General features: G+C 47.3%; 3 protein-coding genes across 5 annotated transcripts; 2 read left to right on the top strand and 1 right to left on the bottom strand.

The window, feature by feature from the left end:
* The first annotated feature begins 275 nt into the window (after window positions 1-275).
* Window positions 276-33,768, top strand: Kiaa1614 (KIAA1614 ortholog). 2 transcript variants are annotated; one of them, XM_047520605.1, is made up of 10 exons: window positions 276-378; window positions 2,880-3,814; window positions 4,601-4,664; window positions 13,895-14,038; window positions 19,442-20,976; window positions 23,017-23,170; window positions 24,685-24,943; window positions 28,069-28,196; window positions 28,926-29,110; window positions 32,600-33,768. In XM_047520605.1, exons 2-10 carry the CDS (start codon window positions 2,908-2,910, stop codon window positions 32,791-32,793), a joined length of 3,570 nt encoding a protein of 1,189 aa, XP_047376561.1. In that variant the 5' UTR covers window positions 276-378; window positions 2,880-2,907; the 3' UTR covers window positions 32,794-33,768. The 2 variants fall into 2 exon arrangements, with proteins under 2 accessions (XP_047376561.1, XP_047376560.1); XM_047520604.1 differs by lacking the exon at window positions 276-378 and adding an exon at window positions 397-1,228.
* Window positions 33,769-42,421: 8,653 nt separating this feature from the next.
* Stx6 (syntaxin 6) lies at window positions 42,422-82,225 on the bottom strand. The gene is made up of 8 exons (XM_047520686.1): window positions 81,962-82,225; window positions 71,845-72,014; window positions 69,090-69,184; window positions 61,538-61,600; window positions 58,120-58,245; window positions 56,726-56,832; window positions 52,560-52,654; window positions 42,422-43,994 (listed from the first exon to the last, which is right to left on the bottom strand). The coding sequence occupies exons 1-8, from the start codon at window positions 81,994-81,996 to the stop codon at window positions 43,918-43,920; spliced, it is 768 nt and encodes a 255-aa protein (XP_047376642.1). The 5' UTR covers window positions 81,997-82,225; the 3' UTR covers window positions 42,422-43,917.
* A 7,580-nt stretch (window positions 82,226-89,805) lies between these two features.
* LOC124962201 (major histocompatibility complex class I-related gene protein) lies at window positions 89,806-108,467 on the top strand. Of its 2 annotated transcripts, none has more exons than XM_047521385.1 (6): window positions 89,806-89,971; window positions 101,157-101,417; window positions 102,088-102,363; window positions 105,046-105,234; window positions 105,893-105,997; window positions 107,294-108,467. In XM_047521385.1, exons 1-6 carry the CDS (start codon window positions 89,917-89,919, stop codon window positions 107,350-107,352), a joined length of 945 nt encoding a protein of 314 aa, XP_047377341.1. In that variant the 5' UTR covers window positions 89,806-89,916; the 3' UTR covers window positions 107,353-108,467. The 2 variants fall into 2 exon arrangements, with proteins under 2 accessions (XP_047377341.1, XP_047377340.1); XM_047521384.1 differs by having other exon boundaries at window positions 104,959-105,234.
* Window positions 108,468-121,896: the final 13,429 nt, after the last annotated feature.

Genomic DNA, 121,896 nt, shown 5'->3' with positions numbered 1-121,896 from the left:
TTACTGGGTCCTCTCTTACTGTTTCTGTCTTCTGTGGAAAAATAGTTTGGTAATAGGTGAGACTCGGTCACCTCCTTCCGGGAGAGAGAAAGAAGTCCATCACAAGTTTGGATCACAGCTGCAGGCAAAGTCCTGTGCGGCTCCTTTCTCCCTGGAAGGGAGAAAATGACAAGTCGGTTCACGGAGTCCCCAGGGCCCTGAGAACCGGTCCCCACCCAAGGCTGCGGGCTATGCAGGTACCAGTTCTCGCCTTGGCAGACCAGATGAGCGGGCCCGCGTCCCCGGCGGGTTACTCTAGCGCCTCTACAAAGCGGGAGACAACGACCCCGACCTCAGAGGAAAGGGCGCCCAGGACCACGGAGACGGCCCCACGGAGAGGTCAGCCAAACAGCTGTCTACACAAACGCATTCCTCGGCGTCCCCCGGCGCTGAGCCGGGTGTAGAGTTACAGGCGGCCGCGAAGGGCAGGAACGTGTCGCTCCTCCGCTCCGGCTCGTCGAGCGGCGTCCCAGGCCCCGCGCGGGGGTCCCGGCGCCCCGAGCGCGCCTGCCGCCTGGTGCCCGCGGTTCCCGCCGGGCAGGGGTCCGGTCGGGGGCCCCGGCCCTGCAGCCCTCCGAGCGCCCGAGCCCGTGGCCGCCGTCCTCGGTCCTCTCCGCCCCTTGACGTGCCGAAGGCCCTGGCTGTGGCCGGCGGCGCGGAGCAGAGCGTCTGGGGCCTGGCCGGAGCCCGGGCGCGACGGCTGGGGGTGGGGAGGCCGAGGTCCCGGCTCCTCCAGCCCCTTCCGCTGCCCCTCCTCTCTGCCCTCCTGCTCCCTCTTCCCCTCGCGTCCCGGCGGGCGCCGGCCCGGCCTCCTTCCCCTCCGAGGCAAAGCCACGAACTAGCGGCCGGTGCGCGCCCTTCCCCGCCTGCGCCCGCCGCCGCCCGACCCCTCCTGCGTCCAGGCCGCGGCCCGCTGGGCGGCAGCTCCGGCCCGACCCGCCCGGCCCGGGGCTCCCGCAGGGCCGGGGGAGGCTGGGCCTCGTCCTCCGGGGCCCCGGGTCGTGCGCGCCCCGAGGGGCGAGGCCTGCGGGCCGCGCTCCCGCCCGCCGCCCGGAGTCGGGGCTGGAAGTCCCTCCCCGAGCTCTGGAGCGGGCCAGGGAGGGAGAGCGGGCTGGAGGAGGGCCTCGCCGCTCCGAGGGATGGAGGGGATGGAGGCGGCGGCGGCCCAACCTGCCAGCGGCAGCCCTCAGTGAGTATGAGGAGGCGAGGCGCCGGGAGGGGGCGGCGGGGCCGACGAGGGGGACCCGGGCCGCCTGGGAGCCGCCGCCCGCGGCCACCGAGCGCGAAGGGCGGCCCTTCACGTCCATCAGCTTTTCTGGGTTAGCGCAAATACACTGCTCGGGTCATAGAATCGGAGGGCTCCTCGGGCAGAACCATCTGCAGGAAGGCTGCCCAGGTACCTCGAGGCGAGGGTCGCATTCTTTAAGGTCTCCGGACACGGATGCTCTGGAATGCTGTTCCAGAGGTTAGCCATCAAAAAGTCCTAATTTAACCGAAACTGCTCGTATTAGACTCTAATCCCGTTTTCTGGATTGACCCATAGGAGAGGGGAAGACGTGACTGGGCTGGAAAGAGAAGCCCGGTACCTTCTAGGTTAACTGGCTCAGCAAATGATTTCTGTCCTAAAGATAGCCCTTCAACTCCACTGGCTTAAAACCGATGTGACATTTTGCATTATATGTGTCAGGAATGTGCACATTTCTGAGACATATAATGAATTGTAATAAACAACTGTACAAGGACTTGCCATTTTAGAGTATTTTATGGTGAATTTTTAGTCAATGTGTGAAGGGAATAATTTACTCCTAATTTGTAGTTTTTATGCACATTCGGATTTTTATAAATGAAGCTTACTTCAAGTGGGACATATCTAGATGTATGTTAAGTAGCATTTTCCCAGAGAGCAGAGTAAATATGAAGACATCATGGCGGGTATGTACACAGGTAACACTTTGAATAAAATCCTGGTGTGTGTTTTCTTTCCCTATGAAGCCATTAACATCAGCCATGCTGGAGCTGTGTAAATGTTGACAACTCACTTAACCTCTGCAGACTGAACAGTCTCATCTGCAGAATAACTGGGGGAGGCTGTGTGATCACGAAGTGTTTTGAAGAGACCTGGTCTTGGAACGAGAAGCTTTTGATTCCAAACTGGGCCCCCCTTCGCACATGTGTGATGTAATCTGTTCCTTGGTTTCCCACTCTGTACAAGTGAGGGTCTTTATAACATGCCGGCATCATTGTGTCCAGATTAGTTGAGAGAGTGCTTTTGAAAGCATTTGAAAGGATTCTCCCTGGCATAGGGCAGATGCCCCACAGGAGTTTAAGGTCGATCAAGGTCTCCCTTTGAGCACAGCCCTATCAATCCCATGCTGTGGTCTGAGGCTTGGGATGAGTGGATTTTGGCAGCGCTTTGGCTGGAGGGTCAACTTCTGCCTGAACTCCTTCATCCACAAGGAAGGACATGTTGGCCATTAGCAGACACTGACATTCTTCATTGAGGCTACCTTTCAGCAAAGCAGGAAGGTCAGGGATTGGGGACTCACCCTGGATTCCCTTCTGGTTCACATTTGGCATAGGCTTCAAAATTGCTGTTTGAAGCTTCATTTTGTCTATTTGTAAAATGGGGAAGAAATACTAGAACACTACTCAGACTTGAAAGTAAAAGTTCATTAACCCTCCCATGATTTATTTTTTTCAAGGTACTCTCATCATATTCAGAGGACTACAGGTTTCTTTCATACTTGGTGTGGAAAGGACTCTAGGCCAAGACATTATGGGGGATTTTGGAGCCATTCTGGTGCTGGATCTCAGGATCTCTGTCTTTTTTTCTCCTCCAGAGTGTCCAAGACCAGAACAGCCAGCCCCATGCACATGACCTCAGCTGTGGAGAGAAATGGTCCTGAGCCACAACCAGACAATGGACCTCTCCTGAGACCTTGGCCCCACCCTTGGGAAGACAGAACACCCAGCCCGATGGCTCCCCAGCCTCCCAGCTTGTGGGGGGTGCAGATCCAAGGCCCCTCTGTGCTGCAGTCCAAGGTGAGGGCTTTGAAGGAAAAGATGGCAGCAGGTAAACAAGGGGCCAGCTCCTGCCCCACCTCCCATGAGCAGTCATCCCTCAAGAAACCCAAATGCCGACGAGTCAAAGCCAGAAGAATCCAGGCCCCATCAGAGGGCTCTTCTCTGCCAGAGGCCATGGTGGGCCCCCATGTTCAGAACCCATCCAACGGACCACTGGACAGCAGTGTCGATGAGGAGGAACCTTCCAGGAACGAGGACTCCAGGCCTCCCTGGTCACCTGCCCTGGGGCTTGAGTGCTGGAATGGGCAGAGCCCATGGTCTCCAGAAGCAGTGTGGATGTTGCCTGATGGTGAGAGGGGTCTGCCACCAGAGTCTGGCTCTTTGCAAGAGAGTCCTACCCGCGGAATTACTCCTGACTGCTTTGGAGGACCTCGTCCTTGTAAAGTCACCCACATGCCCAGCTTGAAGAAAGGAAGACCATGTGCCCTTCAAGATGGTCTGGTCACAGGGGGAGACCTGGTCACTTCTCTGACCTTGGAAGAGAACTTTGTCCCCAGGGCAGCCCTGCTGCGGGGACTCTGGAGACCTGGAGGCCTGGAGGCTCTGGGCACTCCGGGTGGTGTCTTGTCCCTGTCTGACCGAGTGGAAAGGAACCGCTTGCTGCTGCAGGAGATGCTGAAGGTCTCAGGACAGAGTCCTCCCAAGGCGGAAACCCCAGCCTGGACTCCGTCCTGGGACAGAGCTGTACCAGGTGAGGCTAGCTCTGTAGGTCTGGGTGGGGCAGAGGAGGGAGTCCAGTGGGAGGGAAGAGGAAGCGGGTGCTTGGTAGGGAGCAGAGAAGAAAGAAGAGCACAGTTGTCTCTCACCAGAATCATCAGTGTCCTCTTATTCTTGGCTTTGGCATAGGTTCTTTACCAGCTCCATCTGTAAAGACCCCATGACCCTCCAGATCAATGGGAAGCCACCCTCTTGGCTTAGGGGTAGAGACTATTACAATTCTTCCCTGTACCTTCAACCCTTTCCATGGTGGCCTTTTGAACTTCTTTCAATGGCATTTCTTTCCCACCTGGTGGACCACATCACCCTCTGGGACAAGTAGATACAATAGAAATGTACACCTCACAGTTCTGGAGGCCGAAGTTCAAGAACAAAGAACCAACAGATTCGTTGTCTGGTGAGGGAGGGTCTCTTGCTCACAGGTACCAGTTCTCACTGTGTCCTCATGTGGTGGAAAGCCCTTCCTGGGCCCAGCTCCTACAGCAGCGCTGCAGAGAGGTGCTAGAGTTCTGATCCAGCAGACGGCCTTCTTCATAACCCCACCTGAGGGGACCCGTGGTCCTCCCAGCCCATGCCATGCCCACCCGCAGCCATTGTGACAGATTGTGCCTGCCCTTCTCAGGCTGAGACACAGGCAAGGCATTGGGCTTATCTGGGGGTAAATTACTAGAAAAATCTCCCTCCTCGGTGTTGGTTAGAGGCAGCTGAGAGCCCCATTTCTGCTTCTGTTCTCTGATCTTTGCTTCTATCCGGGCCCTAGAGCGACCATCGGGGGACGTGGACTGGGACTCAGGCATCTCTCTGCAGGACTCAGACCAGAACAGGTAAGAGTTCAGAGCGTGCATTTCCCCTCCCTCCTTCTTCACTGTTGTCCCTCCATTTCCTCTGCACCAGGACACTAGGAGACTGCAAAAGCCAGAGAGCAGGCAGACCCCAGGCTGGTGAGACCCCATAGAAAGTATTAGTCACCTCCAGTGCCCCAGGCTGCTGCTCACCCACCTGCTACCCAGGCAAAACACCAGGCACAGAGGTGTGGAAAGAGCTTTGCCTGCTGAGTGTCCTGGGGGCACTTCCCCTGCTGAGGCCTGTACTTTGTCAGTGAAGTGGGGGAACTGTGGTTGGGTCCTTCACAGCGTTGTGGTAAGGCTAAAGAAACAGGTAATGGATGTGACCACCTTAGGGAGAGTACATGAGCGTGAAGCTTGCACTCCGCCTGTTCTTTTCCTAGTCAAGGGCGTGTGCAGGGTCAAGGTCACCTCCAGCCTCCCCATGCTGCCTGCATAGATGTTTTTCTAGCCCCTCCACCAGTGTTCTGGGGAGCTGGACCTGCAGGAGTGTGGTGGGGGAAGTGGGGACACCTGTCCTCCACAGGCAGTGTCCTGAGTCAGGCAGGGTGAGGAGAGTGTGCCCAAGGTGTGGCAGAGGCCACCACAGCCCGAGCCCCTGCCGTGCCTGTGCAGAGGTCAGCTCCAGCCACCATCTTTGCCGGACTCTTGGCACATGAGGCTGAGAGAGGCCCTGGGGCTGGGAGCGGCTCCCTTTTCCCCAGCTGCACAGTGATGTCAGCCTCTGCAGGGTCTTGTGGCTTTTGCTGAGGGCAGAGGTCAGCATTGCTGCTGCCTCATGAGCAGGCCGCTCCCTGCATGAATTCTGCTCCGTTTGACCAACCTTTCAGAAAATGTGGCCAGGACCTCTGTCTGAGTCCATTTGAGCCACTGTAACAAAATACCATAGGTTGGGTGGCTTACAGCAACAGAAGTGTATATGTCACAGTTCTGGAGGCTGGAAGTCCAAGATCAAAAACCAACAGATGCATTGTCTGGTGAGGGCGGATCTCCTAGCTCATAGGTGTCGCTTTCTCACTGCGTCCTCACATGGTGGAAAGAGGCCAGCATGCTCTAATCACCCTAAAGCCCTCACTTCCTAATCACATTGGGGGGTAGGTTTCAACATATGAATCTGGGGGGACCATAGCAGCCCTTGGTCCTGCACTCTGTTGTAACAAAGCAGGGGCTGCCCAGTCAGGTGATTTGGCTTCTGCTTGGCTAAGGGTCTGGTGGAAAGAGGGATGTCTGGCCCCTAAGTCTCTTCTCCCTCCTCTGTGGCCACTGTTGTCAGTCTCTTTTCTCCTTCTTACCTGGCCCTGCCAGTGATGAGGACTGTGACTGCAGAAAGGATTGTGGTCCCCGGTGATACTCCTTGTGGTCCCTGACCCTCCTTCTGTCCTCACCCCACCTTCCCTGTGGAACCCTCAGAGGAAGCGGCCTGGGCAGGTGCACCTGTGTCCTGTGGAGACAAGACCCCTTCCCCTGAGGTTGCCCCTCCCACCCCAACCTGCCTTTGGTGGAGAAAGTCCCCAGGGAAGTGCAAATGTGCAGCTCCTGGGGTTTTGCTCAGAGGTGTCTGTTGAAGCCAGTGCTCCTGACATGCACGTTGTGTCACAGCTGATAAAACCCTCTCATTTTAAAGGAGGGCCTCAACCATGTAGGGGGGACTTTCCCTTCGGCCTGAGCAGGGAGTATTGGTTTGGAACTCTCAGGACTGGGGCTTCTGACGATGGCCTAACCTGCCGGGCCATCTGCTGCCCTGGGTACATTCTAGAGGTTGAGTAGGGGTCATGTGCATGTGTTTGTATGATGTGTGTTTTTGTGTGTGTGTGAGATGTACGATGTAAGTGTGTCAGGGACGGGGGAGGAGAGGTATCTTAGTGAGCTTTAGGACCCACTCACACACTAACAAAATGTCCCCTTAAAATGCCCAGCAGAGAGGGACATGGAGTTGGCGTGAGGGTCAGGTCCCCTAGGCAGATGTCCAGGCTGAAGGGCCAGGGAACATGCCAGATTCAGGGAGGGAGAAATGTCTGCCTGGAAGACCCTCTGAGAGGCTCCTCATCTGGCTCTATTCCTGAGCCTTCTAGGTGAATAAAAAAGTGTCCCGAGGACACTGCAGGCTCCATCTCTCCCTTAAGCGATTTGCTGATGTCACTTCTATAGAGCCAGACTTTACAGGAGGTCCTTGAAGTAAGGTGTACTTCCCTCAGCTCTTACCCCAGGAGCACACAGGTTAGAGTCCTGGACTTCCTGTCTATACTAAGTGGTTTAGGACCCCTGCCAGAGAAGTGCTCTGAGACTGTGGCTGATCGTCATGGACATTGGTCAGGACATGCAAAAGGCAGGACCTTTTCATGAGGGGTGAGCCCCCTCAGATTTTCTCAGGGTTGAGGGGTAAGCGGCCTGCCTCACGTGCCGGCAAGCTCAGCGTTCATGCAGCTCAGTGCTTCACTCAGAGAGCCACTGTGACCAGGTTAACCCAACACGGACTGCACTGTGTCCATAATGGTTACTGCTCTATAAGGTCATGAGACAGGAAGCCCATGAAATGCAGGAGACTGAAGAGCCCAAATTACTGCTTGGGGTTGGAGGCTGGCCCTGTTTGCTGGGGGTGGCCCCAGGGAATCAGCCATTGAGATAAGCCATATGAAGAGCCAGGATCTTAAATGCAAAGGGTCAGATGGGAAGAGACCTCCATCCCTGAACTCAGTGTTATTCCGTTCTACTAAGATGTTCTACTAAGATGGTCCCAGAGGACTGGACCATCCCAGTGACCAGTCCCAAGAGCAGGCTGGCAGCTGCTTTTCTCCAGCCTGATGTGCAGGTGCATGCTAAGGTCCTGCACTCCTGTTTTATCCCAATATCAGTCCTTATGGCTGCTCCGGGGTCACTGACAGAGACCACTGTGCTTCACAGCCACAAACTGTCCTTCCCACCCACACCCATAAGCCACCCCTTGGACTAGGGAGCTGGACGTCTTCCGTGTCCCCAAGCCTGGGCAGAGAGGTGTAGGTGACTCCATGGAATAAGCTCCTTGTCTCCTGAGCGTCTCCTGATGTTCAGGCGGTGGGATCCTGATGGGAGGGGAGAGGGTGAGATGGGCGGTGGAGTGTCAGGGAGGGTAAAGGGTTGCTGCTTGGGTTTGGACTCACTGGAGAGAGGCGGGTGGACAAGGATGTGGGTGCTGTGCTTGGGGAGCCTCTGCCCTCATCCACGCCTGGCGGCCGAGGGCTGTGCTGTCACTCCTGTCCAGGGGCTTAGAACCAAAATGTTCTTCTCTATAAAATGGCCACAACCACCTCCAACTCTTGCCTTCCTGGAGGCTCTGAGAGACATCCTGGGATTGCAGAGTGCGGGAGGATCCCACATTAACTCAGCACCAGTGAAACTGGTGAATCCAGAGGAGCAGCAGCCCGCGCAGGGCTGTCCCCAGACCCCACACCACAGGGCGTCTGGCTGCTGCAAGTGCCTGGGTGGCCCTGAGGCCAAGGGCCCTCCTAGGCAGCAGTCTGTACTGAGAGGCATGCTGTGTGCCCGCCCAGGTGGCCCTGATTCAAGTCCAGACGGGGCATGTGTGGAGCTGGGGGGACACTGCAGGGCTCGCATGATTCTAATGATTGATCTGCTGTGGGGGATGGGAAGGAGGCAGCTCCGGGTCAAGCTGTCTTCCGGCTAGAGCGCTGGAGCAGAAGATTCCTAGGTGTCCTTCTCCCCTCCCTGCGGGAAGAGATGAATATCCTTGGAAGAGACGCACTGGCTGGCCAGGTGTGTTTGTGGGAGGAGGCACCTTACTTTCACCTGCTCTGGGTGCACCCCCTGCCGGAAACCTCCATGTGTTCTGCTACCCGGAAGTTTTCCAAACCCTGTCCTCTGGGATTTGATGGAGGCTTCAGTATGTAGGCAGACTTGGTTACATCACTGGCTGATTGTGATCCACTCAGTCTTCCCTCCCTCTCCCTCTCCCCTCCTGGGGAGTCGGGGTGGGACCACAAGTCCCAACCTTCTAATCCTGGCTTGGTCTCTGTGGAGGCTCTCTGTCTTGCAAAAGTCAAGCTTGTGACTCTGGAGCTTCCAAGGGTTGTAGGAGCTGAGTGCTGGGAACCAGAGGCAATGACCAAATGTGTGTTTATTATATTACAGTATCACAGAGACTCTTGTTTGAGCCAAGCACTGTGTGTGTATCCAAGCACTGTGTGTGCATGTCATTGTGATCTCGGGTAGAACTGCCCACTTCTGCTCTCCTTGCCCGCTGCCTGCACCAGCTGCAGCCACAGCTCTTCCTCTCCTCCCAGAGCTCCTGGGGGCAGGTGCTGAGCTGTTCACAGAACCGGGGCTCGGGAAACTGGCAGAGGCAGGCAGGCAGGAGCGAGGGCTCACCGAGGGCTGGACCTGTGCAGGCTTGCGAGGGTCTGAATGGAAACAGGAGGGGACATTCCAGACGGGCGGGCGAGGCCTGCAGGAATGCCTGGGAGCGTCTGAGGCAGAATGTGTGGGTGAGACTCTCCGACGTGGGACTGGGGCGAAGGCAGTGGAGGCTTTATGGAGAACCCTGGGATTGTGATTTTAATCGGACCATAGAGACACACCCCTCCCCCCAGGAGCAGGATGATCTTACCTCCTGGAGCGTGGGCTGGCACAGCGTCTCCGGGTCTGGTGCCTGGTCAAGGGGCCTGGTGAGGAGGTTTGGAGATCGTTCTGAGGCACTGGTCAGGTTCCAGACCTTCTGGGCCCTAGTATCAGGGGGTCATAATGAGTCCTGGGGTAAGCATGGCAGAAGAGATACTCCTGCCCCATCCCAGGATTCCTGGCCCCATAACCGAGGACCCCCCAGGGCAGGGTTGTCGTTAAGAGTGATGAACCCTGCCTGTCCTGCTTACGTACCCCCCAGTCACTCCTGTGCCGCTCCACGGTCTCAGACATGTAGGCATAGAGGAAAATCCATTACCGTCCAGTCTCACCAAGACTAAAGTGAAAAAAAAAAATAATGAAGTGTAACAGCTTAATGGTGTTTGACTACTAAACCGCTCCCTCTAGTGTTCTGGAGCCTCTGTGGAGAAGGAAGCTAACCCCAAAGCCCTGCACAAGGCCAGTGCTACCTGGAATGTTCAGACACATGTCCTACCCAGGACTCGCCACATGCACACACCAAAGTCATTGTATTCTGATCTTTACCAGTGAAGGAGCTCAAGAAAGTTAAGTTCATTTACCCAGAGCCATTCGTTTTGGGGAGAACTAGGCTGAAATGCAAGAAAAAGAAGACCCCCCATGCCCTCCAGAACCAAGCAGTGGGGTGTCTCAGACACATGCTGCCACTTTTGGCCAGGATGTCCCATGCACTGAGCCCAGGCAGCGCTGACCACAGGGTACCCTGACTTCCTCCTGGTGCTCAGCAGGGAATTCATTGGCCACTTTGAGGACAGTGACAGGGTTCTCCCCAGAAGTCGAAGTCTCAGGGAGCAACACAGGCTTCCACCAAGTTCCCCCCAAAATGCTAAATGAAGTGCATCCTTCCAGCAGCCTTTTCCTTGAGGACCCACTCTTTCTTTACCATCTGGGCATCGGGTCCCTTCTGCTGCTTCTGACCTCCTCTGGTCCAAGCTGCCTGTCAAAGACTTTTGAAAATTCAGAGCAAAACTACAAAGCCCTCTCTAGCTGCAAGATTTCTGTTGCTTTCAAACATGCCTTCCCTCTGCGGAAAACAGCGTGATCTTGGTGTCAGGTGACTTTAGTTCACGATCAGGGATTCCATCCGTTGCTCAGGGAGGGGTGGGTGCTAATGGTGCAAGCGATGCTCTTAATAGCTGAGCCTTTATTTAACAGGCAAGTGAAGTGGAGCTTCACCCTTAAGTCGCCTGCCAGGGTGGCACAGGTAGGAGGTGACTGTCCAGAGCTGGGAATCAAGCAGCTGCCCCTGGGCCACATTCTTAATCTCCACTCTAGGCTCTGTCCTGTCAGGGTCCTGCATACCTGGGAGGAAGTCACCTGTGCCACTAAGCATGACTGTGAGTCCCAGACAAGGTCCCTGCCCTCATGGAGCACACTGTCCAGAATCCATTGCCTGCTCACCTGATCCTCTGGCACAGTGAGACAGTAGTAGAGAGCTCTGTCCTTGGTCATCGAAAGCTTTAAAATACACAAAAATGGAACACACACCAAGAAAAATGTTCAGCTAGGTTCTGTGGGTAGATGAACGGGCTGCGCCCTGGAGTCTGGGAAGTTAGATCTCTCCACTCCCTATGATTTCCAGCTGCATGCACCTGAGAGGCAAGGGTTAAACCCAGACTCACTGGAGCTTCTCATTTTAATCCAGGATTACGGTGGCTGCAGAAAAAGGCTGCTCTGTCCCCTTGACCTCTTTGGCTGGGAGAGGAGTGGTGGTTTTCCTGACCACCTGGCTGTGAGGGGAGGCGAAGGCCGGGCAAAGCCTGTCCTCCAGGAACCTGGCCTAGATCACAGACCAGGAGGGAGGACATGCTGCCCTCATCCTGGAGACACAGGAGGGCAGAGGGAGGGCTCTGGACACTAGCGGAACTCCACGTGTCCCAGCAATTAGTTCTTTGTAGGCTTTGCAGTTCCATGAGTGCCAAAACTTTGTGGCATGGGCACCCAGGAGAGGATCCCCACCACACAAAGTCAAAGACCTAGACTCACAGGGTTGCAGTGAGGGTCCTCTCCCCTCTCTAAACCCCTTAGTTACAGATGGGGAAACTGAGGCCCAGGGAGGAACACCTCTCAGCCACCTTGTTCCTATGTCCCACACAGAGCTAGTGAGCACAGAAGTCCCAGCTTTCGTGACAGCAACAAAATCTGCCTCTTCTTGGGAGGGAATCGCCTTTGCCGGCCCACACTGAGGCTGCCCTGGCGCTTCTGGGAAATCGCCAGGGGAACTGAGAGCTGGGGTTGTGTCTAATCGTCCATGATAGAAGGATTTGGCTTGGAAGCCACGTGCCCTGGGCAGAGGCCAGGGTCAGAAAATCTCCTGCAGATGGAGGTCTGAACGTGGCTTCCTGCAGGATTGTGGTGGTGGGCAGTTAGGGACTGGCTCAGCCCCACCGCACCAAGCCTACTTGCTCCCTGCCTCTCAAAGGAAGACCACCTTCTCTCTCCAGGCTGCACAGCAGCTGGGAGTTGCCGGCCTTGCCGACCTTGGTTGCAGTCTGAAGGTGCTGCCACTCTTCGCGCTCAGTGTGTTACTGCATGGATGCCTCCGGGCGCCTAAAAAGTCTGCTTTGCTGATCAGCGGAGAAACTAGCTTTATCTGCCAGAAGCTGAAGCAGAGCAGCTGATGGGGGTGGGGGCGGGGAAATCCAGCCCCGAGTGGCGAGCAGAAAGGAAACAGCAAAGCTGAAAAATGGCTTAAAAACCTGGGGGCAAGGCTGATCCTGGCAGCATCTGGCCAGCTGCCGAGAGGCCCTCCTGCCTGCCCACCAGGCCTTGTGACAAATGCCCTCCGACAGCCGGGGAACCACAGCTGTCACCGGAAGGTTCCGAGCGTGCGGGCGGACAGCCAGAGGCCCGCGGCTGCGGGGGCACCTCACCGGGCTGGTAGCCTCATTATCTCTGCTGTCGGAGCAGGAGCCCCAGGGAGCACAGCTGCTCTCAGCTGCGTTGGAGGAGCTGCTGCTGGTTCTGGAAGCTGTGCAGGGGAGGCCTCTCCTGCCAAAGGAAGCCTCCCGGGGCAGCGGGCCTGGAGATTCACTTTCACATCACTTCTGCGAAGCCCTCCTCCTTCCAAAGCTGTGCCTGGGCCCTGCCAGCCTTCTCAGGCACTGACGGTGCCTTTGTGCCACTACTCTCTCCCCCTGTGGCCCCAAAGCAGGGTCAGATGCAAAAAAGGAAAAGAAAAAGAAAATTGTCGTCTGCCTGAGCTTGCCAAGGATGACCTGAGGAGCCCTTCTTCCTGGAAACCAGAGCTGTGCCTTTGTTCCCACAAGTCTGTCATCCAGAAACTGCCTGGTTCCATCCCCCAGTCAGGAGGAGAACCCTTTGCCCACATGGCAGATGGGGTGGGGTGTGTGGGCCGTAGGCTGCCTGAGCCTCCAGCTGCCCGAGTTCTTGCTCTGTGAACCCCTCCCTGTGAGGACAGCCAGGCATATGTGACAGGACACTAAAATTACATCAAAGAGTGTGTCTGACTTCAGCCACAAACATCCTCGACCTCTCTGGGCCCCAGCAAGGGGAGAAGACAGGATGCGGGAATGACGCCGGAGGCAGCGGCTGCTGTGTCTGCTCTGCTCTGCTTGCTCTCGATTGATGCTCGACCTTGAGCGGTGTGCCAGCGTCCTCTCTGCACTGGACACCCTCATCTGTCAAGTGGAGAGAACACCTGCCCTTGGCCAGCCTGGCTGGGGGGAGCGGGCTCTGCAGAGAAAACCGTCTTGTCACGGGGAGGTTGCGGGCTGTGGTTAGGGCTGTCACCCAGCACAGGTGGTGTGTCACTGCCTGGGAGGCAGCTTTGGGAAAGGGCAGCTGTCATTTCTGCGGCTCTGGACTGGCCCGGGCAGCAGCACATCTGGCAGGTGGTGCAGATTGCCAGAGGACCCTTGTCATTATGGAAACTGAGCCGTTTGCCGACTTGGTCCGAGTCCAGCCTAACCCCTCAGCTCCGAGCCTGTCAGCCCTGGGCTGATTCAGTGCAGGTTTGGATTAGGTCAAAGGCAAGGCAACAACAGGATTTGTAAAAATGTCCTTCCCCCAAAGGGCTGGAACTGTGATGGGCGACGCCTTGAGTCCTGTGTCTGCAGTGGGAGCTGGCGGAGCTGTGTGTGCTTGAGTGGGTGTGCGTGTGCGCACCGAGGCCAGAAGGAGACAGGAGGTGATGCGTGTCAAGACCATCTGTCTAGGCACAGGCCCAGCCCCACAACCCCAGGCCCTTTCCTCCCTCCGCCCCGAGACAACCCCTGCTGTCTGCCTGGGGAAGGAACAATAGAATAATCTGGAGACTCCCCTACCCTTTTCTAGATCCTCCTGGGTCTCGGCCTTCAGTCCCTGAGCAGATGTTCAGGGCCAGGCCAACTCCCCACCCCTCATCTGGAGCCGCTCAGGGCCATTCCCAGACCCCAGGCCCCAGCCTGGGTTCCTCTGTCCAGGCGCTGGAGGGAGAGGCGCACATGTGGGACTTTTCCTGACTGAGCTGGTGCTTGACACTGTTAAACCCCTCCTAATCTGTGTTATTTTCTTCTAATCCCTTCTTCGCCCGCCCTGGCCTGTGTGCCACCCTGCAGGACCTTTGGTCCCAAGCCGGAGCCCATGCTGAGTGCCAGGCATGAGGAAGCCAAACATCTGCTGCAGCATGCCCGCATGAAGGCCAGGACCCAGCCCCTCCGTGCCAACCATGATATCGTGCCCGCCATTGCTCAGGGCAGCCGGTGAGTGGGGCTGGAGCCAGGCTGGCCTGGGAGGACTGTGACAGGGAAGGCTCCTCCCTCCTGTGTGTGTGCGCTTTCCATGTAAGGCACTTGCGGTGGTCACTGGGTCAGTCAGCACCCCGGTACTGAGGGCTTAGAGTGTCATGAACTGAGATGAATGAACCGTGACCTGAACTCCTTGGGGGCATGGAGGTTATGGTCTCCAGGGAGAAAGACAGCCAGACAGATAGTCACCCCTGTGGACTGTGGTGTAGGAGAGGAAAAATGTGTGTGCCAAGCTGGAAGTCTGTAACTCCACCTAGAAAAGACAGATGAGACTCTGAGATGTGGCTTCTCAGGACCTGAAAGAGGTCTAGATATTCACTGGGCAGATGAGGGAGGCAGGGGTGAACATCCCAGAGGCAGAAGCCATGAGCGGAAGTACTATGCTCAGGAGTCCAACTAGGCAGCAGAGACACTCTTGCCTGGTGGGGAGGCTGGAGAGCTTGTCGAAGGCCAGTCGTGAGGCCTCCAAGCCTGATGAACAACTTGGATTCTTCTGTAATAAATAGCCAGGAGCCACTGAAGGACTTTAAGCAAGTGGATGGCACGGTCACATTTGTATTTCAGTAATGCATTCTGGCTGTAGGGCTACATCGGATCTGGCAGACTAGGACAGACAGGAGGCTGTTACCATGATCCTGGTAGGAGGTACAAGGGAGGAGAGTGTGGAGACCTCACAGAACTCCTCAAGAACCAGAGTGAGCCAGCTTAATAAGGCAGTAGAGAAGTGGTAACATCAGAACCAGACTAGCTGGGTTCAAATTCTGGCTCTGCCTTATTAGCTGTGCACCTTTGGGGAGGTCTCTCTTCCTCAGTTTCCTTATCCACAAAGAAGGGATTATAATAGTGCCTGTCTTCCGGGATCATCGTGAGGATATGTGAGCTAAAATACAGGCGTTCACAACAGTGCCTAGCATTCTGTGAGTGCCAGAGGACTGTGAGCTCTAGCTACCAATCATTTGATTACCTTGGGGGTGGGAAGCATTCAGGACACAGCCTAGGGTCTGATTCGCATCCAGGCACGTGGCGGGATCCAGCCAGGGTGCTTCCTAGGTGCAGGGGCAGACTTGGTCTTAGAGCATCCGCTGGCGATGTCCACTAGGCAGTTGCATACAGATCCGTGGAGGAGAAACTTGACTATTATCCCTCATTTCATGATGCTGAACAGGACCTCATCAGGGATGAAAAGATGGAAGAAGAGCAGCTTCCAGAACTTTCAGACACAAGTGACTACCCCTGAGTAACATACCCCACCCCCATCACCGTGCCTGTTCTGTGTATGGAGCATCTTCTAGAACTGCTCACACCTTAGAGAGTTCTCCACACCCAGACCCAGCCCTCACAGAGCTCCTGAGCCTCCTATGGGCCTTGCCAGATCTTGCCAGGCTAAGCAGGACCACTATACCCCAACGCCTGTGACTTCATTGGCATGGTGGGCATGCTGGGTCTGTCTCCATCACCACATGACACCAGAGGAAGCGAGGACTCTATGAAACTGGGCCATGTATTCTTTGATGGAGGGTGCTGAGCCTGCTTATTAGAGGCTAAAGGACCAGCTGGGTCCATGGCACACGCCTGTAATTCCAGTGACTTTGGAGGTGGAGGCAGGAACATCACAAGTTCAAGGCCAACCTCAGCTACTTAGCAAGATACTGTCTCAAAAATAAAATAAAAAGGCTGGAGATATAGCTGTGGTAGGATGCTCCTGGGTTCAATCCCCAGTGCCACCACCAAAAAAAATAAATAAGTAAAGGATAAGGACCATCGAGGACTATTGATCACTAGGACCAGAGGCTCTGTGTTCAGTGTCACTATGTCACTGTGGCCCTTAGGAGAAGGGCTTTGAAGGCCCTAAATCCTGGTAAGATGTGCACAACAGTCTACCCTTTTCTTTCCATGTTTTATGCCTTGTCTTTTCCTCTGGCTAAGGGTCACTTAGCATGGCTTCCTTGAGGCATCCTGTTCTTCACATATACCTAGGGAGAAGCCTGATTTCCAAGGACCCCTCCTGTCCTGCTTCCTGCAGGTGTTAGGCTGGATGGGAAAGCCAGAATAGACTATCTGCCAAGCAGACGGCCTGTGCACATACCCTCCCGGGCTCTCCTCTTCTCCACTTACTCCAGCCACTCACTACGACCCCAGTCACTAGCCTAAAGAAGGTTCCCTTTTTCCTGGCCATGGAAATGCTATGGAAATGCAAGGTGACCCACTTTAGCAGCTGCTGTGTCCAGAAAAGAATGATTGTGACTTGGCAGCACTGGGGAATCCTCCCAGGGAATAGCTGCAAACTCCAAGCCAGATGGCTTGCCGCAGCTGCTGCTAAAGGTCACGCTCTGTCAGATGGCCCTAGAGGGCTGGCAGAGTCAACACTGGATGCCACACAGGCCCCAGGCCTCAGCTAGAGGTAGGAGGCCCTGACCGCTTGGCAAGAGCTGCTGGAAGAGGAGGGGCGCCCAGAGCAGCCTCCAGAAGGCCTTCCTCCTGAGTCTGGCTGGAGGTGGCCGGGCAAGCCTGGACACAGGGCTTTTCTGGAGGTGAAGATGGGGAAGCAGCTGTGTTTTCTAGAAGCAAATCGACATAGAAATTAAGCAACCCCTAGAAGCCAAAGCTCCTGCCATTTTGGGGATAGGCACACCTAGATGGGTGTTCTCAATCCCAAGAGGGCAGCACATGTGTGCACGCTGAGAGGGTGGCACTGTGCTGTCCTGCGTAGGTGTTGGCTGCATAAGACTCTGTAGAGCTTGACACCACACATTGCACCATTATAGAAATCACCCCAGAGAGGGGCTCATTGCGAAGGAAACACAACTCCAGGCCACAACAGAGGTATTGAGCTCAGGCCAGAATCCTGTCCTGGAGGGGTGGCTGCTGGGGTCTCTGCTGGCCTCGTCTTGGGGTGGCCAGCTGCTGTGGGATTTGCTTTCTGTGTGCCTCATTCGATCTGCACTTACAGGCCTCTTTGCACTGTTGCTACCACTGCTGGTGAGGTGGGGGCCTCTGGGTTTGAAAAATTAAGTTGAAAGACACTCCACATGATACTCTTCACTCCTTCTTTTAGAACAAAAACGTTTCTCCCTTTAGAGTGAATCCTGGGGTAGCTCAATTCACCGTCTCGTATGTAGAAGTCAAGGACACTGATGTGGGCCTCCCTTGTTGGGTTAGGACTGAACAGCCTTGAAAGCTGCGGTTGGTTTTATTTTATTTATTTTGCCAGAATTTACAGCTCACATCCCTTCAGCAGAGCAGGGCCTTGGCCCTGGGGTCTTTACAGGGGTGGTTTTCTAAGCCATGTGCAGGATCGCCGGTGGGCCTTGCCTGTGTTGGGTGGACTGGCTGGGGAGGGTGTCCTCCTGTGCCCTGGGGCTAGTTTCTGCTTGGTGATGAGACTTCTCTCTAGGGATTGAGGTTGCTGTTCCGCAGAGGTCGCTCACGGCTCCAGCATCTTCTGAGTCTGTGGTAGCCAATGGGTGGTGCAGGTGTTCTGGGGCGGGAGACACCATCATGGGGTACTAATCGGGGTTTTCCAGAGAAACATGACCAACAGGATGAACCACACAGAGGTTTATTTTAAGGAACTGGCTCACACTTGTGGAAGCTTGTAAAACCTGTGGAGGATGCCGGCAGGCTGGACCAAGGGCTTTGCTGTGTCTGTGTCCAAAGGCAGCTGGCTGGCAGAATTCCTTCTTGCTCAGGGGATGTTGGTCCTTGTTCTCTTAAGGCCTGGTAGGGTGAGGCCACCCACACTATGGAGGGTCACTACTTTATTCAAGGTTCTTTGATTTAAATGTTAGTCTTCTCAGGAACATGGAGAATAGTGTTTGGACATGTCTATGGGCACTGTGGCCCAGCCAAACTGACACATCAAATTAACCATCACACATGGTTTCTCTGCAGCAGAGAAATGCAGACAGGTAGGAGCCAAATGCAAGCTAAGAAGGAAGATTCCAGGGGCAATGGCAGGAGGACCATGTGGGGTGAAGAGGGCAGGAGCTTGGAGGCCCTGCCAGTGGGTGGGGGACACAGAGCTGGAGAGGAAGGTGGGGAGGAAGTGGAGGGCCTGTATTTTCACCCCAAAGACCATCAGCTGGATCCTGGGTCCTCCTGTGGGGCGTGTGTGAGGGAAACTATGCACCCAAGGGCCACAGACAGGAGGCAGTAGAGAGGCCGGAAGGGGCCACTGTAGTGTGAGAGGTGATAAGTGAGGGATGAAGAGTGGCTCCCAGACACTTAGCAGTGGAGTGGGGGGAGGCTGCGAAGGGGAGGGAGAGCATGGTGCTCACGGGTGCCTGTGACAGGAAACTGGCCTGGGCCTGGGCCTGTTTGCACAGTGGCCTGAAACTCCAGCTTCCTGGCTCCTGGGGCCTGGTGTGGGACGGGGAGGGGCTGTTTCTGTTGCTGAGCAGGACCTGACCCCTGCTACGTGTCTCCCAGAGCCAGAGCTAATGACTGTGAAGACTCTCCCAGCACTTAAAATGCCCTTTCCTCCAACGGGCTTCAGCTCATGTGCGTGTGAATGTACCCTTGGGGCATCCATGGGGGACTGGTTCCTCGATCCCCCTCAATACCAAAACCTGGATGCCCAAGCCCCTGATATAAAATGGCACAGCATTTGGATATAACCTGGGGCTGGGATTTTGCTCAGTGGTAGGGCACTTAGTAGTGTGCAGGAGGTTCTGGGTTTGATCCCCAGCAACACACACACACACACATACACGCACACACACACACGCCATATGACCTACGTACGCACTTCTCGCTGTACACTTCACATCATCTGTAGGTTGCTTGTAACACGTAATACAACGTGAATGGTTGTTATGTTACAGTGTCTAGGAGGTAGTGACAAGAAGAAAGATCTCCCCGTGTGTGGTAGGGACGCAGTCATTCTGTGGAAATGCTTTGGTATGCAGCTGGTTGGATCCGCAACGCGGGGCTGTGAACACAGAGGCGACTGCGTTCTGCAGCTCCTCACGACCAGAAAGGCCCGGTGAGCACTGCTCCCTGACCCACAGCCACACAGAGGACCGGGGCGTCTTCCCTCTCTACAGTCCTGGGTTTAACAACGTTTCCTCTCAGCTCAGGCCCAGCCAGGCCACAGCGGGAACAGAAGCAATGACAGATTATGTGGCTTCTGTTTGGTGCCCTGTGTCAGAATCAGAATGGGCCTGTAAGACAGTGCTTGGCCTTGACGCCCCAGGAGGCTGATTTGGGGTAACCTTGTGGGTCATAGCAACCCTGGAGCACCATGGAGACTGTCCCCCAGTGGTGTGGTGAGGGTCGGGCCAGGGTGTACCTAGGGGGGCACCTCCTCCTGCCCCCGTCCTTCTTCTACCTGTGACCTCTCTCCTGTTTCTTCTTTAGAGATGGCCAGAGCGGCCCAGCCCCAGCCCCCAGGATGGCCTCTGCCTGCAGGGACAGCCTGCAGAATGGGAGTGTGAGCGACAGCTCCCGCGAGGAGTCCAGCAGTGGGCAGTGGCCCAAGCAGGGCACGTCCCCGTCTCACGTTCGCTTTGAGGATGAGACCGCCTGTGAGGCCGAGTTCCGCTACCTGGAGCGGCTGCAGCAGCGCCAGCGCCAGGTGCTGAGCACAGTGCTGCAGGCTGCGGGCCAGGGGCCACTGCGCTCCAAGCCCCAAGTCACCCACTACACTAACCGGGACGTGGGCGAGGTCGCGTTCCCCAGGTCCATGGGTGGCTTGGACCGCAGGGCCCGCCTGGTGCCACCAGCCCCATGGGGCAGCAAGGGGGAGTGCCGAGCCTGTGGCCAGTGTCTTCAGGATGGACACCCTGCTGAGGGGAAGGTGCCCCCCGGCCCTGGGGCGCCCCAGGGACTGCAGGCTGCCCGTGGAGTGGAGGAGGTGGTGCTGCAGCCCCAGAGCTCCCGTGGCCTCAGCTCCCCACTCCAGCTCTTCCCTGCTGAGCCCGTGCCCCACTCAGAACGGATCCCGGAAACCCACATTGGAGCCACCACCATGTGCCCCGAGGAGGGGGACTCTGCCCTGGACAGCACGGACACCTCAGACGGCTGCCGGACAGACAGTGAGGAAGCTGGGACCTCTCAGCCCAGCAGGACAGGTGGGTGGCCCAGAGGCGGCAGCCTCCAACAGCGGGGCTCCAGGCCTCAAGGAGGCCACAAGCGGTCCAAGAAGGCTGAGATGGAGTCGTCCTGGGGCCCTGAGGCCCCGCAGGGGGTTGATGATGTGGAGGAGGGAGATGAGGTGAAAGAAGGCAGAGGATGTACACTTGAGGGGACTCTGTTTCTGAGAGAAGATGCTGTCCCTAAGCCTCCTGAACTGGAACCTGAGAGGACTTCTCTTGGGTCCCAGAAACAACCTGGACCAGAACTGAGAAGTCACTGGACCCACCCTGTGGACTCCTGGGCTCCTTGCAGGACAACAGCTTCCATGAAGTTTGGGCCCTCAGGACCAGGCAGACCAGACCAAGTTATAGAAAGCCACAAGTCTCCTGAAACTGTCTGCACGTCCTCCTTGCAACAGAGCCATGCAGAGCCCTCTGCCCAACGCCCAACCCAGCAGCCAGCCGCTTCTCTCTCCCCGGAAGGCTGGGTGCCAACACCTCCCTCTTCAAGGAAAACCACCTCCCCTGTGCCTCGCAGGAAGGCAGCACTCTCTGGACCCTGCAGGAAGGGGAACCAGGGAGAACCACCCTCTTCTCCAAGAACTATGGTTCTGGAGACCTGTGGGCTCAGTATCCCCCAGGCCCAGTCCTGCAGCCCCCAAGTCAGACACCCACTGTTGGCCCTCTCCACCAACAACTGCAACAACCATATCTCTCTGGGGCTGCAGGAGCCCTGGAGAGCAGCCGCCCACGGCGGCAGGGCAGAGAGGAGTCCCTGCGGCCAGGAGCCGGATCTGTCCCTGGAGAGCAGCGGAGACGGTAAGGACTGTCCTTGCTCAGGCCCAGCCTCAAGCCAGGTCTGTGACGCTCTGGGCATTCAGTCTTCACTTGCCTTTCTTCTTAGTCGTTCCCAGCAGCCCCTCAGAGCAGCGACCCGTGTCAGGGGAGCCGGTGGAGTCTGTGGGTTGGAGACAGGATTCAGCATTGGCCAAGAGCAGTTTAGCTAGTTTCCCTGGTGGGAGGCAGGACCTGGGGAAGGCGGTGGTTCCCAGCAGCAAACTCCACGGCTGCAGGTGGCCTGGCTTTACAGGAATTTGGCTCCTGTAAAGCAGGAAGAGACAGCAGCTCCAGGATCCGTAGTTGGCTTAGGGCAGCCAATGCCTGGGAATCACGGGACTGACGCCTTTCCCTCCATCCTTCCACGTCCCGCACTCACTCGCTCTGTCACCAGCAGTGTGGCGCACTGTGCTGGGGGCTGTGCAGAGTGCATAGTGAATTGCTTCAACACGAGACCTGCCCTTGTGACTTTTTGTGGCCAGGCAGACATGCTGCCCCGAGGGCCGGTCACCAGGAGGCAGAGCTCCTACAGGGTGTGGTAGGGCTGCTCTCAGGCCTGAGCCCTCCGGGACCCCAGCCCTACTGGGCCGGGTGGTGGATTCAGCCGGCAGGCTGCCCTTGGGCGGGGTCATCCTGTTGTGATTGGATCCTGGGTGTTGGCAGACCCAGGCTCTGACCCCCAGTGTTGTGATCCCTGGTGACACTCAGTTGGTTGCTCTTGAACAGAGAACAGGCTTGCCCCACAAGTTCCTGCTTTTGTGCAGTAGCTCTAATCACCTGGGATCCAGAGCTATCCCTCCAACCCTTGTTCACAAACCCTGAGGGGACAGACCTCGCCTGAGGTCCCTTCTATCCTGGGCTCAATTACGGTCCCTTCCCTCAGAGTGCTCTAGGCTAGCTCTCGACCATGTCCCCTGTGGGCGGGGGAGTGGGTAACCATCGGAGGTGGGGGCCAGCTGCGAAATAAAAGCTATGAAAGTAGTATATTAAAAGACTAAAGACAAGAGTGAGAAATATATATATTTTCAAGCAGGGGTGTGATGGATTGAGCCGACCAGAGGGGTCTGACTCTAACAAAGCAAAAGCCCACGCTTGCTTTATTTATATCAGTACAGACCAAAGAGGATCGGCATGGACCTTCTTTATGAAAAACAGGATAGGGGTGGGGGTATACAGGTTGTTTGGTGCTTAGCAGGGTATGCCCATCTCCGGCGGCTGTGTTTGAACTTGGGGCTGTGAGCTAGGTCAGGGCACCAGCGTGATCAGAGCGTTCTGGAACTGGGGAGTTTCACCTAGGAGCTCCCAGAGAAGCAGCTTCCCAGTTCGCAAAAGGCTCCCAACAGCTAGCTGCTGTTTCGCTCCTAACCGTTTCCCCTGGGATTCTATCTTGAGCCCTTTCTGGGAAGCCCAGGCTGTCCACCTTGAGGCCTGGAGCAGAGAGCCAGGTGAGGCTCCTGTCATTAGCTGCAAGACCCTGGGCAAGTCATGCACTCCCTTGGTGCTCCAGTCTCCTCTGTAAAGTAAGGACAATAACAGAACCTCCCAGGAGCCCCCAAGACCATCTCAGTGGGGGAGTTAACTCATGGCCTGTTGCTCCCCAAATGGTGGCAGTTGTCATAACTGTGAGAACTAATTAGATGACATAATTGTTTTCTGTCCCAATATAAAACGTCCTCATTTCCAACTATGCGCCATGATATAGAAGGGGAATGACTTCTCATAAGCAACACCATCACTTAAACACTTACTAATCATCTACTGTGTACCAGGTGCTGGGCTGGGTGATGGGGCTACAGCAGGCCACAAGACCCAGTCCCCAAATCCTCGGCCCCCATCCTCTGAGGGCCGTCCCTCCTCCACCTGCTGCTCCCTGGGTCTCTCTGCTGCCTCCACTGCTCTGCTGAGGCTCCCACCTCTCTTCCCTCCTCACTCTCCCACCTCCCAGGCTGGGCCTGTCCCTCTCCCCCACCTTGACCTGGGGGTGGTCAGCCTGGCACAGCAGGGATGCTGTGGCTGTTGCAGGAGGACTCCAGGGCTCTCGCACCTTGGCCGACACCGTCGTCAACTCCGTGGGCATTACCCTCTCCCTGGCCTCGGAGGAGCTGGAGTCCGGCCAGGAACTGGAAGGAGGCCTGCAGAGGACAGAGTCCAGTTCTGGAGGGCATGTGCCTCCCGGGTGAGTGGCAGGAGTAGGAGCCCTGCCTGCAGGGGAGGGTGCTGGGCGGGGAAGGAGACCCCCAGGAGTGGTCGCATGACTGGCCTTACTGCTCCCAGATCCTTGGGGTGTTCCTAGACCATGTCCTGGCCTGGTGGCCCTGCCACTCCTACTTAGTTCTTTTTAGTCTGATGTACCTGGTTATTCATTTAGTGAACATCCCCTGAATGGCCTCACGTCCCAGCCACTGTGCTGGTCACAAACCCAGCCGACAAACCTGGCCCTCTGGGTGCTGTCTGGAAGGACTTGCTCCTGACCTGGGCTTGGAAACCAGATGCCGAGGAAAACCGTTTCCCTCCGCTTCTTCAGCTGTGGGTCTGAGTCCTTGCCTGGGGGACCTCTGTGGACTGACCTCGAAGCTGTCATGAGCCTGGTGCTCTGGCCAGGCCCTCTGTCCCCTGCCTGGTGACTGCATGCTGCGCAGGCCTCCCGCACACCCGGAGCAGCCCCCATGTCCGGCCCTCTGTGTGCTCCAGCAGTTGCCGTCTGCTCAGCCAGTCCCTCCCGAGTGTCTCCACCCGGGGTCTGACAGCCCCCGACAGAAGGCAGCAGCTGCTGTCCCAGGTCCACCTCCTGCTACCACGCTGCCTTCCACACCGTGCCCAAGCCCCAACTCTGCCTGCCCCCCCCGCAAGTCTTCCCCAGCTCCCACATCCCCCGGCCATTTCTCCTGGTCTCAGCTGTGTCACTTCCTCTCTGCAGCTACAGTAGCCTGGCCTGCTCTCCGCCTGCACTCGTGTTCCTTACAGTTCCTTCTTCACACGTGATAGTCAGGAGCGGCTTTTTAAAACCTGAATTAAGCAGCATCCTTTTCCTATTTAAAAACCTTTTCCTCCCACTTAGAACAGAATTCAGACCCCTTCCCATGGGTGACACCCTCCGTGTCTTCCTCCTCCTCTGCGGCCTGACCTTATCTGGTGCCTGTCTGCTCTCTTCTCGTTACCTGCACCCAAGCCCTGTGTCCTGGCCTCTCGTTCCTGAGCCCGACCCTCTTCCCATGCTGGGCCAGGCGCCTCCAGTGTGGCAGCCTGCTCCTGCTTGGCATTCAGCTTGTAGTGCAAAGACCATCTTCTCAAAGAGACCTTCCCTGGTCACTATTTAAACCAAACGCCTGGTCACTCTGCTCCACCCCACTCATCAGTCACTCACGGTCTTTTAGTGGTCTGTTGCCGATAAGCTCTGAGAGCAAGGACCTTGTTTGTCCTGTACGCCACCGAGCCAGGGCCTGGAAGAAGCCAGCACACAGGAAGTCCCAAGAGTGTTGAATGAGTGAACCAGTGGGACCCATAGAGGCCTTTTAGGGCAGGGCTTGCCTCAACTCCTCCCCTACGTGGAGCACCTGACAGGACTTTCTCCACCTCATTGTCAGTTCCCTTCAAGGGCTTTGGTGCTGGGGCCTGAGCCCTGGGGTGTGGCTTGCCTTGCTTCCCTCCCAGCTCTCCACAGCCCACCTCATGTCCACCCTTCTGTTTCAGAGCGTCACCGGGGGCCAGTGCAGGGCCCAGGACACCCCCAGCTGCTGCTTCTGAAGTGAACAAGAAAAGGAGCAGCGGCCTGGCCTCCACCCTGGGACTGAAGAAGCTCCTCTCCGTCCTGGGCCAGACGTCCCGGCCCAAGCTGGGCAAGTCCCGTAGCTACAGTGTGGAGCAGCTGCAGCCTGCTGCGCCCAGCCCAGCCTCCAGCAGCAGCGCCTCCAGGGTGAAGAGAGCCCCGTCGCTACAGTCCCTGCCTCTGGTGAGTCCGCAGGGCCCCAGCCAAGGGTTCGTGAGGCTGGTGGTAGAATGAAGGGCAAAAGGAGAAGGAAGTGCCCAGGGTGTCTCCCAGGGTGCCCGTGGTGGAGAAAGGGATGCTACTGGCTCCCCACAGCTGATCTGTGAGATTGGGTTCCCCGGCACAGGGCAGGTAGGCAGCACCCCACAGCTCTGTTCTTCTGCCCAGGCCTGGGCTCATCCTAGATTCCTCCTCCCTCAACTTTGCTACCTCTGCCAAGTCTTTGGAAGCACATGGTTGTTCTGGAACCTTCTCTATGGCCACAATGACTTTTTTAGTCCAGGCGCAGATCTCTTCACTCCTGGGTTCCCTCATGCTTCTTGACTGGCCTCCTTGCTGTGGTCCTTCTCCATATGGCTTCCATAATGGTCTTTCAGATATGCACTCTGGCCATACCACGCCCTCACTGAATGTCTGTCCTTCATCACTTATGTCCAAGATAAAGTTGAGGCAGCTCTGTGTCACTGGAGGGTGTCTGTGATCTGTCTGCGTTCATCTCTTATCACGCTCAGCCCGGGGTGTCCTATGCACTTCTGTGGTCAGATCGCACACCAAGGGACTGAATCTCCCCCTGAACCGTTGCTCCCTTTTTCCAGCTCGTCCAAGTCCCCAACACCTGCCCCAGACCCGAAGCCATTCCAGTTCTTCCTCAGGCCGAGCAGGGCCTCTGCTGGGTGCTTCCATCCTTCAGGGACAGTCTCCTTTCTCCCCTCACTGCCTGAAGCTGAGCGCTTTGAGGGAACCACTTGATCTTTGCACTGCCAAGGCCCATCCTGATGGCGGCTGCAGCTCCTCCCTCCGTGTGCATTGGGCGGTGGACATGGGCACCTGGCAGATGCCTTCCCCTGTGCCAGAGTCTCAGCACGACAACTGCAGCTCGCTGCTCCTGACCAGGTTCTGTCCTCGCAGCGTTCTTTTCACCTCTGCCTCTCCTGGACAGCCCGAGGCAGGTGGCTTGCATTTCTCAGGCCGCAGGGGAAGAGGGTGCTGGCTGAATGAAATTCAGCCAAGGTCAGTCCCAGGTGCAAGGTCAGCACTCAGAAAATACCTGCTGGCCAGTTGAGAGAAGGCGAGCCGGGGAGCAGCCAGCACAGGGCCCTTGTGCTCCAGAAGCTCATTTGTGGGACCGGATTAGCTGCCATCAGCGCTTCTGTCTCTGTAAACTCCTCGAGGGAAATGCGACACCATGAGTGAACAGAGAGGTTTAAGCTGAGTGAGCACAGACGGACAGCAGCCTGTCCCACAGAGCAGGCGGAAGTGCAGGAGGGAACCAAGCAGGCGGAGGAGGAGTCTGCCTCATCCAGAAGCACTGTGACGCGCTGGCGGGGAACACCGCTGGTCAGCAGAGTCCGGCGGGAAAGCGGCAGCTGCTCCTCCCTGGGCGGTGCTGGGTGGAACCCTGGGCCCCACACACGCAGGGCAAGCGCCTCCCCGAACTACCTCCCAGGCTTTCGTTTTTTGAGACAGGGTCTGCCCAAGTTGCTGAGGCTGGCCTTGACCTTGTGATTCTCCTGCCTCGGAGTGGGCAGCTGCCTGCTCACACTCCTCTGGTGGGCCGTGGCTCTGCCCAGGGCCCTTGGAGCTTGTGTCTGGAAGGCTCCCCTTTCTTCTTCCCTTCTCCCCATTTCCTAGGAAACAGCTCGGCTGCTAGGTCGGGGCCCCCCTCTTAGGCTTCTTGATAATAGGTCTGCCATCTTTAGAGCACCTAGTCCTCAGGCTGCTCTAACAAATACCATAGGCCAGGCTGATTATACGTGACAGAAATGTATTTCTCGCCATTCTGGAGGCCGGGAGTCCAAGGTCAAGGCTGAGGCCCCGTGGGTGACTGGTGAGAGCTGCTTTCTCAGAGGACTGAAACCTCCCCTGGAAGAGCCCAGTGGCTCTGCCCATGAGGTTCTGCCTTCATGACCAGGCACTTCCCAAAGGCCCACTTCCTTGGTGATTGGGTTTCAACAAGGGCATCGAGGGGCACAAACATTCAGACCATAGCAACATAGATTCCAAATGTAATAATGTATGTGACATTTGCTTAAAAGTCTGCTTCTCCCTGCCTCCGTTCCCACCAGCCCAGCCCACCTTCAGAATTGTCTGCTCATTGGGTCACTTTCTTTTTGTTGTTTTTGTTTGTTTGTTTTTTGGGTACTGAGAATGCAACCCAGGTGCTTTACCGCTGAGTCACATCCCCAGCCCTTTTTATTTTTATTTTGAGACAAGGTCTTGCTAAGTCACTTAGGGCCTCACTAAATTGCCGAGGCTGGTCTCAAGCTTGCCATCCTCCTGCCTCAGCCTCCTGAGTCGCTGGGATTACATTACACACCGTGCTGTGCCTCGTTGGGTCATTTTCTAGACTGCAGAGCTGATCCCCCTCTAATTAACATCGTGCATTTGCTCCTTAGCAGGGCATTTGAGGTCCTTCAGGGCTGGCCCCTGCTCTGGCCCACCTCCCACAAACTCTGTGGCCTCCCCTCCCAGACCACACATATGTTCCAGAACATGCCAGGCTTTCTCACTCTGTCCGTGCCTTCACTCGTGCTGTTTTTCTTCTTTCTGGAGCTTTTGTACCTCTTTATTTACTGGATAGCTCTTGCTTTCAGTCTCGCTCAAGAACCAGCTCCTCCAGCATCCCCAGAACCCCTCAGCCGAAGCTCTCTTGACTCCCCTCATGTCACTCTTGCTTTGCACCCAGCGCTCACTACACACCCAGCCGGAGCTCCCAACCTGTGCTCATCTCCACTAAAGAATCACAAAATATTTAAAACCTTAACTCTTAAATTTTTATTTAATTGTATTGTTATTCTATGATTAATCCACTTTCACTTTCTTCTTAATCAGTGAGAAAGTTTGATTGTCTTAATGAGATAATTAACAATATAAAACTGAGTTATTTCAGCTAAAATTCAAACCAACTAACCTCGATGCTTCAGATGACTGTGCAGGCCCATCTGCAGGAGTAAGTTCTAGTGGGTCCTGCTGAGCACGTGGAGGTAGAGACCAAAGCTTGCAGGTCACTTTCTTAAGAGGACTTCAGTCCTCTGTCAACCCCTGCCCAGGTGGTTTTCTCACCTGCAATATTGGGCCTTCTCCACCAGGTGTCACCCTCCCACCAACGTCGGAAAGCTTCCTCCTTTCAGAACCTCCATTCTCTGCTGAGCGGTAAAGGGGACCGGTCCAGCCTGTACCTGGTAGAGGGGCCAGAAGACTCCAGTGCCCGAGGCAGGTAAGCATGGACACAAATGGTCTGGAGGGTAAACTCAGAGAACGGCCATTGGAGCTTTAGGCTCAATTCCTTCCTGCCTCAGCATCACGTTCCCTTTAGAGGCTGCCTATGCCTCCCACTCCACAAACCCTGGGTGAAGGGACCAAGCGGAGCAATAGCACCTCTGCCTTCGCCCTGTGCAGGGGTACTGAGAAGGTGTGGGATGCTGGAGGGCGTGAGCTGGCAGGTTGGAGTCCTCTCTCCCTCTGCTGCTTGATGGCATCTTGACATCAGAATGTTCTAGAGTTTCCTTAGCCTAGCTTAAGATCTGACTGACGCCCAGAGACAGGGGCCTCCAAAGAGGGCCTTGACCCACACGTGACCTTTTTTACCAAGGACCTCTAGGCTAGCTGCTCTCACCCAGGGCTCCGTCTATGAACTCCTAGAAATGTTATATGAAATTACATCTTCCTTTGGCTTCTCAAAAGTCTCTATCTAAAGTGTGGACATCACTGCTGGCGGACAGAGGGGAGCCTTCCGGTTCTGCAGCAGGCACTGAGGAGCCTGGGACAGGTGTGCAGCCCGCCCACCTCCACCCCAGGGTGTTCTCTCTGCAGTCATGGTCAGTGGAACCCCAACCTCCAGTGCCGGGCTCCTAAGTCTGAGATGCCTTGGTCATCTTAAAGTCAGGAAAGGCTGAGCCCCCATGCTGGACCCTCTGTCCTCAGTGTGTCTCTGGTCCCCTTGCAGGCTAGCCAAGGCCCCTCCCCGGCGGGCCCTCAGCGTGGAAGATGTGGGTGCCCCCAGCCTGCCTCGCACCGTGGGCCGCGTAGTGGAGGTGTTTCCGGATGGCACGAGCCAGCTGCAGCTGCAGCGCTCCCCGGAGGGCACTTTCGGCTTCTGTGTGACCTCTGGGAACGGGCGCCGGGACTCAGGTATGCCCCTTCCCTCCCTCCGCAAACCCAGCCTTGCCTCTTGGTTCCTGTTGGGTTGCTTCTGGCCCTTGGCTGAGCAATGGAGCTTTGCAGATTCCAAATCTGCAGGACTGGAGTTCACAGGAGTCGCACCTGCAGACCCTGCCCGGCAGCTGCGCAGCCCTGAGGGTGGAATGCCCGGGGTGGGACTGCCAGGTTTGACTCCCTGCCCCCCTGCTACCTAATGACATCTCGAAATCAGAATCTTGAAGGCCATCTTTTCAAAGCAGAGTGGAGGGAAATCGCCCATGCTTGCCAGGTCCCAGCTGCCCCTTTGATGTGGTTGATGTGTTTCGGTGGCTCCCTCCTCCCTCCCTGGTTTGTCTGGGCATGTGGAGTGTGCCTGCCTGCCTGTGCCACCTGTCCAGGTTCCTCCCTCGGGCTTCATGGGTTATGTTCAGGTGGATCCCGGCTCCAGGCTCCTGGCTGGGGCCTGCTGGGTCTTGATTCCACGCTGGCAGGGGCGGCCAGGAGCCCTGGACCTCATCTGCCCTCTGGCCACTTCTCAGTACCAATCACCCATGAGTCTCAGAGCACCTTGCCTTGTCTGGGCCTTTGCCCGATGTCTGTGGTCCAGAATGCTTCTCAAGGCAAGGGAAAGCTCCAAGCTCTTCCCAGGTAAGGTGAGGAGGGAAGGAGGGAAGGCAGACACGGAGGGAGGGGATGGAGGGGAGAGGAAGGGAGCGATGACTCAGAAAGACATCCTCAGGAGCCTGTGTCCCTGGGCTCTGCCAGGGAGGGCGAGTGCTCACTTTATCTCCTAGGTCAAAGTTGTTTAGCTGGGGAGAAAATCTGCCCACCCCCGAGTTTGCAGACTGCACAAGCCGCATCTGCCTGGTCATTGGTTCAGCAAATGATACGGAGCACCTACCAAGTGGGTAGCAGGTGGAACAGACATCCCGGCCTCTCGATCACACATTCCAGTGGGAAAGTTAGACCGTGTTTGCAAAGGTCTACCCTGTATTTTATGTGTGTGTTGTGTACTGTATGTGTATTACTTACATGAATTATGTACCTGAGAGAGTGAAAAATACTAAGGAACAAGTACAAGCAAAGCTAGTGTAGACAGGCTCCCTTTTGGGGGAGGGTACCAGGAATTGAACCGTGGGCACTCGACCACTGAGCTGCATCCCCAGCCCTATTTTGTATTTTATTTAGAGACAGGGTCTCACTGAGTTACTTAGCACCTTGCTGTTGCTGAGGCTGACTTTGAACTTGTGATCCTCCTGCCTCAGCCTCCTGAGCTGCTGGGGTTACAGGCATGCACCACACCGGCTCGTGTCATCTTTAAGAAGCCTGTCTGCCCAGTGCGCACACGTGCATACCCTCCCCCCAAAGTCTCTTTGGCCCCTTTGTAGGCAGTGGGAACCCTTTCCCTACTTCCTGTCCTTGAGCAGTGATGGGCAGGATCTCTCAGGCCCACGGGCTCCTTGGGCTCTCCCTGGCCCTGCTGCCCTGGGTGCCCTTACCATGCTGGTCCTTCCCAGGTGCACCCTGCTCCCAGTGCTGCAGTTGGCCCCTGGATCCCTGAGCACAGGGAGGGTGGCAGCCAGTAGTGCTCCTGGCTACAGGCCCTCCTCCAGCAGCAAAGTCACTTCCCCTGGGACGGCAGAGGGGTTGTGAGCTGGGGCTGGTCTGGCTCCTTGCCAAAAATGTGCAGATGCCAGTGTTAACCTGCTGGCTGTCACATCCTATCCTCACCAGCCTGTGAGGACAGCCAGCCTTACCTCCGCTTTGAACTGCTGCAACAGAGACGCACATCCTTAACAAAGGCCACCTCCAGCAGACAATGCGACCTCTCTGTCCTGTTTGTTATGACTTTCAGTTGGGGAACCTGCCTGTCTTTCCCAAATGCCAGAGTAAGGTCAGCATCAGGCCTAGCCAGCTGCATTCTCTTGGGGTTTATCATTACTCCCCACCTGCCTCTCCCGTTGTGCATAAGACACTTCTCTGGGGTCTCCCTGTGTTGCCCACATATCCCTCCCCCATGCCACAAGCATGGAGAAGGGCAGGCAGGCTGCTCGGATGCCGTAGGAGGAAGTCAAGAGAGGGCAAGGCCATTGGAAAGCCCTGTGCAGCCAGGATGCAGACACACTGGGGGTACGGGGCGACTAAGCCTTGCTGAAAAGGTGCAGCCTGTCCAAGAAGCAGCCAATGGAGCGCCGCACCCCAGCCCAGGGAAGGCATTCAGGGTGCTGCGTGCAGGAGCAGGCGCAGAGGCTGGCTCTAAAAAGCCAGACTGAGGCTGCGCTGGAGCGGCTCCTCCAGGACACTGATCCAAGATGCCACAGCTGGCTTCAAATCAGACACTGCGAAACCAGACCAGATGCCCCTTCGTGTTCTCGCTCTGCACCTGGTTCTAGGAAGAGGAGGTGGAGGCAGCTGTTCACAGTTCTCATGTGTAGCCAGCTGGCCAGGGCTGGCAGTGGGGAGCGGTGGAGGCTGCACTAGCTGCCCAGCAAATTCCACCAGAGTTGTCAGCTCCACAATGTTGTCCCCGAAGGTCATCCCCTGTAGTCCTCCAGCAGGCTGGGCTGGCCCTCAGACCCTGTGGTCACTCCATACAGGAAATGGGCAGTGGGCTCCAGCCTTCCCTGGAAAAGCCTGCGCCTCATTTAATCTCAGGTGGGAGCAGCTGATGGGAATTTGAGAGGTGTCCGGCCCTCAGCTGGACACTTTTGTGCCGCTTGGCCAGCAGAGGCCAGGGGAAGCCAGTCCCAGGCGAAGGGCTGCCCCGGCAAAGTGGGCTGAGAACCAGCTACAGAAAAGATGCAGAGAAGCTTGGTCCCGGGTGCTTGGGGGCACCTTCAGACACAGGGACGATCATGCTGCCAGGCAGGGCCTCCTCAGATGGAGGGGGATGGAGAGTGTGTGACAAAGAAGAGACTGCCACCATGGCTTTTGAAGTATTTTTCTTGGGCTTTTGCCTGGATGCCTCCGAATCCCGAGTGAGGAACTGTACGTAAGTGAGGCGGAGGCCAGGTCAGTCTTGGAGGGTCCCATGTGGCAAGCTGGGCCTCAGCTACTCCACTACCCCGTGGACACTGTCCCACCACACTGGGCCTGGGCCCCTCAGGGTAGCTACTGGATCTAGCTGTGAGTCCCATGGAGTGCCAGGAACCCAGGGGGCATTTTTCTGCATTTTGAAAACCTATTTTCCTCTTTATATTACATCTTGGAGAAAGATAAGATCAACTCATTCACACTGGGGTGCAGGTGAGTAACACCACTCTCAAGCATTTCCACTTTTAAAGGACATGGGATTGGGCCATGAAGGGGACACCCTCTCTGTAGAAACCCAGTCGTTGCATGATGGAACCAGGTGTGCGTGTGTGTGCACGTGCACGTGTGGCATGCCTGCGCCAGCCCTCTCCCGCTGCACGTGGACAGCACTGCTGCACTGCCAGCTCTGAGCCGGGTCTCACTTGCTCCGTTCTCTCTCCTTGGCAGGGCTCTACGTGCAGGAGATGGCTGACCCCGACACTGCCAAGCTGTACTCGGGGCTGCTCCGGGTGGGGGATGAGATCCTGGAGGTGAACGGGGCCAAGGTTGCTGGGCCAGGCCTGGCTCACGTCCAGGAGCTCCTGGCCCACTCGGAGAGCTTGTCACTCCGTGTCCTGAGGCAGAGGCCCGTCCCACGGTGACCCAGAAGTGCTGCTGGAAGCTCTGAACCGCCCAGGGGGGCAGGGGGCTGGGAATGCGCTATACAGAGATACTCTGTGGACCAATACCGCGGATAATGGTGACATGCAGCCCCTCGGGCTGTGGCAGGGCTAGAAGTCTGTACGATCACTAATTCCTGTCCTTCTATGCTCGAGGTGGTGGCAACACTGATTTACTCCATGTTGGGGCAGAGAGAGATTCCATGGGTCCTTTAGTGGCCCTGAGAGCTGGTCCCATTCCCCTTCAAAGGTGCCCCCAGCCCCCAACACTGCAGAACCAAAGATGGAGGCCACATCCGCCACATCTCTCCTCGCTCCCACTCGCCACCTTTGCTCCTGGAGTAATGGACATCAGCCAGCAAGCAAATACCCCAACCAAACCTCCAGAGTGGCCTGATGAGGTGCTCCACGCCCCTTCTAGGTGTGAGAGCATCGGGGAGACGTTATCTGGTACCCAGAATAGTAAGGATTTCTAGGATTTTTTTTTTTTTTTATGGTATGTAAAGTTGAAGGGGAAAAATGAAATCAAGGCCAAGTTCAGGGAAGTGCAGCTGAGGTTGGCAGAATCTGGCCTGTGGACGGCAGCAGCCCTGCCCTCCACCTCTGCCCCGGTTGCTGCAGCCAGACCTGGGAGGCCCCGGCTTTGTCCTCCTGTCCCGCCTGGAGACAGGGCTGCAGCTGGTGTCTGACTGCCCCCAGCTGCAAGCTTCCTGTCCAGACCTCCCTGGTGGCAGCCGTGGGCGGGAGGCGGGCAGCAGGGAGGCTAGAGAGAAGGGGATGGCCATTCCACCTGGGTGCTTCCTACTCTGGGCTTGGATACAGCCAAAAGGTTGGCGCTCTGCCAGCGTGTGGCCATGTGTCAGTCTTAAATTATTAAAATGCAAGCTGAGGCTTCTGACTTGGACTGCTGAATTCTGGGCTCACTCGATCTTCACTGGCCCTTGGAGGCCTGGGACAGGGCAGAGGCAGGAGGGCACAGGTGTGGGCAGTTAGCATCCCAGAGGCAAAGGTGGCGGAGGCCCCCAGGGTTAAAGTCGAAGCGGGTGGAGATGCAGAAGCCTCCAGGGACAGGCCTGTGGCTAGGAGAGGAGCCCTGGGTAAGGCTGAAGATGGAGAGACTGGAGCCCAGGGGCCCTGGCTAGGTGCAGCTGGGGAGCGGGCTAAGCAGCCTAGAGGCATTTGGGAACTTGCCTGGTGTTGGCTGTGGGAAAAAACAATACAAAACCACACCACCATCAGCAGGTCGAAGTGAGTGTCATAGGCAGCTTTTGGGGGCACAGGGAGGCTGTGGCTGAGGAAGGGCCTTGGTGAGGGGTGACCCAGGGCCTCAGCTGCAGAGCCAGTTAGAGCCCCTCTCCTCATGGCCTGGGGCTGAGGCTTGAGATTTCAGCCCTGAGCACAGGACCGGGAGCTGGGCGCTGGGGCAGCCCTGGGTGCAGGGCAGGGATGAGGGAGGAAGAGCAACAAGCTTTGGGAGCTGGGCCACCTCAGAGACACTAGGCCCCTTTCCCCAAAACTGCAGAAATAGCCCCACAGAGGGAAAGTATGTGCAAGGAAACCCTGGCAGCTGCTGCGCCCCTCAGGTCACGAGGCTGGAGAGGTTTCACCTGGGCAAGGATCCCGGGGCTGGGGACGAGCTAAGTGGTAGGTGCTTGCCTAGCATACGCAGGCCCTAGCCATCCCAGCGTGGCAAAGGTGGGGGCGGGCTTCAGGGGCCAAAGGCACCTCTGTGTTTTCCGGATGGAGAGGACTACCTGCCTTCCTGTGCGGAGGAGATGGGGATGGGGCAGCATTGGGAGAAGCCAGGAAAAGGACTTGGGTAGGAGTTTCTGCAGCTGCCACCCACCGGGGCCGGGCGGGCCAGTGACATGTTTTATTTAGTCCTTATTACTATTATTATTTTTACAGTATTGGAGATTTGGTGCTTTACCACTGGGATAAAACACCAGCACTTTTTTATTTTTTTATTTTGAGAAAAGGTCCTAAGTTGTTGAGGTTGGCCTTGAACCTGCAATCCTCCTGCCTCAGCCTCTGGGTAACTGGGATTATAGGTGTGCACAACCATGCCAGGCTTAGTCTTTAAACTAATTCTGCTGGGCAGGGCCTACTAACTGTCTTCATTTCACAGGGACAGAGAACCAAGTTCATGTGCAATGACCAGGCTCTCCGTCCCTCCCCCTGTGATTTGAGCCAGGTGGCATCTGCCAGATCGCCTCTTCTAGCTGCTACGTGGCTAGCGCAGGGGCTCGGGAGGGAGGAGACTGTACAGGCGGCAGCGACCCCGTCATCCCTCCGGAGGCAACTGTGCTGCGACGCTGGTGCATCCTGTGAGTCGCAACGGCAGAGCGGGGTGTCCCCACGGGCCTGGGCAGGACGCAGGTTCCCGCCGAGCGGGCAGCAGGCGCCGCCGCCTCGTCTTTGTCCACACCGCGCTCGGCGACTTCTCCGCCGGCGGGCAGCACCCGGGCGATCCCGAGCGCCGCGGCCTCTCCTCTGTGCAAAGGCTGGCTTGAGCGGGCGGGGCTGAAGTGCAGAGGGCGGGTTCTCGCGGGGTCTGCACGCCCTAGATCGCCAGCCGCCCTGCTGGCGCCCAGGCGGGATGAAGAGGACCTTCTTTGCCCTGGAGGAAGGCACAATTGGGGGCAAGAAAGGGACAGACGAACCCAGCACGGTGCCGGTGCATTGCTGAAAGGGACTAGAGGCGGCTCTGAGCCAGGCTGGGAGGACGCAGCTGGCCCAAGGGATGGGGAGGTTAATGGGGCGACCCGGGCTCTGCACTTGGGTGGCAGGGGCCAGGGGATCCAAGAATGAGTATTTGGTGCATGCAATGTCCCCAGATCTCAGGCAAGATGGGGAGTCCCAGGCATGGCTTGAATTTTGGAAACTTAAGTAAACCTGGGAATCCAGGGAGGATCCGTTGGTGCCCTGGCACCCCCACCCCCACACCCCCTGCCCTGCCAGCCTGCTTCAGGCATATTTCAGAGATCTGCTGGGGTCCCTACGGCAACTCTGAGGGGGACACTGCTTACCTTGGAGTTACATATAAGGAAGGAATCTGAGACACAAAGGTTAAATGACCATCCAAGGTCCAAGATCCACAGCAAATAATCGGAGGCAAGATTCAAACGCAGTGGATTGCGACCTCCAGCCTGCTTCCTCACACCCAGGGCCCCTTGCACCTCACTCATTGGAGGCTCCCCAACACTGCCTCCCCAGCCCGCACAGCCTGCAGCCTCGGCTGACCTTCTCCCGGGGGATTTCGCTTTGGTTTTCCTCCAGGGAAGTTGGGTCCCAGCTCCCACTGCCCCCGCCCTGGGGTAGATCACTCTCAAGAGCAGTCCCTCCAAGCCTGGGGAACCCACGTGTGGATGGGTCATGAAAGCAATGCTGTAGATTAGTATTTAACCAAAAGAGCGGGGGCTGTAGAAAAGAGCGCCTGGCATAAGCAAGGGAAGCTTTCCCCACCCCCTCTAGCTGAGCTGGCTGGGGGCTGATGAAACCTTCCAGACCTGTGCCTGGGAAACAGCCTCGATCGCCGCCACCAAGAAGAGGTGCGTGACCTGGGAGAGGGTGCAAGACATGACTGTGGACTTCCCGGTCCTCTGAAGTGGCCCCAGGTTGGGGATTATGAAGTGGGTATTTGGGGAGGGGCTTCATCCCACACCTTCATTCACCTCCCCTTCCCTTGCGCTTGGTGGAGAGTCTTCACTGGGATGCCCTTCCCCTGGCCCACCCACCACTGCCTCGCAGCCTTCACAGAGATTGTGCTTCCTGTCCTGGGGAGTACCCTGACCCAGCATGCCACCTCTGACCCCCTCAGTTAGCTTCCACGGAATCCTGTACCAAGGGCTCTGTAGGTGACTCTCTAGGTGGAATTGCTGGTTTAGCCTCCATCAAACTTACCTGCCAACAACTGAACTTCCCTAGTCCATCTGCCCAACCCATTTCCACCCCCCAATCCCCAGGCTAATTCTGGAGCCATCAAAAGGCCCTGCTGCCATTGAACCCCCTTCCCTCCCTTTCTCCCCACCACCCTCTTGGAAGCGTCTTTCCCATAGAGCCAGAGCACCTGCTTAGAAATGGCAACAGTCTCACTTGGCAAGCAGCTCTGCCCAGTTCTCAGGCTGTGGGTTTGGCCGGGTCGGAGTGCGGGCCCCTGAGGAAGGGGGCTGCAGGGACTGGCTCAGATACACAGTCTGTAAAGCCAGGGCTTAACAGCTGCCTGCCAGCCCTGGAGGGTACTGGGCTGTCCTGTGGATGCCTGGCCACCCGCCGAGCCTGCCTTTGTCTCGGCCTTCTGCGATCTGGGCTCAGGCCCCTACTCACAATGCAGAGCTGCCCTGAGGGCCCTGGCCAAGTGCCAGGCACTGGGGAGAGGACTGCTTTGCCCTGGGGTGCCCACAGCCCCAGCTACAGCTGTGAGAAGACAAGCCAGCATGCCGCGGCCCGGTGACAGCACCAGGGCAGGAGGCCCCACTCCACTGGGGACCGAATGGCTTCCCTGGAGAGCCAGTGCCCTGTGGCCCCTTAAGCTCACCAGCCTCCATCCAGCTTGAGCTGAACTAGAACAAGGAAAGCTGGCGGGCGTGGGGCTTCTGGCGGCCTTCAGGAGCCAGTTTTGGTTCTCATCCTGGGCACCCAAGACTGTCTCCAGGCTTTTCTGGGTTTATGCATTAAGAGCTTGGCTCGCTTATTTTGCTTAATTCTAACCAAATAAATAAAACCTTCAAAACATGTTACCAGTTAGGATGACCTTCCTAAGACCCTGGGCCAGGTCAGTAGATTGTGTGACTCTACAGTGGACTTAAAAGGTCTGAGACTTGAAGTCAAGGCAACCGGTATCCACGCTGTATCCCGGGCACGTCTGAGTTGGATGCCTCCTCCCCTCTGCTCTGTGCAACCACCGTTCAATGGCTGGCAGAAACCTGCTGAGCAGAACACCCACCACCGCCGAAGACAGTCTTAGGAGGCAAAGGTCAGCCCGGGGTTCCAGTCTCTCTCCCACTTACTAGTTATGCTCGGGGCAAACTTCTTAGTTACTTCACATCTTACTTTTCAGGTGTAGAACAGGTCTCAACAGTATTTACCTCATGGCTTGTGAGAATCAGGGGAAAAAGACCTGCCAGCTTATCAGATTCTCTTGAAAACTGCCCAGAAGTACTAGCTATTTAGATAGAAGACTTGAAAAACTAGCTCCTAAAAAAGAACTGACGAGCTCTTCTCACAGGCCAGCACTCCAGTAAGGCAGAAGAGGGACTTGCGTCTCTTCTGTTCTAGTCTCCTGTGCCCCCACTGCTTGCCCTACAGAGACCGGGTGTGTATCCTTGGGGCAGGAGGAGGCGGACCGGTGCGTACACATGAAAACACTCCAAGACCAAAAGTGAGAACCGAAGACAGAACACCCAGGACAGAGCTTCCGGTCTCTCCATTTCTCTTTAATACTGAACAGCAGTTTCATACAGTTGTAACAGGATTTCAAGAGAAGTAAGAAACATCACTGACAGACTTCAGGGTGTAAAAATACCACTCTTAGGGATGGCTGGCTGAGTTCTTGTTTTGTTTTACCCAAGTGTCTTTCCTGAAGTTTTCAAGTTTGCCGTGTCATTTTCAGACTACAATCAAAGCTGTAGATGATGCTTCGTTTTGCAGGGATGTTTTCCTGTAGCCTGAAGTCCGAGATGCTACGGCAGTGGTTCTCAAACTCAAGCATGCATCGGAACCCTCTGGAGAGCTTAAGACAGTACTGACCTCCAGACTTGCTGATCTGGCAGGCTGGAGAAGGTCTGGAATGTGCATTTCTAACAAGTGCCTGGTGATGTTGCAGCCACTGCTGGTCCCATACCACCCCTGGAGAGTCACAAATCCAGCTGTGGCCAAGGGTGGGTAAACTTCCAGCCCCAGGGCTCTGGCCTCTTCTCACTATCTGGAGGGAGGCCACCCAGCTGTCGGCAGTCCCAACTCTGACCCCAATCCTTCAGTGTGCACTTCCAGTTAGTTAAATTAAATTGTTGCAAGGTTATTTATGCTTGAAAGATATATAATGGTTTATTTCTGCTGAGCTTTGCCTATTTCTGAATCATACTAATTTCTAATAATAAATGAGCCAGGGGAAAGCACATTTCCACTTACAAACGTGGAACCCATCATCATTTACAGTTGGGTTCCCTTGGTCCCTCCCTAAGTGGCTTCTAGGAACCCTCACCCTGGGCCCTCTCTCAAGTCTGTCCGTGGAGAGCTGGGCCCACCCTTGGTCGGTTAGGAGGTCATACAGGAGCTTAAAAGGAGTTCCAAACGCTTCTCTGGCCGTCCTCCCCGTGCCCCAGACGACAGGGCACACACTGTTTCCTAGGGATGAGCCAACAGCCTCTCCCAAGACGGCCCTCAAACCTCTCACTCACAAACAGGAACTTAGTGGATCTACCTTCTGTGGAGCTGGAGAAACAGCCCTGAGCTTGGTCCCACCCCAGGGCTGCAGCAGGGTGCTGGGTTGACACCAAGGCCAAGGAACAGGGCCCAAGAGCCGTCAGCAAATGAGGAAGCTGAGTGGTCTTCCTTCTAACATCCCCTGAATAACCAAGTGGGTTCGGGGTTTGATCGCGTAGCCTTAAATGAAACCTTGATCACACGCACCCTTTCTCACACAAGTCTGGCTGCAACTGGCAAATCTGGGTCTCGAAATGTTCGTGGGAAGCCCAAGCAACAGGGCAGGCATTCAGGACAACTGCTTTCTCAGCACAGTGAACATGTACATGGCCCTGGGGAGGGCACCTCTGGACAAAGGTCACATCCAAAGGAAAATAGCACCACCGTGTTAGTTTACAGCAGAGGGAAACTGAGTTTTTCTCTTTCTCTCCAACCACTTTCCCCAACAGCTGAAAGTCCAGATCACTGCAACCTGACCAGTGTTGCCACTGAACTTTCTGAGCTTCAGTGTTTGTTCAAAAGGAAAAAAAACAAAACAACAACAACAAAATCAACGACTTGAAGCACTGCGCACAAGTCAGCATCTGAGTAAGTTCTGTCACTTACAGCTCCAAGTGCCTTAACTTATCGCACAAAGCTTGCAGGTGCCCCATGACCTGACCAAGTCCAGAATGGGGTGCACCCAGTGACTCCACCCCCACGTGCACAGGGGTGAGCTATAGTTGTCTCATCTGCAACAAGATCACACTCAGTGACCCCGGGTCCCTCCGAGTTTACCCTCTGGATGATAACGACAGATCCGCTCTGTTGGTGTTTCACTGCCTGGGTCACCGAGCACCGGACTCAGCGCTCACTCAGTGCTGCTCGGGGCTGAGAGCTGCTCTACTCCACTTCTGACACTCTTGCTTTTTGGATCCAACACCAGGGACTAGAGTTTCCCAGTGAGCATTACCAAGTAAACAGTCGACAGTGGCACCCATGTTTACATACAACGGATCAGTGTGGCCTCACTAGAATCAGACCATTTAATCATATTTTCTGAAGGTTGGGAGTAAGGGCAGCTGGACATTCAAGAAAGACCACCTCCTCTTACCAAAGCCATCCAGGTGACTAACCCGGCCCTACTGGGTAGGAAGGCCCAGGAGGGGCAAGTTGCTGCATCTCCAGGGGATTGGCAAGGCCTCTCCTCAGGTCCTGTCTTCAGTGACTGTGGTCAGAAAGGGCACACGGCAACCGAGTGGGTAGTAAACCTGGGACTCCTTTGGTTTCACCTTCTCTCTACACTTGATGGGCAAAGAACATTCTTTGGGGAAAAAAATTATTCTTAAAAACTTGGGAGGGAAAGAAATGCCAGTGAGAGGAAGACAGAGAAACTGGAGGCTGCACACTTCATACTTTAGAGCATGTTTTCAAGACACTCGCTTCTGTTTTGGTGACAGATTCACCTTGCGGGACGAGGTGGAGCTGAGCAGCACACGGGCCACAGGGCCGAACCGCAACTCACGGTCATCATCTGATTTCTTGCTCTTCATATGCTCCAAATTCCTCAAAAGAGGAGCAGGCAATAGATGTCCCTCTGGTCTCACTTTATAGCCAGGGAAATTACCAAAAGAAAAATCTTGGCGCCACCACCTTTACTTACAGAAGGTAAAATACTTAACAGAGACAGATTTCTGTTGGAGTTAGACTAGATTTCTTTTCACAGCCCTTAATCTCACGAGGTGAGAAGGAGAGGAAGTTGCCAAGTTGTTGGCTACCAGACCCATCAGTCTGTTTAACTCTGGCTAAGAGCAGAGAATAACGGGCAAGTTACCAAGTTTCCCCCTTCAGCTCTGGTGTGAATTCTGAAGTCGTGCAAGATCCTCATGTAACACACACACACACACACACACACACACACACACGCGCACGCACACACACACACACACACCACTGCAATTCCACTTGCCACATAGTCCAAAGCATACGTTGCACTGTGATTTTTCACAGTCCTCACAAAATCAGGAACAAAAATTAAGAGGACTGAAAACTGAAGGTATTTTGGTTTTCCAGTTGGAGTCACACTCCGGCAGGCTCAGTGGTCACTCCCATCTTGCCCTCCAGATCGGTTACATCAAATGTTCTTCCCGTACACATGGATGTTTATGAGCTCTCTGAACTCTTTCTCTGTGATCCATCACATTCTGCCAGTTCTTGAAAAATGAAGACTGAGTCTTGGTGTGGAGGCTGAAGGGAGAGCCCGGCCGCCAGCAGGAGGTGCTCACAAACAGCGTGGGTGTCCCTGTCACTCCCTTTCTCCCCAACATTGGGGCACAGGGTGAAGGGAACACTTAGGTTATCTCCATCCCCAGGGAAGAAATATTTTGTCCTTGAAAATAAATGTAGGCCCCTGGCTTGTTCTCTTCACTGCCAGTTTGGAGTCTGAGTGGAGGCCCTTCCAAGGAAGCTCTTCTGCAGTGACCCCCGGGCGAGCACGGCAGGCTCAGGCTGGCTCTAAGTCAGTCTGAGGCGGGAGTGGGAGTCCCTGCAGGAGAGCCTGTGTTAAGTTGACCCTCCCTCTCAACATGTCCTACTCCGCTTCCTCTCAATCGGGTCTCAGCCACTGTTCAGAGGACGCCTTCCAACAGAGAGGTCAAAATGCCACTCGAGAGAATGGAACAACATGCAGCCCAGGGTCACCCAACTTGGCCCTCAACTAATGGGAGTGTCTTACTCATTAAATGACCAGGTGTGTTCTAAGCAGGCCGTACTGACAGAGCCTGGTGACAGCAGAACAGCGAGGCTTTTGAACAGGGGTCCTGGTCATTCTGAGGAGCTAGCCACTTCTCATACTGAGGGTGTGAGAGCGGCCCTGGGTGAGGTCCCATGTACCTTTAACAGAAGACTTCTCTATTCCAATGCAGACCGAGGGACAGCCCTGATCTAAGTTTGCAGAAGCCTATCTGAATAAGTCTTAAAACTTTTAAAGCATAAATAACCTGGTATACTATATTTGAAGCCCTTTGTAATAGTCACTTTTTTCCTAATTTAAAAAGAAATAATTTATTTATATATCAAAATTTGAGTTGAGTGTAAACATGGATGCCAACCACCCTTTCAGTTTTATAAATTTGCTTTTAGCTTTCATTAATAGGCAGATTTCCTTACCTACCATGCTCCTAAACAAGATAGAATATCCTCCTTTAAAAATTGTTACAAATATTTATTAAAAAGTGCAATTCAAAAGTTAGCTGGGCAAGCGCGTTTGTTGCAAATCACAAAAAAGGGGAACTCCCCAAAACCCCAAAACAAAACCATAAGAAATACAAACAAAACAGAGAATGGTAAGGAAAAAAAAAGAGTGCCGAGGGAAGCAGGAAAAGAAAGGAGGAGTCGAGGCTTACGCCGCCCAGGGGCTGCTGTTCTTTCCAAGTGCAAAAGACAGCAGTGGAGAGGCCGGAAGCCCCACTGCCGAGCTGTGGCTCTGGGTCCAGCCACTACTTTAACACCAGGTTATGCATCAGGGAAGTTATAAAAAATATTCTATATACATGTGCGCATTTGAGGCCTTTAAAGTCATCAGAAGCTTGACGTTTAGTGTCTCAGCAGTTTCAGCTACTTAAGCTCAATTAAAGCATCCTATCATTAAATTTGGATTGGCTCAGTTATTAGAATGGATGATCCAGTCAAGCTGATATCTTCAGGAAGAAAAGAATCAAGTTCACTTACCCATATTGCCATTACTCACAGGGTAAGAGAAATCTGGTCCAGAAATAGCCTTTTTGTGTCAAGATGGTTTCTGCTAAATGTAATAAATGTACTAACCACTCCAACCCCATCCCCCAGTGTAGACTGCCAACGGAATAAAATGAGTGTCCGTGAGAATAAGCCGGCATCCTAATCCATGTGAGTGCGCTGCTGCACTGATCAGCAACAGTATATGAAAGGTTACCCTAAAAATGTAAGTTGCACCGCTGGGAAGGAAGCCCTGGGAAGTGAGGTGAAATCAGCAGGTCTGGCCCCGCCTCTGGCCACACTGTCACCCTTCCCCAGGCTGCACCAGTGCAGGTCCCGCTGTGCTTTTAATTGCTCTCAGCCACTAAAGCCAAACACGGTCAGCACCCCCAGGGTGTTTCACTATTTCCCACCCCCCCCAAAAAAAAAGCACCTGGAAATGCAATTTTATCTCAGCACTGATCCCTGAAAAATGAAACACTGCATTTGCTGTCACAAACTGCTTCTGAGCTCTGTCCTCATCAATAGCCAGCTCTCAGGGAGTAAGAAAGGCTAAAGCAACGGAAACGAAGCAGACCCAGCCGCCGCATTCTCCACGGGCGCCTTGTGAGGGGACAGCAGAGGAAAAGAGCTGCCGGAGACGATGAAATGAGCGGCAGCACAGCTCCAGGGGCGACGCCGATCCCTCCGGGTGCCTCGGTCCCTCCTCAGGAACGCGGTCCAGCGAGGCAAAGCAGTGGCTCGTGTCCCCCAGACAGAACGGGCAGCAGGGGTGTCGTCCAGCCAGGGGTGCAGTCCCTCTTCCTCTTCTCGCCAGTCCTGCCAGCGCGGAGGGAGGAGCCATCTGGGTGGAGTCAGAAAAGCCAGCGCAGCCACACGCTTCCAGGAGAGGGGCTTGGGGCGCCGAGCGTGCGCGCTGCTCCTCCCCGGGCTCACGTGCAGGAGGAACCCTCGGCCACGACGCCATCATCACAGCACCAAGAACAGGATCAGTACGACCAGCAGGACCGCGAAGAGGACGGCGATGGCACACCACTGGCGCCGATCTGAAAGGCAGGGCAGGAAGATCAGCCCTCTCGGGCTCTACGTCCCCCAAACCCCGTGCACGGAATTCAAGGTGACAGGGCAGAGGACCTGGACCCTGCCTGGGTGCCTGGGATGCTCACGGTGCTCTGGCCTTGGCCTGCACTTAAGGCTCATCCGCAGCTTTGCCAGTCCCCTGAAAATGGCCTCATAATAAGTATGTGCTCCCAGTCCCAAGTCTTTAATTAAAATTCGGAGCTCTTAGCTTTTTTCTGGTCGTTAGTGCACCCTGGAAAAGGTGCTGGAGTTGGTATTACAGATCAAAGCCTGTCTGCTTTAATCTCCCACCAAACTCAAGTCGTTTAATTCAACGATGATCACGTTCTTTTCTCAATGAGAGGGTGGAAGGGAGATGAAAGCTGCTGCTGGTCACTTCAGGAAATGAACAGCTGAGAAAGCTCTTCTCCAGTGAGAGCAGGATTAATTTCACACCATACCAGTCAAGTAAGAAGCAAGATTACTTAGCCAGTAACTGTGCTAAAGTAATTTATACGGCTCATCTGTAAATGAAAGTGGAATGTCTTTTCTGAAACCTTCCACACTACCAAGTGAAAACCACAGGCACAGAACACAGGCCTGAGTCCCTCTGAGTGGCTGAGAGCAGCCAGGGCAGCAGGTCAGAAGAGTGGGGACAGCCCAGGGAGGGGTGGGGATGCCTGTTCCAGCTCGGTGCTGCCTATGGTCCAACCTCTACAACAGCTGCCTCACAGGGATGTAGTGGGAACCCACACAGACAAGTGCAGTCACGCAGTGCGCGGCGTGGCGTGGAATACAGGGAGCGCTGCCATCAGGAGGCTTCCTCACCATGGCAGAACCGGCTGGCTTTCCAAAGGTGATCCCTGCTATCTGCCACAAAGGGTCTGACTGACAGAGAAGAATTCCACTAGCCTATGAAAAGGCAGCTCAACCATTAGGAGTAAGTCCCACTGAACAGAAGCATAGGGTGCACTGACTCAGTGGGTTACTGGAAAGCCTACAGGTCTCAGCACCCAGAGCTGTGAGACCTATGCTGTCACGAGGCTGGATCTAGGAAAACAGATGGCAAACATCTCCCCAAAGCAAAACATGCACCTACAATTTTTTTTAATGATTTTTTTAATGAACCTTCATTTTATTTTATTTATATGCAGTACCAAGAATCAAACCCAGTAGCTCATGCATGCCAGGTAAGTGCTCTACCACTGAGCCACAACCCCAGCCCACGATGATTTTAAATGTCACAGAGATGAAAGTCTTAAAACTGGCTAAGGGAACTGCCATCAAAGACAGGAAGTAAAGCCAGTACCGTCTTAACTGCTCACACCTTGCCCACCTCAGCCACGCCAGGACCCACTAAGTAACCCTGTGATCGGGACCAAGATCCCAGTCAACACGCATCTGTTCTGAAGCAGTGCTGCTCCAAAGGACAGGGGAGCAGGCTCTGTCTCCACACACAATGCTTTCAACTTGCTCAACTAACTCTTCCAGAAGGCTTGCGAATCTACTTTCTTTTTTTCTCTGTAAAGATCTGAGCTTCCAGTTCCCAGTCCCGCATGGATGTAGCTTAGAAGTTACCACTTGGTCCCAACAAGTAAAAAGCTGAACTGAACACAGAGTAACTCTCTTAAATCCATCAGACAAGTAAGGCCACAGGGTAGAAGGCTGCCCCTAACACTGGAGAAATCTGGCGAACACAGAAAATCACAACAGAGTGGAAACCCACCAGTAGCAACCCCACTGGAACCAGTGCACGGAGGGAAAGCTGAACTCCAGTGATAAATGCTAGAAGTCTGGTGTGGCTGAGTCTCGACAGAAGAGTTCCAGGGAGTTTCTTAAAGGGGCCTCCCACACTTCGGTGAGCTCTACCTTTTGAAACTCAATCAGATTCTCACAGAAAATGTGGAGAAAAATATCTTCTTGCTTCTGAAAGATGAAGGGATAAAAAAACCATTCTGCAAAAAGCCAGAGAATTCTGTTCTGAACAGGACCAGCCCTCTGAAGAAACTATTTTACCAGAGCCTAACCTGCTGGGGTTTATCAGAGCCTAACTTCCTACTGGGGAGATAGGAAATGACCAACTTCAATTCTAACCTAGGCTTTCCCAGAGCCTAACTATAACCCTCCTGTGTCACCTGGATAAGCCTGAGTGTGGCGATGACTTAAGATAAAACAGCAAAGATGCTATCCATGGAAGAAAGAATTGATATCGGGACTTCATGAAAATTAAAAACTTCTGCTCTTTGAAAGACCCTTTCAAGAGAGCAAGACAAGTCACAGACTTGGGATAAAATATTTGCCGAAGACACATCTGGTAAAGGATTGTTATCCAAAATACACAAAGAAACTTCTAAAATTCAACAATACAGAAATGGTCTGGTTAAAAAATATGCAGACACCTCACCAAAGAAGATAACTGGATGGCAAGAAGGCCAAAACCCAAAACACAGACACCACCAAATGCTGGTGAGGCTGCGGAGCAACAGGAACTCCTGGTGGAAATGCACACAGGTGCCACCATTCTGGAAGACAGCTCACTGATTTCTCACAAGACTGAACGAACATACTCCTGCCATAACCAGGAAGCAGTTATTTACTGCCTGTTATTTACTGGAATGAACTGAAACATGTTCATACAAAAATCTGCACCTGGATGTTCATAGCAGCTGCCAAGACATCTGACAGCAGGTGATGGCTAAATCGAATTAGTGTCCCATTATCCGTAGTTTTGCTTTCCACAATTTCAGTTACCTAAAGTCAACTGTGGCCTGAAAACCTTAAATGGAAAGTTAGAGACATAAACAATTTATAAGTTTTAAATTACTGCCAGGCACAGTGGCACACTCCTGTAATCTCAAGGATGCAGGAGGCTGAGGCAGAAGGATTCCAAGCTTGGTAATTTAGACAGAACCCATCTCAAAATAAAAAATACAAAGGACTGAGAATGTAGCTCAGTGGTAAAGCACCCTGGGCTCAATCCCTAGTACCAAGAAAAGTTTTTAAATTGCACTGCTCTGACTATCGTGATGAACCCTCATGCCCAGGGAAGTGCACCACCCTTCATCCCTTCTCCACACTGTATGTGCCACCCTCCTTTAGTCACTCAGCAGCCACCTTGTTGCAGAGCTGCAGTACTGCAGCACTCATGCTCAGGCAACCTCCTCGTGGCCGCCGTGCTGCGTCACGCTGCCTGCACACCACCCACCCCACTCCATCTATCACGCAGGTGGGAATCATCTCACACTGCTGCAAAAATGGTGAAAACCATACAGAAAATTTTAAGAGGCCACAGTCGGACAACTTTTATTATAGTGTATTCTGTAATTATTCTACTTTATTATTAATTGTTGCTGTTAATCTCCAACAGTGCTTGATCTGTAAACTGAACTTCATCAGAGGTGTAGACATACACAGGCAAACCGTGTATACAGGGCTTAGCTAGAGGACCCCCTGGGGGTCTTGGAGCCTATATAAGGTGGGAAAGACTGTAAACTGTGGTACATTCAGACAAAAGAATACTAGTCAGTGCTAAAAGAGAAATGAACTATCAAGCCATGAAAAGGCATGGAGAAAACTGAAGTGCCTTTACTAAGTGAGAGAAGCAGATCTGAAAAGGTTCTCCACATCTGACTCCAACTGTATTCATGCTGGAGAAAGCAAAACCATGGAGACAGTAAATGGATCAGTGATTGCGAGTGGTGAGGAAGGAGGAAAGGATGAACAGGAATCAAAATCAAAACCACGAGGGGCTGGGGCTAGGGCTCAGTGGCAGAGCACTTGCCCAGCAAGTGTGAGGCACTGGGTTCGATCCTCAGCACCACATATAAATAAACACACAAAATAAAGGCATTTTGTGCATCTACAGCTACAAAAAAAAAAAAAAAAAAAAAAAAAGGTTTAAAATAAACCCCACAATGAGCTACCACCTCACCAATGACAAAGGTTATTACAAAAAAGACAACAATGACAAAAGCTGGCAAGGAGGAAAGAGAACTCTTATCCACTGAATGTAAATGAGTAGAGCAAGTATGCAGAACAGTATGAAGGTTCCTCAGAAAACTGAAAATGGAGCTCCCTAGCAACCCAGCAGCCTCCCTTCTGGGTATACACCAAAAGAAATTAAATCACCACGTTGAAAACACACCTGCATGCCCACGTGCACTACAGCACTATACATAAGAACCAGAGGTAGAATCAACCAAAAAACAGAGAGGTAGAGAAAATGTGGTACATCTACAAGATGCAATACTATTCAGCCATAATAAGGATGAGATCTGCCATTTTGGACCTGAAGGACATTATGTTGAGTGAATAAGTCAGGTAAAGAAAAATAAACACTACATCATCTCACTTATATGTGAAAAAAGATCTCATGAACGTTGAGAGGAGAATAGTGGTTACCAGAGAAAGAGCAGGAGATGGGAGAGGTTGGTCAACAGGGACATGGTTATATTGTTTGACAGGAGAACTAAATTCTGGGGTTCTATGGCATAGCAGGTGACCAGAACTAACAATAATGCATAACACAGCTCAACACAGTCAAGACAGAGGACTGTGAATGTACCCACCATAAAGAAGTGACAGAACTTCAAGGTGATGGATGTGCTAAGTACTGAGTGGATCACTACCTAATGCATACATGAACCAAAACATCACACTATACCTTGTAAACATGTACAAATATTATGTGTCAATTGAAAAGTTAAAAGGAAAAAGAAATTTTAGGGCACTGAAACTTCTGTATGTGATGGTGGACACAGCTGTCATATTTCTGTCAAAATCTGCAGAATGAACATAAGCCAATCTCAAAAAACTAAAGGATGAATGATATTGCTAATAAGTGGATGATGACACATAATGGGGGGTGGGAGGGGTTAGTGTTAGGGTTAGAGTTAGGGTTAGGGAGGGGGGCAAGAATGGGGGAAGGAAGGACTGTATAGAGGGAAAAGTGGGGTGGGAGGGGTGGGGGGAAGGGAAAAAATAATAGAATGAATCAACCAACATTACCCTATGTAAACTTATGATTACACAAATGGTATGCCTTTACGCCATGTACAAACAGAGAAACAACATGTATCCCATTTGTTTACAATAAAAAAAAAAAATTCAAATAAACAGAGTGCTGATGCATCTTGAAAAAAAAAAAAAGTCACCCTAAATGTAAACTATGGATTCTGGGGGTGATAATGATGTGTCAATGTAGGTTGATAGGTTTTAATCAATGTCCCACTGTGGTATTAGAAGTCAAGAGAAGCCTGGTAGAGGGAGGAAGGGTTATATGGGAAATCTTCATACTTTCCTTTTGATTTTGCTGTGAACATAAAACTGCTCTAAAGAATAAAGCTTATTAATTAAAAAAGAGAAGAAATGTTTTCAACAATTTAAAACCACGCTTACTAAATGATTAGTTCATATTTTTACAGGGAAAATAACAGAGAAGGTAACTGCTTTCCCCTGCCCCAACCTCAAGCACCCTCCTGTGTTCACGGGGTGGGTGGGACAGCACCAGGGCACCCTCAAGGCCTGATTCCCACCAACTCAGATCCCCAACTTCTGGCTTCCATCAGCCTCTTAGCCAAACCCCTACCACCTCCAGTCACTTTCTCTTCTACAACTTCATTAAGCAGGAGTTTTCCTCAAGCAAAAGCACACAGCACCCGAGTCACCGCAGCCAGGCCTGCTCTTTTAAAGGCATTTTCCTTTTGAAGGGGTTAAGCTGCTTCTCAGGCATGATCGAGGTAACTCCAGGGAGCTGTTGCTATTGGACTCTTCCCAGCACCTCTTGCAAGGCTTCAAGCACAGAAGGAAGGGGCATAAACCACAGCAGCTTTTGGGACCTGAAGTGAAAAGTCTTAACCTGTGTTTTGTTTTCTTTCTTATTATTCTTCTGCTTTTTTTGTTTCTCACTCATGCTAAGCCCACACTGCACACTGTGCCACTGAACTATAATACACCCCATCCCTTCATCAGTCTTGCTAAGCTTAGGGCCTGGTAGACAAAGGCGAATGAAGGGAAGGGAGGAGATGGGAATGGAAAGACAGTAGAAGGAACTGGACATCACTTTCCTGTGTTCATGTATGACCACACGACCAGTGTGACTCCACATCACAAGCACAAAAATGGGAAGTTATACTCCATGTATGTATGATATGTCAAAATACATTCTACTGTCAAGTATAACTAAAAGGAACAAATAAAAATTTTTTTTTAAAAGTCAGACGGGAACAAAGGGAACTCCAAAGGTAGTTTGTTTTTTTCCTTCTCACTCTCAAAATATTTTCCTCTGTTAAAGAGAAAAGATGAATGACAGAATATTGGAAAGTAAGAGGGGTGGAGAATTCCCAGTATCATTACAAATATACTTCTCTGGTAGAAAAATGATAAAAAGTAAGTGTAGAGTCTTGGCTGACTTCTCCTGTGAAGCGGTCAGCCAAGGGCAGGGGAGGAGGGCTCTGCCTCTCTAGAACTGTGGAGGTGCGTGCATTACTGCCTAATCCAATTCTGGTGTTTTCATACACTTCCTTTATGTACAGATTTGATTTAAAAGCAGTGAGCGCCATCAAAAGTTAGGGAGGAGACGGGCACAGTGGTGCACACCTGTAATCCCAGCTGCTCAGGAGACTGAGGCAGGAGGATCGAGAGTTTGAAGCCAGCCTCAGCAAAAGTGAGGTGCTAAGCAAATCGGGGAGACCCTGTCTCTAATTAAATACAAAATAGGGTTGGAGATGTGGCTTAATGGTCGAGTGCCCCTGAGTTCAAGCCCCAATATTATGCTGCCCACAAAAAAAAGTTAGGGAGGAGAACAGAGGCAAATACAAATTGCCTGCTTGACAAATCAGAGCAGACACCACCAACAGGAGGAGGCCCCTGTGGTATTTCTTTTAGTAGTCAGCAAAGGTTAAAATGAAAACACAAGCAACCTGTCCAAAGTGAAGAGCTTTCAGGACAAGTACTGTTTCCGGGCTCTTTTTCTTGTACAAATATAACGAAAGTTCTTACTCTGCTTCCCAAACTTCCCCTTTGGGAGAAGAGAGAATAAAGCACAATCAAGTCCAGTGCTGTTCGTACACACAGAGGCGCTGACCACAGTGCACTATTCACATCAAGAACACTGGAGACAAAGACAGTGTATCTTTGTTCACTTGCTCTTCCCAACATGACTGGTGCTGAAGTAGCTACTTGACTTCACAACTAACACACACACTGGTGAGGGGACACTGTTTAAACTGCTTATATAATACTTCATCAAAAAGTTTTTTTTTTTTAAGTGGAGGGGTGGGGGTGGGAGAGAACAGAGGGAATAAAAAAGACGACTCTGCAAGCCTTTCTCTAAGCATGTATACGATGCACCAAGCTGGTGCCTAGTTCCCATTTATACACAGCTGCAGACAAGGGAGAGCCTGCTATAAGCATAAAAATACTTGCCCCTGGAGAGAAAGAAGGAAATAACTAGATTTCCTTTGTTTTGGATTTGACAGGTCCTCTGCCCCCTAGGGTCATCTGTTGCCTTAAGGTATTTTTTAAACATCTCCTAAGTACTAATATGTTGTAGACAATGCTAAACACTTCTACATTATTATTTTATGTAATCCTCACAGTGTCCTTAAGAGGTAGGAATCAACCCTTTTTCGGCAGTGCTGAGGATCAAACCCAGGGCCTTGCACATGCTAGGCAAGTACTCTGCCACCGAGTAGCCCTCAGCCTATTTCCATAGATAAAATGAGCCCAGAGAGCTGTTATGTAACTTGGCTATACATTAAACTGCTGCAGAGTAAATGTGCACATATTTAAGTCTTCTATGTCACATGCACCTTATAGCAAGAAATTAACAGAAGAACGAGGTATCAAGAAACAGGAGCTTCTAATGGGGTCTGTGGTCCACGAACACTTAAATTACCTCAGGGAGTCTCTCAAACCACCAAGCCACCTCTACCAGATAAAGATGATGTTGGAGGGTTTTTATTTGTCTGTTTTTTAAATATATTACTCTCCAGATAATAGGGGAGATGGGCTGTAGTAGTCAAAAATATGAAGCATCATTGAAATACATCTTCCAACACAGTAACTGATTTGAAAACTGTTACTCCATCATCCTATCCTTGATACAAATTTGCTAGGACATTTCATTATGAATTTAAATACGATTTGAATTAAATCTACAAGGCCATCTTATTCTGACATAGTAAGTATTTTCCTATCAATGAGAGAAAGTTCCTAGAAAAACAATAACTGGCTTAATTACTGCTTTAAATAAGTTTCCTATTTTGGCAAGGAAATAGGGGGGAAAAAAAGGGATTTTGTAATTGCATAGAAAGTTGTCCCACTAAGAGAAAAACCACCAAACATTGGAGTGAGGGAGACCACAAGGCCCCTTTCCCAAGTTAGGGATACAAGCAGAAGCTAAGGCCTCGACATATCTGTCTTTGATTCTCTGATCCTAAAGTATCTCAAACAAATGTTCCCAACAAAGGGATCTGCACGGACATATCTGTTAGGGAACCTCACAACACTTCAGAATTAAGTATGAATTCTCAAGATTTAAACATACATACCACTGGTCATGTGAGACACTTTTGCAAGTTTCTTCATCACATTGTCTAGCCGAGACTGAGTGCTCTCCAACTCGTGAGAGAAATCATCCAGCATGCTATAAAGGAGAGACAGAAGGTAGGCAATAAGCATACAACTCAGCAAGGCACAGACCATGGAATTACATCAGGATCTAGTTCCATTACAGCCAACATAAAACAGGCAACACTGGGATTCAGCACCCAGTCTATTATTCAAAATTCCTTGGGAGAAGATATGCTTTTGATTTTGGAATTCTGGGAGTTTTAAAAAAGAAAAAAAAGATAATTTATGTATGCTACTATTAGTCAACTTCCCCAGCATGGTCTGAGGCATGCCCCCCCCACCATAATCAACACATTTACATTTCTGTGGGGAAAACTATTAAGATTCACAGTTGCACTCAGTTCTGAAACAAGCTCACTGCAAATTAAGAAATAGTAGCCTGGGTTTTTAGAGCTTTCTAGATTTCAGAATTGCAGATGAGGCGGTGTGGACCTGACTCCACGATACCACATACTCACTGGCAATGCAGCACAGGAAGCAGAATGCAAGCTCTGAGAAGGCAGGCAGCCAGGCTTTGTCCTTGCTACCTTGGACAAGGTACCCTACAACTTTTGGGGAACTGTTTTCTCACATGTAAAATGGGGCAATCCTACCAGTTCAGTTCCCCTCACTGGGTATCTGTGAAAACCATGTAAAATACAAAAGCATTTTGTGTCAGTAAGAGTTAAGGAACGTAATTTAATGAGACGTCGTCTCCCTGAAGCCCTCGGAGCTTTATGGTAATCAGAAAGCCCTAGCACTGACATCCCTGCTGGTGCATCCCTCTCCCCAACCCAGAGAAGCCACAGCTTCCTCCAGGAGAACCAGCTCTAGGAGGCGGTTTCCCTATTGCTGGCCAACGTGTAGCTGGGAAAGAAAACACCAGACTCCTGTACTTTTATTCCAGCAGTGTTTCCTTCGTAAATTACTACACATTCCAGGTCTTTCAACTTTTGATTAGCACATGATTATTTTAAGGCTAGAATTAACACACCAATTAGTACCAGGGTTCTGACTACAAAGGCCTTCTTAACTCTGACAGTGTCACTGGCAGCTAGAAACTACTGGTCTTGACACAAGACATCCTGCCGGATTTGGGACTACCAACTCCTCATTAAGTCAATTACTAAATAAACTCCACATCGACAACTAAATAAATTTTATTCCTTACCTGAATTTTCAAGCTAAAACATTTCTAGCTCCTCTTAGAGCCTGGCAGCACTGTAGCCCTGCAGCTGGCAGGCCTCTGTGGGCAGGGCCAATGCTGAGAAACAAGAGCTACCTTTGTGTGCTGGGTATGACTTTTCTTACTGAAGACAAAGCAGGCATGTCACTTAACCTTTAGCCAAGGACACCCACGAACCATGCTTCCAATCCTCTTCTAACTCAGTGCCCGCCAACACAAATGCCCTGTGGCACACATATTTTATATTTTCCAGGAGTCATGTTTAAAAAAATAAACTGCTGAAATTAACTAATAATCTATTTTATTTATTCCAATATATCTAAAGTATTTCAACATATAATTAAAACAAAAATTGCTAATAAGCTATTTTATACTTTTTTCACCTCAAAATCCACTGTGTACTTTACCCCTAGAGCACACTGCTATCCGACTGCTCACATTTCACCTCCTCTACAACTACTAGTGCTATTTTACTGGTACTGTGGGCCAAAATTCACGTTTTTTTCCTTTTAATTTATTTTTATCAAAGTTACACACACCTAGTTTAAAGAGAAAAATGGTCCTACAAGGTTTTTTACAAAAAACACGGCTGTTTTCTGTTCCCTAGGGCAGGTGCGTCTGCCCCCTCAAAGTCTTCTCTTGGTACACTCTCCATTTCTGAAAGTAACAACCTTGTACCCTAGGACCCTGACTTTTATCTTTAGACTTTACCTGCTGGCTCAGCACTATCACAGAATTTAGCTCTCTTCCTATCTGAGTTCCACCTCTGCATCCTCATCACTTCTGATTGTACAGTCATTGTTTGATTAGGTCAATATTCAGCATTTACATAAAGACTACTGAACAAATGCTATCCATGGCTCAGGACTGCGTGGTGGGACTCAGAGCTCAGTAGTGGTCTCCACTACCAGCTAAGGATTCACCTTTCTCGGGCCTGTTGAGTCTTCAACCAGTCATCTTCTTGCTTTCTAGGATCTAAACCTTTAGGACTCGTTTATTTTCATGCTTTATGTTCCCATAAGTTTTATGCCTTAAAAAACTTCCTTTGCTATTATTCTAGTGTGTTTAGAGGGAGTAGAGACAGGGGTATGTGCGATTCACCATCTTTAACTGGGAGTCTCAGGTTTTCCCTATTGTCAGTTTGCTTCACCAGCAGAATATCTCATCCTTAATTCCTTCCCAACTCAACAAAGGATTTTAGGGTCTAATCCACGTTAGATGGAAAGTAAAGTCTAGGTTCCTGCTATTCCAACTTCCCTGCTGGTCTCCTTGCCTGGAAACACCCTGGTACATCACCTAAATCACAGGCTAGCTAGGCCTCTCCAATACTGGATCAAACCTCACTCCCAAGGCCGCCTCCCTAGTCTCCCAACATGCCCAGAGGGAAAAGTTCTGCCTTCATACCACTCAGACAAGGTCTTTTCTGCTCGCTGTCTGCCTCCCCATCTGGACTTCTGCCACTCCCTCTGGATGCCCATGCTAGAGACACAGAACGTATCACTCATTCACCTTTGTGCCTCCAGATCTTTACAAGTGCTCCTTCTTCCTTCTGGTACACACCTTCTCACTGACTCCTGGCACAAGCACAACTCCCACCTATAACCTCCCAGGCTATCTTCTACACAGTCTGCAGGTTTCAATTAAACCCCTCTTTCTCAGAGAACTTCGGCTAAGTCAGAGCACTCTAGGCAGCAGCACTAAACCAGTCATGGGGAACTTCCTATTTCACTGTCAACACATATTGACTGCATTTATCAATGTCCACTTCACTTAGAAAGTGACCAGCTCTGCATGGCAGAGACAGTGTCTCTCCTGTTTGCTGCTACGTCCCCAGGGCCCCCCAGAGGGCCTGGAGTAGAACAGGTGTCCAGAAAGGATCTATAATGGATGAATGTGTAACCTAACATTGAGATAGGAGAGTTTTTGAAATATCCTAATGGACTGTCTTATTTGTTTCCCACAAAAAAAATATTTCAAAGTGGTAAAGGTATTGTGTGGCAGCATTTAAGAAGGCTGTTATGCTGGTCATGGTAGCACACACCTGTAATCCCAATGACAGCAGAATCATAAGTTCCTAGGCCAGCCTTGGCAACTCAGCAAGACGTGGTCTCAAAATAAAAGTTAAAAGGGCTTGGATGCAGCTCAGTGGTAAAGTAACCTTGGAGTCAATACCCAGTACAAAAAAAGAAAAAAAAAAAAGAAAAGAATGCAATTTTTGCTATCATACTTTATAGCATAAAAGAGATTGGTCATTTAAAATATTATGTTTTCTTGATTTTTGTTTTAATATGTTTTTAGTTGTAGATGGGCATAATAACCATCATTTACTTTTTTTAATGTGGTGTTGAGGATTGAAGTCAGTGCCTCACACGTGCTTGGCAAGCGTTCTACTACAGAGCCACAACCCCAGACCTGGTTTTGTTTTTTGAGAGGAAACATTTTCTTGTTAATTGGAGTTTAATTTGTAAGTTTTTCCATTAAATTATGATTTAAGCTTAAAGCAAAGTCCTGTCAATGCAGCAGGAACCACGGGAAAACAGAGGTGCAGAGCTCCAAGGGCCACCTGCACAGGCCTCCTTTCACCATGCCCACCCTCTTTGGAACAAAAAAATCTCCAGAGGTTACCTCCATGTTCACATTCTCATTCATGATTACACTTCAAGCATTTGCTCAGAGAAATTTGTATCTGCTTTTGGAGATGTTTAAAAATAATAACTATGCCTAAACCCTGTTGTAGATTTTATCTGATAGATTTGCTTCTTTAGGGAGGTTAGTCTGTACAACAGAATAAAAATGCAGCTATAAATAAAACAGCTTTTGGTTTTACAGCCTCGTAACTGCCAGGCCTTTCAGAGGTCTGTCCCTTGAGATGGCTTTTCTTCGGTCTCACTACAGCGAGAGGGGCGTCTCAATACTCACACTGCCTGCTCCTCCAGCTCCCCTCCAATGCGCTGGGACATGTTCTTCAGCACCCCGATGCTGCCAGAGACCAGCTCCAACTGCTCATCCTGCTGTTCCACGATCAACTGGTGCCAGAGAAACGGGAAATAAGCAATTAAAATCCATCTTACCTGATTCCAAGCCCAGCACTCTAGCAGCTGCTAGTTTCTCTGCCAGCTTGGGACAATTCACATTCAGAAGCAAAGCCCAGAAATCAAAGGACCAGACCGTCGCCTTTGAGAACACGCTGCTCAAAAGGCTGGATTGTCAAGCTACTGATATCTCCTGCTGATCCAACTTGTGAACAGTCAGCAGGGCTTGAAACCACCAAGAGAGATTTACTCTGGTTGGCTGAAGTCCAATAAAGGAACAGACAATAGTCGAAAGCACACATGCAGATGACCACTGAGTCATGGGTATGTTTGGGAAGAGGAAGTTCACTGCCAGGATCAAGGTCTCCATCCACAACACACTCCCACACCTTAAATGCAAAAAAGCCTGTCACATCTCGGGATGCAGGAAAACTACACACAGCCTTTTTTTTACTCCTCAAAGACAATCTAGGGGAAGCCCTGTGGAAATGTTATCTTAAGGACAACTACTAAATGATAAATTAATATTTATTTTAATTGTGCTTTACACCCTCTCTATTAAAAAAGCTTGCTTGGTTAAGTGCAACTTGAGTAAACTTCTAGTTAAGGAGGCATACTAATGGAAATGGACCAAAAGAACACATAACCTACACATACACAAAAAGACACAGAATAATCTCAATAGTTTCAATGGACCTGTTTGTCCAACCAACAGATGCCTTAGCTTCCTTTTATAAATATAACTACATAATAGAAGCAACAACACACATACAATCAACTTCATTTTCCTTCTACTCCTTGACATCCATGAAAGCAATTATTTTTCTATGTAATGGAATACACTAATAATTTCCAGCGAAAAAACAGACTCAAATGTTTCTGGAAGAGTCTTCATTGACATGAACAAAACACTGAGTAATATGAATAAGAGGTTGGCCTTGTCTTGTAGGGTTTTGTTTGCTTGTTTGCAGTACTGGAAATTGAACTCAGGGTCTTGCATGTGCTAGGCAAATGCTCTACCCTAAAGCACTCCCCAGCCCCTGCCTTTCAGTCTTGATGTCTGCTCTGCTTGCTATGACACCTAACCAAGTGTGGTTCTCTGAGCATCATGCTCTAAAGGCTTTAAAACCCTTCATGTATGTCATCATTACACAGTCAACCATGGGGTAAGCTCTGCTCTGACCTGCCTGTCATTAAGCAATGCCTCCCCTGGCTGGCAGAGGATCCAGGGAGGTATCCCGCCTGCCACCTCCCCTCCTTGGCCGGCTGTTCTCGGGGTACCTGCTGCTGCGCCTGCTGCTCCTCGATGAAATGGGAATTGGCTAACTGCAGCTCTCGATCAAGGCGCCCGTACTGATCTGTCGTTCCTGTGCTCCAGGTCTGGCTGCCGCTGTCTCCCAGCAGTGCCTGTGTGAGCAGGAACAATCAGAGTCAGGAAAAACAAACAGGTACCATCTCTGAACAAGTGACACATCAGGGCAATATAAAAAGTTCTCACATCTCTCATAACCTGGGCCAGGCTTCCAAGTGGTGTCTGTGTAGTACAATTTAAGGACTGTCCTGAAGGGCCTTCTGCCTTCAACCCATTCCTGTGGGTCTGTCCCATTAAAATGCAAATAAATGTCCACAATAAACCAGCAAACAAATCTGTAAGCTGCTTCACGACTGAACAGCACTCAGTTCCTTAGAACAACTCTTCCCAGGACCTCTGGAAGTTCCCCAAGGACCCAGAGCTTCTAGTCAAACAGGTTTACAGATCTGAAGTTTGTTATTGAAGGATGACCCAGTGAAGTTTGGGGTTTTTTGGGGAAGGGGGTTTTCCCAGGATGACAAGAAGGTAAACAACAGCCCTCATATACAGAAGGCACAGAACTATCCACACCTGCTAAATTCAGTACCTGAATAAAACCCGACACCCTTCACTGGAACTGAAAGCTACAGACGTCACAGAGGATGAGGGGTTGCCTCCCCAGGCAGTATGATCACAAGAGTCCTTGACATGGGTGTTCTCCTCCAGGGATTCTGAAGGCTGGGGTAGCTTTCCCCAGCATGAACTCAAAGGAGTTTATAGCCAGAAATGGCTAAGTTTGAGAATATCTCTCTTAAGCGAGAGGCCAGGAGGGAATGTGAGACTTCAGTGATGGCAACCTTAGACTGGACCCCACTTTCTTTTCATACCAGGACTACGCTAAGACCCAGAAGATGCTGGTGATGATGAATTCTTCTTCCTTGTGGAGTGGCCAAAGTTCTGTACTAGGTACTTTTTACCTCTGGCACTATTAAAAGCCTACCAATTACTTGGTTCTCTCTCCCTGAAAGCCCCTCCCATGCCTCTCTCCACATGGACACTAACCTCCTCGTGACTTTCAGAGGTGAAGTCTACCTACAGCCAGGATATAGGGGCCAGAAGTGGGGAAGCTCAGGATGTGGAACACTGAGTTCTGAGGCACTTATCAGAGGAGCACCTGAGATACCCGTTATCAGAAGTTCTTGCTAAGAGAGCTTTGAGGGCCCAGGGTATCGGTCCAGTCAAGAGGCTGGATGTGACTGTCTCTGGAGTAAAGCAGACCTATAGCCTTTGATGGATGGCTCTGCCCTGCCCTGTTCTTAGGATACCAAGATTAAAAAGGTCCTGCTCATTCTAATCCCAAACTCTAAGGACCTCTGTGGAGGACACTGGGGTCTCATGATAATTTTTTCAGTGTCAGAAAAAGGGTAGAGGGTACCATCGGGATCCAGGCAGAGAACTGGGGCTCCATCAGGGCTGAAGCCAAGACTACTTTTTCCTACAGCGTCCACGGTCTACACTTGGTGAGACATATGTTATGTTGTTAAGAGTCACCTAGATTTTATTGTGAAGTAGTTTAGAGTTCATCAGTCTGACCCCCAGGAGTCTGATTTAATGGGAAAGAAGATGGAGAAGGCCCCAGCACTGGAAGATGAGCCTGTGGGAGGGGTGCCAGGCGCAGTGCTGGTGAAGTTGAGAGCGGCACAGCACCTGGTACCTGGCACGGAGGCTGACTGCCTGCATGACTGCCTGGAAAACCCTGGTCCTGCTGTTCCTTGAAAATTTGAGACTCTGCGACACTTCACTCACAGCCTAAAACAAGATTCCAAGTCGTGTTTGGAAAGGCAATGCATAAGGTCTCACTTCACTCACATTACTTCACCTCGACTATCCAGGGAACAGAACACCCTGAAAGTACCGGAGGACAGGTACTACCTGCCTCACTGTCACAACTACGTCAGGTATTGTCGTTTGTTTCCTAAACCAGCCAGCTGTGGTCATTTACTAGCTTCTTTCTAGAGTTAGAGCCAGATGGAATGAGCTGGCTAATGACTTTTTCCTAGCTGTACTGTTCAAAAAAAAAGAAAGGGAGGTAGATAAAAACAAAATGAAAACCCCAAAAACAAAAAAAGAGACTTTAAACAGGAAGTTAGGAGATAATCTGTGATACTTGTTTTCAAAATTAGGTGTCTCAGGAAACACCCACTAGGTAGAAAGTAGGGATTTATGTTATGAACTACTGATACCTAGTTAGTAATAACAGTGAGACAGTTCTCAAGCTATGAGGCCTCTAAATGGATTACTGGAATTTGAATAGTCATTCAAGGCAAATAATATCATTTTGAATAATCTTGTGATTATTTCTTACTCCTAAGCAAAACATATATCCACAGAATTTGTAAAAACAATCTGTCAATAAAAAATCATCTAATAGTTTGCCAATAGGTAAGGAACATTCTAACCCACCAAAAGAATCTAAATCAAATCTGAATTTAAATTCAAGTTTAAATTCTAGGTGATGATTGTATATTTTAAAAGGGTCATATTTTAACAATTGGAAAGGAGTTTCTTTCATACATAATGAGTAATTTCTTAAAAACACTTAAAGAGAGATTTACCTTAACACACATTTCAAGTTCCTTAAACGTCTTTACATTAAATTTCAATCAGTGTCTAGTAAGTTCTAAGGATAGGCAAGGTAACAGCTGCTAGAGAGTAAAAAATCCAAAACAGCAACTCTTCATCTCAAGGAGCTTGGGGTCCAACAGAAAGAAACAGAACAAATGACGAGGTCCTTAGCCTGGCATTCAGGATACGTTCAACAGCAAAGAAAAAACACCTGAATAAAGGACTGTGCAGTGAGTGTTGTAAGATGGGTAAGCAGAAGGTGCTATGGAGCCCAGAGGAGAGGAGCGGGGGTGGAGGTGGGGAAGCCAACAGCCATGGCTTAGATAAATGTCCCCCAAAGCTCATGTGTTAAATGCATGGTCCCTAGGCCCCCAGTACTGGTGGGAGGTGGGAGAACCTTTAGGAGGTGGAACCCAGTGGCAGGTCTTCCGGTCACTGGGGATATTGGAACCCTACCCCCTTTACTCTTTCACACTCCAACCATGAGATGAACAGATGTGGCCCGCTGCCACCATGACACATCACCACAGCAATGGGGCCAAATGATCATGGGCTAAAACTCAACTGGGAGCCAGAGTAGACCTTTTCTCTTTGTGAGGTGATCATCTCAGACATTTGCTACAGTAACAGACTGTAGACTGACATACTCGACTTTATGGAAACCTCCCAGTGTCACTCCAGGGTCTTACTCTTAGTCACATGACATAGAGACTGTCCACATTTAAAATTTCTAATATCTAATCTCATATTTTCTTTGATAGTTATATTTTGATGTTCTCTCACCTGTCTATTTTTCCTTTCAGCTAATGCCTGCACAGATGAAGTTGACATCTGATCCTTCATGTCCTAATGAGACAAAGAGAAGACCAAAAAGTGAATAAAAGTATCTTTAAAAAGAATCATAGTTAATACCCCACACATTAGCAAAATGCATATAATTTATTATTTTCTTTTTTAAAAACAGACAGTATTCTTTGGCTTTTATTTTCAGCCCCCAAAATAAAGGAAATAAAGAGACATTCCCTTAAAAAAGGTAACCTGGATAATAAATTTAAACAGGAGGGAAGAGGAAGGGAACTAACTTTTACCAGGTTCCTATAATAGGCCGGAAACAGTGCTTTCACTGAATTTTCTCAACAGGCCTGTGAAGCAGGTGTTATCGCCACTTTCAGGTCTGGAAAGGCACGTACTTTCTCAAAGTTGCACAGCCAGTAAGTGGCATCCCTGAGGTAAACAAACACCTGTGCTTAAGGGTTAGCATCCTTTTAAAGATACAAAAATATCATGAAGTATATTTGTATTTTTAAACAACACAGGATACTTCCACATTCATACTTCTTTCTTTTTTTGGTATTGGGGATTGAACCCAGGGGCACTTCCTTCACCACTGAGCTACATCCCCACCCCCTTTTATGTTGAAGCATAGTCATGCTAAATTGCTGAGGCCGATCTCCTTGTAATCCTCCTGCCTCAGTGCCTCTTCAGCAGCTGGGATTACAGGCATGCTCACTTACCCAGCTCACTTAATTATTTCTGAGTTGCATGGAAGTAAGACTATTTCTAACCAGAATGAGTTTCCACAGTTGTATCAAAAATAATTTGTGTATGGAAAGAAAAATGAATGGATGAATTATTAAATCTGAAGCAAAATACTTTATTAAATGAGTCATTTTACTTTTCCCATTTAACCATTACCTGATAGACAATAAAATGATTTAAAATAAGTACAGGATGACTACAATTTTCTTTTTTCTTTAAAAATGGCTGTTAAGATATATTATACTTTCTGTTGGTAAGGAGACTATTTTTATAGATGCAGATGGTAAGGTCTTTGATTTTGATAGAAACTTCTTCCAAGACCCATGGTTAAGTGAATGGGAGATCAGATGGTGCCATGGCCTTTATAATTCCTACTGTGCTAACTCTGAATAATAATGGCCTTCTTTCAACTTTCAAAGATCGTACTCATTCATTCCCCATATACTGATGTCTAATAAATGCCAGGCAGACAGCAGTGAATGACACAAATTGGGCCCAGCCCTGTTTCCATGGAGCTCACAGGGTGATTTCCCTGAGTCAGACACCTCAGGTGTTAATGCAGTTCTCTAAGGCCCCACCCTGGCCGAATAAGTCAGACTCTTCAAGGGGCATTTTAACAAGTCCCTCTGGTGAGGCTTAAACTGAACCGAGAACCTGTGGTCTACACAAAAGCTAGAAGCCTCAAAGTGAGATGGTTAAACCCAGTATCTCCTGGATTCCCTTTCAATTTATCAATTAAATGAGAATTTAATATAACATTCTGATATCCAAACAAACAATTCCATTTATTTACAATATGTTATTAACTATTAAAAATAATACCTGAGAAGTTCACTAGGAGGATAATATAAGCTTTTAAAAAAGGTACCCAATGTATTTTACCATAGCTTTCTTTAAAAAAAAAAAAAAAAAAACAATTACTTTACATATTAAAAATATCAGTATGTGTGTGGAAAAAGTAGTATCTCAGCCTTTGTACACAGCATGTGGGATGTACTTTTGCTATCAGAAGTTAGGAGGGTGAGGGGAAGGTGACGGGAGGCAGTGACAGTACTGGAGCACCAGCTGGCTGCGGGGATGCTGGCAATGTCCTGTAACGCTTCTGGGTACTGCTCAGAGGAGCATGTCCAGTCAGTAAAAATTCATCAAGCTGCACGCTTAGGGTACCTGAACTTTTCTTCATTGTTATATTTCAATTAAAATATCTTTTTTTTTTTTCTTTTTTTTTTTGCGGTGCTGGGGATCGAACCCAGGGCCCTGTGCTTGCAAGGCAAGCACTTTACCAACTGAGCTATCTCCTCCGCCCCTCAATTAAAATATCTTTAAAAATACAGTGCTCCCAAACAATGATGGTAAACTGGACCAACTCTTTTTTTTTTTGCAGTGCTGGGGATTGAACCCAGGGCCTTGCAAGCACTCTATAAACTGAGCTACATCCCCAGCCCAGGACCAACTCTTTAAAAATAAAAATTTTTCATTTTGTTTGCAGAGCTCTAAAACATTCACTGCCTTGACTCATAAATTCCACTAACGTCAACTTACTTTAAGGAAATAACATCAAATATATACCAAAAAGATGAGCAAAAACATACACTGCCTAGTTATTTATAATATAGAAGTAGAAATAAGCAACCTATCAAATAAGGAAACAGCAACTTACACTAAATCCATACAATGAAGTATTATATATTAGATACTATGCTTATGAAGAAAGTCCTGTAAAGAGACAACACACAAATGACCAAACAGGAAAAAAAGGCTCTCCCCACTACTAACCTAAGGGCAACAAGAGATATGTTCCCCAATTCCACTAGGAAAGGAGAAAAAGGTTAATAATAGTTGGTGTTGGTGAAGGTATTAAGAAATACAGAGAGGCTGGAGTTGTGGCTCAGTGGTAATGCACCTGCCTAGCACATGTGAGGTAGTGGGTTCAATCCTCAGCACCACATAAAAATTAATAAATAAAATAAAGGGGGGAGGGGAGAGGGGAGAGGGAGAGAGGGGAGAGGGAGAGGGAGGAGGGGGAGGAGGCGAAATAATAATACGGAGCCAGGCATGGTGGAACACACCTATAATCCCAGTGACTGGGGAGGCTGAGGCAGGAGGATCCTGAGTTCAAAGCCAGCCTCAGCAAAAGTGAGATGCTAATAAGCAACTCAGTGAGACCCTGTCTCTAAATAAAATACAAAATAGGGTTGGGGATGTGGCTTAGTGGTTGAATGCCCCTGAGTTCAATCCCTGGTACCCACCCCCCAAAAAAAGAAAAGAAAAAAAAAAGGAAATATGAAACTGGGCACAGCATCCTGTAACCCTAGTGGCTTAGGAAGCTGAGGCAGGAGGATCACAAGTTTAAAGCTCTCTCAGCAACTTAGTGAGACCCTGTCTCAAAATAAAAATAAAATGGGTTAGGGATGTAGCTCAGTGGTAGAGCACCCCTGGGTTCAATCCCAGTACCTCAAAAAATAAATAAATAAAGTCTTTTGGGTCGGGGGTGTAGCTCAGTGCTTGCTTAGCATACGTGAGGCTCTAGGTACAATCCCCAACCTCTCCCCGCCAAATAAAGTCTCACTGAATTCCTTACTACTTAAATATCTAGGTTATGCTCAGAGATAGTTAACGAAGTATGGTTTGTAACTGCTAAAAATTAACAATTAAAATATCTACTGGTAGGTCAATAATTAAATAAAGCATAACAGATTAGAGAAGAGGTTAGGAGCACGGTCTTTCATGCCAAAAACCTGGGTTCAAGATCTGGTAATGCTTTCTAATAGCTGTCCTAAATTGGGCAAATTTCCCAATTTCTCTTTTTCTTCTCCACATATGGGATAATATCATCTTACAGAGTCACTGTGGGGATTAATGGAGACAATATATGAAGAATGATTAACAGTGGCTAATAATAAACTCTCAAGTAAATACTATCATGTAAAAGTCAACCATTGAAAAGGGTAGTCTAAATCTGTCCTGTCCAATATTAGTGCCACTAGCCAAGTACAGCCACTGAGTCTTGAAAAGGAGTAAAACTGAGAAATTAAAATGAATTCATTTTATTTTAATGAACTGGAACTTAAATTCAGTTACTGGAAAATTTCTTATGTTTGGAAAAAATTGGGTTTGTGACTCTTAAATGTACATTTTTTAAATGCTATATACAGAGTAAGTTCTTCCAATGAAAATTTCACATCTGAATTGACATGTGCTTAAGTGTAAAATAAATGCCAGATTTAGCAGGCTTGGTATATAAAAGTTAAAAAAATTTTAATCTCTCACTAATGTTTCTTAGATTGATTACATGTTCAAATGATAACCTTCTTCATATAATAGGTTAAATAAATAACATTTAATTTACTTGTTTCTTTTTCTTTTTAATGTGGCTACTAGAAATAAAAATGCTTATCACTGAATCATAATATGATCACAGCTATGGAAAAACAATGCAGTTTGCACTGAGTGGAGAGTGACAACGTGCTGTGCTGGTGGACTATTTTACGTTTCAGTTTCTTTTCTACTTTATCCTCTTGCAAAATTGTTCTAATCTTCTTTAATGAACATGCATTACTTTAATGAAATATATATTTTAAAAGTGCAGTTTAAAGTTTTCTGCTTAAAAAAGACTGCATGATTGTGTGTGTGCTTATGTGTGGCCACAGCTGCCGGAAAAGAGCTATGGCCTTCAGTTCTAGGACAGCACTTATCTATGTAGGTTAAAGACACCAGAGACCATATTACAGATCACCTTCATACTGGGATGTGGAATTCTAAGCTATGTTACTAAACAGTTTTAAACATTTTGTAACAATCTATCATGCCAAAAACATAATTACTCATCTTCTTCCTAACACATGAAGTTTAGAACCAGCAGTCAAAAAGCAGTTAGTCCCAATAAAATATGGTCCATTTGCCAAAAGAACAACAAATGTCCTGGTTGTGCTCCTGCATCCATTTCACACTGTCTTCCAAGCTGAATGCCAGAGGCCTCATGGATCCAGGGCTTCCTACTCACAGGCCTCCCGTCCCAACATCATCTGCACACACAGACACCTTATGCTTTCTCATTAACCAAAGTTACTTCTTCTTGACTTATAATCACAAACATTTCTTGGGTTGGGATAGTTTTGGCAGGTGGGAAGTGGGGGCAATTTGATTCCCTTTGAAAGTTAAAGTCAGAGAAAGTCAGTGAGGATCATTTCATTGTTAAAACTGAGATCCAGAAAGGCTGACTGACTGTCTATGATTAAAATTTATTAAGGTCACAGCATGGCCTAGAACTAAGATTTCCTGACCATTTATGCATTACTGTTCTACCACATGCTGCAAAACTCACTACCAAACCAAAGTCTCTTCTAGAATACATTTTCAAAACACAAAATTTCGTATGTGAAATCTCATAAATAAACAAATGACTACCTCAAAGATATAAAACCTATTTACATAAAAACTAGGATATTTTGCTTTCTTTTTTTATTTTTTATTTTATTTTTTTGTGGTGGATTGAACCGAAGGCCTTTGCATGCTAGGCAAGTACTCTATCACTAAGCTATAGCCCCAGCCCAAATATTTTACATTCTTTTGTAAAAACTACCACCAAAACTTAATAGACTTCACAATCTTAAAAGATGGCTGGAAGAACATACACAATGAGACTTTTTTTACTAGCACTGTTTAGCTGAATGTATTTTTTGTTTTTGTTTGTTTTTGTTTTTACTCCAGTTAGTATTGTGGCTACTTCCTTCTCTCCTACAGGATTTTCAACAGAATTCATTAAAATCAAATCAAGAAAAGCTCAGTTAGGCATTGTTACCCCACCACCGGCAAACGCTGACAGCTTCAGCCAGGCACTGTGGTACACACCTGCAATCTCAGCTGCTCGGGAGGCTGAGGCAAGAGCAGTGCAAACTCCAGGCCTTGGACAACTTAGTGAGATCCTTCCTCAGAATAAAATTTTTTTAAAAGGGCTGGGGACATAGCTCAGAGGCAAAATGCTCCTGGGTTCAATCCTCAGAAAAAACAACAACAAAAAATTCAAACTAACAGCTTCTCCAAAATTAAAATTAAACTATAATTTAAATTTAATAAATTAAAACAAGAATGATTAAAAACCTAAAGCAGTCAGTTGGATCACACAGTTGAGTATGAATTAGATCTCAACTGTAGGACAGCAACATTTTGAAGTACTGATGTGATTTATAAGACTTTGTAAGATTATACTTAAAAAAAAAACTTTAAATATTAGAAAATGAACTTTGGATTCTACTTCCAATTATACCAACTACCTTAATTTCCAATATTGACCAATGAATTCCAATTTCCAAAATTCATAGTAATATCTTACAGAATTAAAAATGTGATATCAAAGTTAAGATCGTATCGTTCACTGCAAGGCACCATTTAATATTAAAGTCATGTCCTTTGGAAAGCAGAAAGGAAGACAAGAAGAAAAGAAAGCTGTATTTATTTTTTAAAACTCAGAAATTATATAAAAAGATATGTCACTTAACAACAGAACTTCCTTATCAGAACATCATTTCTTTTTTTTTTTTTTTTTTTTTTTTTTTTTTTTTGGGTGCTGGGGATCGAACCCAGGGCCTTGTGCTTACAAGGCAAGCACTCTACCGACTGAGCTATCTCCCCAGCCCAGAACATCATTTCTAACTGGCTAGAAATTAGGAGTATCTAATCCAAGTCCTCATTCTCTAAACAAAGCACCTAAAGTCCAGAAACACTCTGCCCCTTTAAAAGGTGGATTTATTTATAAGCAATTTAGATTTAAGTATATAGAAAGGCAACTACTGAATAAAACAAAAACAATATACGAAGTTCAGTGATGGTCTACCATTTGAAACAACGTGAAAAGGAAATCACGTGGCACTCTTTGGCAAATGTGTACCAGGTTCTTGCCATATGTTAGCACTGGTCTGATCCCAAGTCTTTTTATTCAAGGAAGCTGCTTTCTAGTACATATGTTAAAGACAGCTGGTTCTCTTACATCTAGTTATGCTAATCAAATGGCTTAGCCATATAGTTTCAAAATACAGAACATATCTTAATGATGCAAGACTTAAACCATATTCTCTCACAGTGTTTAATAATGGGTAGTATTCTTAATAATTTGGGGTAAAGATTTGACCACTTGACTGGTTCTTTTTACATATTGAGAGATGCTTGCTTGCCCTGGACAGCTCTGGAAAGACTGTCAAACAGTAGTATAAGGTAATGTCAATAACATGGATTCCAAGAGTTCCATAAGCAATTTGGATGGTGGGAGAGACCACCACCCAAACCCAGGAAGAACCATTCTTCAGCAATGCAAGCCAGTATCATTCAGTCAAGAAACCAAAGAGCTTCTGCAACAATAATTCTTCCTTTTGTCCAGAAAGAGTGTACAAAGAAATAGGAAAACTGGAGGTACAGACATGTAGGATCACACTAGTAATCTTTTCAAAGCCAGCAGCTTATTGTCTCATTTTTGCTCTAATAAGCATGATCATATTAAAAACAGATTATTTTCCTTCAATCAAAGAGAAGCTAATCATGGGAAACTGGCATTTAATTCATACTAAAAAGTGGTCCAGGGGCTGGGGTTGTGGCTCAGTGCTTGCCTGGCATGTGTGAGGCACTGGGTTTGATTCTCAGCCCTGCTATACATAAATAAATAAAAAATAAAGGTTCATTGACAATTAAATATTTCAAAAAAATAGTCGCTCAGAGTCAACCTAATAGTTTACAATTAGGGGAAATGTTTCCAAAGTTTGGCTGTTTCTTACAAAGATAACAACAGTAAGAACATACTCCTTACCCTGACAACTTGCCGAGTACTTGTAATGAAGGCTTTTCTTATACTCAACTCAGTTGCGTCAAGGTTGAATTTTCTAGGATTCGCTTCAACTATGCGTGGGTCATAAAGTTAAGGTAAAGCAATTTCACCATCAAAAACCTAACGAACGACATTTTGTTAAACCACAAAATCCCTCACATGCAAGCAATAAAAACCGGTCAAGCCTTCTGAAAACCATCAACCTGACAATAAGCATTGTCAAACTTCCTCTTCCCATAGCTACTCGAATGCCCGTTTGCCCCACCAGAGATGGCCTGCCAGATCAAACCCTACTGACTGGGTTCACTGCAAATCCTGGGCCAGGATCTTCTTGCTGCTTACCAACATTTTTACTCCTCCTTTTTTGACTTCTGATTTCTTTTCCCATGACAGCTTTTACAAACCTTTCTCAGTTTGCCACTCCAAACCACTTCCCCTTATGCCAAGATCTAATCTAGCAGAATCAAGCCTTCAGGGAAGTTGCCCTTGACTCCCTGCCCTCCAGCCTGGTCCAGCTGCATAAGGTCAGACACTGGAATAGCTCTGTACTTCTTTCTCATAGTCTGCTGTTATGTATTTGTGCTATTATTTGATTAATATCTGTTTCCCACTGGCACTCCTAAGTTCCATGAGGTTTAGTACATTGTTTTACTTATTAATCTAATTTCAGTAACCAATAAAATACCTGGTCCGTAGTATACTCAAGAAATGTTTCCTGAGCTGGGGATGGAGCTCAGTGGTAGAGCACTTACTTGCCTAGCATGCCTGAGGCCCTGAGTTCAATACTCAGCACCTGCCAAAATAAAAGTTTGCTGAACGAAAGATGAAAATCTTTCAAAACTTGTCCTCTTTATCTCACAACTTATCTCCCTCAATCTTTTATCCTTTCCTCCTGTCTCAAGGGAAAAATTATCTCCCTATATCTGTGATTCTGATTCTGTCCCCTCACATTTTATTTTAGGGAACACAATTGTCTTTTAATAATTTAAAAGATATCCAGGGTCATTATTACAAAAATCATGCACTGAATATATTAACTACATATGAACCTATGCTAACAAGTGAGTGATTTTTTACAAAAGCTAGTTTCCTTGATGTTTTTAATCTCACTTAGAGGGGAAAAACTCAGAAATGCAACTGACAAATCTTCCACCTAAAGTTTTCATTAAATGGGATCTCCAATTGAAAAAAGTCACATAATTCAGCTTCAATGGTTCTGTAGTCTGTTAGCCAGATCAGTGGACTTAAAAACATCAATAGCACTAAATTAGCATAACTAGATCTGCTTTTACTAAATGCAATTGCATGGTAACTGTCCAATGGACAGTGGCATTTTAATATCACTTCTTAAACAGAAAGGCTACAAAAATTTTCTTTTGATCTCTAATTAATAACACTAGTCTGTATATAACTCTCTGTAACAATGACTACTAATACTTGTTTTTTTGTTTTTTTTTTTTTACATTGTTGGGGATTGAACCCAGATTATCATGCTAAGCAAGAACTCTTAACACTGACCTACACCTCCAGTTCAAACACCAATACCTTTTAGATGCTTACTATGTGCCAGGCACCATTCTAAGCTCTTTACATGGGAACTTCTTGACAATCCTACAAACTAGATACTCCTGTTATCCTTTCTAATGAAGAAAAAAAACTAAAGCACTGAGAAGTTTTGCAGTATGCCCAATATGCCGAAAGCCACAGTCAGACTGCTTGTGATACTGTAATATAATAAGAGTACTTGGTCTCTGTTCCTGGTTACTGGTTCACAGCTCCTAAAACCCTTGGAATCTCTGGAGTAATAAAGGTCACTGTATATGTTAATGAGGTGACTGATAGCTGGCAGTTTCTAGATAGCATTGGGAAGAGGGCTGGTCACAAGGGAACAAACTGATTAGAGGGCAGAAACTTTCAGCCCCATCCCCCACCACCTCCGGGGAGGGGAAAAGGGCTGAAGAGTGAGTGATCGCCAGTGGCCATGTAATCAATCATTATGTAATGAAGCGTCCATAAAACTCCAAATGGACAGGGTTGGGAGCTTCCAGGGAGCTGAATGTGTGGAGATTCCTGGAGGGCAGTACCTCCACGCCCACACTTCACCCTACAAAGTTCTTCCACCTGGCTGTTATCTGTGTGTTCTAATATCCTTTATAATAAATGGGTGAGCATAAAGTGTTTTCCTGAATTCTGGGAGCCGCTCTAGGAAATTAACCAAACTCCAATGGAAGTGGGGGTCAGAAGCACAGGTCAGACGTGGAGCTTGTGAGTTGCACCTGAGGTGGGGACAGTCTTGTGGGGCGGAACTCTCAACCTGTGGATCTGATGCTATCTGCAGGTGAACAGTGTCAGAGTTGAAGTGCAGTGCAGTAACCCACTGGCGTCTTCTGGCTTGGTGTGCTGGGAAAAACTCCCATCTGTGTGGTGTCAGGAATACTCTACTAAGTGTGCAAGTAGTACACTGTGGCGCTACCAGCAGTCTCACTTCAGGGTCCAAAAGTCAGGACCACTGCACTACGCTGCCTTCACGTTGTGGAATTTGTCATGTGCTGTAGAAGAATTGGTCTGCTTACCTTGGCTGACAGGCAATTATTTTAAATGTGTCATGCTACAAATAAGAGCCACGTCAACTGATAATTGGAAATGTCTCACTGATATAGTAGAGACATCTGGATAAAAACCTGCCTGTTTGTCTCTTCATGAGTGCAAACGATGCAGACACCACGGAAAAGGATATTGATGGTCTCGTCAAGGTCCTCCAGATCCCACTCTATGCTTCGGAGGTTGTTTCTCAGCTCGTTGGTGGTCCAGTCGATCTCTTCCCTTGTTGCTGCAGAGGGGTCCTGGAGAAGCTCTGTCCATCTCTGAAACAACCCCTGGGCAGTGTTGACTGCTTTCTGTACCTCTCTGCAATCAAGATGAAGGGAAAGGAAAATTGCAAACAACATATGTCATGAAGAAGTTCCTGGGTGACTGAAGTTAGCATGTAGCACCAAACACCATCCTCAGCAACCACCATTCCCACGGAAGGAGGCTCTTCGGGCGCAAATACCAAAGTTGAAATACACAAACTCAGTATTATATTCTCAGCTGATGCTCAGAATAAAATAGCCATTATTTAAGCAGCTACAATTCCAAGTTGTTGGAGGACACATTTAATTTTTCTCTGAAAAGATTACACTTATAAGTAACACAAAGATGCAATCCTGCAAATTAACTGAAGGGTCATTAATATCCCTACATTCTTCCATGTGGGTGATAGTACTTTATATTCAGATTAAAAAGTTCTTGTACAACCTTTCTTTTCTTAGGGTGGAAAGGGGGGGAGAATGTTTCTTTTATACAGCTTGTATTTTACAGGTTAAGTATTTTAGTCTGAGACATTTTTAAACCCAAAATTTCATAGATTTCCAAACATTATTAGCTTTAAATACATCTATTTTCCTGGAATAAGAAATGTTATATAACAGATTAGTATTTTTACTGTTTAGAGTGTGAGACTAGGCTAGTAAGTGCTATGAACTTAATGATTTTAGGTTAGATATAGTTGCAAGATTTTACAAAATACCCTTCCCATAGGCCAATATCCACCATTTAAATGTTATATTCTAACACTACCGCATTAAAAAACCGAAGAGAATCGTTTTAGAATCATATGGTTTCTCATGCACAAACTTATAACCCCACTGTTTCCAAACTAAGAGAACTGCTTTGATCCTCCTACAATTTCTCCACCAATTCTTCTGGAACAAACAGCACAAAAATGTGTTCTAGCTGATTGGGGTATCTATTGTCTGTGGTTTTACGACAGAATTTGCATGCATCTTCTTCCCTCTGACATTTCAAAAACCAGAAAAGACAAAGCACTAGTAAAAATTTTAAAAAGCATCTTACAATATTTAGGTCTATGGTGTACTTACAAGCGCTGAAAGGCTGAACGTTAAAGAATTGCTAGTGGACCTGGACAGAATAAATCAGTGTACTACATGGCCAACAGTGCACCTACCAAGGATGTCCACATCTAGTTTATGGACTAGGCAGTCCTCTCAACTATTCCTCTCAAGTCAGCCTCCAGACTTTCAGTGCTGATGATAAACTCCATTTAAGACAAAATGGAAGAGAAATAAGTAAGATGTAAATCGACTATCTTTACTCTTTATTGAAGTTTCTTGTCAATTTGGTAGAAAATGAGGATGGTATCCCATATGCAAAGTATTTGGTTTATATTTAAGAATTTAGTATCTATGATAATGAAAGACAAAGAGTTATAGAAGTATCTATAAAGACATCTCATTTTAAAGAATATAAAATTTCTCAATTCTGTAAACACAAAGTCCTTTTTAAGAACTAGAAGCCTCAAACCAAGAAAACCTGTCTTGGGCATACCATATTCTCCACCACCAGTAGGCGATTTATGACAAGGCTGGAATTAAATTCCAAGTAGCTGTCTATAAACTTTTTGGTCTCAGGATTCCCCTTCATTCTTCCTCTACATTCCAAAGAACTTAGACTGATATGGGTTTTATCTGTTGCTATTTACCATATTGGAAATTGAAACAAATATTTAAAACATTCATCAATTAATTTAAAATAAATCAATGTATTAAAATAATGTTTTATAAAAAGCTATCTGAAACCTAAATATAGTGAGAAGAGTTGGTGCTGTTTTACATTTTTACAAATTTATTTAATACATGGCAACTGTATTCTCATACCTGTTTCTACTTTCAGTCTTTTTTCCCCCCCAGTACTGGGGATTGACCCCAGGGCCTTGTGCATGCTAGGTAAGCACACTATGCGTTCAGTCTTTTGATGTACTTTTGGCTGGAGCATACACGATGAGAATTCAGCCTCTCATAAACAGGTGAACAGGGAGAAATACTTTAGCAATCTTTAAAGATAACTGGATTTTTTTAAAGGTATACCAAAATTTGACAAATGGTAGTTTCTTAAAGGTTGGTTGCAATTTGGAACCTGACACTGTACTAAAGAACTTTTTGAATTCTCACAGATTATATTCCATTTGTCTATCTTCTACTTTGAATGGATCTTTCACCCATTGATGATTTTGTAACATGATGTACTGTTTGAAAACTATTTGTTTACTGAGCTTTGAAGATTCATTTCATATACAAAATCCAAATCATTGTTACCATCACTCAATCTCCTCAGAAGAACCTAATTACTGGGAGTCTGCAAGATCACAGCCTCCCAAAATTCTGTGTCTTTTTTTAAAGGCTCTAATTTTACCATTGGTAAAAATGCTGTCAGTTGTTTCCCATGAAGTGGTTAAGTTCATTAATTTTTCAAAAAAAAAAAATCTCAAGAATATTTAGGATAATTTGGAGATATGAGAAAACACGTAAATCTCAATAACTGCTGTCATTCATTCTTCCAAGTAAAAATAAGATTCTGTTGGGGGGAAAACAGCTGTTTCAGTTCACAAGTCAACCAAAAAAAGTTTCTCCTAGAGACAACCATTATATTTCACAATACAGAAAAAAATGCTTCAAGCACATTTCCATTTAGCCATACAGAACATTAAAATGTGTACTAAGGGGAAAATACCTGCAATCTCACAAATGACCTGTATTCAGAACATATATGTTTTAAAACAAACTCAAAACTAACAAGAGAACAATTAAAAAAATGGACAAAATATTTAAGTCACTTTACCAAAGACATAAGTATAACAAATAAGCACCTGAAAAGATGTCCAATATCACTGTCATTAGGAAACGCAAATTAAATCCTCAGTGAGATTCCACTATATATTTAGAACAGTTAAAAGATATATTGCGTGTAAGATTGTGGGATAGTTGGAAAAAGGAAAGGCCCACAGTGGAAATGATGGTTAAAGATATCTTAATAAAGGAATGGGGCCTCAAATAGGACCTTAAAAGAAGAGTCTGCTTTTCAGGCTGGGGAAGCATCTGAGCAGGCCACGGCCAGCAGTGAGCAAGGCGAAGGTGGGAGTAAGAGCTGGCAACTGACTCAGAATCACAGGCCTCACTGCTGACAATATCAAGTGCTGGAAAGGTGGTGGGTTAGCTGGAACCCTGGGGGGCATGCAAACTCTCACCAACACTGGAAAAAGGTTGCCTGTTTCTCAAAATGAAACATGCACTTCCCACAGGGCGCAACAATCATACTCCCAGGTGACATGAGAACATGTTCACACAACCGCTGTAAAGTTCTACAGTAGCCTGCTCATTAACAGCCCAAACTTGAAAACAGCACCAGTGTCCTTAACTAACGAGTGGCCCATCTGTACAGGGGAATGCTACTCAGCAAACGCTTCCCCTTTGTTTCTGGGTTTTCTAGCAGTTTCCTCTCCCCTCTCCCTCCACTTGATCCCACTACTTCTCAGCATCCTCAGGCTTGGCTCCTGGGCGCTCATCAGCACTCACAGGTCCAAAGCACTTCTTTTAGGTTGATGACTCCCCAACCACATTTCCAACCCTAACCACTCACCCAGGATTAATTCCTGTATTTTCATTCCCTGAGGAACATTCTATTTGCCTAAAATCAAACTAATCACAGCCTACCTACAAGAAAAGCAGGTATTTAAACATGCAAACAAAACCAAAATAAAAAAGAAAGATCTGCTTCCCTCTCTACCAGTACCACCATTTTCCAAGCTTCAAAACTCGTCTAGATGAGAGCCTGCTTTGACGCCTCCTTCCAATTCTCACCTTGCACAACCTCTACTTAAGCCCAATCACTAGATCTTTAGATCTGGAAGGAACTTTCAAGATAACCTAGCCTGGACTCACTGAACAAATAAGAGACCTGGGGCTCAGACATCTTGGCTGCTTGCCTCAAGTTCTTCTGACCCTGAGTTTGAGAGGCATTCCACTATTAAGACCTATTTAATCCCATTTTTGCAAAGCCTCCAGACAAATCTATTTTCCTAGTGAAATCAGAGGATCTGGGTCTGAGTCCTTGAAAGGTGATTATAAGCCCATGAGTAGTAACTGCTAGCTAAAAAAAATGCCTCCAGCAGGGCACAACAGGTGTGCCTGTGATTCTGAGTCAGTTGCCAGCTCTTACTCCCACCTTCGCCTTGTTCACTGCTGGCCGTGGCCTGCTCAGATGCTTCCCTAGCCTGAAAAGAAGACACTTCCTTTAAGGCCCAGTTTGAGGCCCCATTCCTTTACTAAGATATCTTTAACCATCATTTCCACTGTGGGCCTTTCCTTTTTCCAACTATTCCAAAATCTTACACACAATATACCTTTCACATATCCTGGTTAAACTACACTTTCAGGAGCCAAATGTAATACCGGGCAGTTGATAAACGTATAATGAGTGCTTGAAAGGTTGTTTCACAATGAAACATCTGATTCTACTGGAACAATATTGTCGATAAAAGTGACAATACTGAATGTGAAGGAAATGCATGATGTCTGCCCTCATGCAGCTCATAATTCAGTATCAGGAAAGCAAGATACACAGAAAAGAGAGAGAATACAACATACACCATCTTGCTTAACTGCTTATTTACATCATTATTTCAACACTGATCCACGGCCAGAACCCAGAAATAAAACTGTACTTGTCAGGCACACAAAGCCCCCAAAGCAGCAAAATGTCAAGGAGGCCCACATCCATGCCTTTTATCAACAGGACAGGCTCACTGGGAACAACACGGTCATGCACCCACATGATGTTCTGGTTAAGAACAGACAGCACATGTGACAGTGGTCCTGTAATTATGGCCCAGGGAGGTTGTAGCACCTTGGTTTTCTGAAGTACACCTATCATGTCTGCACAATAGCGAGTCATTTCTCAGAACGTATCCCCATTGTTAAGCAACTCAGGACTGCACTCTTGTATCTGAACAAACTCGATTATGTGGTTTTCTTTGTGGCTTGTTATTAGAAACTGCAAATTCTCAAGGGCTAAATGTTAAAGTTACAAGATCAAAAATTCAAAATGGGTTCACTCATGAAACACTGAATAGTTCTTACGGAACACAAAGATGAAAACAAGAATCAAAAATGGAATTTTTCATTTAGCAATTTCTCAAAAATTTCTTAAATACAGATTAATTAAAAATGAGAACCCCTCTCCTGGCAAAGAAATAAGGGAAATAGTCCCCTTAAACAGTCTGAGGAGAAAGGGAGGGTGTATTGTAGAGGGTAGTTTGATGATATGCATCTAAAGTTTTGTTGTGCATGCCCTCTGAATGAGCAATTACGCTCTACTAGGAATATAGGCTATGAAAACAATCAGAAGCAGCAATAAAGACCTATAATAAGTGGTTTACCACCACATTAATTGCTAATAATGAAAAATTAGAAGCATAAACGTCCATACTAAAAGATAAATTATAGTTATGTCAAAATATAACAGTAATTAAAAGATCCCTCCAAGATCATAAAGTGATATATAATATATAATCCCAATTTCTAAACTAATTAGTAATACACACACACACACACACACACACACATATCCTGACCTTTTCACTTTCCACAAGTTTATAAACTTGAAGTAGTTTTTTTTACTAAGTGTAACTTTCTTCATTATAAAATGATAATAATAATAGTACCCATATTATAAGAATGATAAAGCAATCCTGGATTAAGAATGTAGCTCAATGGTAGAGTACACACCTGGCACGTGTAAGGCCCTTAAGCTGGATTTCCAGACAACACACACACACACACACACACACACTCACGGCAATCCCTGTTTTGGGATTTTGCTCTGAACAAGGCACTGAAAATGTCAAAACCTCTCAAAAGGACCTTTAAACACTCAGGCACTAATCACTGCACGTTTAAAGCACAACAGCTATCTCCTTTTTAATTTTTCCAATTTTATATTCTTAAAACCCTAATTTCATGTCATTTTCCTGCTCCAAAAATCTCTAATGGCCTCAAGATGAGATTCTCCTCAGGTTAACATAACTTGACCCTATTCTAGTTGTACTATGAAGTTACTAACAGTTTGAATGGAATTAGGCTGTTCATATGTGACTCCTGGGCCCACTTGGCTGTGTGACCCAGGGCCAGCAAGTTAACCCCAGTATGCTTTCTCAGTTCCTCCTCTCTAAAATGGCAGGTATATCCTTACAAAGTGAAAATCCACATAAAGTGCTTCTTTCAGCACATAATGCCTGGTCCAGAGATGCATCCTTTAAATGTTAGATATTATTCTTACTTTGCCCCCAAAATACCTACTCCACTGGGCTGCTCCCCTCGTGGCCTCTGCTGGGTGTGTTCCCACCCATGAAACCCCACTCCTTCACCCCCAACACTGACAGAGTACACACGCAACACTTACGCTATACATTCAAGGTGCTAGGCTGGAAATACAGGAAAAACAAACAGTCCCAATCCTCAACCTCACAGTCTAGTAAGGAAAGACAGCCAAAGAGAGGTGCAATGTGTCACAGACGCCAAGGGAAGCCCTTCCTGGAGGCAGTGGAGACGTGCTGAATCCTGAAAGCTGAGTGGGTGAATCAGGCAGTGGGTGCCTGTGGAGTAAGAGCACCCAGTATTGCAGGCATAGTCACCAAGGCAGGCACAGTCCCCGAAGGGAGTCTGGCACTGCTGACCTGACACACTGAGGCTGAGGGTGAGCAGAGGGTGAGCAGAGGGAGTGCAGGCTGGAGAAGAGGCGGCCTCAGGGACATCTCCAAGCCTCTGCACTTTCTTCTGTAGGCAACAGGCTGCCACTAAATGACATTAAGTAGGGTGTGGCTGCTTGGGTTGAGAAAGGCTACTTTGTGCTCTCCAACACTGAAGCCACAAAATAATGACTGACTTAAATTGTAGCTAGTGAGACTGAGGAACTAAAATTTAATTCTAATCTATTTAAATTTAAAAACTGACATGCAATTCAGTTGCTAGAAAACTATGGTGTATAAGGTATGTGAATTTACCTTTTCAACTGTGACTAATGAACTCTACATGTTCAAATGTTTCTTTTTTCTTTCTTTCTTTCTTTCTTTTTTTTTTTTGTGGTACCAGGGAATGAACCCAGAAGCACTTAACCACTGAGCCACGTCCCCAACCCATTTTATTTTTTATTTAAAGACAGGGTCTCACTTAGTTACTTAGAGCCTTGCTAAGTTGCTGAGGCTGGTTTTGAACTTGTGATCCTCCTGCCTCAACTTCCCGAGCCGCTGGGATTACAGGTGTATGCCACCACACCCAGCCAGACCAGTATTTCTGATGAAAATTTAACATCCAAATTGAAATGAGATGTAAATGTACAGTAACACAATTGATTTCAAAGATAGTACAAAAAAGTAAAATATTTCATTAATAATCTTATACTAATCACGTTGAAATAATATCTTGAATATATTAAAGAAGGCAGTAACATTAATTTCACCTGTTTCTTTTTACTTTTTCCCCCTTAAAAATTCCTGCCCAGGAATGATCTTCATGTCAGCCTCCTGAGGAGCTGGGATTACAAGCACCCTGCCTCTTTTTACTATTTAACGTAGCTACCAGAAAATGTAAAATAACATATAGCTTGCATTATATTTCTACTGAACACAACTGATCAAATAAATCCAAAAGGCCCAGCACAGTGGTGCAAGACTGAAATCCCACTGGCTCAGGAGACTGAAGCAGGAGGATCACAAGTTCAAAGTCAGTCTCAGCAACTTAGTGAGCCCTTGTCTCACAATAAAAAAATAAGAAACAGGCTGGGGATGTGGTTCAGTGGTTTAGCACCCCTGGGTTCATCCCTAATACAAATAATAATAATAATAAAATAAAAATCCAAGGGCAGAGGAAAGAGACTCGAAGCAGGAAGACCAATCATAAGCCTCTTTCATGAGTGCTCCAATAAATTCTGCCCACCTTCAAAACCTAACTCGAGATCTACTACAATTCCAAAAGTGTTTCCCATCATGACAATTCCTAAGAAGCTGCCTTTCTCTGAAGCCTTAGAATGTTTCTCATCTGTGGTACTCACTACTGCCCTTAATCATTTACCACCTGTCATTTTAACTTAATTTTGGGGTGATCTGTTCCTCAGATTAGACTAGAAGCTCCTATCTAAAGGTCATAATTTAGGCACCATTAGTGTTTCCACATTGTGTAATGCATTTCAATACTTTAAACAGAAGCAACACAGAGCTCCCCAGATGTGCCATCACACAAACATCTGGAGACAACCTTGTGGCTGACTTTACCTTTCCACAATAGAAAATAGTGAGACTCTCTTTTCCTTCAGGTACCTTAAGCTAAGATGATACAAATGTCAACCAAAAAACCAAGCCTGTGTTCCACTAAAGCAGTGATATCTAACAAGGAAGCAAACATTGATAGACTGTACTGGATACTATCAGGAAAAAAATGCCGAGATGACAGAGCAATTAGGGTTTTCACAAATTCCAAAGTAAAAAAACAAAAAAATTTCTTATCTCTGATCTCCACTGCCAAAGATAACTTTTGCATCCTAAGCATTAAAAACTTCCAACACTCACCTTTAAATTTTAAAACTTAACCCCCAAATCAAATCTTCTAATAAATAACACTTCCCAGGTAGGAACCATATATTATTTGTGATTCTACAACTTGCCATCTTTCCAATTTAAATTAAAGTAAGGTGAAGGAAAAAAAAAAAAAACTTTCTGGCGAAATGTTAAGAAATAGTAGGAATACATTTTACTGTATCATGAATAATGAAGTATTTCACCTATAGTACCAATGAAATTTGGGGGGAACCCTTAAATACCAGGCATATAGTTGATTTCAAAAACTTAACAGGTCAGCTTTTACTAGTACAGAAATAGGAAGCTAGTAGCAACTAGTTGAAAACAAGGAACACTATGGTTATTAGTAATCCTCTTCTGAGACTGTAACAACTTTGCAGTTGTCAGATTTTTTAGGTTTGACATTCAAAACACAAAGCTAACGAGTTATTAGAAATAAACTGTGACAAGAGAACGGATCTTTCTTGAATTTGTTTAATGGCTACAAAGTTGTTACAACAAAGTGCAATTGAAGTTTCTATCTTCAACAACCTGGCAATCAAAGATGGAATCAGGACAGCTCCCAGGGAAAAATAAGGCAGTTATATTCCGAAAAACAGAATAAGAGGTGGGGGAAACCTGTCAAATGGCCTGGACAAAATCAAGGAGTTAAAATGAAACACTCATTTCCTTTAGAACTGTGGGAAAATCCCGGTTGCTCACAGAAAGCTGAGGAAAGTTTAGTTTGGCTGGTGTCATTTTGTTTTCTTTCCAACATCAGCACCGAATGTGAAGGGCTGCTTTCCTCCCCTCACATTACTCAGTGAAAACTCCCCCACTGAACTGAGCAGTCTTCCGGAGCAGTGCTCCCCAGCCTCCCAGATCAACAGCCGCCCCCGCCAGGCTCCCAGCAAACGTGCTCAGACGCCTCTGGGCATGTTGTGGTCTGGCCGGTCTGCGGGCGAGCGCTCCAAACTCAATGGACAATGGAGCTCACCTACGTCCACGCGAACTACAAAGCTCGGGAGGGCCATTTCCCTTTTCCTGCCCAGATGCTGTTTTCCCTCCTTCGAAGCTGGATCCGGGGCTCGGCGACAGCCCCCAGTCCTCTTTCCACACCTGCGGAGCTCCTGAACCTCTAGATCCCCAAATAAGTTACACCGCAGCGCACAGTCCAAAAGGGGACCCCCGCCCGGGTGCCTGGTTGGGGGCACGGGTTCCACAATCCAGCTAGGGCGAGGAGGGGATGTCGCTGGACGCCTGGTCATGGCCTTCAAGGCTACCCTCCCCTGTCCCCTCGCCAGCCTTAACTTAGTCCCCTTTCCCTACAGCAAGAAGACGGGGGAGGCACGGGTGGACAGCACCTCCACCGCAACCTCCTCCTCCAGTGGAGCCCTCGGCCAACACTCACCCTTTCACCACAAAGAAGGGGTCCTCCATGGACATGGCGTCCCGGCCCCCGGCCGCCTCCGCCACTCCACACACAGGGCGCCCGCGCCCTTCTGGCCTCCCTCCGCCCACCCACCGGCCTCCAGCAGTTGTCGGCGCCTCGGCCTGGGGTACCCTGAACAGCGGGCGCGCGCGCAGCCTGAGGTTGCCCGGACCGCCGCTGGTCCAGCACTGGGTCTGCACAGCCGGTCGAATCCCCGACTCCGGCGCCGGCCCCCGCTGCAGCCTCCTCCCCCGGCTCCTCCCGGCGCGTCCGCAGGCCCGACCCCGCCCCCTGGACCTTCAGCCGCCGCCAATCGCGAACGCCGTCTCAGTTCCATTTCCGCACCCGCGCTCACGTGACCAACGCAGGCCCCGCCCCTCATCGGCGGGCCGGGGCCTGCGTCACGCGGCTCTGGGGGCTGGGCTCTAGGCTGGTGGGGCGGTTTTCTCCCGCTTCTCAGCTCCTGCTTGAGCAAGGAAGCACTGCCTGATCCCTCAGACTGAGGCACTCAGGTTTTCAGGAAAACCTGTGTCTGGTTTGCATAATCCTTTTGCCTTTCCTCTGCTTCTAATACTTGATTTAGAACATACGTGCTTTATAAATCCTTGTCATCCTCGACTTCTAATAAAGCACTCTAAGACACTGAATGATCATGATGAAGCTACACAACTCTTATGTAGGTCATGCAGTGTGCTGAAAGGTTTTATATGCATCATCTCAATACTCTTGCGGGGAAGGTATTATTATTCTCATTTTGTAGGTGAGAAAGTAAGTTCAGAAAGGTTTCAAGATCTGTGGTCATACAAGCTGGACAAGCCAGAATCGCAGAGTCCGTGCATTTTCCACCAGATGAGGTATATGTATTCTTTGGCAGTACATTCTGCCAATGACCGCTTGAGTTAGTTTTTCGTACAACCTGTGGTGTTTCCCAGGAGACAGCACCTTTGAGAGACAAAGAAAGGGGCCAGGTATGGTAGCTGCCTCTCAGCTGTGAGTCAAGACGTTCCAGAAAGCATTTTGTCCAGAATGATAAGCCAATTCATATGTTAGATGTGAGTTTGTGGTTGGGGGTTGGGGACTTGAATTGCTGACAATCACTGAGCTGTTATGGTGCATTAGGCAGGTTTCTAAGTGTTATCTCCGTTGCTCTCACAATGAGGTAATTACTGTTATTTATGAATGAGGAATTTGAGACTGGGAGGTTAAGTGACTTGCCCAAGGTCAGTAGTCTCTTTGGAGCTGGCAGAGTACACAGAATCAGACAAACACCATTGGAACCTGCATTCTATCCCTCAATTCCTTGTCTTCTAAGTGTAATAATAATATTGATCTCATGGATTATTATAAAGGTTAAATAAAACAATGCATGTAAATCTTGAGGTCCCAGAGGAAGGAGGTAGTGAAGTCAAGGACACCAGTCCAGAAGCTGCTGTGGTTATTTGGCCTGAAATGATGAGGACCAGACCAGGATGATAGCAGTTGAGAACAGAGGAAAAAGAGTGAATCTGAAATATGTTTCCAAAGAAAAACAAAACAAAGCACCTAAACTTGGAGGAATGAAGAGGTTGGGGAGCAAAGAGAAGAAAAGAGATGAAAGTCAAAGAGTTTAGGTTTCTCTAAGGCCTTGGAGGAGTAGGGAGGCAAGTGTGGGGAAAGGAAGCTTATGGAAAAGAATTGCTTAATTTGGCTATGGATGTAGGGGAAACTGAAAAGGGATGCTCATTCATTCATCAAACACATATAAATTGAGGGACAGATGAGTACAGAGATTAAGAGCCACACTTGGAACCCGATTGTTTGAATTTAAATCCCAGTTCTGCTACTTCCTGATGTGTCTTGGGCCAGCTGCTTAATCTTCCCTCTGTCCTGGACTGTGAAATGGACACCCATAGTAACAACACCTTCCTCATTGGGGGATCACGTGTTGTGCTCCAACACTGTTCCAGGCACCGAGGACACAGAGATGAGTAAGGCTAGGTCCCTGACTTCAAGGAACTCTCAGACCAGTGGGAGAGACCATAGTTGAACACAATGAGAGAAGTGCACTGGTTGCCATAGAAACACAACCACAGATACTGGGATACAAGAAACATGACATGGATCGTGACTGACTGGTTCCTAAACAGTGATTAGAGGAAGCCAGGAGAAGTGGGTCATGATATGGGAGAGCTATGGCGGAGGTCCATAGTAGATGTAATGGGCAACCAGAACTAAGCCTGGAAAGTAGGCACGATCAGAGAGTAGGAATCCTTTATTTGTGATGTTAGGAGTTATGGGCACTCTCCTGTAGATCATGTGGACTAGGGAAATTGACTGGTTCAGACTGGCATTTGAGACAGATGTTGCAGTGGCTAGAAGGTCATGGTTCAGAGAAAGGATGAAAGAGTCAGTCCTGAGCCAGGCTCATAACAACTAAGATGTAGAGGAGTGTGTGCATTGGAGAACTTCTGTACAGGCAAGATTAGTAGAATTGACTGATTGGTCGAGCATGACAGAGGGGTTAGTGAAGGAAGAAGGAAGGTTTGCAGGGTTCTAGAGTTGCAATGGGGTAGTTGGTTCCAGTCACCAAGAGAGGACTCACAGGGGAGATTTGATTTAGGTGGATCTAAGTTAGCTGCTAACATGTTGGTCTTCCCACCAAACTTAACTCCCAGAGGAACTAGATACAATGTTAGTGCTGTCACCACCTCAGGGCCTAGCACATCCTCTTATCATCTGATCTGTGAACTTATTAATTGAACCACAAGTAAGAGATCAGGTTTATAAGTAGAAACGGAGAATAGAGGACAGAGGCTTGAGAAATTTTCATAATTAGAGATTTGGGAAAAGTACCAACAATGGGGGGGCAGGTAGTAGAGGACTGAGATATGAGGTACGTAGGGGTCTGGGGGTGTCCCTTTCTTTTATGTGTCACTTCCTTCACCCTCTCTCAGGCTAGACCTCCGCCTACCCTGTCCCAGGTAAAGGGAAGCTTTAGCTAAAAGGCAAGGAAAAATAGAGGAAGTTATTTGTTGTTGATGTTTCCCCATTTCATAGGCTCCAGGTCCCAGCATAAACAATAGCTTGAAGAGAACACTCAGTAAAAAGCCATCTCCCCCCACTCTCCCACCCCTACCCTCACCCCTCAAAAAGTAATTCAGATTTCTCATGGAGTAAAATATCAAAGTAGTGTTTCCTTGGGGAAGCGAGTATTGCCTGGGAAGACAGACTTTGGGGGGCTATAGAATGCTTTGCATCTTGACAGGGTGTGGGTTACCAGGGTAAGCACTAGCCAGAACTCATCCAACTGTGACACTGAAATTCTGTTCATGTTGCGGAAGGGGACTGACACCCCAGCTTTTCTGTTGAGTCATGAAAGGGCATCTAGCATTACCTCTGGGTGGGTCTCCAAACGAGATAGAAATTTGAGGATAAAGGGAGAGATACTGAGGCTCAAAGGAAGTGCCCATAAATCATTGTAATGCAGGAAACATCCATGAACCATTGAAATGCAGAAAGCACACATGAACAATTCCCTCTTGACACATGCCCTTGTGAAATGAGGACAACATACAAGTGCAGGGAAAGCCAGGATGGAATTGTGTAGCTCCACCCGGCCCCATCTCCAGTCCAGACCCCAGCATCATCCCACACCACACACGGAGGTGTTGCCACCTCTCCCTCTAGAGCTTGTCTACCCGCGTTCTCTCCTGAATGCTACTCCTTATTTTACCCCAAAGGCCTCTCTCTCTGAGATTGCCCCCTTTCTCCCTTAAATATACATCTACTTTCCTAAATAAACCTCTGTCTATGCCTTTGACTGGCACTTGCTGAATTCTTTTCCATCCTATATGCCAAAACCCCCACTGGTCCCAAGTTAAGTTTCCCTTTCTCTCTGGGAACTCCTCAGACCCTTCCTAGGAGACATCTCTTCTTCTGTGACACCAAATTAGGAGAGTGAGTGATGGAAGGAACTTTCTAGGGCCCAGCAAGGTATCCTGTGATGAAATAAGGAGCTAATAATGTGGAGAATCAGCCCAGGTGGCCAGGCTACAGAGTGGGAATCTTTTTATGATTTGCTTATTTCACTTAGCCTAATGTCCTCAAGGTACATCCATGTTGTAGGTTATTGCAGAATTTCTCTTTTAAGGCTGAATGATACTCCATTGCAGACATGTATCATCTCACTTGTCCATGCATCTATCCAGGGACACTTGGATTGCTCTCACCTTTTGGCGCTCATGAATAAGGGTGCTATGAACACAGTTGCACACATGTCTCCAAAAACTGCTTGTAGCTGTTTCAAATACATGCAGTACCTAGAAGTGGAATCACTGAATTATATGGTAATTCCTTTTGTAATTTTTTAAATAACTGTTTTCCATAGTGGTTGCACCATTTTACATTTCTACTAAAAAAATTTGGCAACTTTTTACAATGAAATGTTTTCTTGAATAATCAGGAACACAAAAGTGAAAAAGAAAAGAATTCATAAAAGAGAAGTTAAAAAGTCAAGAGACTGCATATGAAAAAGAACATAGAAGTTAGCTGTTTTAAATCCTTTTTGGAATAAAGCAAGTTAGGAATAACAATTGAACAGATATTGTGAGTATTAAAAAGTGAAAATGTGCTTTTGGAATTCAGTGGCTCTCTTGGCAGTGAATTTGAACCTTTGGAGGAAGAACATGTACAGCCTTGACAATCCTTTATGAATATGTCCATATACAGGAAAGGAAAACCACAAACTTTCTCAGTACTTGAATAACAGATAGTAATACTTGATTGCTGGCATTTTGCTTCTACACACTGGGCATACTAAGTGCTAAGTGATGCCTTTGCATTATCTTCAGAAGGGGTTCCAGAATTTTCAGGTGGAGTAGGTTCTAGATTGTAATTTGGTTGCACAGCAGGCTAGGGGCTTGGATTGAGGTTGCAGACAGAACCACTGTCTTTTCTTAGATAATAGGTTATTTAGGATGGCTCCAGAGAACTAACCACAATCATATATGTGTAGTAGTAGGCTCTAAAGACCTAAGAGGTGACCAGTCACCTCTTGGTTCTACCACAACTGATTTCATTGAATCTTCACAACCAACTCGTTAGGGAGATACTGTTATTTCCCCATTTTCTACAGGAGAAATCCAAATGCAAGATTAATAGCTTGCCTGCAGTCATGTAGATGGAAAGTGGCAGAATGAAAACAAATTTGTCTAACATCTGAGCCCAATCCTTTGGTACAGTATTCTATTGCCCATTTGTACAAGACTGCTCTGTCCTTGACCAAAAATTGGCAAAGGGATTTTACCTGCACATAGAGAATGGCATGGATCCAATTTACACACGTGCACGCACACACACACAGACTTTTCTGTTTTTGAGGAATTGTCCCATTTGCAAGTGAGTGTGATGCCTCAGAAGGTCTTAAAATATATACAATGAATCAGGTATTAAAAAGTCAAAGACAAAGGAATTTGTAGTGAATAAAGTAAGCACAGGCCACTTGAGAAGTGCAGCCTGAAATTCAAGGGCAGAGAGTTGCTCAGAGGTAGGGCTTGTTTTTCTCAAAGAGGATGCCAAGGACGCTGGCTACCTTGAGGGTCCCAGCTTAGTGAGGCAGTCTTCTTGTCCTTCAAGATCTTGATCCTGATTGAATCTTTTTATTTAAAACTTTAAAGAAGAGGAAAGCTATACCATAAAAGCACATACTTATCCTAGGAAATATCAACTTAAAAAAGAATTTACAAAATAGTATCAGGATGTAAAACTCCTCTTTAGGAATATGGAACCCCAAAAGTTGTGCTTATATACATACATGTATATTCACAGCAAAAGCACTGAAAAGACACACACTAAAATATACCAATGATGGTTTTATCTGAGTGACACACTCTACTCTGATTTTTTTGTGTATTTTCCAGATTGAATTTATTAATTAGAAATTAGAATGAAATGACTTAAAAACGAGAGACATAATCACCATACTTTTTTTTTTTTCAGTACTGGGAATTGAACCCAGGGCTTCATGCATGCTAAACTAAGTATTACCGCTGAGCTATATCCCCAGCCCCTATATCTCCTTTCAAATAGTACAATATGCATTTGGGAGACAAGATATTAACAGTAATTGAAAGGGAAACAAACTGGCATAGAACTCCAGCACTGTGGAGAGACATGTGGGGGTCTCTAAGAGGGGCACATGGGTGCCCATATGTGTGAGGGAAGAGCAAAGGAAGAAAGAAATACTGATCAGAGGGGAAGGGCAAGGAGGTGCTTAGAGGTTGCCAAATGTTAATTTCATTATTATGGTTTCTTTTTGTCTTTTGGAAAAAGGAAGACCCTAGTTTCCTCTTACTGCTGTAAAAAAATCACCGTAAAGTAGTGACCTAAAACAACACACGTTTACTCTTTTTTTATAGAATTTTATTTTATTTGTTTATTTACTTATTTATGTGGTGCTGAGGATCAAACCCAGTGCCTCACACATGCTAGGCAAGCGCTCTACGCCTGAGCCAGGGCCCCAGCCCCACCCAACCTTTACTCTTCTACAGCTTTGGCGGCTGAAGTTCTGCAACTAGATCTTATGGGCTAAATATTGAAATGTCGGTGGCTGGATTCCCACTGAGGCTCCTGGGGAGAATCTTTTCCTGCTCTTTTCCAGTTCTCAAGGCAGTCTGCTTTCTTTGGTTCACGTCCCCTTTTCAGTAATGGCATCCCTCCAACCTCTGCTTCCTTCCTCACATCTCTGACTCTGACCCTCTTGCCTCCCTCCCTTGTGGTTACACCAGAGCCCCTAGATAATCCAGGATAATCTCCCCATCCCAAAATCCTTAATTTAATCACAGCTGCAAAGCCCCTTTTGCTATGGAAGGTAGCATATTCACAAGATCTGGGATTAGGATGGGAACATCTTTGGGGCAGTGCATCACTCAGCCTGCAGAAGGGTTTGCAAAACAATATGTTTGGTTCCACTACTTCTCAAGTGCATTGCAAACAGAACCTCATGAAATCCTTCAACAACCCTGTGAAATACGTGCTGGGATTTGCTTTTCAAATCAAAGACACCAAGCAATTTGGGATACTGCCAAAGTCAAGAGCTGGGATGCAGACTGGATACAAACCCAGGTCCCGGAGCCCTAGCTCCAGTCTCGCCTGCCTCTCCATTCTTCTCTCCCATTCACCTCTACTTCCTCTTTCCTGTCTAGGCCTGTTCCCCAGCTTCTTGGACCAGCTTCAGCTGTTGTTTTCCAACTTGTCATGTGCTCCTGATGACAGTGTAGTCACAGCTTGATCCTGGGGATTGCTGATGGAGCAAGCCAAGTGGCCACCCTTAGAAGTCTCTTAAGCCTTTTCCTTGCCCTTTTCAAAAAGGATTTTTGGAGCCTACTATGCTGGGTACAACAGCATCAGGGAACACAGACTTAAGCTAAAAACTATGGGACACTTTGAGTGACACACTTTCTCAGACATATGGACTATAGCATTGCAGGCAGCTAAAGAAGGAGTTCCAAAATCTGGGAACTTGTGACTTTCTCATTGATCCTTGGGTACAATTTAAATCCAGGGAAGTGGCAAAGGCAGCCACTTGAGTTCCCTGGTAACCGTGTACTATTAACCTCTGTTTCCCTATGCCTTGCACAAAACGGTGCTTGATAAATATTTAAAAGTTGGGAAAGGGTGAAGACCCGACACACCAAAAGGAGCAAGCAATGTCTGAAACCCACAAAGGGTTAAAAATTAAGGCATTAATTTGTCTGCCTCTATTCTACCTAGCAACTGATGATGCTTTCTGTTTCCCCCTGTTCTTATTGGCAGAGGGCCCTGGGTGCTGTTCAGTTGCTAAATTACCCAATACAGCCTGGAGTTTAGGTTCTCTAAAGGAGACAGGATCGACAGGGACCCATCACTGTTTTGGTTAAAAGAATCAATCGGAAAGAAAAGGACTTTACTGGTGGCCGATGGTGCTCCTGTTGCCTCTTATCACTGTATTCGTGGTGAGGCACAGTCATGCCCGTGAGTATCCGAATCCTCTGAGGTGGGCTTTGCTTCCTAAAACTTGTGGTGAGAAAGGAAGAAGCGAGGGGCAGAAATGTACGTGCATTTCACTTAGGACTTGAAGGGGCAGTGGATGCTGAACAGTTGTCTGCATATGTTTTAGGGTTTTGATGTCACCACCTTCTGAGTTTTGGCAACCCAAACTGGAAAGTCCTTCCTGGTAGCTGCCTCACTTTCCTCAGAGCTGCCTCCCTTCTTTTCTGCTCATATCCTTTAACCTGTGTTTCTCCTCTTCTCTAACTTAGTGGATCTCATGGGGTTGCAGTCGGAGTTCCAGGGGCATTGGACAGTGTTCACAGGTGTCGTTGTCCTCCTCCCCACAAGCCCTGCCTGTAACTCGAGATCCAAGACAGATAAAAACGCACTCTGGGTTTGTTTACTGGGCATAGAAAACATTGATCCATTAATCGAGGAAGAGATTTTCATTGTTTAGGGGACTCATGTCACTGGGAAGCAGAAGCCTTCTGTTGCCCCCAATACAGGAGAGGGCCCTCGGGTGACAGGAAGCACCAGACTTTCTCTGCCCTAAGCAACGGCTCTCCAGGCTAAGTGCTGGCACTTCCGGGGGAGGGAGGTGGAAGGGGATCCGGAACTCAGACTTGGCCCCCACCCCAGTTGGTGGTGATGAAGCTGTCAGGAAGGAGTTCTTTCAAGTCATCTGTGTATGGATTCTACAAATACTGATTGATGACCTACTGTGTGCTAGGCACTTTGGGGGCTATAACAGCAAACAAGACAGATATAGTCTCCGCTTCTTTGAAAATGTAATCCAGGCAGTCTCATCATTTAAGTCAGAAATGGAAAACATTGGGGGTGAGGGTAAGAGACAGAAGATGGGAAGAGGAAGAGAGAAAGGAGTTTAAGGGTGATATTTCTAGAACTTAAGAAGTTGATATATTATCTACATACACTCCTCGAGGAACTCTCCAATAACATAGAACAATGTTCCTTAAACAAATTATCCCATTTTGATGTTCTCATGTGTTCTTTTGGTGCTCTAAGAAATATCTTCACTTAAAGATAAGGGCCTGGTGCTGTGGTGCATGCCTGTTATCCCAGCTACTCGGGAGGCTGAGGCAGGAGGACCAGCAAGTTCAAGGCCAGTCTGGGCAACTTAGATGGAAAAAAAAAAAGGCCTTGTTTTTTTCTGTAGGCCTGGAGAGATGGACTAAACTTATGGAGTGAGCCGTCTGAATTGTACACAGGTCTTCTTTTAGTCCAGGCTTTTCCACAATACTGTGATGCTCCTGGGTGTGAACACTCAGCACTTGGGTACTTGGTGGAAAGGAAAATGAAATGAGCAAGTCATGAAGGGTGGGGGAGGTCCCTGCACGCTGGTTATTCTCCTTTTGACTCCTTAGATTCCTTCCTTCTCTGTCCTGCTAGTGTCCTGGAGGTGACTGCATCATCACCCAGGCTCTCTCACTGGCTGACTTCTGTGTGGGCTTGCCAGTGCAAGACGTTGAGAGTGGAGAGACCAGAGTGGGAGGAAAGAGAGGGCGAGATGTGTCTCTCGTACGCCTTCCCCTTTCTCCGATCCTTCCCAGCGCAGTTTACCTGAATGGCGCTTCGTGAGGGTTCCAGCTCCCACTGGGCTGTGGTAACTCGACCTGCTCTTCTGATTTCTTCAACTCCAGAGTGGTAATGGCTTCCCATCGATGCTAACTGTTGTTCCCTAGCCTTACCCATACCTGTATAAGGTGTCTCTTCATTAAGGTTCCTTAATGGGGTCCATCTGGGGTGAAGGCCATTTCCTGCCAGGAACCTGAATATTCCTGAGCTTTAAGGGTTATTAAAGGGAGGGGACATGGGGTTACGAGAAGAGACTTGGCCTACCTGACGTTTGTGTCCACTGCTAGCCCTGAATAAGTGCTACTATTCCATGGATAGATGGGGAAACACAGAGAGCAGACACCACAGCGTGTGGGGTCACAACTCTAGGAAAGGTCAAAATAACTCCCTTATCACTTCAGTGTGTTACTCTCAGCAACTCCACAACCTTCGGGTGACTATTTCTTGCTTCGTGTTCTCCTAGCTCTTGTTCACAGTTCTGTGATTTTTCTGTTTCTAAACTCTTCCTTGTGAGGCTGTCCTTAAAGCAGCGAGAGAGAGAGTCTCACTTTTCTCTTATTTCCCGTGGCCCTACCTAGTGTCCAGTCGGAACTTAATAGATACTTCCAGGGTAAATTTTTTTTTTTTTTTTTTTTTTTGCGGTGCTGGGGATTGAACCCAGGGCCTTGTGCTTGCAAGGCAAGCACTCTACCAACTGAGCTATCTCCCCAGCCCATTCCAGGGTGAATTTTATGTTTAAAAAAAAAAGTCCCTAAGAAATTGAAGTTATCTGACTGTGGGTCGTAGAGAGCTTGAGCAGCAATAATGACTGAAAATTCAAACCAGTGGTTTGCTGTGGTTGCAGAACTGGTATTTTAAAAAGGTATTTCAAGCTTTTACAACTCATCTTGTTCTTCATGTCAGCCTGTGTGAAACTGTGAACCAGCGATGTGGGTGGATGTAATAGGCCGGGGGCATGCACGGGATTTCTCTTGCATAGCCACGTGTGGTTTGTGTGTTTCATCCTGACACAACCAAGGTCGGCCTCTTGATATTACTCAAAAATTTATGGATGTATTAATCTACTGCATCAATGCTCTTCATGAATGATGGAGTCCTTGAGAGACAAGGACTGATTGTGAAGAAGTCCCCTACGCTGCCAACAGGGCTAGTGTCAGAAGACAGACTTGTAGATTATCTGCTCAGAAATGACCTTGAGTTCAAAGAGTTAACATGAGAAAATACGGGCATTTGCTATAGACTTTATTAGACTTCAGTCTGTTTCCATGGAGCTGTTGCCAAGGCACATGCAATAGAAATGTCTCCAAGACAATATTGCGCTCCCCTAAGGCCCTCTTCTTGGTTGACATTGAATCTATCTAAATCTGAGAAATTTGACTAATTCATAGGTTTTTCCTTTTCACCAGTTGGACTACCTGTTTATTTTCCCTTGACCTCAATCCTCTTATTCCAGGGGATTGCCAAGAATTGGAGGAAGGAGCCTAGATTAAAGGTCAAACACATAACTCTTTAAGCACTTCTATTTTATGAAGCCTGAATTGAGACAGATTGCAAAGTACATTCTTTCTGACACCTGAATTTATATTTATTAGGGAAAACTTTTCAAGAGTATACATAACAAATCACATTTTGTTACAACTTCAGTGGATCACTTAAAAAGCATAAGGTTTATAAAATTAGGATTCTTCTGGGAAATAAGAGATGGATGGTCATCATTGTACCCAGAGGGTACAGAGAAAAAACTAGCAGAACTCCTTCATTCATTCTCCAAAGCTCTACAGTGCACACAGTGTCCCTCCAACATGCAAGGACTTGGGCTTACTCTGCTGTCTGGAAGGTTCTTTTCCCATGGCTTCCTCCCTCTCTCTATTCACATCTCTGCTCAAATGTCACCTGCTCAGAGAGGCCTTTCCCGGTCCTTCTATCTAAGCTATCAACAGTCCCTGCATTCTCTTTTCTCTGCTTTGTTTTCTTTAGAGCTTTTATCACCACCTGATCTTATTATATTCTATATTTGTATATTTTCAATATTCTTTCTAGAAAGTAGCTCAGAGGGCTGGGACTTGGATTTGTTCATTGCTGTGTCCTTAGCAGTTAGAACTGTGCTTGCTGGAAATTCAGAAAACAATAAGACCTTCATGAAATAATGTGCTGCTAACCTTGGAAAGAGCAGCCTCAGGCCCGGCGTGTAATCCCAGCTAGGAGGAGGCTGAGGCAGGAGGATCACCAGAGTTCAAGGCCAACCCCGGCAACTAAGTGAGACTCTGTCTCAAAATAAAAACATAGAAGAGCTGGGAGTGTAATTCAGTAGTAATAGAGCACTGAAGGCCTGGGGTTTGCTCCCCAGTTCTAAAATTAAAGACAAAACAAAACAGTAGCCTACAAAAAGTAACTGAGAAGCCAAACTGCTACATTTAGCACTTATAGGCTCCCAATAAATTCCTGTTATTAGACAAGTTGTTCAGAGAGGGGACTGGCAGTTCCTGCTGCTTGGAGAGCCATCCACATCACTGCATTACTTGAGAAGTGTCCAAAGATTCTCTTAACTAAAAATATCACCATCCACTTCTCCCCCACATTCCCGCCATGCCTGAAATTCCAGAGTAGTTCCCAGGAATCGTAATCATTTTGACCTTATTAAGGCATTGGTCTCCTTGGGAGGGACAACAAATAAATTGGACTCTGTTGACTTGGTGTACAGTCAGGACCCACTGCCACCTGTAGGGAAAGCCTGGAGCCTGGGCCCCAGGGACTGGGAGATCAGAGACAGCGAGTCCTCCTTGACACCAGGGGGCGGGAGAGAGCAGTGATGATTGGGGGGCAAGGGCAGAAGCCTGAGGGGAAGCACCCCTGACACACCCTCTAGTGTGGGTTGGGTGGCCTAAGGCAGAAGGGCTTCCCATTTGAGAGCTCAGATTGTGATTTCCAGTTCCTGCATTTATGGACTCTGAGGATGATCTCAGGCAATTTACTGAAATCTCTCTGCACACATTTTCCATCTGTGGAATGGAGTTTTAAGACCTACCTCAAAAGGTTATGTAAAGAGTAAATACAACCCATGTTCGTCAAGGGCTTGGAATGCTACCTAATACTTGGTACTTGCTCAATAAATAAATACAGTTTTGATGTTTGTGATTAAGATGCAGCTGCCCATGGTGACTCATTGAAGGCCGCCGGATCTGCCACCTCCTCCTGGGAGCTTTTCCCTGTGATCACTTCATAGGAGAGCAGGGTCTCTGTCCTCTGAGCAGTGGGAGCACTCCAGGGTACCTGTCTAGTGGCATTTGCTGTGTGTTTTACTGCACTGCATTTGTTTATGTCATGTGTTTAGTTTCCCAACAATACCACAAATTCCTGGAGGAAAGAGCTGGTATCTGATTGTTTTCCTCTTCCTCACACGCCTCACAATTCCTCAGATCTGGTAGATAGTCGATAAATGTAAATTGCCCCTGGGGATGAATACCTGATACCACTTGATCAATTATTTTATAATTCAGTGATTCTTGCACAGATTTTTGTAAAAATGGCCAATCGGCTACTTTACAAATCCAAGGGACATAATTTAGGACTATAAAGTGGCCGTCACACTGGTGTGGGAGCTGTCTGGTTGTGTTGGTCAGGCTCTCCAGCAATGTCTATCAGCAGCTAATGGGACAGGACAGCAAATGCCCTTTGAGAAGCAGCTTGGCTGGCCTGGCCTGGACAGAAGACCAAACTAAATCAGAGATTTCAGCTCAATCAGTAAGCTGATGCTGATAATATGTTCATGAAAAGGAAAGATAACCCAATTTCTTAAGTATCAGGTCAAGAAGACAACTCAGAAGATTAGACCTAATTGTATGAAATTTTTGTGGGGTCATGTTAGTCTTTTCAAGCGATTTGGCCTTCATAGTGATGTTAGAAATTTGAACATCCGGGCAACATATGTTGGTAGGATGTAAATTATCACAACGTCTAACATACAGTGAGGGAGAGGATAACGTGGACTTTTCCCAATCTTTTCTGATCTGAGTTACTGACTTCACATCTGTCAATTGACATCCCATTGCAGCAAAGTAACATTTTGGAAGTCAAACTAAGGAGTAAGTGTGACTTGTACCTGTGGAGCCACCAGATGGTAACAGGGCCCATGGCTGTGATGTCCTGGAGCAGAGTCACACAGGCTGCATGAGAGGTGGGCAGGCGGCCTGGCAGACGGAGTCCAGCCGTTAGGGGCTGAGCAGCCTTTGAAGTCAAGGCTGGCTGGTGGAGAACAACTGCTCCCAAACCAGGAACTGGACTGAGATTGAGGCCGAAAAAAGACCAGGGTAGTGAATTTATTTCTATCTACCTCTTTTAATTCTATGTAGTGCAAACATTTACAAATTTATATTTTTATAAGAAACTAAGTACTATAGTTTGGATGAGACTGGATGTTCCCCAAACACCCATTTGTTAAATAAAGACTTGGTATCCAGGGTAGTGCTAGTGGAAGACAGTGGAACTCTCAAGAGCGTGGACCTAGTGAGAGGTCTTCTTGTCATGGAGGGCATCCCCCCAAAAGGGGACTGTGGGATCCAGTCCTTTTCTCTCTTTTTGTTCCTTGGCTCTTGATGTAAGCAGGTTTTCTTTACAGTGAACTCCTTCCATGATGTACTGCCTCTTCACAGGCCCCAAAACAACAGCACCATGGACTGAAACCTCCAAAACTGAGACCCAATTAAACCTTTTCTTTTTATAAGTTATCTCAGGTATTTTGTTATAGTGATGAACTAACATAGTAAGATTACTTGAATTGAAAATATTGTATTGGGAGATATTAGGAAACATAATAAATCTTCCCATCATTAAAATAATGCCTCAAGTTGTTAGTACTTCTTTTTGCTTATTGGCAAAAAGAATGTCGACCCAGATATCATTACGAGAATTCCAGAGTCCAGGAGAAGTTCTACAACAGTCCAACTTAGCTTGGTAACCCAACTCTTCCCCCAACACCTTCCTCCTTCTCCTTTCTCCATTCTTTTCTTAGAATCTGCTTTCAATGAAGGTTTTTCTTATGAATAACTGTGGAAATGGTTCCTTCCTCTTTCTTTCCCCTTCACTGTCTCAGCTGTAACCATGGCTTTCTTCCTGCTTCCAAAACGGGCCAGGTTGCTCTTTCCTCAGGTCCTTTGATGGTCCCTCCTGCCTGGACTGCTGTTTCCAGATACCAGGCAGCCTTCTTCATTCTCTGAAGGCCTATGCTCAGAAGTCGCCTTTGGGGAGAACTTCCTGTCTCAGATTGTGTTGCCCATTCTCTTTGCAGCTTTATTTTTCTCCATCACACTTAAAATATATATATATATATGTATATATGTATTATATATATATATATATCTTTCACTTACATAGTCTGCCTTCCTCCCCTTCCACCCACCAGAGAGTAGACTGTGTGGGCTGACATTTTTATCTGCTTTGTTTGGTGTGTGCTCAGGGCCTAAGAGACTTGCCAGGTACTCACTTTCTGTTGAATATATAAATGGATATTAAGAAAGTGTGAGAACTAACGCTCATGACTTGTTCTCCCTTTGGCCTCCCACTTTGAACAGTTGTACCTCCAGAGTAGCCGCAAAATCTTTCCAGATGTGGAGAAACAGGGCTGCTTCAAAAGCAGTAGCAGGCTCAAGCATAGCCACATTTTGCAGATTCCAGATCAGATATCAATTGGATTTCCACTCGGTTCCCTATGCACTAGCCTTCCCTTGAATGAAAAGTATTTTAAAACTTTAAGTTCCAGGATAAATACATTCATATTCATTTCAGCATCTTTAATTATTCCAAAGCAGAGGAATAAAGTGCTTCACCAACAATTTGATCTTCCAAGTACTTACCAGTTTCCTACCATGTGCCAAGCTCCCTGTGCTAGACCTTGTAGGAAATGCAAAGGAAAAGAGTTAAGTCCCAATTCTTAAAAGCCTTAGGATAGAGAAGTAGGTAAAGATAAGCAGCATAGAAGGCAGACTATGATAACTGTTGGCTTTTTGATAGGATTCGTGCTTCTGCTTCAATCTTTGGCTCTTGTTTCTTAAGAGCCAACATTTTATGAAGAGAGACTCATGCCAGCCTAGAGGTTTCTGCTGTCTTTCTTTCCAACCCCAGCTCCATCCACCACAGGAAGAGAAAGGAGGAAGTAAGAGGTCACAGCAGTAAAAAGGGTCACTGGAGATCTTATACTGCCCACCCTGGGGAGAGACCGGCTTCCATCTTGCTCAGAATTGCTGCTGACATGCAGGATGAAGCCTTCTGGAAGGGAACCACCTACTGTGCAAATTGCCCATCCCAACTCCAGCAGCAGGGAGAGAGAGGCTCACACTGGCTTGACAGAACTGGCATAATCAGGAAGAAGGAGACTGGGAAGTCTGGTTCCATCTCAGAGCATCCCCAATCCTCTAGTAATTAACATAAGGGAACTCTGGTCTGAGGTTGGTTGATGCTCAAAATGATCCACACACTATGAATTCTTTCATAAACAGTGTGTTGGTCAGCTTTCCTTCACTATGACAAATACCTGAGGTAATCAACTTATAGAGAGAAAAGGTTTATTGTGGCTCATAATTTTAGAGGTTTTAGCTCATGATCAATTGGCCCTGTTGCTTTTTGGGCCGCTGGGGAGGCAGCAAATCATGGCAGGGGCACACTGTGGAGCAAGCTACCTATCTCATGAAAGCCAGGAAGCAAAGAGAAAGAAGAGTTAAGGGTCCCCATATCTCCTTGAAGAGCATGCCCCTGATGACCTAAGATCTCCCTCTAGACCCCACCGCTTACAGGTTCTACCACCTCCCAATAATGACACACTGGGGACACATCCTTTAACCCCAGGGGCCTTTTGGGGGTGTTTAAGATCCAGATGATAGCAGGTGGTTGAGAGAAAACAAAAAGACCAAATTGCTTGCCCAGAAACTAACCCAACCATTTTGGGAGCCGATTTTTTAAAGTTTGGAATGTTTTTCTTAACGATATGTTTAGAAATGAAGAAGGAATGAACATTGTTATACAATGTACTCAGCCTGGGGACTAGGAGCCTGACCTTGGTACCAGGTTCTCTGCAGTGACGAGGACCACACCAAAAGATCGGAGTGCTGGGGGAGTTCCCAAAGCAGATGACAAGGTGGAGTTGAGCAATCTGGAAAGACTTTGGGGAAGTGGTGTCTAGTGCAGTCATGGGACAGGCCAGAGAAGCCCCTGATGTTCCCACACTTCAGAAGCCTCATGCTGGCCCTCTCTTGTCCACGTCCCACTCCCAGAGCAGGGAGTCTGTGAGGTGAGGGGAGGTGTGACCCCATATCTGTGCCCCTCCCCTCCAGGCCACACGGGGTGTACCCAGAACCCCGAGCCCCCTGCCTGGCCACTTGGCCGTGTGGGTTGACAGAGGCCTCCTCACTTGTCCAGCATCTCCACCCTTTGGTGGAGTGTGCTGCTTGTGAGGCTTGCTGGACTAGAGGGGTGATCAAGGGGCTCATTTGTGGACAGAGCTTGAGTGAGAGAGCAGCAGGAGCATGTGAACGTGAGCACAAGGCCCTTGGCAGGGCCAGATGGAGCTAGAAGTGGGAAGAGAAGGAGGCGGGTCCCTGGTTGAGGACCAGGGGCCGGAGGACACAGGTCAGCTTTCTGTGCCACCACATTCAGGTCTAGAACTTCACAAAGTCTGAGATTTTAAAATTTGAGTTTGTCCATCAGGATCATATAAAGTGCCATCTCTAAAGGTCAGAGGGTAGGACATATTTAACAGTTTGCTTGATTTATTCTTCTTAAATATATGGATCTCTGGCTATGTGGATCTCCATTCGTCCTTTCTACTCTGCCACGCAATTGTCAGAGCTGGTCCCAGGAGTCTTTGGAAATGAGTTTTGATGACTGGGAAGGATTTATTTATTTTGTTTTTCTTCTATCTATCTATCTATCTATCTATCTATCTATCTATCTACTATCTATTTATTTTTGGTACCAGGGATGAACCCAGGGGTGCTTAATCACTGAGTCACATTCGCAGGCCTTTTTTATTTTTTATATTGAGACAGGGTCTTGCTGAGTTGCTTAGGACCTCACTAAGTTGCTGAGGCTGGCTTTGAACTCAAGATCCTCCTGCCTCAGCCTCCCAAGTCACTGGGAGGCATGCGCCACCACACCCAGCACTGGGAAGCATTTTGGTTGGGCAGATGGTGGGAGGTAGCAAGAGGAAAGGCTGAGGTGGGTGTTTCCTGACAACAGCAAGTGGAGCTCAGTGCCTTCTGTCTGCCAGCTCTTAGGCACAGCAAGGCATGGCATGGCACGGAGGACCTTGACCTTCTCGGCTGGGCTCTGCTTACCTCCCAGGCCCCTCTGTGATGCTGTGCACAGCTGTCTGAGGCTCTCTGGTTCCCAGAGCACACCTTGCTCTCTTAGACTTACTGACTACAGGCATGGTCTCCCCTGTTCCCACTTCTCTCCCTTCTGTCCCTCCCTGTCCCTTTGCCTGCTTACCTCCTACCTGTCCCAAGATGTCCCTTAAGACGGTGACTTCTCTGGAAAGTCTCCCCTGAGGTTGCACAAAGCACAGACCCCAGGCCAGCAGGTACTGCACCACTTTGAAACCACCTTGTCTGTCTCCAGTAGACCGTGACCTTGGAAGAACTGAGTTCAGTGACAGCGCCTCCTTTCAGCTGACTTTTAACCCTTAGCTGTGACTGTAATCCTTATAGTGATATTTAGCCAGAAGGAAAGCTAGAAAAAGAATAAGAAAATGGATATCTGAGGGTGATTTGGTATAACAGGAAAAGCATAGTGCTTTTAAAAAAACAAATTTTTTTAGGGTTAGGGAGGGGGGCAAGAATGGAGGAAGGAAGGACTGTATAGAGGGAAAAGAGGGGTGGGAAGGGTAGGGGGAAAGGGAAAAAATAACAGAATGAATCAAACAACATTACCGTATGTAAATTTATGATTACACAAATGGTATGCCTTTACTCCATGTACCCCATTTGTTTACAATAAAAAATAAAATTAAATTAAAAAAATAAAAATAAAAATTAAAAAACAAAACAAAACAAAACAAAACAAAAAAAAACAAATTTTTTTCTCAGAAGGCTTAAGTCCTTATGGAGGATTTCCCTCTGCCTAACCTGATGTGTGTGCTGCATGCATGTGTGTGGAATCAGGGGTCCTTCTCAATCCACCTGGGGCTTGGTTGGTAAAACAAGGAATTGGGGTATCATGGTTTTCTGATCTCCTTGGGGCTCCCTCGGGTGCAGCCCCCTGGAAACCCCAACAAGTGGTGTTGGGCCTTCCCCCACTAGAACAGCATATTATCCTTTGCTTCCAAGTTCAGGTTACTTAAAAAATTTCATCCTAAGATTCCAAACCTGACCAAGAAAGGTTCCAAGTCATGGCTAGAGCTCTAAAGGGCTTTCCAGGTCCTACTTCCCAGAATTCTAGAATTCTCTAAGAGGAAATAGCATCTGGGGCCCATAAGTCACGGATGCCACTGAGTGTGGAGCCCCGGTGGGGAGTCAGTGAAATATAGTGTGTGGCCTCGAGTTCTCTGGGACTCTCAATGTCTTTCTTCCTTGCCTCCTGCCAGGGACACACTCTCTGAGGTATTTTCGCCTGGGCCTTTCGGATCCTGGCCATGGGGTTCCCGAGTTTATCTCAGTTGGGTATGTGGACTCACACCCCATCACCACATACGACAGTGTCACTCGGCAGAAGGAGCCGCGGGCCCCATGGATGGCAGAGAACCTGTCGCCTGATCACTGGGAGAGGTACACCCAGCTGCTCAGGGGCTGGCAGCAGATGTTCAAGGTGGAGCTGAGGCACCTGCAGAGGCACTACAATCACTCAGGTGTGACTGCGTGGAGATGAACGAGCTCCCTCACTGGTCCCCTCCCAGCAGAGAGGCCCTGGGCTGCCGGGGGCCAATGTGAGCATTTGGTGACTTGCACCCTCTATGGCTTTTGGTTGATGGAGTTCAATGCCTACCATCTGTCCTATGCACCTTCCAAATTGTCCTCTTCCCCAGTAACCCTTCATCACCTGTCCCTCCCAACCCCGTCTCATTGCCATCTAGCCTTCTGATGTGTCTTCTCCTCTCCCTTCTACATTTTGCCCACTGTGTCTCTTTTCCTGGTGGCCAGGCTCAGCCATTTGCTTGCTTATGCATGACTTACTACATTAACTTTCCCGGAGATATTTCTGGTTTCTGCCTGTCTTTCTCCTTCACTGCACTCATAATAGCCACAAAGTTTACTAACTAATCATTCCCAAGGTAGGCTAACTCCCCAGGGCAGGAGTTATCACGTTGCTTTGGCATGCAGTTGGTATTCCCCACGTACCTGTTGATGGGTGGGCTTATGTAACAGCAACCTCCTGAAGACCCAGCAGTGCCTTCCAGGCCTGTGGGGTGGTGTAAACCAGAGCAGAGGATGCTTCCAATCATGCTCCAGTCACATCACCTGAAAGCCCCCTCTGCCCTGTGTCTGCCCTTTCATGCTTGTGTGTGTGTGTGTGTCCAGGGCTTCACACTTACCAGAGAATGATTGGCTGTGAATTGCTAGAGGATGGAAGCACCACGGGATTTCTCCAGTATGCATATGACGGTCAGGATTTCATCATCTTCAATAAAGACACCCTCTCCTGGATTGCTGTGGATAATGTGGCCCACATCACCAAACGGGCATGGGAGGCCAATCCGCATGAGTTACAATATCAAAAGAACTGGCTCGAAGAAGAATGCATTGCCTGGCTAAAGAGATTCCTGGAGTATGGCAAAGATACCCTGCTAAGAACAGGTAAAAAGAGAATTCCCTGCAAAATTGGTTTTATAACTAACTTTCTATGTAGGTAACATTCACCCTGTGCTGAAATCTGTCACTGTTACTGCACTATTGAGATATGTAACTCCCTCTGAGAACTTTCCCTAGTTATTTTTTTAGCAGCATCTTGACAAAATTGAGCAATTACATTTGTCTCGACAGACTGGAGTACCTCCAAGGGCACCTTGTCTTGGGGGATCCAGTGAGGCAAATCTTTCCATCTCCTGTCATTGGTAAGTTGGAAGAGATTTTTGGAGGTGGGATGATTTTTACAAATTGTTCAAGAGTTAATGGCCCCCATAATCCCATTTTGAGTAAAAGATCTGAGTTTATGAAGAAGGCAACTGAGGGTCTTTGCTTTGCTGGAGGATTAATGCTGTAATTCCTTTCCCTAAAGAACTTTTCTTCTACCTCAAAGACATGATTCTATTGGTCGGCTTCTAGTTAATACAGAACTTTTCATGTATGATCTTATTCAAGATAAATTATGTCAGCACTGTGCTGCAGAAAACTCCTAGACACGATGTGCTCATTCCCACAGGAGTAATCTGCAGTGGAGGGACTTTCCTGGAGTCCCATGGAGGAGGTGTCTGGGCCTCAGTTAGGAGCAAGTGCTTCTGTCTAAAACCACAGACCTTGGAGGCAGATGAGGAGTTTGACTGGGACTCTCCCCCTCATTAGCTGAATGACAAACTTATTTAAAGTGACTCAAGCACAAAGAGGGAAGCTATCTGAGGGCAGGAATCAGGGCAGAGTGGGGTCTGAGGAGTCAAAACCAAGCTGTGAATGGCTTCCAGGCCAGAGCTCAGATCCCCATGGCTGCACCATTCCGAAAGAATGGGCGGCGCTCTCTCAGCATTAGCTACTTAAATAAATAAACCAACAAGTCACAGGAGTACTTTGAGGTCCCTGGTGCACTGGGCAGGGCCCAAGTCAGGGACTAGATCTGAGGGCCAGCAAAGAAAAAGTGACCAGTGCGAGCAGTTTGGACAATGGTTGCAGAGGGAATTTAGTTGGGTATTTGCTGGAGTAGGGTGCAATCGTCTTCCAAAATATGTTGTTGTTTGGCAGCAGGGGTTCCTGATGTTAGAAAAGGGGGAAGGCTAATCAATGCCAGACCAGCAAAGCAATAATCTTGAGTAAAATAAATAGTGTAATAATGCCTACCTCACAGAAATTGGTATGAAATAATGTATATGAAAACACTCTGTAAGCTGTGGAGCTCTGTCCACATATTAAATGTTATGATTGTTGCCTGACTGAGGAATGTCTGACAGCTTAGGATCTGGTTGAAATCCATGGCTAACCTAGGGTTATATATAGGATGCTTCATCACTGAGAGGGTTTCTGCCGAGGTTAGGCAGTGTGGGACTCTTCCTGACCTTGATGTGTGACCTTCCTAGCCTTTGACTGCAAACGCAGAGAACCTCCACTTGCCAGGCCTGCTTCACTGTGGAAAAGGTGGGGAACCTTGAGTATTGTTGCTACGGATTAGAATTGGATGGTTAATCCTCTGGCCTGAGGGGTGGTGTGGGAAGAGTGTGGGAAATTCAACCTCAAGGAACTGCTCCCCACTCCAAGTCTCTTCTCTATCTACCATCTGCGTCCTAAGGGGGTCTCAACCCATTTGGTCAATGCCTAGAAAAGAATTTCAGATTAATTTCTTATAGGAACTGTCAATAAACAGTCCCTCCTGATGGCATTTATATTTTATATGTAATGTTTGAAAGCCTTTTCTACATCTAAAAGTCATGCCTCAGGAAAAAGAAGGAATGTGTTGTTGAAGGCTCTTCCCTGTATCAGTAGTGGCAGATAATAAGTTGTGAATGAAGAGGTGAATTTTTGGAGTTGAGCAGAAAATCGGTCCTCCAGATGGTACAGGTGGTCTCTGTGTGGGTCTGTGACCTGGTTTTAGCCAGAAATGTTATGGGCAGCACCATCTGGAAAATTAAAAGTAGTTATGAGGAAGCAAAGTCACAAAGGACAATTCCTTGTTGTCACCACTGGAGCCCTTCTACAATTTCCATTTCTGTAGCCCTTTTGGGGACACAACTATGACATAAACTAATACATATGTTTGTATCTGATGACAGTCATCAAAGTGTCAACCTGAGCATACAGGCAATTTGAAGCCAAAGTGAGCTGAGACGCTTGTTACTTATTACCACTAAATATGGAATTGAGATCAAGGAATGTTGAGTTCCAATCTCCCATCTCTCATAGAATTATTTATCAGAAATAATCACTTACACATTTTATGGCTTGGTTTTCCTTGATACATAAAGGTATTTCAAAGGTTAACAGTAAGTAATCCCAACACATTTTCCAAATACTCAAAGCTACGTGACAGACTGTGACTCAATTCCACCTTCTTCATTTCCTAGCACACTGCCCTAATAGAAGTATACAATAAATAAGTTTGTTGTTGATGAACCTGGGTTCTGGGTTATTCTTGGTTTTAGATGTTTCCTGCAATGAAGAAAATTATTTGGAAAACCCAGTTGCCAAGTTTTAATGTTGTTTGCTCAGTATCCAGGACATTTCTATTTAACTATAGTTCTTCTCCCCTAGAGCCCCCACTGGTCAGAACAAGTCGCAAAGAAATTTTTCCAGGGATTACAACTCTCTTCTGCAGAGCTTATGGATTTTACCCTCCAGAAATTTCCATGATATGGATGAAAAATGGGGAAGAACTTATCCAAGAAGTGGATTATGGAGACATTCTTCCCAGCGGGGATGGAACCTATCAGACGTGGGTGTCAGTTGAACTGGATCTTCAGAGCAGGGACATTTACTCCTGCCATGTTGAGCACTGTGGCCTCCATGTGGTTCTTCAGGGCCCTCAGGGTAAGGACCAGGTGGTGGCTATCTGGAGGGTGAGAATAAGGAAAGAAGATGAGTGGGAAGCCATGCTGGCTTTCAGGGAGAGAGGGTGGATCACTGCCCAACCCACTGTGCTTTAGAATGGGTCTTTGAAGTCAGTGGTTCTCACACTGTGTGGTCCCAAGGCTCTTTTTGACTCTTACAAATCATTAGAGTTTTTAAAACCCCAGAGTTTTATTTATGTGTATTATACCTATTGCTATTTATTATTATAATCCAATTAAAAATTTTTAAAAATTAAACACCACAAGCACATAGTACATTAACCATCAGATTGATAACAAGTGACAGTAAAAAAAGTAGTGTTGGGCCGGGCACAGTGGTACATACCTGTAGTCCCAGCAAATTAGGAGGCTGAGGCAGGAGGATCACAGGTTCAAAGCCAGTTTCAGCAACTTAGCAGGACCCTGTCTCAAAATGAAAAATAGAAAGGGTTGGGGATGAAGTTCAGTGGTAGAGTGTCCCTGTACTGTACAATCCCCAGAACCATAAAATTTAAAAAGAAGAAGAAGAAGAAGAAGAAAAATAGATGGGATTTCTTGATGATCACAGGGACAAAAGTCCCTGAAGCTAATAGGAGGGAATGGACAGTTGTGGATTTTCCTCATTTGCTTGTTTGCAGAATCGGAATCCATCCTTTTGGTGATGAAAGCTGTCTTTGGGGCCATTGTCCTCACCATTGTTCTGACTGGAGTTGGCTTTCTGTTCTGGAGAAGAAGGTCCCAAGGTGAGAGGCATAGGGAAGAATTCTAGGGAGCTGGAGACAGTCTCTTGTCTACAACTCCTGAAGGTTTTGTTTTCTGTATCTGCCACTCTGAACTCCATTCAGAAATGGGTCCACCCTAGTTTGGGGATTGTAGAGGACCTGGGACAACTCCCACCACAAAGGGAATGCATACTGTGAATAATGCTTGCAAGGGGAGTGGTGTGTTTTTCTAGGTCGATGATCTGGTGATCTTGATTTGTCTTTCACCGGGCCATATTTTTATTATGAATTACTGTTGACTTCTGTGGGAATGTGGCCCTTTGTTTCCAAATTACAGTCATTTGTAGTTCTGACTTTGACAGTGATTTTTCTTTCCCAGTCATATGAAAATCCTTTTCCTTCTAAATTCATTTTTCATAACATGAACTGTGTAAGAGTGGATACCTTTGGAAAATGGGACTTGGAATAAGGAAAAGGGGAAGGAAGAAAAAGAGATTTATAGGTTCTTGACATTGAGGAAAGAATAAAATTACTGAGTATGCATGAAATTCCTGCTGTGTTCAAGGAACTGTACTGGCAGCTGGAAGAGAGCAATGAAAAGGACAGACATGATCCCTGCTGTCAGCCAGCCTCCACTGAACCTCATTGAAGGGCACCTCAGTACATCACAAAATGGCCTTTCTTGTTCATCTTCTTTCATGAGAATAATTATCATGTCTTGTGAGGTCATTTCCTACCTCGGGTTATACTAGTTGCTCAAGCTGATCACAGCAAATCTTGATCAGATTGCGATCATAGCTTAGAACCTAGGTGGGCCAGGGGCTTGGCTTTGCTTCACAGTCACAAACGTGGACCCAATTTAGGTGATGCTGTACCAAGGTTTGTTGTTAAATCCTAGTAAAACCAACCCCTTTACTAGAAAATCAACTTAGAGAATTAGTGGGTCATTACTATTTCCTTTATAAATAAGTACAGCACCTAATGCCAATAAATGATAGTCGCTAAAGAAAAAAAAAATTTTTTTTTTTTTTTTTTACAATTACATACCTCTATTAGGAATGATGCAGATTGAGTTCCTGCTTTTTATCTTATAAGTACCGCGCACTAACCGATTGCGCCACTGGAGCTCCCCTGCTTTTTATCTTGTGGACTTTATGAATTTGATTTAAAACTTGCCAAGTACTAAGAGAATCTTGACTAAGCGAATTATATAAACTGTCAATGCCTGCTTCTCAGGTTTTGCTGAACATTGTATACTTTATTTTTGAGTGTGAGGAAATGTACGTGTATCTGATCAAAAACTTCTTTTCCTTTCAGAGCAAAATGGAGTCATTTACATTTCTACACAGATCCAGGATTGCAGTTCTCCCTCCTAGGAACCACAGCCTCCTCTGTTTCTCCTGCTCTCAAGTCCAGTGATTGAGGCTCATGACCACACCTGCAACATGCCTGGGCATTATAGGTAGAAAGTAATTATGGTAGATAGATGGGAACCACTAACTTTTTTCTTTGTCTCTACAAGGACTGTCAGCATTTGGTCTCTCTTTTCTTTTTCTTTTTTCCCTTTCTTTATTTTTTTGGTGCTGGAGATTGAACCCAGGGCCCTGTGCATGTGAGGTAAACACTCTATTGACTGAGCTATATTCCCAGCCTAGCATTCAGTCTCTTTTGATGGACTCCTTTATCACATGTGGTTTTAAGTACAGCTTCTCTCATGATATCACACTTTCCTACATCCCATTTCTCAGTGATGATTCTCTGGGATTGGAGAATCTCAGAGCTGGAAGGAACCTTCACATCCAGGAAAGGAAATGTCTTTTACAATGCCTTAGACTCCAGCATCTACTCTCTGCCTAAACAGCATGTGAAGGCACGTCAATATATCACAAAATGCCCTTTCTCATCCATCTTCCTTCATGAGAGTACATGTGCAAGAACATTGAATATCATGGGCACCTAGACTGTGACCTTATGCATTGGTTAAGACAACCTCATGAGTGGCCACAAGTTTTAACAATAGCCTGATCATTTTATGCATATCCTGGCCTGAGAGAAAGCAAAAGTGCCCTGTTCTTCATGGTCTCTCTGCCTGGTAGTTTGGAATCTTGGAAATATGTCTGGTTGGATCTATGGCAGTAGCTTCACTCTTTCTGTCTTTTGAAAATTAAAACCAATACTCATCAGACATATTGTCACCTCCTGTGGAACTACAGAGACTTAGACCTAACTGCAATATTGGAATGCAAAATGACAGTATGCATGTCTCAGAAGAAGGTTCAATTCTTTTCTTTTTTTGCACATTGGGGATCAAACTTGGGACCTTGCACATGCTAGGCAAGCACTCTACTACTGAGCTATACTCTTAGCCCTAGAAAGTCCAATTCTTATTTCTGTCTCTCCTATACTGGTTTATTATAGCTGGGCTTGACTTTCCTTCATACATGTGCTCATTCTTTGTACATATGTGCTGGGAATAAAGAGAAATCCCTTTATGAGAATTAACATCTCATTGATTCTCCCCAACCCCCAAAGTCCTCACCTTATTTACCTCCTGTCCTGCTGTGTGTAGCCACTTGCCCTGGAGTTACCAATAACATACTTCTCTGTCCCACCTCTCTGACACTGCACGTGTCACTCCTGATCCTTACTTTCGTGGCCCCAACTTTGACAAGTGCCTTTGAACATGCACCTTAGGCTTCACCTCTGCTTTCCATTGGCCCTGACTATAACTTTAATCATCAGAGCCAGATATAAAAACACTCAGTGTGCCAACCTCTCAAAACCCGCCTTCAGGCCTACTCCATGCTCCACCGTCCCCACCTAATTTTATAGATTAAGCTCCCACTGTACATCGTTTTTTCAGTGCCTGTTGAGTTGTATAGGAGGACAGTTGTGTTTGTTTTGTTTTTAGTGTTGCCATGGGCAATCTCTATACCATCTTTTAAGTAGCCTTACACTTGCATCGAGAAGAGAATATGTATGAGTTTATTTCTGGAAGAATGGTTTCTTACAATCGGATTAGTTGGGATGTAATATATTTTCGGATGGGCACTTCAAGTGATTCAGGTGACAGATCTGTGTAGCTGTCTGACTCTCCAACCGCATGGTGCTCTCAATGAAGACAGAATGTCCCAAAGCCTCTTTGTTTACACAGGCCTTGCCCCATGTCTAACACATGATAGACCCAAATGGCTGGAGTAGGGGGAGGGTGTGTGCAAAAATGAGGATGTATGCAGTTGCAGCATTTCTGTTTCTCCCCAGGGGATTTTGTAATATGAAAAGTTATAAAGAGGTGATTTTATTTTTTCAGTACTAGAGAGCCAACCCAGGGCCTCACACATGCCAGGCAAGTGGCCTACCACTGAGCACATCCCCAGTCCCATGAAGAGGTGATTTTGCTTAAATGCCTAAACTATAGGGCTGGGATGTAGCTCAGCAGTAGAGTGCTTGCCTACCTAGTCCATGTGAAGCCCTAGATTTGATCCTCAGCACTGCAAAAAACAAAAACATATATAAAAAACTAAGATTTTAAGCTTCATCTTACCATAAATGGTTCAAATTATATTACTTCTTAATTTTAGATTTGTCACTTCATTAGTTCATATTTGGTATTACAGATGCTCAGTTATCAGAATGTATGAAATATCTGATATCATAATCTAAATATTAAAAAATGAAGAACCATGTTATCATCATGCTCTGTTTTGTCTTTAAATTATCTTTACTGAATATTTTGGATCAAGAACATTAGATGAAGAACCCATTCAAGTCTGTTCTTTCTTTTTTTAAACTACAATACATTCACTGTTTTCTTTTTAAGCACACAAGACCACAAGACAAAACACCGTGTATTAAATGGCAGATGTTAACAGGCAGGGAGGGAAAGTGGTTTGAAGGGCAGCTTGGAATCAGGCCAGGTTTTCCTGGTCACACTCCCCTGTTACAGGCTTCCTGGCCTCTGCTTCTGTCTTCTGTTCCTACGATTCCCACGTTCTGACTCTCCTCTTATTTCTGAGCAACTTCTTGGTTTTTCATCTTCTATTTTTGACCAGGTGAGCATGTTTTGCACTTGTGGTCATGAGAAACTGTCATCCGCTGGGGAGGCCAGTTGGTCATTTTCTGGCAGAGTCTCACAGAGTAGTCACACCTTCCTTATTTTGACCTCCACTGTCTGGGGTCTTTGTCCTCATGTGTTCAGGTCAAGTGTTCCATCAGGTGATCAGATGGGTGCAGAAAGTGAACTGCCAATGTATTAATGTGCTGTCAGAAAAAGAACTGCCAAGTGGGCCAGGGATTTGTGTCAGCGGGGTAGCTCACCTTCCAGAAGGACAGTCTACCTGAAAACAACTGAATCACAGCTGGAAGAGTGCTTGGTGACCCCAGAATTCAGCCAGGGGGACACATTCTTGTTTTTTAGTTCCTCTTTTCTGGGGTTTGCTATTTTTTCACACACAGTTTATTAGTTCACAGAATGTTCTCCAGAGAGAAGAAGGGATTTTCCCAAAGTCATGTGCAGTGGGCCACAAAGCTGGAAGGGGGCACAGGTCGCCCATCTCTAGCCAGGTATTTTCCACTTGACCGCATTGCCATTCTTAGAGGATGATTCTCCACCACTTTTTCTGAAATGCCTTCACCACCTCTTTCTTTGGACATTTTAGTCATTTATCCTTTATCTCTCTGCATCTCCTATCACTCTGGGTTCCCTTTCTCTAACATCTTTCTAGCCTCTGGTTGTCCCAAGACCTACTGACTGTGTAACAAGTCCCCAAACCTAGTGATTTAAAACAACAATCATTTTATTATCTTTCAGAGTTTCTGCAGGTCAGGAATTTGAGTAGGGCTTGGGTAGACAATGCTGGCATTGGCCTGTCGTGGATTTGCAGGCAAGAGGTGGCTGGAAGGAAAGTAGTGCAGGATTGGAGCAGCTAGAGTCCTGGCCAGGTGTCTCCATATTCAGTCTCTTTCTGTAGGTTCCTTTGGGCTTCCTTACATCATGGTGGCCTCAGGACTGTCAGACTGCTTAGATGGCATCCTGCTTCCTCAGAGCAAGTTTCCCAAGAAAGCAAAGCAGAAATGCATAGTAGTCACATGGTGTCACTTTTGCCATCTCTAATTGGTCAAGGAAGTCACAAAATTCTGCTCAGCTTCAAGAGGAGTGTCAAGGTCTCAATGGGGAAGTGTCAAGGTCTCAGTGGGGAAGATTGCTGAAGTTATCCTGTAAGAAGAGCTGGTAGATGGGAGACCCTCTTTGCCCAATAGCTCCTCCTCTAGAGCCCAGAGCTTTTAATGCCATCTTTGATTCTTTTTTTTTTTTTTTTTTTTTTTACGTTTACATAGGGTAATGATGTTTATTTTTTTTCCCTTCCCCCCCACCCCTCCCACCCTTTTCCCTTTATACAGTCCTTCTTTCCTTCATTCTTACCGCTCTCCTTAGCCTAACTCTAAACCTAACCCTAAACCTAATGCTAACCCCTCCCACCCCCATTATATGTCCTCATCCGCTTATCAGCGAGATCATTCGTCCTTTAGTTTTTTGAGATTGGCTTATCTCACTTAGCATGATATTCTCCAATTTCGACCATTTGCCTACAAATGCCATAATTTTATCATTCTTCATTGCGGAGTAATATTCCATTGTATAAATATGCCACAGTTTCTTTATCCATTCATCAACTGAAGGGCATCTAGGTTGGTTCCACAATCTGGCTATGGTGAATTGAGCAGCAATGAACATTGATGTGGCTGTATCTCTGTAGTATGCTGATTTTAAGTCCTTTGGGTATAGGCCAAGGAGTGGGATAGCTGGGTCAAATGGTGTTTCCATTCCAAGCTTTCTGAGGAATCTCCACACTGCTTTCCAGAGTGGCTGCACTAATTTGCAACCCCACCAGCAATGTATGAGTGTTCCTTTTTCACCACATCCTCGCCAACACCTGTTGTTGCTTGTATTCTTGATAATCGCCATTCTAATTGGGGTGAGATGAAATCTTAGGGTAGTTTTGATTTGCATTTCCCTTATTACTAGGGATGTTGAACATTTTTCATATATCTGTTGATTACTTGTACATCTTCTTCTGTGAAGTGTCTGTTCATTTCCTTAGCCCATTTGTTGATTGGATTATTTGTATTCTTCGTGTAGAGTTTTTTGAGTTCTTTATAGATTCTGGAAATTAGCGCTCTATCTGAGGTATGGTTGGCAAAAATATTCTCCCACTCTGTAGGCTCTCTCTTCACATTTCTGATAGTTTCCTTTGCTGAGAGAAAGCTTTTTAGTTTGAATCTATCCCAGTTGTTGATTCTTGCTTTTATTTCTTGTGCTATGGGAGTCCTGTTAAGGAAGTCTGATCCTAAGCCAACAAGTTGAAGATTTGTACCTACTTTTTCTTCTATAAGATGCAGGGTCTCTGGTCTGATTCCGAGGTCCTTAATCCATTTTGATTTGAGTTTTGTGTAGGGTGAGAGATAGGGGTTTAATTTCATTTTATTGCATATGGTTTTCCAGTTTTCCCAGCACCATTTGTTGAAGAGGCTATCTTTTCTCCATTGCATATTGTTGGAACCTTTGTCTAGTATGAGAAAATTGTATTTATTTGGGTTTGTGTCCGTGTCCTCTATTCTGTACCATTGATCTACCTGTCTATTTTGGTACCAATACCATGCCGTTTTTGTTGCTATTGCTTTGTAGTAGAGTTGAAGATCTGGTATTGCAATACCCCCTGCTTCGCTCTTGCTACTGAGGATTGCTTTAGCTATTCTAGGTTTTTTATTCTTCCAGATGAATTTCATAATTGCTTGCTCTATTTCTGCAAGGTACATCATTGGGATTTTAATTGGAATTGCATTGAATCTGTATAGCACTTTAGGTAGTATAGCCATTTTGACGATATTAATTCTGCCTATCCAGGAACATGGGAGATCTTTCCATCTTCTAAGGTTTTCTTGAATTTCTTTCTTTAGTGTTCTGTAGTTCTCATTGTAGAGGTCTTTCACCTCTTTTGTGAGATTGATTCCCAAGTATTTTATTTTTTTCGATGCTATTGTGAATGGGGTAGTTTTCCTAATTTCTCTTTCTGAAGATTCATCACTTATGTATAAAAATGCATTGGATTTATGAGCATTGATCTTGTAACCTGCTACTTTACTGAATTCACTTATGAGTTCTAAAAGTTTTCTGGTGGAATTTCCAGGTTCCTCTAAATATATAATCATGTCATCAGCGAACAGGGATAGTTTGAGTTCTTCTTTTCCTATTCGTATCCCTTTAATTTCTTTGGTTTGTCTGATTGCTCTGGCTAGAGTCTCAAGGACGATGTTGAATAGAAGTGGTGAAAGAGGGCATCCCTGCCTTGTTCCAGTTTTTAGGGGGAACGCTTTCAGTTTTTCACCATTTAGAATGATATTAGCCATGGGCTTAGCGTAGATTGCCTTTATAATGTTTAGGAATGTTCCCACTACCCCAATTTTTTCTAGTGTCTTGAGCATGAAGGGATGCTGTATTTTATCAAATGCTTTTTCTGCATCTATTGAAATAATCATGTGATTCTTAACTTTAAGTCTGTTGATATGGTGAATGACATTTATTGATTTCCGAATGTTGAACCAACCTTGCATCCCTGGGATAAAACCCACTTGATCGTGGTGCACTATCTTTTTAATATATATTTGTATGCGATTTGCTAAAATTTTGTTGAGAAATTTGCGTCGATGTTCATTAAGGATATTGGTCTGAAATTTTCTTTCCTCGATGTGTCTCTGTCTGGTTTAGGTATCAGGGTGATATTGGCTTCATAGAATGAGTTTGGGAGGGTTCCCTCCTCTTCTATTTCATGGAATAGTTTGAGGAGTATGGGAATGAGCTCTTCTTTAAAGGTTTTGTAGAACTCGGCTGAGAACCCATCTGGTCCTGGACTTTTCTTTGTTGGTAGGCTTTTGATAACCTCTTCTATTTCATTGCTTGAAATTGGTTTATTTAGGTTGTGTATGTCCTCCTCGTTCAGTTTAGGTAGTTCATATGTCTCTAGAAATTTGTTGATGTCTTCGAGGTTTTCTGTTTTGTTGGAGTATAGATTTTCGAAATCGCTTCTAATTATGTTTTGTATTTCACTCGTGTCTGTTGTGATGTTTCCTTGTTCATTCCGAATTTTAGTAATTTGAGTTTTCTCCCTCTTTCTCTTTGTTAGTGTGGCTAAGGGTTTATCAATTTTATTTATTTTTTCAAAGAACCAACTATTTATTTTGTTAATTTTTCCAATTGTTTCTTTTGTTTCGATTTCGTTGATTTCGGCTCTGATTTTAACTATTTCCTGTCTTCTACTACTTTTGGTATTGGTCTGCTCTTCTTTTTCTAGTGCTTTGAGCTGTAGTGTTAAGTCGTTTATTTGTTGATTTCTACTTCTTTTTTTGAATGCACCCCATGAAATAAATCTTCCTCTAAGTACTGCTTTCATAGTGTCCCAGAGATTTTGATATGATGTGTCTTTGTTCTCGTTTACTTCTAAGAATTTTTTTATTTCCCTCCTGATGTCTTCTGTTATCCATTCATCATATAATAGTGTATTATTTAGTCTCCAAGTATTGGAGAAGTTTCTGTTTTTTATTCTGTCATTTATTTCTAATTTCAATCCATTATGATCTGATAGAGTACAAGGTAGTATCTCTATCTTCTTGTATTTGCTAACAGTAGCTTTGTGGCATAAAATATGGTCTATTTTAGAGAAGGATCCATGTGCTGCTGAGAAGAAAGTGTATTCGTTCTTTGTTGGATGGTATATTCTATATATGTCTGTTAAGTCTAAATTGCTGATTGTGTTGTTGAGATCTATAGTTTCTTTATTCAATTTTTGTTTGGACGATCTATCCAGTGGTGAGAGAGGTGTGTTAAAATCGCCTAGTATGATTGTGTTGTGGTCTATTTGATTTCTGGAATTGAGAAGGATTTGTTTGACGTACGTGGATGAGCCAATGTTTGGGGCATAGATATTTATGATTGTTAAGTCTTGCTGATTTATGCTTCCCTTAAGCAGCATGTAATGTCCTTCTTTATCCCTTCTGACTAGTTTTGGTTTGAAGTCCACATTATCTGAGATGAGGATGGATACTCCAGCTTTTTTGCTGTGTCCGTGTGCATGGTATGTTTTTCCCCATCCTTTCACCTTTAGTCTATGGGTGTCTCTTTCTATGAGACGAGTCTCTTGCAGGCAGCATATTGTTGGATTTTTCTTTTTAATCCAATCTGCCAGTCTGTGTCTTTTGATTGATGAATTCAGGCCATTAACATTCAGGGTTATTATTGTGATATGATTTGTATTCCCAGTCAATTGACTCATATTTGTTTTTGACATGATTTGGTTTCTCCTTTATTTGGCTATTCCTTTAGGCTAGCGCCTCCTGTTGCTGATTTGCATCGTTGTTTTTCATCTCTTCCTCATGGAATATTTTGCTGAGAATGTTCTGTAATGCTGGCTTTCTTTTTGTAAATTCCTTTAGCTTTTGTTTATCATGGAAGGATCTTATTTCATCATCAAATTTGAAGGTAAGTTTTGCTGGGTATAAGATTCTTGGTTGGCATCCGTTTTCTTTCAGGGCTTGGTAAATGTTGTTCCAGGCCCTTCTGGCTTTTAGGGTCTGGATTGAAAAATCTGCTGATATTCTTATTGGTTTCCCTCTGAATGTAATTTGATTCTTTTCTCTCGCGGCCTTTAAAATTCTGTCTTTATTTTGTATGTTCGGTATTTTCATAATAATGTGCCTTGGTGTGGGTCTGTTGTAATTTTGTATGTTTGGAGTTCTATAAGCCTCTTGTATTTGGTTTTCCATTTCATTCTTCAGATTTGGGAAATTTTCTGATATTATTTCATTGAATAGATTGTTCATTCCTTTGGTTTGTTTCTCTAAGCCTTCCTCAATCCCAATAATTCTTAAATTTGGCCTTTTCATGATATCCCATAATTCTTGTAGATTCTGTTCATGATTTCTTACCATCTTTTCTGTTTGGCCAACTTTGCTTTCAAGATTAAATAATTTGTCTTCAATGTCTGAGGTTCTGTCTTCCAGGTGCTCCATTCTATTGGTTATGCTTTCTATGGAGTTTTTAACTTGGTTTATTGTTTCCTTCATTTCAAGTATTTCAGTTTGTTTTTTTTTCAGTATCTCTAACTCTTTATTGAAATGATCTCTTGCTTCCCGTATTTGCTCTTTTAACTGTTGATTGGTGCGATCATGTAATGCCTGCATTTGTTCTTTCATCTCCTCCTTCAATGCCTGCATTTGCTCTTTCATCTCCTCATTAGCTTCCCTAATCGTTTTAATTACGTACATTCTGAACTCCCTTTCTGACATTTCTTCTGCTGTGCTGTCATTGGGTTTTATTGATGTAGTATCTAGGTTTGTTTGGGACATTTTCTTCCCTTGTTTTCTCATATTGGTCAGTTGTCAGTGGGACCCTGAGATATTGCAGTTTTCCGCTATTGGCTTATAGTGTCCCGGTAGATTTCCAGTGTATCACCTCCCAGTCTTCAGTAGCCTGATGTCTTGGAGGAATCTGATAAAGCAGCTCATCCAAAGAAAACTGCCCCTAGCCCCCTACTGGTTCCACGATTTGGAACTGGCTCTGTGCTGAAATGCTCTCACTGTGGGCCTGCACCGTGCAGCTGGCCGTGTGGGAGGAGCTCACTGCCGGAGTGTGGAAGGCTACCTTGGGAAGACTCTAGCTGCCCTGCCCAGCTCCAATAAGCCACCTCTATCTGGGCCTGCCCCCCGGGCCGAGCTTTACCCAGTGGGCAGACTCACCCGTGGCTCTATTTCAGTCCGAGTCTCTCAATGCCTCCCCTTCTTAACTCCTGGGTTCTGGAGCGACAGGGGGTGCAGTCTCCCTCTAGGCCGCCATCTTGGATCGCCCCGAGAAGAGAGCCTGCAGCCGGAGTGGGCAGAGCCGCCTGAGGAGGTCTCTGGCTGCCCTGCCCTGATCCCAGAGGCTGTTTGCGGATCGAGGCTCTCCGTTGGTTCGGGGGCTTGTGGCTGGTTCTATGTAGAAAGTCTCTCACTGGGCGGTCAGCTCCGAGAAGCTAGCCTTGAACGGCACCTCCCACCGCAGGGGTCCAGACTACTTGGGGAAGTCTCTGGCTGCCCTGTCTGGACCCTGAATCTGCTTGCGTGCCAGAGTACGCTGAGCTGCACTGGCTCCGGGACTCGGAGCTTGTTCTGGTCAGAAAGGCTCTCACTAGCGGGCCAGTTCCGTTCCGAGAACCTGGAGAAGCTGGCTGTGTGGGCGGGGCCCAACGCCGGAGTGCGCAGGGCTGCCTGTGGATGACTCTAGCTGCCCTGCCCGGCTCCGATAAGCCACCTCTATCTGGGCCTGCCCCCCGGGCCGAGCTTTACCCAGTGGGCAGACTCACCCGTGGCTCTATTTCAGTCCGAGTCTCTCAATGCCCCCCTTCTTAACTCCTGGGTTCTGGAGCGACAGGGGGTGCAGTCTCCCTCTAGGCCGCCATCTTGGATCCTCCCTCCCATCTTTGATTCTCAATAAGAAGGTCAAGTTCCACCAGAGGGCCAATACTGATGTCTTTCAGCTCAGACCCTGGGGCCCTGGGGTGCCCCAGACATAAGATTGGTGGAAAGACTGAGGGAGAACCCAACTGTGGCTCCAGGGGAGTCATGGAGGCTCTCACTGTGGCCCCTTTCTTCAACAAAGTCCTTCTTGCTTCCCTACAGCTGGTGTGGCTTAATGAAAAGAATACTAAATATAGCCGCTTACATGAGTGGTGTACCATATAGAAAGATAAACAAGGGCTGGAGGTATAGCTCAGTTGGTAGGGTGCTTGCCTCACAAGCACAAGGCCCTGGTTCAAATCCCCAGCACCAAAAAAAAAAAAAAAGAAAAGAAAGATAAATGTCACAGGTACCATTAAATGTATCTTCTTTGTGAATCTTATTTTATTCAATTTTAAATTCTGCCCATTTATTCTGTTTCTAGCTCGTGAACCAACTGAGGACATGAGCAGGGCCACAGCTAACCCATAAAGGATATCTGTGGGTGAACACAGGCCCAGGCCAGGTCACAAAGCTTGGCCAGCAGCACGCAGAGCGAATACTGACCATTTTGCCCTCTCCATGGGGGATCCTTGTGGAGGGGACCACCCAACATGGCAGCTCTAATCAAACCATTAGAAAACATAGAAATTAACTGTACACTAAAATTTTAGAAGAGGGGGGAAACAGAGGAAAAATAAACAAATGGGTCAGTTCATCCAAAATGGTAGAATTAGAGCCCCGTGTAGTCCATACAAAGGGTTAAAATTATCTAAAAGGACTTATATAATCCTATCATGGTGTTTATTTATGGCAATCTATTTTTAAAATGTTTATGTAATATTACACAGTCTGCATGATGCCTTGTATGTCGTAGAAACTCAGTAAATACTTCTTGAATGAACCAGTACAGTATTTTAATGAGTAAGTCTTCATGTACCAGTGCAGAAGAACAGTGTCATCTTACAGGTGAAGTCATGGAGGGGAAATATCCACCCAGGATCATATGTCATTCCGGGTGCCCAGGATGAACCGTTCATAGACTCATCTGAATTCTTCAAAGCTTTCAGCAGCATTAACATTTTTTGTTTAATAAACTGTATCTGTCATTGTACTGTCTGTGTGCAATTAAGGACCCCAGATATTCTAGGGACCTCCCACCCACCGCCCCTACACACTTATTAAGGACAAGCACATAATTCCCAGGTTCTTGTATGAGGCACCATTATTCTTGAGAGCTACAGGAAGAGGTGCTGAGATATGAATTCTCAGCCTCTTGGGGGTCCAAACATCTGGCACTTTACTTACATTTGTTATTCCCAGGGCCAACAGAGCTATAGAACAGTATGGATTTTCCTTTCTGTTATCATTTGGTTCTTTGGTTAATGAGAGTTCTCTGAACACCAATTTCACCAATTCTTATCAACGTGCTTAAGCTAGGAGGTCTGTGAAGTGGCTTCTTCCAGGGAGAATTGGTCCTGGAAGCTTTTTCCTTTCTTGCACTCAGTTACCTGAACTCGGCAGGGGCTTCTGCCTTTGTCTCCTGTCTGGGGTTGGGTATGAAAGAATGTTTGGAGGCAGAAGGTTGAGTCTGTTGGCATTGGCGCTGAGCTGCCCAGTGGCAGCTGGAAGGCTGAGCTGGTCTGGAGTCCCTGGCAAGGTGAGGCCAACCTGGGCCGAAGGCAAGAAGCAGAGCAGGGCCAGAGAGGGGTACCACTGAGGAGAAGGAGACCCTGGGGGAATGGCCTCGCCTCGAACACTCAGTCAAGGGGAGGGGGCTACAAGGACATCCTGGGCTGCCACCACAAGGGAGAAGGAGGTGAGAGTGAGGGAGAAATGAGACAGGCACCCAAGGCTGAAGCTGTCCCTACCTTCTTTTTTTTTTCCTTTTACTTCCTCAGGTGCCAGAGCAGATCCTAAGGACACCTGAGCTGAGTGAAAGCTCTATATTTTTCCCCGAGGAACATGACAATGGTGTAAATAGAGAATTACGGGAACACTGTGAGAAGACACATGCTCTAAAAGGTGACAATCCCAGGGACGTGTGAAAGGCTGGAATAATAAAAAAGGAAACATTTGGAGTTGAAATATAAATCTCTTACGTACTAAAGCAAAAAACACCAAGAAGCATGTGCTCTGCCTGTTACACACAGAACAGTTGTAAGTCCATAATCTGCGCATGACACACACCAGGAAGCTTCCAAACCAGGTATAACCCCCACAGGCTGCATACATGGCTGCCCTCCATCCTACTTTCAAAAAACAGAATCGGTCACGATCCCTGAGCATCCACGAGGGCAAAGGCAAGCTGCTCCCATTCAACTCTGGCCTTTGCCACTGAAATTGAGATCCCATTTCAAACAGCCATGAAGTGGCCCTTGAGATCAGTCAACGAGATGACCTGTTCACAGACCCAGCGATGCTGCTTCAGACTGTCCCCTGCCACAAGGAGTTACCAGTTTCTCTGTGTGGCTTTTCATATGCTCTAGTTTCATTCAAGCTGCAAATTTGTTTACTACGATTTCTTATTACTAATAGGCCACAGTGACTGATATTCAAATTAAGTTCTTTGGCCTTCACGAGTTAATCAGCCGTTTGTCAAATGCGTGTTCCACGAGGTCTGAGCGGCAGTGTCTGTGCATGGGGGACACTCAACACGTGCACATCCACTAAATGAACTGTGTGATCCCTGCCGGGAGCGGGGAGCAGGCTGTAGAGGCACAGAGCCCAGAGACGTTTTGAAAGTGAACATTGCATAAATGACCCAGACGGAGGCTTCTAAGCAAACGAGGCTCACATCCGAGCAGGTCGTTTTAGAGAAGGCAATCTAGAACATATTTCTATAAAATAGTCCCTGGGTTTTGTGTTGACAGAAGGAATACAGTTCTGGCAGTGAGCCTTTGTGGAACGCTGAGAAACACAGATTGGTAGGACTTCAGAGTGAAATGAGAGGGCCAGCAGCAAACATGCCACCAAAGAGGGCATGTGCGAAGCGCTGAGCGCTGTCCCCCTCCCTGCAGCAGCTGGGCGGGGCGTCCAGGACCCAGCGGCAGCCGCGGTGGTGAACTCAAAGTTGTTCTGCAAGACCGTGAGCTCTAATCCTCTGGTTTCCTTTGCGCTCTCCCCACCCGCCAACCGCCTGATTTTCGAGAATAACTCCCTCGCTCAACTCCTAAATGCTTTTTGGCTCTGCGCCTGACCGACGTTGACCACTCTGGGTTGGTATTCATCTGTTTCTGCACAGCTTCTCTCCCTGGCTAGGCTGGAACCTCTTAAGGGCGCAGCTTGAATTCCATCTCCTTCACTTAGTAGCAGGGTGATCTTAAGTTTTTTTTTAACTTCTCTGAACCTCAGTTTTATCGAAACAGGACTAGTAGATGCCTGTCTCCAGGGCTCATGGGGGAACTCAGAGAGTTAGTGTGTGAAAGCACATTGCACAGGGCAGGTACTTGGGGCGTGGAGATGTGTGCTCTCCAGAGACCACTGTGTTTGACATAATCACAACCACCAGTTACTGAGTGCCTACTATGAACTAGGCACTTCACATACATTATCACTATTGCTTATGACAACTTTGCCAGCAGATATTACTGTTCCCATAGAAGTTCAGTTCAACTGGGTTTCTCCACAAGGTTACACCATGACTTGGATGCTATTTGTCCCCTAAAAGGTTCATGGGTTGGGAGCTTGTTCCCAAAAGGCTGGGAGGTGGTGTGGCCTAGCAAGAGGTTCTTAGGTTAATTGGTATATTCTCAGAAGGATTAAGGCATTTCTGGTAGGGTCCTTACTAGTTCTGGGGAGAGGGTTGTTATAGAAATTTGAGCCTGTCCCCAACCAGCTTCTCTAGAAGTTCCCCGTTTGGCAATGTGATTTCTTGCTTCTGTACATGCTCCCTCCATGACACTGTGAGGTCTCCCTAGAGCCAAGCTACGGGATCAGCACATGCCCTTGAACCTCCAGAACTAAATAAACCTCTTTTATTCAACAGTAGCTTGCCTCAACTATTTCATTATAGTAACGACAAATGAACTAATACACACAGTGAATAAGGGGCACAGGCATAAATCAAATCCAACTTTCTTCCTGTATACAACCATGCTCTTTATAGAACACCATCACATCTGCGCATAGTAGGCATTCAATTGATGTTCAACCAAAATTCTGAGGTATCATCCACTCAAAACTATGCTCTATAGTGAACCTTGGGAACAAAGGAATTCAAACGTCTTTGCAATGAATCAGAAAATTAATAAAGTCCCTTGTAATTTGTGAAAGTCTCCATCTTTTGCTCAGGCTTTTGTGACTTGAATGCTAAATACAGCCTGGAGGGCCAAATGAAGTTACCACATTTCATGGAAATGTCAGCGAAGCTCCCGGATAAGATTCATTGCTTG

This window comes from Sciurus carolinensis, chromosome 12, assembly GCF_902686445.1.
Source record: "Sciurus carolinensis chromosome 12, mSciCar1.2, whole genome shotgun sequence".
Classification (NCBI taxonomy): Eukaryota; Metazoa; Chordata; class Mammalia; order Rodentia; family Sciuridae; genus Sciurus; species Sciurus carolinensis.
Note: the sequence above shows the minus strand (reverse complement) of the source record. Positions and strands in the feature narration are given on the sequence as shown.

Excerpts from the sequence above, each read along its gene's own strand:
- LOC124962201 (XM_047521384.1), top strand. The coding sequence starts at position 89,917 with ATGGTGCTCCTGTTGCCTCTTATCACTGTATTCGTGGTGAGGCACAGT. Across the intron at positions 101,418-102,087 it reads GAGGCACTACAATCACTCAG|GGCTTCACACTTACCAGAGA; the intron begins GTGTGACTGCGT and ends GTGTGTGTCCAG. Across the intron at positions 102,364-104,958 it reads AGATACCCTGCTAAGAACAG|AGCCCCCACTGGTCAGAACA; the intron begins GTAAAAAGAGAA and ends CTTCTCCCCTAG.
- Kiaa1614 (XM_047520604.1), top strand. The coding sequence starts at position 1,179 with ATGGAGGGGATGGAGGCGGCGGCGGCCCAACCTGCCAGCGGCAGCCCT. Across the intron at positions 4,665-13,894 it reads CAGGACTCAGACCAGAACAG|GACCTTTGGTCCCAAGCCGG; the intron begins GTAAGAGTTCAG and ends GCCACCCTGCAG. Across the intron at positions 23,171-24,684 it reads GGAGGGCATGTGCCTCCCGG|AGCGTCACCGGGGGCCAGTG; the intron begins GTGAGTGGCAGG and ends CTTCTGTTTCAG.
- Stx6 (XM_047520686.1), bottom strand. The coding sequence starts at position 81,996 with ATGTCCATGGAGGACCCCTTCTTTGTGGTGAAAGG. Across the intron at positions 56,833-58,119 it reads AGCAGCAGGCGCAGCAGCAG|TTGATCGTGGAACAGCAGGA; the intron begins GTACCCCGAGAA and ends CTCTGGCACCAG. Across the intron at positions 43,995-52,559 it reads AGTGTCTCACATGACCAGTG|ATCGGCGCCAGTGGTGTGCC; the intron begins GTATGTATGTTT and ends CCTGCCTTTCAG.